Source organism: Salvelinus alpinus, chromosome 18 (genome assembly GCF_045679555.1).
Source record: "Salvelinus alpinus chromosome 18, SLU_Salpinus.1, whole genome shotgun sequence".
Taxonomy (NCBI): Eukaryota; Metazoa; Chordata; class Actinopteri; order Salmoniformes; family Salmonidae; genus Salvelinus; species Salvelinus alpinus.
The window spans coordinates 33,056,649-33,198,374 of record NC_092103.1 but is presented as its reverse complement, the minus strand read 5'-3'; the positions used below and the strand labels follow the sequence as shown (position 1 = coordinate 33,198,374).

Here is a 141,726-nt window from a genome sequence, read left to right as displayed (position 1 = left end):
GCTTCGCCTTGCTTTTCTGTTTGGCTGGCAAGTTTCACCATCCATTTTCTTAACTAGGCAAGTCAGTTAACAAATTCGGTCTACCAGAAGGCAAAAGTCCTCCTGCGGGGACGGGGGCTGGGATTAAAAATAAAATACAAATATAGGACAAAACACACATGACAAAAGAGACACCATAACACTACATAAAGAGAGACCTAAGAAAACATGAAAACACAACATAGTACAAACATTTATTCAACCTTTAACTAGGCAAGTCAGTTAAGAACAAATTCTTATTTACGATGACGGCAAAAGGCCTCCTACGGGGACGGGAGCTGGGATAAGAAATATATACAGTACACACATACATACACATATATAGGACAAAAACACACCACGACAAGAGAGACCTAAGACAACAACATAGCAAGGCAGTAACACATGACAACACAGCATGTCGCTCCTAGTGGCCCGGGGACTTTAAAACCTGTTTGGGATAGGGGGCAGCATTTTCACTTTTGGATGAATTGGTGCCCAAATTGAACGGCCTCCTACTCTGTTCCAGATGATAACATATGCATATTATTATTACTATTTGATAGAAAACTCTCTGCAGTTTCTAAAACTGTTTGAAAATTGTCTGTGAGTATAACATAACTCATATGGCAGGCAAAAACCTGAGAAAAAATCCAACCAGGAAGTGGGAAATCTGAGGTTTGTAGTGTTTCAACTCTTTGCCTATCCAAGATACAGTGGAAATGGGGTCATGTTGCACTTCCTAATGCTTCCACTAAATGTCAACAGTAATTAGAACCTTGTTTGATGCTTCTACTATAAAGGAGGGGGGGATGAGAGGGGATTGAGTCAGAGGTCTGGCAGAGTGCCACGAGTTGGCCACGCGCATTCACATGGTAGCTTGCGTTCCATCGCATTTCTGAAGACAAAGGAATTCTCCGGTTGGAACATTATTGAAGATTTATGATAAAAACATCCTAAAGATTGATTATATACTTAGTTTGAAATGTTTCTACAGACTGTAATATGACTTTTCGTCTGAACTTTCGCCTGGAACTGCCAGCGCGTCGTCAGTTTGGATTGTGTACTAAACGTGCGAACAAAAGGAGTTATTTGGACATAAATGATGGACTTTATCGAACAAATCAAACATTTATTGTGGAACTGGGATTCCTGGGAGTGCATTCTGATGAAAATCATCAAAGGTAAGTGAATATTTATAATGCTATTTCTAACTATGTTGACTCCACAACATGGCGGATATCTCTTTGGCTTGTTTGGGCTCTGAGCGCTGTACTCAGATTATTGCATGGTGTGCTTTTTCGGTAAAGCTTTTTTGAAATCTGACACAGCGGTTGCATTAAGGAGAAGTTTATCTAAAGTTCCATGCATAACACATGTATTTTCATGAACATTTATAATGAGTATTTCTGTAAATTGATGTGGCTCTCTGCAAAATCACTGGATGTTTTGGAAGCAAATCATTACTGAACGTAACGCGCCAATGTAAACTAAGATTTTTGGATATAAATATGAACTTTATCGAACAAAACACATGTATTGTGTAACATGTAGTCCTATGAGTGTCATCTGATGAAGATCATCAAAAGTTAGTGATTAATTTTTATCTATATTTATGCTTTTTGTGACTCCTCTCTTTGGCTGGAAAAATGGCTGTGTTTTTCTGTGATTTTGCGGGGACCTAACATAATCGTTTGTGATGCTTTCGCTGTAAAGCCTTTTTGAAATCGGACACTGTGTGGGATTAACAAGAAGTGTATCTTTAAAATGGTGTGAAATACTTGTATGCTTGAGGAATTTTAATTATGGGATTTCTGTTGTTTTGAATTTGGCGCCCTGCACTTTCACTGGCTGTTGACGAGGTGAGACGCTACCGTCCCACATACCCTAGAGAGGTTAACGCAGCAATACGTAACTTTTTTGGGCGACCCGACCAAATTCATAGAAATACGTTAAAGATATGTCATTCTCATTGAAAGTTAGAACAGAGCTACCTCTTCTTAGACTATGTGCACAATTTCTTAATTTTCGGTTCTGTACATCAGTTTCAAACAGCAGAAAATACAATATTTCACAGCGGTTTAGATGGTACAATGATTGTTTACGCCAAGGTTTCCCAACCTCGGGCCTGGGCCTGCCCCAGCGTGCTCGTTTTGGTTTTTGCCCGAACACTACACAGCTGATTCAAATAACAAACTAATCATCAAGTTTTATTTGAATCAGCTGTGCAGTGCTAGGGCAAAAATCAGGACCGATTTAAGGAAACCCTGCTCTACACTATACATGCTTGTTTTGTCACAAACTGAAATTAGGCACGCTATTAGAATTTTAGTATCCAGAAAATTGTGGAGTAGTTTCTGCATAGTGCATCTTTGTCCAGTGATTTAAAAAAAACTTTTTTTAATCGACATTTAGAAAGTTTGCATAGAAAATATACGAAATTGCGCATTAATGAATTGGCGACAGCCTGTATGCCCTTCCACTTAAATGTTTCATGTTTTAGGTAGCGGGAAGCCAGCATGGAAATAATACATTACACAAATACATAATTACTATTTGCTGTGATTCTAATGATTTCTCTTAATTTAAAGACTCAATCATGGACACTTTACTGACAGTTGTGGCTGCTTTGCGTGATTTATTGTTGTCGCTACCTTTGTGCTGTACAAATCAAATTGTATATGTCACATGCGCCGAATAGAACAGGTTTAGACCTTACAGTGAAATGCTTACTTACAAGCTCTTAACCAACAATGCAGTTAAGAAAAATACCTAAAAAACAAGAAATAAAAGTAACAAATAATTTAAGAGCAGCAGTAAAATAACAATAGCGAGGCTATACAGGGGGTACTGGTACAGAGTCCATGTGAATGGGCACGGGTTAGTCGAGGTAAGTACGGTCACCATGGGGACAACGTCATCGATGCACTTATTGATGAAGCCAGTGACTGATGTGGTGTACTCCTCAATGCCATCGGAAGAATCCCGGAACATATTCCAGTCCTGTAGCTTAGCATCTGCTTCATATGACCACTTTCTTATTGACCGAGTCACTGGCGATTCCTGCTTTAAGAAGGAATCAGGAGGATAGAATTATGGTCAGATTTGCGAAATGGAGGGCGAGGAAGGGCGTTGTACGCGTCTCTGAGTGTGGAGTAAAGGTGGTCTAGAATTTTCTTCCCCCTCTGGTTGCACATTTAAAATGCTGGTAGAGATGAGGTAAAACTGATTTGAGTTTCCTTGCATTAACCTTTCTAGCCCAGGGGTCCCCCCCCCCAACATTCCGCTGAAAAGGCAGTGCGCGAAATTCAAAAATATGTTTTAGAAATATTTAACTTTCACACATTAACAAGTCCAATACAGCAAATGAAAGATAAACATCTTGTGAATCCAGCCAACATGTCCGATTTTTTACATGTTTTACAGCGAAAACACAACATATATTTATGTTAGCTCACCACCAAATCGGGTATCCCTTTTAAATCTGTCTCCTGTTCTTCTGTCAACAGGTACTCTGCTTCTTAGAAGTCCCCCCCACAATCACTAATGTGCACTGTTGGGGCACTGTTAGCTCTCCAGTTTAATTTGCGTCTGTATCTGTCTGTGGATGGGCTATGTTGTACACCCCCCTCCCCCGTGACCCAGTCTGCTAGTCGTTTCCCCTTTGTTACCCAATATCCCATATCCTTCCACTTTTCGGAAGGCTCTTTAGCAAGGGACACATGTGGGCTCCATTTTCCTCTGTAAAACTGCTGGATAGGAGCAGGTAATTCCACTTCCACGGCCGCATGAGTGGAATCATAGTGAAACCATTTTAGACCTATTGTGCATTCAGTGGTGTTTAGAAGTGCCTTCTCATATACAGAGTCGGGTCCAGGTTGCCTGTTATACCACAGAGTATAACATCTGGGGACATTTTTGTGGGTCCTGATATTACATAATCTGTTAGTTCCATTAATGCTTTGGGTATGTCGGTCAAACCTCCCCTCATTAAGTCCTGACTATACCAGTAACACGGATCCCCTTCCCCACAGATTACCATGTTATTCTTGACAACCTGGGCTTTCATACCTTTGTCTGTAGGTGTTACTGCTATATTCAAGAGTTTCATCACATCCCTCCCCAATAGATTAACAGGGCACAGCTTTGATATACTGGTATACTGAGTACTGGTACTGTCGCCTTCCCCTCAGTCATTTCATGTATGAGGCTTATGGGTGTCGAGAGTCTCAACACAATGATGGCCAGACGCGGAACGAACAAAAACATTTTCCCCAGAAGATTGAATCCCTTTCGGTGCATCCTCGCTAACATATAGCTGTCCTACATGTCTATTTTATCATCACTATGGTCACTGTCATGTTTACCGTACCAGTCTTCTAAATCCTCCCTGACTATTTTGGCTGTTTTAGTTTCTACTCAGGATTCATCGTCTTCATCCTCTGAGTCAGGTTTTGGGCGCCTCTCTCTCTTTTCCTTTTTATCCCCCTTTCCCTTTGGTTTCTGTTTGCAATCGTGGTGATTATGTCCCTTCCTATCACAATGTTCACATGGGGCCTCGCAATCTCTAGCAAAATGTCCCTTTTTCTGACAATTGTAAACTTTTAGCCCCCCCTTCCTCCCCTCCCCTGACGTTCCCTTTCTGTCTGACCTAGTCCTGTCCTCTCTGTATTTTCCTCCTGTGGCCCTGTCTTCTAGAACTGCCATTAGAAACTCATCTTTCCTGTTTTCTTTCTTCTTTCTGTCTGCACATGCTGTTCATGGTGGACAGCATATCTTTTTACCTCGGCCAGGGTAGCCAATCCCCATCCTACTAAGTTATTTTTTACCTCCTTGCTAACTTCAGTGCGCATTCCTCTCACAAAGGCTATCTTTAATTGCTGGTGATAAGGGGTGTTTTGGTCTCCCCCGAGAGGAGGTTCTGGCGTGCCGCTGTTGGCGTTAAATACATATTTTAAACGTTCTAGGTACTGACTGACTGTCTCGCTATCTCCCTGTCTGCATTCAGTTACCTTGGAGAAATCGGCATGTCGGTGATAATGTTCAGTCAGGTTAGTGCATAATTCTGTAATTTTAGCTCTGAAGGGATCCCCTAGCCCCTCGGTCCACTGAATGACATTCCCGTCCTGCCCCGTTGGCACCCAAGCCAGGCGCACAGCGAACCAATCCTTCCCTACAATAGTTCTGACTGCTCTCTCTATTTTCCCTGTGTTTATTCTGAAACTGGACGCTAGCCCGCTCAAATCTCTCTCAAATCCAGCCATTCCTGTCTTTGGGTGGGGATCCCTACTACTGCTTTCTCTATATCCCTCTTGTGTCCAGGGCCTGTAGACCCGAACTGTAGGTTCGTTATCTGACCAATTATCCGCCACCTCCCTCATGGCCTGGGAAAATAGACTGACTCTCGATATGTAAATTGGCAGAAAAGGGCGGGGTATGTAGAATGATTGGGGTTTATTGCTGTATGTTTATTTTTTAAATAACACAGCTCCAGACAGATCAGTGACCAAGGCTCTGGCAGAGAACTATGGGGGTGGATAATTCTCTGACAAATTGGTTTGACAGTATGTTTGGGAAATGGAAAATTGTCATAATCACTGTGTTGTGGGCTACCTTCACCTGTGTGACTGTGTTAGTTTTGTGCGGCTGTTGCTTTATTCCGTGCGTGAGAGGTCTCATTTCTAGGACTCTGGAGAAATCGATGACACAACAGATGGTGAGATACGGACCGATCCCAAGCTCTGACCAGTGGAATGATGAATACATGCCCCCAGACCTAGCGGATGGATCCGGCTCCTTCACATACGAGGAGCCTATGCTGGACGAGACCATTTTTAATGTTTAGGAGTTTTCCTTGTTTAGCAATTTAGACTGTTTCTTTGATGAAGATCATAACGAAAATCCTGATAAGAAGAGTTATGATTCTGATGTAGGCCTAGAACAGTCAGTGTAAATGCATATATGGGTATAATTAGGTTGATTTTGGATAACCATAGATATTTCCAATAAAAATAGATGCGTGGTTTTTAATATTTAGTCAAAGTGTGGATTGTTATCTAATAAAAATAGATGTGTGTTCGTATGTATAATATTTACATTTACATTACATTTAAGTCATTTAGCAGACGCTCTTATCCAGAGCGACTTACAAATTGGTGCATTCACCTTATGATATCCAGTGGAACAACCACTTTACAATAGTGCATCTAACTCTTTTAAGGGGGGGGGGGGGGGTTAGAAGGATTACTTTATCCTATCCTAGGTATTCCTTAAAGAGGTGGGGTTTCAGGTGTCTCCGGAAGGTGGTGATTGACTCCGCTGACCTGGCGTCGTGAGGGAGTTTGTTCCACCATTGGGGTGCCAGAGCAGCGAACAGTTTTGACTGGGCTGAGCGGGAACTGTACTTCCTCAGAGGTAGGGAGGCGAGCAGGCCAGAGGTGGATGAACGCAGTGCCCTTGTTTGGGTGTAGGGCCTGATCAGAGCCTGAAGGTACGGAGGTGCCGTTCCCCTCACAGCTCCGTAGGCAAGCACCATGGTCTTGTAGCGGATGCGAGCTTCAACTGGAAGCCAGTGGAGAGAGCGGAGGAGCGGGGTGACGTGAGAGAACTTGGGAAAGTTGAACACCAGACGGGCTGCGGCGTTCTGGATGAGTTGTAGGGGTTTAATGGCACAGGCAGGGAGCCCAGCCAACAGCGAGTTGCAGTAATCCAGACGGGAGATGACAAGTGCCTGGATTAGGACCTGCGCCGCTTCCTGCGTGAGGCAGGGTCGTACTCTGCGAATGTTGTAGAGCGTGAACCTACAGGAACGGGTCACCGCCTTGATGTTAGTTGAGAACGACAGGGTGTTGTCCAGGATCACGCCAAGGTTCTTAGCACTCTGGGAGGAGGACACAATGGAGTTGTCAACCGTGATGGCGAGATCATGGAACGGGCAGTCCTTCCCCGGGAGGAAGAGCAGCTCCGTCTTGCCGAGGTTCAGCTTGAGGTGGTGATCCGTCATCCACACTGATATGTCTGCCAGACATGCAGAGATGCGATTCACCACCTGGTTATCAGAGGGGGGAAAGGAGAAGATTAATTGTGTGTCGTCTGCATAGCAATGATAGGAGAGACCATGTGAGGATATGACAGAGCCAAGTGACTTGGTGTATAGGAGAGGGAGAGGAGAGGGCCTAGAGAGGGCCTAGAATAGGAGAGGGCCTAGAACAGAGCCCTGGGGGACACCAGTGGTGAGAGCACGTGGTGCGGAGACAGATTCTCGCCACGCCACCTGGTAGGAGCGACCTGTCAGGTAGGACGCAATCCAAGCGTGGGCCGCGCCGGAGATGCCCAGCTCGGAGAGGGTGGAGAGGAGGATCTGATGGTTCACAGTATCAAAGGCAGCCGATAGGTCTAGAAGGATGAGAGCAGAGGAGAGAGAGTTAGCTTTAGCAGTGCGGAGCGCCTCCGTGACACAGAGAAGAGCAGTCTCAGTTGAATGACTAGTCTTGAAACCTGACTGATTTGGATCAAGAAGGTCATTCTGAAAGAGATAGCAGGAGAGCTGGCCAAGGACGGCACGTTCAAGAGTTTTGGAGAGAAAAGAAAGAAGGGATACTGGTCTGTAGTTGTTGACATCGGAGGGATCGAGTGTAGGTTTTTTCAGAAGGGGTGCAACTCTCGCTCTCTTGAAGACGGAAGGGACGTAGCCAGCGGTCAAGGATGAGTTGATGAGCGAGGTGAGGTAAGGGAGAAGGTCTCCGGAAATGGTCTGGAGAAGAGAGGAGGGGATAGGGTCAAGCGGGCAGGTTGTTGGGCGGCCGGCCGTCACAAGACGCGAGATTTCATCTGGAGAGAGAGGGGAGAAAGAGGTCAAAGCACAGGGTAGGGCAGTGTGAGCAGAACCAGCTGTGTCGTTTGACTTAGCAAACGAGGATCGGATGTCGTCGACCTTCTTTTCAAAATGGTTGACGAAGTCATCAGCAGAGAGGGAGGAGGGGGGAGGAGGGGGATGAGGATTCAGGAGGGAGGAGAAGGTGGCAAAGAGCTTCCTAGGGTTAGAGGCAGATGCTTGGAATTTAGAGTGGTAGAAATTGGCTTTAGCAGCAGAGACAGAAGAGGAGAATGTAGAGAGGAGGGAGTGAAAGGATGCCAGGTCCGCAGGGAGGCGAGTTTTCCTCCATTTCCGCTCGGCTGCCCGGAGCCCTGTTCTGTGAGCTCGCAATGAGTCGTCGAGCCACGGAGCAGGAGGGGAGGACCGAGCCGGCCTGGAGGATAGGGGACATAGAGAGTCAAAGGATGCAGAAAGGGAGGAGAGGAGGGTTGAGGAGGCAGAATCAGGAGATAGGTTGGAGAAGGTTTGAGCAGAGGGAAGAGATGATAGGATGGAAGAGGAGAGAGTAGCGGGGGAGAGAGAGCGAAGGTTGGGACGGCGCGATACCATCCGAGTAGGGGCAGTGTGGGAAGTGTTGGATGAGAGCGAGAGGGAAAAGGATACAAGGTAGTGGTCGGAGACTTGGAGGGGAGTTGCAATGAGATTAGTGGAAGAACAGCATCTAGTAAAGATGAGGTCAAGCGTATTGCCTGCCTTGTGAGTAGGGGGGGAAGGTGAGAGGGTGAGGTCAAAAGAGGAGAGGAGTGGAAAGAAGGAGGCAGAGAGGAATGAGTCAAAGGTAGACGTGGGGAGGTTAAAGTCACCCAGAACTGTGAGAGGTGAGCCATCCTCAGGAAAGGAACTTATCAGGGCGTCAAGCTCATTGATGAACTCTCCAAGGGAACCTGGAGGGCGATAAATGATAAGGATGTTAAGCTTGAAAGGGCTGGTAACTGTGACAGCATGGAATTCAAAGGAGGCGATAGACAGATGGGTCAGGGGAGAAAGAGAGAATGTCCACTTGGGAGAGATGAGGATCCCAGTGCCACCACCCCGCTGACCAGAAGCTCTCGGGGTGTGCGAGAACACGTGGGCAGACGAGGAGAGAGCAGTAGGAGTAGCAGTGTTATCAGTGGTAATCCATGTTTCCGTCAGTGCCAAGAAGTCGAGGGACTGGAGGGAAGCATAGGCTGAGATGAACTCTGCCTTGTTGGCCGCAGATCGGCAGTTCCAGAGGCTGCCTGAGACCTGGAACTCCACGTGGGTCGTGCGCGCTGGGACCACCAGGTTAGAGTAGCAGCGGCCACGCGGTGTGAAGCGTTTGTATGGTCTGTGCAGAGAGGAGAGAACAGGGATAGACAGACACATAGTTGACAGGCTACAGAAGAGGCTACGCTAATGCAAAGGAGATTGGAATGACAAGTGGACTACACGTCTCGAATGTTCAGAAAGTTAAGCTTACGTTGCAAAAAATCTTATTGACTAAAATGATATAGTACTACTGGCTGGTGAAATAGGCTAGCTAGCAGTGGCTGCGTTGTTCACTTTGTTTGAAAGTGTAGCTGGCTAGGTAACCTCTAACTGGCTAGGTAACCTCGACAATTACTCTAGACTACACAATTATCTTGGATACAAAGACGGCTATGTAGCCAGCTAAGATCAAACAAATCAAACTGTTGTACTGTAATGAAATGAAATGTAATACTACCTGTGGAGCAAAGCGGAATGCAACTACTCGCTCCAACCCGGAAGTGCGTATCGTAGAGGGAGAGGCAATAGAAGTGTTGTTTCTTGTATTATTGTCTTTTGTGTCTTTAGAGGACTGCTTCACCTTAATGTCCCCTTTCCCTTTTCTTCTGTCCTTATTTTGTCCCACTTTGTCCCTTCTTTGTCCCTTCTTCTCTTCTGCCAACTAGACACTCCTTGTTAGCTAGCTAGCTTCTTCCAGGAATGTCCCTAGCAACTGCCTAGCAACAGGTAAACAACTTAGCTAGCTAAGAAAACAGTATAATTTTATGAAAAATTTTTACTTTTTCAAAAGCCTTTCTTCTTTGTTTGCTGCTTGTTTGGTCTCCTATTCAGTTTGCAGTTTTCTTTTGATTTTTTTTTCGATGTACTTTACTCTAAAAAAACATTTAAATTTCAATATTTGTAGGAGCTCATCTTTTCAGCTGCTGCTGCTTAATTTGGAACTCCGGAACTAATAAAAATAGATGTGTGTTCGTATGTATAATATTTAGTCAAAGTCTGGATTGTTATGGGAATTTTATGAATAATGACTAAAGGATTTATACATTTAACGTAGAATTATAACTAACAGAATTATATCCTGTCTGATGAAGAATGTTTGTCCATAAGAAAGAGGGACTGTTGGTAGGTAAGGAACTGTGGCAGACAACTTGTGACCACTGTGGAACTGATAACAGGGATGGAAGTCTCCCCACCCAGGGAGGGGAGAAACCTTGGGCTTGTAGTAGATTGTATAACAGGTGGTAGGCAATGTATGTGAAGAAGACTTGTGAACTATGTTGCCATTGTATCTGAGAGGAGGAGGTACGTTTATGACGAAATGTGAGGTATATAGACCAATGTACCGGAAATGATAAACAGAGCGCTCGAGAATAAACGCTATTGATTAATTTGGAGACTGGTCTTTGTCTATTTTATGCAAATAAGAACCTTACAAATTCTTAGAAACAGACAGAGTGTTTGCTTTGTTATAATTGAATTGGTTAACGAACTCATAGGAATTAAATTCCTCTAACAGGATCCCTTCTACTGCTTTCTCTATATCCCTCTTGTGTCCAGGGCCTGTAGACCCAAACTGTAGGTTCGTTATCCCCCACCCCAGCTTGGGGATTGTGTAGTTCTATCAGGGGATACTGCTCTTCTCTCTCCTCACCGTCTTCTTCCCCACTATAATACTGAAACTCTCTCCTTGGTTTTAGTCTATTTCTTTCTCCTGTGTCTGATGTTCTCCTGAGTAGTCCTGATCGATTCTGTCTTGGAGAATGTGCCTGATATTTTCCCCTCAACGACCTGTCTCTATCCTTTACTGTTTGAGCCTCGGCCCATGCTCTTTCAACTCCACTTTCCTCAATGCTGCAACAATCAGCTCCTGCTCCCTCTCCCTTTCTCTCTCTCTCTCTAGCTCTACACCACCCGCACCCTGATCATAAGCTGGGGGAGGCTCTGCCTGGGGCGGCAACTGCACCCTTCTCCGAACCACCACCATCTCATCGTCGGGATTTCCCCTCCACGCTTGGTCTACCATACATGGATATAGTTTTTGACCCCACGGCTTACTTTTCCGGCTGGAGGAGCAGAGGGTGGTGTTTCTTGACTCTCTGTGACTTTCTTTTCCTGGCTTTCCTGACTTTCTTCTCTCCTTCCTCCCTCTTTCTTGTTTCTGAAAGCCATACCCTAGCTGTGTTTAAACCTTGTTCTCTCTGCTTATTCTCATCCTTTCCACATTCCTAATGCATTTGTGTAATCATAGACTCCAATTTCCCCACGTCCAGGCAACCTTCAAAGCCATATTTCTTTCTCCATTTTAGGCCATAATCTACATTTCGTTTATCTTTTAACCCCATACATCGTTCATCACCCGTGAGTTCTCCACATCCCTTAGAACCTTTACTTCCCATTTTAACTTGGTTTTGTTATGTTATGACTATTTTAATTCAAATCAATTAATTTGGATCTATGATTAATTTACCTCGTTTCGTTTAATTCAAATCAATTTGGATCTATGATTAATTTACCTTGTTTCGTTCAATTCAAATCTCTCGCCTCTCCTTTTTGGACTTTATTTCAGTATTGTCTTTTGAATCGGATCTATGGTTAATTCACTCTTGTTAATTGACCATTTAAGTTCTCACAAACCCTATTTTATATCCTCGCCTCTCCTCAATTTAGAACTTTTATTTAGGTATGGCTTTTGATTCGGATCTATGGTTAATTTATAATGTTAATTAACCATTTAAGTTATCCTATTTGCACAAAATCTCCGTTCTATCTCACAGCACCTATTTTATATCCCTTCTTAATAACCTCTCGGCCTTTTCTCACAGACCTCAATTATTAAGCTAGTTTTATTTATGGTAGTGCACATGTACCTCAGGTCTTCGCGGACCTGTTCCCTTATCGATTTCGTTAATACCTAAGTTCCTATCCTTGATTAATTCTAGGTGTTTAAAATATCAAGTCCAAGATGTCTTAAAATATTCCCCCAAATTTGTGAATAAAGATTTACTGACCTTATCTTGTAGGCTGGGAAAAGCAATGTCGGTTGGATTCCGTCACTGTCTCTGTCGACCTTAGATATATACCGGCCTGTTATGGAACCCCAATGTCAGGGGACAGGTCTTTAATTTACGGGTCAACAACCCGCCCGTGCACGGTTTAAGGCGTGTTACTTTCGGACGACAGGGACAGGTATTGGAATCCGGCTTGAAGGACCAAATTGTTACGAGAATTTTGTTCTCAGTGTTCTTAAACTGAACTTCAATTAAACTACTCAGTCTGCAACCCAGAGTTTGTAAGATTCTGGTTGAATGAAACAGACAAGAGTCACAGCCTACAATAGTCAGAATGTTTATTCACGAGAGGGCTCCAAAATAAAAAATGCAAACAGTCTTTATAACACACACAAACAAGTTCAAATCTTAAGCTACGCCTTGCTCAAACAGTCTGTGTTTTTCCACTACACAGATACATTGTTTAATCTGCAACATGTTTCATAATTTTCTGCAAGCCTAACAGTTTCTCCCCTCCACGGGTGGAGACAGAATGTACTGTAAGGAACACAGTAGTACAACTTGTCTGTCGATAGCTCCTCTTATCATTTGTTTCACACTTGCACCCTGCTTACATACTAAAAAGGAACAAAAGGTCCTTGTTCTAATTCTGACTAAAACTACACACATCATCAGATTATAGTTTTATGATTCTAATACATTTCATACAATTATATGGTTTCAGGGTGGAATATTTTTAGTCATTATCTTAACATTACCTTAAACATATAAATAATTTAGTCATTATCTTAACATTACCTTAAACATATAAATCATATGAATTTCTATTAAATCAAAGTCACCCAGAAAAATTATATTTGAGTAAAAGTCTGTTAACAAGAAGTGTTAATTTGGTGTATTGCACTTGTGAATGTATGAAAGTTAACCCCTAGCGGAACCCCTAGCCGTAAGAAGTTAACCCCTCACACGCCTGCGAAGTGAGCGGAGTTATATTCCACTCTCAAAACATCTTGCTCTATTTCATCCACAACCCCGCAATTGCCATTTTCATCACAGGTTTCAAACCTGCCATCAAAGCCGGAGTACAAATTCTATCAATGCACTCCTGTACCCAGTCTTTTGTAGCTGAGTACCTCTACTAATTTCCTCTACTAACCAATATCCTTCCGGGGTATCCTGGAAGGATATTGATCTCATCCCGTCAGTAGAGGATGCCTTGTTATTTAAAAAAAAATGCTTCCTCACCATCTTAAATAAGCATGCCCCATTCAAGAAATTTAGAACCAGGAACAGATATAGCCCTTGGTTCTCTCCTAGACCTGACTGCCCTTAACCAACACAAAAACATCCTATGGCGTTCTGCATTAGCATCGAACAGGCCCCGTGATATGCAACTTTTCAGGGAAGCTAGGAACCAATATACACAGGCAGTTAGAAAAGCCAAGGCTAGCTTTTTCAAGCAGAAATTTGCTTCCTGCAACACAAACTCAAAAAAGTTCTGGGACACTGTAAAGTCCATGGAAAATAAGAACATCTCCTCCCAGCTGCCCACTGCACTGAAGATAGGAAACACTGTCACCACCGACAAATCCACTATAATTGAGAATTTCAATAAGCATTTTTCTACGGCTGGCCATGCTTTCCACCTTGCTACCCCTACCCCGGTCAACAGCACTGCACCCCCCAAAGCTACTCGCCCAAACCTTCCCCATTTCTCCTTCTCCCAAATCCAGTCAGCTGATGTTCTGAAAGAGCTGCAAAATCTGGACCCCTACAAATCACCTGGGCTAGATAATCTGGACCCTTTCTTTCTAAAATTATCTGCTGAAATTGTTGCCACCCCTATTACTAGCCTGTTCAACCTCTCTTTCATGTCGTCTGAGATTCCCAAAGATTGGAAAGCAGCTGCGGTCATCCCCCTCTTCAAAGGGGGGGACACTCTTGACCCAAACTGCTACAGACCTATATCTATCCTACCCTGCCTTTCTAAGGTCTTCGAAAGCCAAGTCAACAAACAGATTACCGACCATTTCGAATCCCACCATACCTTCTCCGCTATGCAATCTGGTTTCAGAGCTGGTCATGGGTGCACCTCAGCCACACTCAAGGTCCTAAACGATATCTTAACCGCCATCGATAAGAAACAATACTGTGCAGCCGTATTCATTGACCTGGCCAAGGCTTTTGACTCTGTCAATCACCACATCCTCATCGGCAGACTCGACAGCCTTGGTTTCTCAAATGATTGCCTCGCCTGGTTCACCAACTACTTCTCTGATAGAGTACAGTATGTCAAATCGGAGGGTCTGTTGTCCGGGCCTCTGGCAGTCTCTATGGGGGTGCCACAAGGTTCAATTCTTGGACCGAATCTCTTCTCTGTATACATCAATGATGTCGATCTTGCTGCTGGTGAGTCTCTGATCCACCTCTACGCAGACGACACCATTCTGTATACTTCTGGCCCTTCTTTGGACACTGTGTTAACTACCCTCCAGGCGAGCTTCAATGCCATACAACTTTCCTTCCGTGGCCTCCAATTGCTCTTAAATACAAGTAAAACTAAATGCATGCTCTTCAACCGATCGCTGCCTGCACCTGCCCGCCTGTCCAACATCACTACTCTGGACGGCTCTGACTTAGAATATGTGGACAACTACAAATACCTAGGTGTCTGGTTAGACTGTAAACTCTCCTTCCAGACTCACATCAAACATCTCCAATCCAAAGTTAAATCTAGAATTGGCTTCCTATTCCGCAACAAAGCATCCTTCACTCATGCTGCCAAACATACCCTTGTAAAACTGACCATCCTACCAATCCTCGACTTCGGTGATGTCATTCACAAAATAGCCTCCAATACCCTACTCAATAAATTGGATGCAGTCTATCACAGTGCCATCCGTTTTGTCATCCGTTTTGTCACCAAAGCCCCATATACTACCCACCACCACCCATATACTACCCACCACCACCTGTACGCTCTCGTTTGCTGGCCCTCGCTTCATACTCGTCGCCAAACCCACTGGCTCCAGGTCATCTACAAGACCCTGCTAGGTAAAGTCCCCCCTTATCTCAGCTCGCTGGTCACCATAGCAGCACCCACCTGTAGCACGCACTCCAGCAGGTATATCTCTCTGGTCACCCCCAATACCAACTCTTCCTTTGGCCGCCTCTCCTTCCAGTTCTCTGCTGCCAATGACTGGAACGAACTACAAAAATCTCTGAAACTGGAAACACTTATCTCCCCCACTAGCTTTAAGCACCAGCTGTCAGATCAGCTCATAGATTACTGCACCTGTACATAGCCCATCTATAATTTAGCCCAAACAACTACCTCTTTCCCTACTGTATTTATTTATTTATTTTGCTCCTTTGCACCCCATTATTTCTATCTCTACTTTGCACATTCTTCCACTGCAAATCAACCATTCCAGTGTTTTACTTGCTATATTGTATTTACTTCGCCACCATGGCCTTTTTTTTGCCTTCACCTCCCTTATCTCACCTCACTTGCTCACATTGTATATAGACTTATTCTTCTACTGTATTATTGACTGTATGTTTGTTTTACTCCATGTGTAATTCTGTGTTGTTGTATGTGTCGAACTGCTTTGCTTTATCTTGGCCAGGTCGCAATTGTAAATGAGAACGTGTTCTCAACTTGCCTACCTGGTTAAATAAAGGTGAATAAAAAATAATAATAATTGCACACACTATTTACCTTCCTCCTACAGATAACCATTAACTTCTGGTGTAGACTCTCTAACCCTAAGCACTCAATCTTTCAATAGGATCCCTGATATAAGGTTATACATTACCCTCTCTCCCTCAGTGACATGAATAAGTATATTTCATATTCTCAGAACCCAACACTTTGGATAGGCCTAATTAAACATTGAATTATTAACGTGATAGGCTAAAGAACTTTGGAGAATTTAGATCATTTTGAATACACACATGGATTTCAATAAACACATGGATAAGACTGTTCTATTCTCTTTGATTTAGTTCCTATTGCACCTCCAACAAATATTCATATTGACTGACTGAAGTGAATGAAGGATGAATTAAATGTTGGAATTATGAGTTACACGCGTCATGCATGCTCTGCACTTTATTTGGCTAGTAGGAAAATAGGCCTACATTAAGGTATAATGACTCTATGGCTGCATGCCTCCAGAAAGGCATCTTCTGAGGCTGAGGGGTGCTTTTCTGAAGGCACATGGTGCTGTGGTGCTGCATGGAGATCACAAGTTCTTCAACTTTACAGCAGTGTCGCGCTGGAGGGAATAGCCTATACGGAGACTACCTAAGACCACTGCAACAGCGTTATTGTAAAGCTTATGCCAGATTTAGCCTACATTTAACCTCTCCCTTGTTCATTTCAAAGTCCATATGTTCATGACCTGATTCATATCAATCATGTCAAATTATTTTTAATTAATGATAACCCCTCCTACAGAATATGCTTTGGCAAGATTTTGAGTGATGAAATACATTTCAAAGTATTCTATAAAAATACTTTGAGTGGCAAAGACTCCGTTGGCATACATATTTAATAAATTCATCAAACCTCTATTATTATTCTATGTTTAATTATTCCTGGAATATACTACACGTTATGATTGCAGACAGAGCCCAGAGAATGGGACGGTGCAATATTGAATTAGTCATGTTTTGATATGGTGCATGCGTGGAGATGTCCACATCACCCAGAGATATGCCCATGCTGTAGAGATACACCTAGTGGACTGAATCTTCACTGTTGTAGGCAATATACAGCTAGTGTTATCTAGACCTGAACTGGCAAACAAATCCATTACATTAGCTACCTAAATGTGAAGTAACTCAACTGAGGAGTAATAGAGAATGGAGACTTTTAACTGGAAAATATGCAGGATACCTCTATCCGGTTTCCCTGACTTCCGTTTTTTCAATACTGTGTTATTCTTGTTCACATTGCACTCCTTACAGGCTGTTTGGTGTATGCTTTTTTCTGTTGGTGAGATGAAACTGTCAAAACTCTGAAAGGTATTATTGTACGTCAGAATTGCAACAAGATTTGTTCAAGCCTAAAATGTTAGTCCGTAATTGTAACATGGTGTTTGTATGTTCACAGATTAAATTTCACATTTACGTTTCATGTTTCACGCATGGCTTTTCTTACGATCCAACAATTTACGTATGGATTTTCTTATGATCCTAACGATATGCACGTTCAACCTTTTGGCTTCTATCTGGCTCCATAGCTGCAACCATACCACAGATAGAACAATGAGCCTGATATTTCACCCTTTTGTATAAATCTGAAGCATCCGTTGGCATTTCTACCACCCAGTGGCCGGCAGTGGGAGAAGATGGAGCGAAATGGATTTTGGCCGACATTCTGCAAATTTTGTCATCGATTAAACATTTGATCTCAATACAGTTTTCTGTTCCCAAAACTATAATCTGTTACGAACAGAGTGGACTAAGTTTTGTAGACTTTACCCTTTGCCAAAGTAAAGAAGGAGTACAAGGGCAAAATTGAGTTATTGCACACCTGCATTTCATAGAGTAGTAGTTCCCTAACGGAAATATGCAAATAAATGCTAGAACCTACTAATAGGAGCTTGCTGGCTGGTGCTTGGCTCTGCCCACCTCTTTGCTTGTTCTGTCCCCTATGATTAATTTGCTTCCATTGGAAACGACAAGCTGTGTGGTCTATCTTGGGTTAGTTATAAAAAATCCTTGGCCGTACCAATTGCTATGCTGGTACTGATGTTACACAACAGAACTCCCAGCAGCAAAATCTGTATCATAATTGGCTTCATCTTCAACAGTGTTTACTATACTACACTGAATAAAAATACAAAAGCAACATGTAATGGGGGGGTCCCATGTTTCATGAGCTGAAATAAAATATCCCAAAAATCTTCCATACACACAAAAAGCTTATTTCTCTCAAATGTTGTTCACAAATTTGTTTACATCCCTGTTAGTAAGCATTTCTCATTTGCCAAGCTAATCCATACACCTGACAGGTGTGGCATATCAACAATCTGATTAAACAGCAGGATCATTACACAGGTGAACCTTGTGCTGTGGACAATAAAATGGCACTCTAAAATGTGCATAATACAATGCTAGATATGTTTCAAGTTTTGAGGCACAACGCAATTGGTATGCTGACTGCAGGAATGTCCACCAGAGCGGTTGCCAGAGAATTCAATGTTCCTTTCTCTACCATAAGCCACCTCAAACGTTGTTTTGAGAATTTGGCAGGACATCCAACCGGCCTTACACTGCAGACAACGTTTATGGCATCGTGTGGGCGGGCGGTTTGCTGACGTCAACATTGTGAACAGAGTACCCAATGGTGGCGGTGGGGTTATGGTATGGGCAGGCATAAGCTACAAACAATGAACACAACTGCATTTTATCAATGGCAATTTGAATGCACAGAGATACCTTGATGAGATCCCATTCTCGTGCCATTCAGCCCCCGCCATGACGTTTCAGCATGATAATGCACAGCCCCATGTCACAAGGATCTGTACACAATTCCTGGAAGCTGAAATTGTCCAAGTTCTTTCATGACCTACATACTCACCAGACATGTCACCCATTGAGCATGTTTGGGATGTTCGAAATTTCGCAAAGCCATTAAAGAGGAGTGGGACAACATTCCACAGGCCACAATCAACAGCCTGATCAACTCTATGTGAAGGAGATGTGTTGCACTGCATGAGGCAAATGGTGGTCACACCAGATACTGACTGGTATTCTGATCCAAATCCCTACATTTTTTAAAGTTATCTGTGACCAACAGATGCATATCTCTATTCTCAGTCATGTGAAATCCCTAGATTAGGGCCTAATGAATTTATTTAAATTGACTGATTTCCTTATATGAACTGTTACTGAGTGAAATCTTTTGAAATTGTTGCATGTTACATTTATATTTTTGTTCTTATATTTCCATTTGAGTTCTAGTTTGTTTTCTGGCCTCCTGCTCTCTCCATGACAGAATCAACTGTAGCTCAGCAGGGGTGAGAGTTACATCTATCCCATGGTTCATGACAGGGGTTGGGTATGGTTTAGGGTGTAGGGTCAGTGGTCTGTGGAGCAGGTGGCTGTAAGTCTAGCCCTGTGTTTGTTTCTCTTCTCCTCTTGTTGTTTCTGCTCAGTCATTTATTTTGGGTGTCCTCTCCTCATCCTTCCTCCTCTCAACCCAGGCAGGTTGTTCCCAAGACCCCTGTCACAGTGGGGGTTCCCAGATGGTACGGACTCCATAACAGACCCCCTCTACTCAGAGGTGATCTCACACTTACACAGTACCACTTAGGGGATCTTATTCGGTCACGCTACCAACATAGTCTCACACTAGGTATTTCAGTTCAATTATCCTTTAAGTTTCTGTACTGTACAATATTCTTTCTCGGTTTTCACAGTATAATTTGTTCTGTGTCCCAGAATACACCATTAGCAGTGACAGGACATTTAAGTTTGGCCTACCTGGCTGGTACACACAGTACATTTGTTTTTCCTCATCTGTGAAGGGCACATACTCTTTGAAAGGGAACTGCTCTTGTGAGTGTTCAAACAGGTGTGTGTGTGTGCTCTCTGTGTTTAACTCAGTGCTTCTCAATTATTTTCTGTTACGCCCCCCCCTAGGAAGAAGTAAACATTTCGCGCCCCCCAACTCTCCGCCGCGACTGTAAATAGTATCATTTGTCTATAAAATTGTTATAAGTACACCTCTGCATAACATTGTATCCTTATTAACATTAAAGAAAAGAAAAAAAGAAAAAAGAAAGAAATATAGATCAACTTACAACAAAGAATAACTTTATTAACATTGTTTTTTAGTTTGTAACAGAAAAGACTTCAAGTGCATCAATTTGCCTGAAATTAAAATTTAAAAAATCTATCCAAACTGATTTTTTTTTTGACCATTTGATACTGAAATATTTAATTAAATATAATCAATAAATAATTATAAATTCAAATTGATCAGCAACATTAACTCAGGAGCACAATATATGAAACACTTTGACCTATAAAACAAAAATGAATAAAACAATTTGTGCAGATTTCTTTTTATCAAAATGAGGAAGTCAGGATTAATGGCTACAATGAGCACGTTTTGCAGAGCACAGCTTTTCGAAGCAGGGTTTGAAGCATGATACTGCAACTCTCAGCTCCTGCTCAATGTTTAGCTGGGACCTGCTTTCGAGTGAAAGAGCTGATCTTGTCTGTGACCTGAGGGAGGTGTTTATCTTTCCCTTGAAGCTGTAGATTTAGTTCATTTAGCTTTCCAAATATGTCACTCAGGTAGGCCAGTTTTGCCAGGAAGTTCTCATCACTAAATTTTTCTGCGAGGTCATACTTGTGCTGCTCCCCCGAAAACATTCTTATCTGCTCTCTGAGCTCAAAAACTCGGGACAAGACTTTTCCTCATGACAGCCACCTTGCTTCATTGTGGAACAGCACAGCTTGATGTTCAGCTCCCATCTCCTCACAGATAGCAGAGAAGACTCTTGTTTTTAGTGGTCTGGTCTTTATAAAATTGACTACACCTACAATGTCAGTCATAACCTCACTTAATTCAGAGGAAAGGTGCCTTGATGCCAGTGCTTCTCTGTGTATAACACAGTGTGTCCACTCAGCATTAGGTGAGGCCTTCTTGATGAGTGCCCGAAGTCCTTTTCTCATCCCTGCCATGGTCTGTGCACCATCACTGCAAACACCAATGCAGTTCTCCCACTTTAGCCCATTCTCAGTCAGGAAGTAGTCCAGCATTTTGAATAGCTCTTCAGCTGTGGCTCTGTCTCTGACATATTTACAAAAAAGTAGATCCTCACACAGGGAGTTTGTCATGTCAAAACGTACATAAGCGATAAACAAACAGTCTTTGTTGCTGTCAGTTGCTTCATCGAACTGTAAGGCAAAACATTTGTCTTTGAGTTTATCTACCAGCTGTTCTTTAAGATCGTTAGCAATGTCATTTATACGTCTGGCGACAGTGTCATTGGACAGAGGGATAGTTTTTATTTTTGCAGCACTTGCATCATCCAGCATGACAGAGACCATGTCTAATGCTGCAGGTAGTATCAGCTCCTCTGCTATGGAGTGTTTTTTTTTGCACTGAGCAATTTGGTACGCCACTTTATATGATGCTAACAGTGCTCGCTGGTTTACTGAAGTAGCATTCACAAAGCAGGATGATTGTTGGCAATATTCGGCATGTTTTCGCTGAAAAAACTCAAGCGGCTTATCAGCGTGATTGGGGTGTAATGTGTTTAAGTGACGCCTTAATATATTTGGCTTCATGCTGTCCGCTGCCAACATTTTTGGCAGCGGCATCGCTCCGAGGCATCGCGCCCCCCCATCGCGCCCCACTATTTGAGAAGGACTGGTTTAACTAGAGAAAACATCCTTTATTTGTCTCAGCTGTCACCTTCAGATGGACAACAGTCAACATGGTGCTTCCTCGTTAGTTCCCTGGGATGTCGTCAGGTCAAAATGTATGACCACAGTCAGAGAGGGAAATCAACCACATTTAAACAGCTATTCCATGATGTCCATGCCACCATCAAACCAGTCATTTATCCCATGTGTTTTATATCCTTTTCCACTTCCTCTTGCTTTCCTTTACATTATGGTCAAAAGTTTAAGTATGCATTTCTCACGTTTTAGCAGGATAATTTATAACAGTCATTATTCAGATCCTGCCCCATTGACTAAAGCTGTTCTGGTGTTGGCTTCCTTCCCATTCACTCTCTCTCATTCTCTTTCTCTCTCTCATTGTGTCTCAAACTTTCTCATTCTCCCCAGTGAGAGGTGGTTGAAATTTGTGCATATGAGTTTTAATGGATAGGGGTTTTGGCTGATACCCAACCTGAACACATCAGCCATATAGATCCCTCTCACCATATACTGTGCTCTCTCTGCTCTTTGAGCTGGGCTCTACTGGAAATAGTAATTTTAATGATATCACCCGAGTCCATTTTCTGTAGAGGGCTGAAATATAGGCTTTTGTTGAGGCCCCCAATCCACAAATCTATTGTGCTATAGAATAATATTGTAGGGGTTTTAAAATGTGTTTTCTTTGTGACCAACCCAAATAATTTCAAGGTTGTAACACCAAATAGATAAAACCATGTTTTTAACTACAACCCAGGACCTACCACAAGAGGGACCGGCCATGACCTATCATTTGAAAAATTAAGTATGGTAGCACTCCAAAAATAGAATGGTACCCCCATTCTCTCTTGACCCCCTGTTCGTGATCTGAATTCTCTTTATGCGTAGCTCTCCTCGCATGAGAGAGTAAGACTGGGGAGGAAGAGGAGGATAAGGAGGAGGAGGATGATGTTGGATATGAAGTCACTTCCTAACTAGAGGTGTAAATATAGACTTAGGGTATTGGTGGATGTTTACTTTCTAACTTATAACGTAGAGTAGCTCATTATAATACAATGGGATACCTTGGAGAAAGTTTCCATATTGTGACGTACCATCTCATAACCCTACAGTATATACAGTACAGTACTGTATTGTCCTGGTGTGTATTATCTATTCTCTTTCTCTAACTACTTCCTCTCTTTCGCTCTCTTACTCTCGCTCGCTCTCACTCCATCTGCTCTCTCTCTTTTCTCTCACTCCTTCCTCTCTCCCTCTCTCTTTTCTCTCACTCCTTCCTCTCTCCCTCTCGCTCTCTCTCTTTTCTCTCACTCCTTCCTCTCTCCCTCTCTTGCTCTCCCCCTCTCTCTCTCCCCCTTCCCCCTGTCTCGTCTGAGGTAATTTCCTGTTCCCCTTCCTAATGTTTCTCTCAACTTCCTGTCCAAGCCCCACCCTCGCCCCCCACACTGGTCTGTCCCTTTCCTGTTGCAAGCTGGGTCGTCCGTGTTCCCGTTGTGTGTTTGAGTGCATCACATGAGGTGTTACAGGAAAGCTGCGTGGAGAGAGAGAACCCGACCAACTTTATCGGGATGTCAAACACGCAGTTGGGAATCCACTGACTAACGCCCCTGTGGACAGAGGCAAACAAACAATAGTTCATTATCACTACTGATGACATCCCAATGACACAACGGTGTTGGTGGTAATGCATCAATCAGTCAACTCTCTGCAGTTTATGAGCAGGGCCTGGAGGTTTCCTTGTCAGGTGATGTTGACAGGAAAACCTCCATGCCCCATGAGCATTCAAATGAAGTCATAATAATAATACACATAGATAACTCTCTCACACACACACACACACACACACACACACACACACAATGGAATATTGCCTTGATGACAGATTTGCACACTCTTGGCATTCTCTCGACCAGCTTCATGAGGTAGTCACCTGGAATGCATTTCAATTAACAGATGTGCCTTGTTAAAAGTCAATTTGTGGAATTACTTTCCTTCTTAATGCATTTGAGCCCATCAGTTGTGTTGTGACAAGGTAGGGGTGGTATACAGAAGGTAGCCCTATTTGGTAAAATACCAAGTCCATATTATGGCAGGAACAACTCAAATAAGCAAAGAGAAATGACAGTCCAACATTACTTTAAGACATGAAGGTCAGTCAATCTGGAACATTTCAAGAACTTTGAATGCTTCTTCAAGTGCAGTCGCAAAAAACATCAAGCGCTGTGATGAAACTGGCTCTCATGAGGACCGCCACAGGAAAGGAAGACCCAGAGTTACCTCTGCTGCAGAGCATAAGTTCATTAGAGTTAACTGCATCTCAGATTGCAGCCAAAATAAATGCTTCAGAGTTCAAGTAACAGACACATCTCAACATCAACTGTTCAGAGGAGACTGCATGAATCAGGCCTTCATTGTCGAAGTGCTGCAAGAAACCACTACTAAAGGACACCAATAAGAAGAGGAGACTTGCTTGTGCCAAGAAACACGAGCAATGGACATTAGACCAGTGGAAATCTGTCCTTTGGTCTGATGAGTCCAAATTTGAGATTTTTGGTTCCAACCGCCGTGTCTTTGTGAGACGCAGAGTAGGTGAACGGATGATCTCTTTATGTGTGGTTCCCACGGTGAAGCATGGAGGAGGAGGTGTGATGGTGTGGGGGTACTGTAAATAAATACCAATGAACATATATTCATTAAAATATTCATTAATTCATTATTTTGATGAATTTATTCATACTGTTTCATCCTTCCACAAGATATAGTCCCACACAAATCTAGGGTTGCTACCCAAGCCGGCTGGTGGTTCAGTCTTTTTGTTCTGTATCTATGGACGCGACCCAGTCGTTCATTCTAAATGTTCCACGGCAACGTTCTTATCCCTTGCTTGCTAGCTAGCCAACTACGGCTAACTTACAGTCACATCAAGCAATGCAGCCAGAATAACAACAGTAGCTGCATTTGTTTAAGCTGTTTTCTAGTGACATTTACCTGGATACATCCATAACATTGAGCTAATGAGGCGCAATTTCTACTGGCATAGAAAATGTGGTCTTTTGTCAGGACACTGTTGTTCAGAGGAGCTAGCCAACAACACAGCTAACACAATGTCTTCAAACTGAAGCTGGAAAGACTGCAAAGTAGCTGCACTTCGTTTCGTTTGACCTTTTTTCAATTGACATTTCTTTGTGTATATCCATTAAAAAGATGCCAGCTGATTCCTGACTTCAACTGGGTGAGAAACGCTGCCTGCCTGCCTGCCTGCCTGTCTGTCTGTCTGTCTGTCTGTCTGTCTTGTCCCAACTCACAACACATTCATTACAATGGGACAGTGTTATGTAATTTAGTAATTAATGTTCATAAATTGCAATTATCTTTTTAGATCTGAAACCCAGAGGTTGTAAAGTTCTGGTTTAAATGAAACAGACAGAATTCCCATCTCACAATTAGTCAGATCCAATTTTATTTGCGAGAGCTCTCCCGTGCATATACAAAAATGTTCCTTTTATACTATTCTCTTAACCTACACACATACATACATACTAATATTTGGATTTTCTCCTGAAGTCTCACCACAGTTTATTACCACTCAGCTGACAGTTCCAGTCCCCCCAAGATAAGGGAAACCTGGAGGGGTTCTCCCTGTCCTATCTTATCTCCCCAGACTTATAGCTGGGTCGGTTCAAACATAGGTTAAGGATTCTCTTTGCTTTCTTTCGGCACACACATACATTCCTTCCTTCCCCAATGGTTATCATTTGTAATTACCCCTTGTCCATGCTACATAACCTCTAATCCTAATGGTTATCATTTGTAATTACCCCTTGTCCATGCTACATAACCTCTAATCCTAATGGTTATCATTTTTAATTACTCCTTGTCCATGCTACATAACCTCTAATCCCAATGGTTATCATTTTTAATTACTCCTTGTCCATGCTACATAACCTCTAATCCCAATGGTTATCATTTTTAATTACTCCTTGTCCATGCTACATAACCTCTAATCCTAATGGTTATCATTTTTAATTACTCCTTGTCCTTGCTACATAACCTCTAATCCTAATGGTTATCATTTTTAATTACTCCTTGTCCATGCTACATAACCTCTAATCCTAATGGTTAAGTTCCCGGGTAGAATTATTTAATCATTTATCTTAAACCTTGATAAAATATTTTAACAGACAGCTGGAGATCAAATTTGAATATTGAAACAAGGTTGCAAATGTCGGCGAGACAGACAGCAGGTTTATTTGTAGGGGTAGGATGAGAATCCTGGTGGAGGCTGTAGATAAGTGTTGGACTTAGTATCACCTGTTGTCCCCTCCTCCTTTCTCTTTTGATCCATTGTAGTTCACCAGCTGAGGTATGTTCTCAGTACAGGCCTGAGTCTGGGTCTAACGGTGGATAATGTTTCTAAGACGTGAAATCCATAGATTAGAGCCTAATGAATTTATTTCAATTGACTGATATCCTAATGAATTATAACTCGGTAAAATCGAAGATATTGTTGCATGTTGTGCTTATATTTTTGTTTAGTATTGTGACGAGTGCGCTGAGTGTCGGGAAGCAAGTTCAGGGAGTGAGTGTTTTAATAATAAACACAACTAAATACAAAACAAGAAACACAAACAACGCACAGACATGACACTGGAACAGAAACAATGACGCCTGGGGAAGGAACCAAAGGGAGTGACATATATAGGGAAGGTAATCAAGGAAGTGATGGAGTCCAGGTGAGTCTGATGACGCGCAGGTGCGCTTAATGATGGTGACAGGTGTGCGCCATAACGAGCAGCCTGGTGACCTAGAGGCCAGCAAGGGAGCACATGTGACAAGTATACTTTGTTTGGACTGACAGATGTTTTTGATTGACACAATACAAGGGAAGGAGCAGTTCAGAGAAGGGATGGTTATGCCAGTCATTTTACAGAGAAAAGTGTATATGTGAACTATGATATTATTCGTTCATGACCCATGAAATAAGTCATTATTATGCAATGCTTTCGGAAAGTAAGACCCCTTGACTTTCTCTACATTTTGTTAGTTACAGCCTTGTTCTAAAATTCATTCACAAAAAAAATTGCTCATCAATCTATACACAATACCCCATATGACAAAGTGAAAATACGTTTTTAGAAATGTTTGCAAATGTATTAAAAATAAAAACGGACCCATCACATTTACATACAGTGGGGAGAACAAGTATTTGATACACTGCCGATTTTGCAGGTTTTCCTACTTACAAAGCATGTAGAGGTCTGTAATTTTTATCATAGGTACACTTCAACTGTGAGAGACGGAATCTAAAACAAAAATCCAGAAAATCACATTGTATGATTTTTAAATAATTAATTTGCATTTTATTGCATGACATAAGTATTTGATCACCTACCAACCAGTAAGAATTCCGGCTCTCACAGACCTGTTAGTTTTTCTTTAAGAAGCCCTCCTGTTCTCCACTCATTACCTGTATTAACTGCACCTGTTTGAACTCGTTACCTGTATAAAAGACACCTGTCCACACACTCAATCAAACAGATTCCAACCTCTCCACAATGGCCAAGACCAGAGAGCTGTGTAAGGACATCAGGGATAAAATTGTAGACCTGCACAAGGCTGGGATGGGCTACAGGACAATAGGCAAGCAGCTTGGTGAGAAGGAAACAACTGTTGGCGCAATTATTAGAAAATGGAAGAAGTTCAAGATGACGGTCAATCACCCTCGGTCTGGGGCTCCATGCAAGATTTCACCTCGTGGGGCATCAATGATCATGAGGAAGGTGAGGGATCAGCCCAGAACTACACGGCAGGACCTGGTCAATGACCTGAAGAGAGCTGGGACCACAGTCTCAAAGAAAACCATTAGTAACACACTACGCCGTCATGGATTAAAATCCTGCAGCGCACGCAAGGTCCCCCTGCTTAAGCCAGTGCATGTCCAGGCCTGTCTGAAGTTTGCCAATGACCATCTGGATGATCCAGAGGAGGAATGGGAGAAGGTCATGTGGTCTGATGAGACAAAAATAGAGCTTTTTGATCTAACTCCACTCGCCGTGTTTGGAGGAAGAAGAAGTATGAGTACAACCCCAAGAACACCATCCCAACCGTGAAGCATGGAGGTGGAAACATCATTCTTTGGGGATGCTTTTCTGCAAAGGGGACAGGACGACTGCACCGTATTGAGGGGAGGATGGATGGGGCCATGTATCGCGAGATCTTGGCCAACAACCTCCTTCCCTCAGTAAGAGCATTGAAGATGGGTCGTGGCTGGGTCTTCCAGCATGACAACGACACGAAGCACACAGCCATGGCAACTAAGGAGTGGCTCCGTAAGAAGCATCTCAAGGTCCTGGAGTGGCCTAGCCAGTCTCCAGACCTGAACCCAATAGAAAATCTTTGGAGGGAGCTGAAAGTCCGTATTGCCCAGCGACAGCCCCGAAACCTGAAGGATCTGGAGAAGATCTGTAGGGAGGAGTGGGCCAAAATCCCTGCTGCAGTGTGTGCAAACCTAGTCAAGAACTACAGGAAACGTATGATCTCTGTAATTGCAAACAAAGGTTTCTGTACCAAATATTAAGTTCTGCTTTTCTGATGTATCAAATACTTATGTCATGCAATAAAATGCAAATTAATTACTTAAAAATCATACAATGTGATTTTCTGGATTTTTGTTTTAGATTCCGTCTCTCATAGTTGAAGTGTACCTATGATAAAAATTACAGACCTCTACATGCTTTGTAAGTAGGAAAACCTGCAAAATCGGCAGTGTATCAAATACTTGTTCTCCCCACTGTAAGTATTCAGACCCTTTGCTATGAGACTCAAAATTGAGCTCAGGTGCATCCTGTTTCCATTGATCCTCCTTGAGATGTTTCTACAACTTGATTGGAGTCCACCTGTGGTAAATTCAATTGATTGGACATGATTTGGAAAGGCGCACACCTGTCTATATAAGGTCCCCCAGTTGACAGTGTATGTCAGAGCAAAAACCAAGCCATGAGGTGGAAGGAATTGTCTGTAGAGCTCGGAGACAGGATTGTGTCAAGACACAGATCTGGGGAAGAGTAACAAAAAAATGTCTGCAGTAATGAAGGTTCCCAAGAACACAGTGGTCTCCATCATTCTTAAATGGAAGAAGTTTGGAAACATCAAGACTCTTCCTAGAGCTAGCCGCCCGGCCAAACTGAGCAATCGGGGGAGAATGGCCTTGGTCAGGGAGGTGACCAAGAACCCAATGGTCACTCTGACAGAGCTCCAGAGTTCCTCTGGGGAGATGGGAGAACCTTCCAGAAGGACAACCATCTGCAGCACTCCACTAATCAGGCCTTCATGGTAGAGTGGCCAAACGGAAGCTACTCCTCAGTAAAAGGCACATGACAGCCCGCAGGGAGTTTGCCAAAAGGCACCTAAAGAACTCTCCGACCATGAGAAACAAGATTCTCTGGTCTAATGAAACCAAGATTGAGCTATTTGGCCTGAATGTCAAGCGTCACGTCTGGAAGAAACCTGGCACCATCCCTACGGTAAAGCATGGTGGTGGCAGCATCATGCTGTGGGGATGTTTTTCAGCAACAGGGACTGGGAGACTAGTCAGGATCGAGGGAAAGATGAACGGAGCAAAGTACAGAGAGATCCTTGATGAAAACCTGCTCCAGGACCTCAGACTGGGGCAAAAGTTCACCTTCCAACAGGACAACGACCCTAAGCACACAGCCAAGACAACACAGGAGTGGTTACGGGGCAAGTCTCTGAATGTCCTTGAGTGGCCCAGCCAGAGTCTGGACTTGAACCCAATTGAACATCTCTGGAGAGACCTGAAAATAGCTGTGCAGCGATGCTCCCCGTCCAACCTGACAGAGCTTGAGAGGATCTGCAGAGAAGAATGGGAGACACTGCCCAAATACAGGTTTGCCATTCTTGTAGCGTCATACCCAAGAAGACTCAAGGCTGTAATCACTGCCAAAGGTGCTTCAACAAAGTACTGATGTAAATGTCATATTTCAGTTTTATTTTTAATATATTTGCAAAAATGTCAAATTGTTTTGCTTTGTCATTATGTGGGTATTGTGTGTAGATTGAGGGGGGGAAACAATTTAATCAATTTTAGAATAAGGCTGCAATGTAATTGTTTTTTTGAAAAAGTCAAGGGGTCTGAATATTTTCTGAATGCACTGTATGTTACACAAAACCAGGTATTAATGAATCTTGGGGACGTAAATCTATCTGTTCTATATATGCCTCTATACAAAGTATATATGCACGTGTACTGTGTGTGTGTGTGTGTGTGTGTGTGTACATCTATGTGACACATCTCATCAGTGCCACTGCTGTTGACCCCCTCCTGTCTCAGCCTCCAGTATCTATGCTGCAATAGTCTGTGCCGGGGGGCTATCTGGTGTAATTTTCCTTTCTTATCTGGTGTCTTGTGTGAATTTAAGTATGCTCCCTCTAATTATTTCTCCCTCCCCTCCCGGAGTACCTGAGCCCTAGGACCATGCCTCAGGACTACCTGGTCTGATGACTCCTGACCAGTTAACAGGATGCGCTACCTTGTCCTGGACCTGCTGTTTTCGCCTCTCTTTCTCTCTCTCTCTACCTCTGAATGCTCGGCTATGAAAAGCTAACTGACATTACGCCTGAGGTACTGACCTGTTGCACCCTCTACAACCACTGTAATTATTATTTGACCCTGCTGGTCATCTATGAACGTTTGAACATTTTGAAGAACAATATGGCCTTAATGGCCATGTACTTATATTCTCCACCCGGCACAGCGATAAGAGGACTGGCCACCCCTCAGATGTTCCTCTCTAAGTTGCTTCCTAGGTTCCTGCCTTCCTAGGGAGTTTTTCCTAGCCACTGTGCTTCTACATCTGCATTGCTTGCTGTTTGGGATTTTAGGCTGGGTTTCTGTATAGCACTTTGTGACATCTGCTGATATAAAAAGGGCTTTATAAATACATTTGATTGTTTGACGTTCTGACTCCCCACTTTGAGATCTTAGGGTTTATCTTCCTGTTCATGTTTTGGAGACAGTTGGAGTCACATTTCCGTTTTGTTACTTTAATATTAAAAGGTCATGTTTTTATTTTTTTGTAGCAATAATGTTGTATGATCAGAACATTCAGTAAAGAAGCTAAATTGTGACAAGTTACAAAGCAGGTCTGGTATCTCAGTTGAATGAGAGCCCTGGGACTCCCTGACTGACTGGCTGCTATGGAAGGTGACCTGGCTGTTTATTACATAATCTGGCTCTTCTGAGATCAGTGGGCTCTTTTAATCAGCTGCTGTGTGACAGGTAAACAATAGAGCCGTAGAGATCAATCGGGTGATGTGGCCCCCTTCGGCAGCCCTGGGACTCCCTGACTTCCACCTGCCTCTCTCCTGCCGCCTCACTTTTTTAATTTGTAATTTTATTTAAATGTAACCTTTATTTAACTTAGCAAGTCAGTTAAGAACAAATTCTTATTTACTGTGACGGCCAAACCCAGACGATGCTGGGCCAATTGTGCGCCGCCCTATGGAACTCTCAATCACGGTTGGATGTGATACAGCCTGGAATCGAACCAGGGACTGTAGTGACGCCTCTTGCACTGAGATGCAGTGCCTTAGACCGCTGCACCACTCGGGAACAACTTTACACTTCCTGGTCACTGGCCTGGCTGTAAATCTGCCAACACAGGGCCTCTGCTTCATGAAGGAAGAAGCCAAACAAAGGGCTGGGGTTTTGTCTTCCTCTCTGTGGGTATGTGTAAAGCTGTTTTTCCTAACGCAGAGGGACCAAGTGGTGGTCATTATGTTCCAGGATCAGTGCACTTCCTCGAGGGCCGCGGTGGTGGTGGGGGGGGTTAATGATGAAACACAGGCCTTCTTGCAGGCAGAGATAAGACGAAAGAGGAAGCCTGAAAGCTGAGCGGGCACATCCCAACAAGCACTCCTCTCCCCCTCCCGGACCCATCTACTCTTGGCAGCGTCTGCCTCTGTTATCAAAAGGGATCTGCACAAACACTCCAGACAGATTGGAAAAATAAACAGCCACATTTCCTTTATCTCTCTTTCATTGAGCAACAGATTTTCAGGAGGAAAATAAAGTGGAACGATTTTCAGTAACTCAGGTTCAGTGTTGAACACCACAACATGTTTACATTACATATGCCCTTTCACGATCTTCCTATATACTTTAATCCTAGTTCTTACTCTAATTTCCGCTTCCATTTCAGGTTTAGTTCATTTCAGGTTGTGTTATTGGCAATGGAGAAATCCATTTGCATCACCAAAACGTGCCAAAACAACAGCAAATGAAATAAGTTGAACAAAATAGATACAGTGCATTTATAAAGTATTCAGACCCTTTCGCTTTTTCCACATTTTGTTACGTTACATCCTTATTTTAAAATGAATGAAATATTTTTTTCCCTCATCAATCTATACACAATACCCCATAATGAGAAAGCGATAACAGGTTTTTAGAAATTTTTGCACATTTATTACAAGTAAAAAACATGAATACCTTATTTATATAAGGATTCAGACCCTTTGCTATGAGACTCAAAATTGAGCTCAGGTGCATTCTGTTTCCATTGACAATCCTAATTTGTTGTTTCTACAACTTGATGTTTCTACAATTTGATTGGAGTCCACCTGGGGTAAATTCAATTGATTGGACATGATTTGGAAAGACACACACCTGTCTATATAAGGTCCCACAGTTGAAAGTGCATGTCAGCGCAAAAACCAAGCCATGAGGTCGAAGGAATTGTCTGTAGAGCTCCGAGACAGGATTGTGTCGAGGCACAGATCTGGGGAAGGCTACCAAAACATTTCTGCAGCAGTGAAGGTCCCCACGAACACAGTGGCCTCCATCATTTTTAAATGGAAGACGTTTGGAAACACCAAGACTCTTCCTAGAGCTAGCCGCCCGGGCAAACTGAGCAATCGGGGGAGAAGGGCCTTAGTCAGGGAGGTGACCAATAACTCAATGGTCACTCTGACAGAGCTCCAGAGTTCCTCTGTATAGATAGGAGAATCTTCCAGAAGGACAACCATCTCTGCAGCACTCCACCAATCAGGCTTTTACGGTAGAGTAGCCAAATGGAAGCCACTTTTCAGTAAAAGGCTTGGAGTTTGCCAAAAGGCACCTAAAGGACTCAGACCATGAGAAACAAGATTCTCTGGTCTGATGAAACCAAGATGGAACTCTTTGGCCTGAATGCCAAGCGTCACGTCTGGAGGAAACTTGGCACCATCCCTACGGTGAAGCATGGTGGACTGTGACTGGGAGACTAGTCAGGATCGAGGGAAAGATGAACGGAGCAAAGTGCAGAGATCCTTGATGAAAACCTGCTCCAGAGCGCTCAGGACCTCAGACTGGGGCGAAGGTTCACTTTCCAACAGGACAACGACCCTAAGCACACAGCCAAGACAACACAGGAGTAGCTTCGGGACAAGTCTCTGAATGTCCTTGAGTGGCCCAGCCAGAGCCCCGACTTGAATACGATCGAACATCTCTGGAGAGACCTGAAAATAGCTGTGCAGCAACACTCCCCATCCAACCTGACAGAGCTTGAGAGGATCTGCAGAGAAGAATGGGAGAAACTCCCCAAATACATGTGTGCCAAACTTGTAGCATCATACCCAAGAAGACTTGAGGTTGTAATCGCTGTCAAAGGTGCTTCAACAAAGTACTGCGTAAAGGGTCTGAAAATGTATGTAAATGTGATATTTCAGTTTTTTTAATTTTATAAATGTGCAAACATTTTTTTTAAACTGTTTTTGCTTTGTCAATAAGCGGTATTGTGTGAAGATTGATAGGGGGAAAAAAAAATTTGATCAATTTTAGAATAAGGCTGTAACGTAACAAAATGTGGAAAAAGTATTTCCGAATGCACTGTATGTCTGGATTTGATTAGAGCTGTGATTGAAAATTCAAGCTTGATGCTACCTGACCCTGATGAGCCATACATTAAATACATTTTATGAGCCCAAGACCAAAAAAGCCCAAATGATTGTGCTGTTATCCAATACATATATGATATATGCTACTGCTGTCACACCCTGACCATAGTTTGCTTTGTATGTTTTATGTTTTGTTTGGTCAGGGTGTGATCTGAGTGGGCATTCTATGTTGTATGTCTAGTTTGTCTGTTTCTGTGTTTGGCCTGATATGGTTCTCAATCAGAGGCAGGTGTTAGTCGTTGTCTCTGATTGGGAACCATATTTAGGTAGCCTGTTTTGTCATTGTGGGTTGTGGGTGATTGTCTATGTGTAGTGTTTAGTGTCAGCACTATTTGTTATTTAGCTTCACGGTCGTCGTTTATTGTTTTTGTATTAGTTTCGTTAAGTGTTCTCTGTCTATTAAAATCAAGATGAACACATACCACGCTGCGTATTGGTCCTCCGATCCTTCTCGATTCTCCTCGTCAGATGAGGAGGACGAAGAGAGCCGTGACAACTGCACATTACACATGACAGAAAAACATAAAAGCCCATAGATGTAGCTAGCTATATGCTCTTTTGGGTAAATAAATTAAACTAGATCCAGTAGGCTTATTTATTTGAGTGTGGACTGTATTTTTTTAATTTCACCTTTATTTAACCAGGTAGGCAAGTTGAGAACAAGGTCTCATTTACAACTGCGACCTGGCCAAGATAAAGCAAAGCAGTTCGACACATGTAACAACACAGAGTTCAAATGGAGTAAAACAAACATACAGTCAATAATACAGTATAAAAATAAGTCTATATACAATTAATTAATTATTATTAATTAATTATTAATGTACTGTATTATATGTCTGGAATTACGCACATCATTCAAACCATGATAATACAGGGAGAGAACATGCTATTCTGGTGCAGCACATGCGGACTACAAAGTTACAAGTATAGGCTAGCAAATTTGATTGTAATTTTGAAATATAACATTTGTATAATTAGTAGGCTAATGCATATATACCTTTCATAATATTTCCGCTAATGTTATTAGCCTACTTCCTCTTTCTCTCTGTATTGTTGCTTCATTCCTTCCTCGCTTTCAACAGTTAAATTAAATACGTTTCGTGGTCATTATCTTCATCATTCTAATGACATCCTTGAATACTATAGAACTAGAATTAGATGCAGAAGGCTTTCACTTCACCATCACATGTTCACTCTTCTTTCAAACTACCCGTGAGTTCTATTGGCTGCTGTATTTAACATTCCACAAACAAGAGCTTCCGTCCGTCTTCGAATAGTCTATTGGTATAAGAAATGCACAAAAAGATAATGTCCAGCAAGTTATTCTAGTCTAGCTTTTGCTGCATGGGACTCCAAGAGCTAAGGAGCCTTTTTTAAGGAGAGAGGCCAGCGGAGCACAGGTGTGTGTGTATTGCGCAAGAGACAGAGGCTGTAAGTTAGAAGCTTATTATGCATAACCCATCATTAATTAGCTAAATATAAGGCTAATACTGCATTGAATGTAATACCTAGGCTAGGACAGCTCCAGTGTATATATAGGACTATATATACATCTAGAACAGGATGATTTATTTTGGATGTAATTTGAATGGAGTTGATGCTCGTGCGTACTCTGATTTAAAGCAACGGTATTCGAGTGATAGGCTTCTTCTTTTTTTAAACTCTGCAGCTGCAATTAAAAAAATATATCTTTACAATAAAAATAAGGTGACCCCCAAAAGCCAGATGGAGATGGATAAATTAGATGTGCATTCGGACTTTATAATACTGTAGCATAGGCTATGCTGCAGCAAATGTATGCCTACCTGTCACAATAAATAAAGTTACCACGATGAGGTCTACATGCGTTGTGAACTGCGTTCCATACTGAGATGGGCTGTCTGTCCCCAGGCTAAACGTTGATGATTCATCACACAGAGGATGTAGAGAAGCCAGATTTAGACATTGCATATCATTTAACAGTTCCATTTCACACCATGCTGTTCATATAAATAATTTATTAAAATTGACTCGTTTTTCACAGTTATTTATCCCAGGAAAAGGGAGTGGTTATGGGCTGTAAATCTCATTCAACCCTATTTCTCACTCATCATTATTCACGATTCTTTCAGGACTATCTTTAATCATGGTAGCATCCACATGAATGTATACTGAACAAAAATATAAACGCAACATGCAACAATTTCAAAGATTTTACTGAGTTACAGTTCATATCAATTTAAATGAATTAATTAGGCCCTAATCTATGAATTTCACATGACTGGGCAGGGGTGCAGCCATGGGTGGGCCTTGGAGGGCACAGGCCCACCCACTTGGCAGCCAGGCACAGCCAATCAGAATAATTTTTACCCACAAAAATGCTTTATTACAGACAGAAATACTCCTTTTATTTCAGCTCATAAAACATGGGACCAACATTTTACATGTTGCATTTGTATTTTTGTTCAGTGTAGAAGTGTATAGAAATGTACAGAGCCAAAAGAAGAAAAAATGCTCACTGTCCCAATAATTAAGGAGGTCACTGTATGTCTGGCAAGTGGCGAGCCTCAACTCTGGGGGGTTGAACCATAGATGGTGGATATGTACGTGCAAGCACGGTTTAACTTTTCTATTATTTGTCTTTAAGCATTTCACTGTTAGTTCACACCTGTTGTTTTACGAAGCATGTGACAAACAAAATGTGTCTGTATGTCTGTCTCTGATGTCACAGTCTAAAGTGCAAGGTTGGACAATTTATTAAATGTCATTCTTCATAGCGGAAAATAAACATAAACGTTTGTAAATAGATATTATTGACAACATTTGTTAAGAACATTGGTCATCCAAGACACAAACTAATAGGTTGAAGATGAGTGCAACATAGGCCTAAGAGGTGAAATGAAAGTTCATTTTTGACAAGGTTGCATGAACAAGGTTGCATAAATGTCATTACAGTAAACTCAGTAATCAAGATTTAAAGGGACCAATACAGTATATCTGAATGTTTTTATCACAAATAATATGCCACTCCTATCCTGTCCTATTTAGAATGAATTGACAAGCCTACCAGAAGAGGGCATTATTGTGTTGCAGTAAATGTCTTGCTTTACCTTAATAGAAATCTACCTTCTCAATGGAATTATCCTGCCGAATAACAGGCACCTTGTAAAGCCTACAAATCCCCTTCAGCATCTTCTCCCCACGCGTTTCCATGGCGTTTCCATTGTTTTGGTTCCAGTGACATCTTTACCGCATCTATCAAAATATTTTTTGAGAATTTGAACAGTCAAAACTGAGAATGGAGAATTGTTTTTATATATTTGACCAAATACACCATTAATAGTCCATCCACATGCCCATAGAACACACATGTGTTGAATTCTGAATGATATAATAAAATATATGGTGTGTCATTTCTTTTCTTCTTGAAAGAGAGTTATTTTCTAACATGGTCTCATTAGCTGTGCTATAAGCCAGAGGATTTGGGCAACACAGCCAGGGTCAGAGATAGAGCAAGCCAGATGGTTCTGCTGGAATGAGTATACTCTACTTTCCTATACTGTGTACTTGTGAGGAATTTTAATGTTGTTGGCTGATGATCAGATGCAGTGTTGCAACACTATGCTGGTACTGTTCTAGTACAGGCCCAGGTCTGTTTTCTTAGTCAAGTGGGAAATTAGATTCTATATTAAAACAATGTGACTTCCTGGTTTAAATAACGGTTGAATAAATATATGTTATAAATCATCACTCTAGAACTCTGGATAACATGTTAGTCCCCCCACACAATGCCAGATCTGGCTAATGAAATTTGGTAGAGAGAGAGATCAGAATGTTTAGCTTAAAATGTTGATAAACTATTATTTCTTGACATTTTAAGCGCAGCAATGTGCAAATGGCGGTAGGCCTATGAGCAAATGTACAGTTGACAGCCTCATTTATCTGTTTCAATAGTTGCCCTACTATTAGCCTACCTGCACAGTACGGCTTGGGTTGGCCTGACTGTGAACGACCAATATGGGATTTATCATTTTAGGTCATTCAGAGTGTGTATGTCACGGTTTGTCATAGAGTGTTTCACACCTTTCCTTCGCCGGATGGAACGTGTAGGAATTCTTTGGCAAAATTTGAGTATATCCACTTCTCCAGGCACCAGTACACCACTGACGACAGTTGACTTCATACACTGTACATTGTTGTAAAGACATGCCAGATCATGAAGAGAGAGGGACAGACAGACAGAGATAGAGTGTCTGTACTTGAGACCCATTCAAGACCTACCTGATCCCATGATGACTGAGGACACATTAATAAAGACACGTATCATTGAACCGGACATAACATGACTATTTGGGGCAAGGGGAATCATGTTGTTTAACGTTCTGACTCCCCACTTTGAGATCTTAGGGTTTATCTTCCTGTTTATGTTTTGGAGGCAGTTGGGGTCACATTTCTGTTTTGTTACTTTAATATTAAAAGGTCATGTTCATATTTTGTTTTATTTTGTACCAATAACATTGCCCCGCTCATGACCTGTTAAACTTTGACTTAATTTCCCTTTCTGGCCCTTCAGATCAAACCTTTCTATTTTATTAATGGGGAGAGAGATAATGGTTTGGTTTATAGAAGCTACATGTTCTATCCCCTCTCCACCCTCTCTGTCTAGCCTCCCCAACCCCACACCCCACCGGGAGCTTGGCCCACTCTAGCTAGGGCTGAGGTGACACTTACAAGTTTATATTAAAGAATGTGAGTTGGAATGTAAATGTACAGACATAACAATATAAGTTTAATTGTGGAACAGAGACCAAAAAGGGAGAGGGGGGAGGAAAACAGATGAAAAACTAAATAGGTTTCCTGCAAAACTGGTAGGAAATATTGCTTTGCCTATGACTTTATAGAGGCAAGATGGCTGATGATACTAATGATACTGGACTGATATTCCAATAAATCTTACAGTATGATTAGAACATTCAGCAAAGCAGCAAAAGTGTGACAATAAGGTACAAAACAGATCTAGTATTTTAGTTGAACGAGAGGCCTGGGGCTCCCTGACTGACTGGCTGTTATGGAAGGTGACCTGGCTGTTTGTTATATAATCTGGCTGTTCTGAGATCAGTGGACTCTTTCATCAGCTTCTGTATGACAGGTGAACAACAGAGCTAGAGAAATGAATCAGGATCAGTCAGGTGATGTAGATCCCCTGACTCCCACCTGCCTCTCTCCTGCCTTCCTGGCAGTCTCTCTGGTCTCTGGCCTGGCTGTAAATCTGCCAAAACAGGCCCTCTGCCTCGTGAGGGAAGAAGCCAAACAAAGGACCGCGTGTTTTCTGCTGTTTCGGGTGTTTTCTCTTCCTCCCGCCTGTCTGTGTGTGTGTCTGTATGTCTGTCTGTCTCTGTGTGTTTTTGTATTTGTATGTGTGTGTTCGTGTGTGTGTGTGTGTGTGTGTGTAAGGCTATTTTTCGTGATGCGGTGGGACAGTCAGATGTAATGAGGGCCATGGCCCCTGACGAAACACAGGCCTTCTTGCAGACAAAGATAAGACAGGAGAGAAATTGAGGGATTTGGGATTCCTTTGATAGAGCGAGAAGCTGTGAGACACAGAAAGTCTGAAAGCTGAGAGGGCTCATCCCAGCACACGCTCCTTTCCCCGTCCCGGACCAATCTACTCTTGGCAGCGTCTGCCTCTGTTATCCAAAGGGATCTGCACAAACACTCCAGCCAGATTGGAAAAATAAACAGCCGCATTTCTTTTCTCTCTCTTTCTCTCTCAAGATCATTGAGTGACAGATTTTCAACAGAAGGAAAATAAAGTGGAACGATATTTGCCATCATCAGGGGAATGTTTATTTTGTGTTTTCAGTGTTTTTCTTTTATCCCCTTGACAGGGCAGACCAAGATGTTGTATTGCAAGTGGTGGAAAATGTACCCAATTGTCATACTTGAGTAAAAGTAAAGATTAATAGAAAATGACTCAAGTAAAAGTCACCCAGTAAAACACTACTTGAGTAAAAGTCAAAAAGTATTTGGGTTTAAATATACTTAAGTATTAAAAGTAAATGTAATTGCTAAAATATACTTGTATCAATTCCTTATATTAAACAAAACAGATGGCAAGAATATATATATATATATTTTTTAATTTACGGATTTACAGATTCAGACATAGTTTACAAACAAAGCATTTGTGTTTTGTGATTCCACAAGATCAGAGCAAGTAAGGATGACCAGGGATGTTCTCTTGGTGAGTGCGTGAATGGGACCATTTTCTTGTCCTGCTAAGCATTCAAAATGTAACACGTACTTTTGGATGTCAGGGAAAATGTATGGAGTAAAAAGTACATTATTTTCTTTAGGAATGTTTTGAAGTAAAAGTTGGCAAAAATATAAATAGTAAAGTACAGATACCCCCAAATACGACTTAAGTAGTACTTTAAAGTATTTCTACTTAAGTACTTTACACCACTGTGTATTTCTCTTTTATAATAGCCATAATAATCATGACAAAAGGCATTTGGCAAGTTGATTTTCAGTAACTCAGATTCAGTGTTTTGACTTGGTCTGAACACCACAACATGTTTTACATTACATATGCCCTTTCACAATCTTATATTTTAATCCTAGTTCTTGCTCTCATTTCCACTTCCATTTCAGTCTTAGCTCATTTCAGGTTGTATTATTGGCATTGGAGAAATTCATTTGTGTCACCAAAGCATGTGCCAAAACAACAGAAAATAAAATAAGTTTGTAACAAAATAAATATCAACAAAGTCTGGGAGTCATTACATGAGCGTGATAGTGAATTGCCTCAGTCCAATGACAACCCCCTGGACCGCAGTAAAACCCAGTCATCTTAATCGAGCTATACTTTTCTAGTCTCCCTCTCTTCCTCTCAGTGTTTCCACCTGTCTGTACCCCTGGGACCTCATAAATCTCATTTGACTCTTCTCCCCTTCACGGTCCTCAGCTCTCCCTTTTGATAAATGTGTGTGTGTGCGTGGTTGTGTGTGTGTGCGTGTGTTAGGATAGTCATGGCAGTAGTGCCCTCTGCTCAATCAGCTCATTTTCAGATGTTTGGTAATCTGACACTACACAGTCATTACACAGGGTCAGATGTTAGTCTATATTTTTTATTTACATTTTTTTATTTAAGATTTATTTAACTAGGCAAGTCAGTTAAGAACAAATTCTTATTTACAATGACGGCCTACCCCGGCTAAACCCGGATGATGCTGGGCCAATTGTGCTCCGCCCTATGGGACTCCCAATAACGGCCGCGTGTCATACAGCCTGGATTCGAACCAGGGACTGTAGGATTAGGAACGTCTGAGATAATACACAATAAAGACTATCTGATGAGAATGTATCTCTGTATGATTCTTTCCTTGGAGTAGGACATCAACAACCACCTCCATTTCTAATTAAATGTACAGTAATGATAAAATTGTTTCACTCAGTATCAGATATACTGTACTGTATATACATGTCAGCAATGCCACTACACAGCACAACACTAAACAATATATTAATTGCACTATAACGGTGACAAACGGTGCCCACAAACTGTTAGGGCCTACATAAAGCTGTCCCAACAGCAGAGCTTTCTTTTCAGCACCATGGAGTGAATCCTTACCATCACTACACCTGGCTATCAGAGGAGCCTTGTCAGTGAAACAGTTAATTCAGCCTCATTTACTGCCTTTTTAAAAAACATAGCTGATATGGCTGATTTGCTTAAACAAATGCGGTTTCTACTGACAATTGAGATGAACAAACTATGGCATAAGGGGACGATGAGCAGATGAGATGCAATACGTAATTTCGATTAAGATATTAATGAGCGAGCTAAGACAGAAGTAGTCAATATAACTATTTGTTCAGCACTTTTGAAATGTACAGCGACAGAATTCAGAACATGGGCCATTCTTACAGTATTCTCCCTGTACACCAAGTCAGAACCGTAGGATAAATAAAAGGGGCATATAAGCAGACAATGAACGCTCTTACAATATTCAATGATGACATTTCTTAAAACAGGTTATAGGCTACATGTACACCACCAAGAACAGTAGGCTGTTATGAAGGGGAGAGGTACCAAATTATTAGGGTGAGGCACATGAGCTCCTAATAGCTTACTACACAACATACACTTAGTATTACTTTCTTAGCTACAGTATACATATCTCCCTGGCATATTACATCATTTATGCAGCTGCATACAATACATTTTTAGACTCACCTTGTTGTGCAGTGCTCACGTGAACAGGAAGGTGGCGCGGTTTGGAATACACACCCTCTCCACTGAATAGCAGGCTAGTGATTGCTTTGCAACGCTTGCAGTTAGCCACTGATTCCTTCCAAACGATTCATTGTTGAATTTGTCATTTCCAACTTCTTGTTTAATGATAATGTCCAATGGCCGATGATCACCGATACGTTTTATCTATAATTTCTCTTCATATGACAAGGATTGAAAAGGATTTGCCAGTAGATTGTCGACTTGACTCATGAAGATGACTGCTAGCTAGCTAAGATTTTGAAAGTATGATGTTGACATGGGCATCAGTCCAATCAAAGCTACTGTAGATATGTGATTTGATGTAATTTTATCTGTGGCTGATGACCTTGAGCCTTCTTGGATGGGCACTTCTAATGTAAATCTATGGCAGCACCCAAGGGGCTTGAATTGTTTAGCTCTACCTATAGATTTTGCGGTGACGTAGTGTCCTCATGAATGACAGAATACCGAGCCAATCATGGCGCTACTAGAGAACATTAACAACCCCTACACTCTGTATTTTCTGCTGGCTCCCCCAGAGAAAGCACTGAGCTAGGCTGAAACCTGCAATTTGGAGCTGCCTTACTCAAGAAAGCAAAAAATGGATTTTGTTATGCGTCTTTATTAACTCAATTATTTATTTTTTACACTGTTTGCAAACTGATATGTGACACGTATTAATGTCAAAATAACATGCAAAAAAGGCCCACCTGTCCTGAATGACGAGTTCCCACACTGTATACACTGCTGTACAGTAAGCCTGTAATCGGTGAAGTATGTGTTTAGTTTTTCGCAAGAGGATTCTCTCTCTGGCTGGGCTGCAGAGTATAGTAACAAAATCCCCTAGTCTGACAAGTCTGGGCATCCTCTCAATGGTCTTCTAAATAGGAAACACAAACTAGGAAAGCAAAGTAACAATGGCTATCCACTGTGGACCTTGAGTAGATTTTGATGTCTTTGGCAGATTGGAAATATTATGTCTATGGCAGTGTTTAATTAAATCTTGTGTTACCAGACACATTTTCATATCGTAGTAATAGGTCTACTATTGACAGACTGAGTTTTGATAATAAATACTATAATGGTGGACAAGCAGCATATCTAGTATGAACAGGTATGAACGTGTACAAAAACTGACTGAACAGTTGGAAAAGAGATCTAAGTCACTTTAATGGATGAGATGCTTGTGGTGGGTCCCAAGGCAAAAGGTTTGAGAATAAGTGTTCTGGAAAACATTGGATGAGTTCTGAACAGTGGTGGTAAGGGCTGTGAAATGGAACAGGGCACCTCTGAGGGCTTCATGTTCATAGGACAGAGGACAGGTCAGCAACTAATCTCAGTTTAAACAGAGGCCCCTGCCACTACAAAAGCCCACCTTCTCTCCCGGCTGACCCCAACTCCCCCTCTCTTCTCATGGGTTAACCAAGCCTCCCACTCCCCACCACCCCCACCCTGGCAGACCGGGTCCTTGGAGAATGCACACAGTGCCAAAGCACATTCCTGTGAAGTCAAGAACGAGGGAATCTGCTAAAAGAAGATGGAGTGAGAGTGAAGAGGAGTAAATCAACATAGAATAAATAGGTGTTTTACTCCTTCAATCACTATCAATTGTTGTTCTTGTAGATCCTCTCCCCCTCCCCATTCATATACAGTGCTGCCTACCCTCTTGGTTGAATGTAAACATGTTTCAGAGGGGTTGGTGTTTGGCTGTGAATCTGGTTCTTAACAGGACTTGATTATCTCAGTATTTCCTTATTTAACTGTAATGACAACTCCCAGAAGGGGTTTCTCTATAAGTTGTGGGAGTACTGGGGCTGTGGACTAGCCTTCTTCCCCACTTCTGCTCTCCATAACTCTCTCTCTCTTAAACAGTATGTCAGAGAGTACTTAATCATCATGCCATGTTACAAAGGCCACCGGCTGTGCTGCTCTCAACAGTGAAACCCAAACTGTCACCAACAGTATGACAAGCAGGAGCCCACACATTATCAGCAGCACCACACTTACAGGTGTCTTAGAAACGTGATCCACCGCTAAAGACTCAGACTCAGGCCTGTACTGAGAACACACCTCAGCTGGTGAACTGTGGATCAATGGATCAAAAGAGAAAGGAGGAGCGGGGACAACAGGTGATACTAAGTCCAACACTTAGCTACAGCCTCCACCAGGATTCTCATCCTACCCCTACAATGCAGTTTAAGCCCGTTTATCAAAGTGCTCTGGAATTGCAAAGTAGGCACCATATAATGAGTTTACTGTGGTAATAGTTTACAGTAGGTAGACAGTGCCATATCTCAAGTCCTTACCCTTCAACACCAGCAGAGGGAGTTCAGTGCTTTTCACAATCATGTCCATGGATGAAATATGCCACAAAATATGCTTCTGTACACACACACAAACACACATTCCATATCATCGTCCAGAGCTATGAGATCAGAGCCATCTAATTGGCTCAGAGCCTAAATAATTAATTTAATCAAATTCTCTGTCTTTCAGGCTTGTTCTCCCTCTTCCTCTCATGCCCTCTCTAGATTTCCCTGGAGAACATAGACACATAGACAGAAATGTTGGGGAAAAACTAAAAAGGCCAAAAAGTCACCCAGCCTGGCTTAGTATCTCTGTCTCTCGTACCTCTCCCAGTCTTTCCCTTTGATCTCAAAAGACTGCTTTAGATCTCAAAAGGCCCATAACACATAGAGAATGCTGATTCACCCTACCTCACCCTGTCTGTACATCAGTCCATCCATCTGCATGCACAAGGGAAAAGATGCACTGAACTCAGCTCAATAATAATATCTATAGCCATTGTACAATACTGTAAAACATATGGGCCTACTAGACTGAACAAACATAAACGCAACATGCAACAATTTCAAATATTTTACTGAGTTACAGTTCATATAAGGAAATTATTCAATTGAAATGCCTTCATTAGGCCCTAATCTATGGATTTGACATGACTGGGAATACAGATATGTATCTGTTGATCACTGACACTGTACCTTAAAGAAAAATGTAGGGATTTGGATCAGGAAACCAGTCAGTATCTGGTGTGACCACCATTTGCCTCATGCAGTGCAACAGATCTCCTTTGCATAGAGTTGATCAGGCTGTTGATTGTGGCCTGTGGAATGCTGTCCCACTCCTCTTCAATAGCTGTGCGACGCTGCTGGATATTGGCGGGAACAGGAACACGCCGTCTAGGGTTGAATGGCGAGAACCCGGTTACCGAGATTTACCACCCAAAACCACTCCCTTTTCCGGGGTGAATAAGGTACTTAGGGGTAACTAGTCCACTGGAGTAACTGCTCCCCACCGTAATTCCCATTAAGACCACAAGATGTCACCAAAATATTTCCCCCAACACTTCCCCTGGCTGCCACTGCTCTTGCCCAACAAAAAATGTCCTCTGTGTCATCACAACTTTTGGAGATATTTCAACAAAACGATTTTGTGGTAAATTTATCAAATTTTTAGAGATTTTGAAAAAGTTGTAGATATATTTCAATAAAGTTAGGTCTAAATATATATAGGGAGATTTTAAATATATAAGTAGGAAAGCCTTAAGATAAATAATCCACTTGTCTAGAGAGAAACATTTAGATCATTTTTGAGTAAAGTAGTAATATGTTGGATGAGTGTGTTGGGGGCAACTCGCCCCCCCCTACTAGGGGGTAACTGGCCCCTGTGGGATAGTTACCCCTTTGCGGTTAGGAATATGTTTCTACCTGTCATTTAGACAATGACTAGCCCATTTAGCACTAGTTTATTCTAACTTGCAAGCTAACAACTTCACTAGCAGTAAATGCTTGCCAGCTAGCTAGTTAGCATAAGCTGCTAGTAGTGCAAGCTAGCAACCTTCCTACGAGATCGTCTGAGGGAAAATACATTAAAAAAAGATAAAGTAACTTAATTGCAGTTGTAAATGTTTCCACTAGTGACTGATAGCTTTATAGTAATAGTTAATGTTACTTTTTTACTTTTAGTCAAAAGTTTGGACACACCGACTCATCCAAGGGTTTTTCTTTATTTTTACTATTTCCTACATTGTATAATAATAGTGAAGACACAACTATGAAATAACACACATGCAATCATGTAGTATCCAAAAAAAGTGTTAAACAGTTCCAAATATATTTTATATTTGAGATTCTTCAAAGTAGCCACCCTTTGCCTTGATGACAGCTTTGCACACTCTTGACATTCTCTCAACCAGCTTCACCTGGAATGCTTTTCCAACAGTCTTGAAGGAGTTCCCACATATGCTGAGAACTTGTTGGCTGCTTTTCCTTCAGTCTGCGGTCCAACGCATTCCAAACTATTTAAATTGGGTTACGGTTGGGTGATTGTGGAGGCCAGGTAATCTGATGCAGCACCATCACTCTCCTTCTTGTTCAAAAAGTCCTTACACAGCCTGGAGGTGTGTTGGAGAATGCCAAGAGTGTGCAAAGCTGTCATCAAGGCAAAGGGTGGCTACTTTGAAGAATCTCATATATAAAATATATTTTAATTTGTTTAATACTTTTATGGTTACTACATGATTCCATGTGTTATTTCATAGTGTTGATGTCTTCACTATTATTCTACAATATAGAAAATAGTAAAAATAAGAAAAACCCTGGAATGAGTAGGTGTGCCCAAACATTTGACTGGTAATGTAGCTGTATTTGTGACCTATTTACAAATTAGAATCGTACAATAGCAGACCACAAGAGAGTTTCCACCTCAGTGTTACACTGAATTAATTTGTTAAATTATGAGTTATTGTTATTAAATGTTATATTCCAGTGTTATTTAATGTTATTAGTTATATTCCATTCAAATATTATAATCAAATGAATATTTTTTTTATTTAACTATTGAAAACCTTTTGCTCCCCAGTGTCATTTTATTTAATTTTCCCATTTTTTATATGTAACCTTTATTTAACTAGGCAAGTCAGTTAAGAACAAATTCTTATTTACAATGACGGCCTACACCGGCCTAACCCAGACGACGCTGGGCCAATTGTGAGCCGCCCTATGGGACTCCCAATCACGGGCCGGTTGTGACACAGTCGGGAATCGAACCAGTGTGTCTGTAGTGACACCTCAAGCACTGACATCATTATAGACGGCTAAGATTTAAAATCTTGCATTATTCAAATAATATTTAGTGCAATTGTGCGTAATGGATTGTATGGAAAAGGAACCACAAAGAAAGAACAAAGAAATTGTGCAAGTGAGGTAAATAGAGGGACTTTAAATTAAATCTCCTCATAGTGCGGATATTAATGGTGACATGTGCAACACCACCCCCCCTCCCCTATTTTATTTAAAGAATTAAAACAAGACAACTAGACTTAGCTTTTAAGTATTACTTACTAAATAATTTCGAAATAAAACCGAATAAGTGGATTTGAACACTTGTGTGAAACCCTATGGAATAATTTTCTACCGCGGTAACTGAGGGGGGGGGGGGGGGGGGGGGGCAATTACCCCAGTACTTTAAAAAAAACTGCCCTTTTCTAAAAACAACATTTCATGAAATATTTAAACTGTAACCATTTATTTCCCTTTATAGTATATTTGCCTCAGCATGACCATTGTTCTTTGGGGAAGCTAGTCAACCCCTATTACCCCAACTATGAGAAACTGGTGAATTATAAATTATTTATATGAACAGCATGGCGTGAAATGGAACTGTTAAATGATATGCAATGTCTAAATCTGGCTTCTCTATGGCCTCTGCATGATGATTCATCAACGCTGAGGCTGGGGACAGTATGGAGCACAGTTCACAATGCATTACATACCTATCATCTCATCATGGGAACTTTCTTTCTTGTTTGGTGCACCATAGCCTATGCTACAGTAATATAAAGACCGAATGTCTAATTACCGATCTCAATGTGGCTTCGGCGGTCACCTTATTTTTTAATTGTAAAGATTTTATATATTTTGAATTACATCTAGAGTTGTAAAACAGCATATCACTTGAATATCGTTGCTTTAAATCAGTGTACGCGCGAGCACTCCCTCGCAATCTTTCTCTCTCTCCATCAATTGCATTCAAATTGCATCCAAAATAGATACTGCTGTTCTAGATTGATATACAGTGGTGGAAAAAGTACCCAATTATCATACTTGAGTAAAAGTAAAGATACCTCAATAGAAAATGACTCCGGTTAAAGTGAAAGTCACCCAGTAAAATACTACTTGAGTAAAAGTCAAAGTATTTGGTTTTCAATATACTTAAGTATCAAAAGTAAACGGTAAAAGTATAAATCTTTTCAAATTCCTTATATTAAGCCAACCAGACGGAACCATTGTCTTAGATTTTATATTTACCGATAGCCAGGGGCATGCTCCAACACCAGGCATCATTTACAAACAAAGCATGTGTTTAGTGAGTCCGCCAGATCAGAGGCAGTAGGGATGACCAGGGATGTTCTCTTGATAAGTGTGTTTAGTGAGCCCGCCAGATCAGAGGCAGTAGGGATGACCAGGGATGTTCTCTTGATAAGTGTGTTTAGTGAGCCCGCCAGATCAGAGGCAGTAGGGATGACCAGGGATGTTCTCTTGATAAGTGTGTTTATTGAGCCCGCCAGATCAGAGGCAGTAGGGATGACCAGGGATGTTCTCTTGATAAGTGTGTTTATTGAGCCCGCCAGATCAGAGGCAGTAGGGATGACCAGGGATGTTCTCTTGATAAGTGTGTTTATTGAGCCCGCCAGATCAGAGGCAGTAGGGATGACCAGGGATGTTCTCTTGATAAGTGTGTTTATTGAGCCCGCCAGATCAGAGGCAGTAGGGATGACCAGGGATGTTCTCTTGATAAGTGTGTGAATTAGAAAACATTTCTGTCCTGCTAACCATTTAAAATGTAACGAGTACCTTTGAGTGTCAGGGAAAATGTATGGAGTAAAAAGTACATCATTTTCTTTAGGAAAGTAGTGAAGTAAAAGTAGTCAAAAATATAAATAGTAAAGTAAAGTACAGTTACCCCCAAAAACTACTTAAGTAGTACTTTCAAGTATTTTTTATTTCAGTACTTTACACCACTGTTGATATTTAGCCCTATATATAGATGTCCTAGCCTACCTCTTTCATGTAATACATGCAATGCAATATTAACCTTATATTCAGCTAATTAATGATGGGTTATGCATAATAAGCTTCTAACTTCTAACCTGTCTCTTGTGCAATACGCACGCACCTGTGCTCCACTGGCCTCTCTCCTTAAAAAAGGCTCCTTAGCTCTTGGAGTCCCATGCAGGAAAAGCTAGACTAGAATAGCTTGCTGAAATTTTTTTTGGTTGCATTTTTTTATACCAATAGACTATTCGAAGAGGGACGCAAGCTCTTGTTTGCTGAATGTTAAATACAGCAGCCAATAGAACTCACGGGTAGTTTGAAAGATCTAATTTTTGTCCTATATTATTCAAGGATGTCATTAGAATGATGAAGATGAGGACAACAAAACATATTTCATTTAACTGACGAAAGCGAGGAAGGAATGAAGCAACAAATGTATTTTTCCAGTTGGAGCTCTTTTTTTGTTGTTGTTGAGTTCCCAGTTTTGAATGCGGCATAAGTCATGCTGGATTGACAGCATCGCCAATGTTGAATGTTTATCATTTTAGGCTTGGAAAAGAGACCCTTAAACCCAGACTTGGACCACACATCCACTCCACTGAATAGCAGGCTAGTGATTGCTTTGCAATGCTTGCAGTTAGCCACTGATTCATTCCAAACCACTCACTGTTGAATTTGTGATTTCCAATTTGTTGTGTAATGTTTATGTCCAATGGCCGATGAGCACCGATACGTCTTATCTATAAGTTCTCTTCATAAATTCTCTTCATATGACAAGGATTGAAAAGGATTTGCCAGTAGATTGTCGACTTGATTCAACATCATGTCTGCTAGCTTGCTAGCTAAGATTTTGAAAGTATGATGTTGACATGATCAGTCCAATCAAAGCTACTGTAGATATAAAGTGACTTGATGTCATTTTGTCTGTGGCTAATGACCTTGACCCTTCTTGAATAGGCACTTATAATGTAACTCTATTGCAGCACCCAAGGGGCTTGAATTTTCGAGCTCTCCCCGTAAATGTTGCAGTGACGTAGTGTCCCCATGAGTGACTGAACACTGAGCCAATCACGGCGCAACTAGAGAACATTACCAACCCCGACGCTCCGTATTTTTCGCTGGCTGTCTCACCACCACAGAAAGCACTGAGCTAGGCTGAAAGCTAGGCTGAAACACCAGCATTTTGGAGCTGCCTTACTCAAGAAAGCATGTATGTATGTGGCTTTATTAACTCAAATGATTAGATTATATATATTTTTTTTTTTACATTGTTTGCAAACTGATATGTGACGCGTATTAAATGCCAAAATAACATGCAAAAATATCAATATATTTTTTTATGATCATGTATTTATTTTTGCTAAACAGGTGGGGCTCTGCCCACTGGTATTGATAATGACCTATTGTTATTTTTGCCTCTCTCCACAGGGGCTTTAGTCATTGCATTCCCAATCGGTCGCGTCCTCTCTCTCCACGCGGCTTACCGTGACACCCCATGTGGTCCGCTCACACACACAATGGGAACACAGACGTCCCAGCATTCAACAGGAAAGGGACAGAGTAGTGTGGGGGTGATGCTTTGGCAGGACGTTGACAGAACCTTCAGGGGGAGGAACAGGAAACTACCTCAGACGAGAGAGTGTAGAGGGGTTAGAGAGGGGGGGAGAGAGAGAGAGAGAGAGGAAGAGGGAGTGAGAGAAAAGAAAGAGAGATGGATAGACAGACAGACAGACTAGACAATACATTACTATATTTAGGGTGATGAGACAGCACGTCACAATATGGAAACGTTCTCCAAGCTGTCCCATTGTATCATAATTATTTACTGTATGTTAAAATGGAAAAATCCACCAATACCCAAAGTGTATATTTACACCTCTAGTTAGAAAGTGACTTTATATATATATATATATATATATCCAACATCCTCCTCTTCCTTTCTCCTCTTCCTCCCCAGTCATCCTCTCTCAGGGGGTGAGAGCTACCCATGAAGAGAATTAAGATCACGAACAGGGAGTCAAGAGAAAATGGGGGTACCATTCTATTTTTGGGGGGCTACCATACTTCATTTTTCAAATGGTAGGTCATGGCCGGTCCCTCTTGCGTCCTGGGTTGTGGTTAAAAACATGGTTTTATCTATTTGGCATTACAACTTTGAAATGCTTTAGGTTGGTCACAAAGAAAACAAGTTTTGAAACCACTACAATATTATTCTATAGCACTATACAGTTGTGGTTTGGGAGCCGCTACGAAAGCCTATATTTTAGCGCTCCAAAGAAAATGGATTCTGGCGATATCATTAAAAGCACTCTATTTTCCAGGAGAGCACCCCAGGGAGCAGAGAGAGTACAGTGTATAGTGAGAGGGATCTATATGGCTGGTCTGACTGCTATAAAGCTCCGTTAGGGAGCTATAATGTTCAGGTTGGGTGGCAGCCAATCTTTTTTTTAACATATCCCAGGTCTGGTTACAAGTTACAACCACTGGAAAGAGAGAGAAGAGAGAGAGAGACAAGGAGAGTGAGAGAGAAAGAGTGAGAGAGACAGAGAGAATGATAGAGTGAATGGGAAGGAGGCCAACACCAGACCAGTTTCAGGGTTCATTGGCTGGTATAGTTACTTTTATGAAAATAAATGTGTAAGAACACCCAGAGATGTTTCTGTTTTACTGTATTACAGTAATGGCCATAAAACCATGTTCATGTGTTTCTGGAAGACAATAAATCAATTTTCAATCATAGAGACCCGAAGTCAGCGTTTATAAGCCAATATCAGTTAATCATTCTTGTCGTTAGTCAATCGGGCAGGATCTGAATAACGACTGTTATAAATGATCCTGCTAAAATGTGAGAAATTCATACTTAAACTTCTGGCTGTAGTGTAAAGCAAAGCAAAAGGCAATGGGAAGGCTGTAAAACGCATGGAATAAATCACTGGTTTTATGGCGGCATGGACATAATGGCGGTTTAAATGTGGTTGATTTCCCTCTCTGACTGTGGTCATACATTTTGACCTGAAAACGTCCCAGGGAACTAACGAGGAAGCACCATGTTGACTGTTGTCCATCTGAAGGTGACAGCTGAGGCAAATAAAGGATGTTTTCTGTAGTTAAACACAGAGAGCACACACACAAACACATGTGCACGCACACACACACTCACCTGTTTGAACACTCACAAGGACATTTCCTTTTCAAAGAGTATGTGCAATTCACAGATAAAACAAACGTAACTAATGTGTGTACCAGCCAGGTACCTTAAATGTCCTATTCCTGCCAATGGCGTATTCTGGGACACAGAACGAAGTATACTGTGAAAACAGAGAAAGAAGATTGTACAGTACAGAAGCTTAAAGGATAATTTAACTGAAACAGCTAGTGTTAGACTATCTTTGTAGTGCTGAGCGATTAACCAATATTTATGTTATTTGAACCAATGTCGGTTTAATTATTTGAATTCGCATTAGGTTTGTTTCTGTAGAGATAAATCAGTTCAAGCCCAAACTGTGCGATGTAGTAGGGAGCTCTAGTTTCCAACAGGTCAATATTGTACATAGTTTAGCGCAGAAAATGTAGTAATATACTACAATGATCATAATCCATTGCCAGCCTACTTGTCCGGTTTCTTTTACACTTGCTACATAATAGAGACAGAAGAATGTATGATCGAGAGGCATTGAGCAATTGTTTCGCAAGGTATCTCAACCTGACAATACATTATCTAAGTGATTGATAGTTGGTTTTCAGCAGTCATAAAAGTATGCCTTATTTACTTTGAAGAACAAAATAGTGATTTTGTCAGACAGCATAGGCAGCAGCTTTATAGAGTAGATTATGACTTGGAATGAAATAATAACGCCATCAAATAAAACAAATGTAATATACACAACTGAAATATTTTCTTAAAGTAAATTAATGTGAATAAATTAGTTAATAAGTCATAAAGAGTAATGGACAGTCACTAACATCATGGGACTTTTATTAATTGTTTTATTCTGTGTTGTTACAGCATTCAACCCAAAAAATGCATTTAATGTAAAAAAGAGAATAATCAAAACCGATTTTTTATTTTATTAATCAAACCCAAATGACCTCAAAAAGCACTAATTTCTCAGCTACTACAATGTTGACAAGCATGACCGAATAAGATCCCCTGTGTTACCATGTAAGATGTGAGATCACATGTGAGATCACTTCTGAGTAGAGGGGGTCTGTTATGGAGTCCGTACCATCTGGGAACCCCCACTGTGACAGGGGTCTTGGGAACAACCTGCCTGGGTTGAGAGGAGGAAGGATGAGGAGAGGACACCCAAAATAAATGACTGAGCAGAAACAACAAGAGGAGAAGAGAAACAAACACAGGGCTAGACTTACAGCCACCTGCTCCACAGACCACTGACCCTACACCCTAAACCGTACTCAGCCCCAGTAAACCTATAGCTATTAGTTGTAACTGCCAACTAACCCTAATCACCAAACCAGATCTTAAACCATTACAATCCACCAGTGCATAAAATCCCCTTAGACATTAATTTTGAATCCTAAAAATGTAATTAGATCTACAAGGACATTTTATTGATCTGCCAGTATTTTCATTTAGAGATTCTGGTAAACTCTTTGATGTTTCCTACCAATTATTATTGGATTATTTACCATGGCAACCACTTGTTAGTATAAAAACAAAACGTATTTCTCTGTTCGGTTGGCTTTCGTGGAGATCAGACCGTTTTCATTTTCAGGGATATTTGTGAGTTTTTGACCAAGTACTGGGCTTCTGTGTCTGTCATCGCTCTTTGACCAGAGTGCAGTCTGGCATCCATTTACTCCAAGTAGCCTATCCACACATTAGAGAGCACCAGACTCCGTTTTATGGTCCTTTGAGCCGGATGATGGACATCGAGACTGAGGACAACCAGATCTCCCAAGGGTCCCATCCCAGAGGAGAAGACCGTCCACTATGGCAGATACAGCAGCCTAAAAGAATGGAGGACTACATAGTCAACCACCCACGCACTCTAACAACTGCTCCAAGTGGGCATGCCCACCGAGGTGAGGGCATTCTAACCGGTGAGCCCTCCCCCACAGGTCAGCTTCAGCCAAGCCACGCCCCAGAAGAAGAAGACCTTGAGGAGGATTTTGATGAAGAAGATCATCATCAACCTCAACAAAGCGAACTGTTGAGCCCAGGCCAGCCAGAACAAAAGGCGTTAAAAGCCCAGTCTCTCCAAGGAAGGGGGACGCCAGCCCGCAGTCAACAAAGCAGTAATGGCGACAACCGTGATGACTCATATATTCAAGTTCATCTTAAGAAGATAGAACTTAAAGAACTGGAACACCAGTTAGCTAAAGAGAGAGAGGCAGCACGGTTCAATTCTGAAATAGAGAGACTCCAACTCACCATGGAGAGAAGATACCAGAAGATGCAGCTGGGGAGTAGAGAAAGATAATGGCAACAGCAGCAACGCCTTCGCCAGGCCCAGAACGTGCTGAAGAAGGCGGAGCTGCGCCACTCCCTCCTAGAAATGGGTGAAGATTACGCCCCTCTATGCACCCCCAGCCGCATCTTGCACAGTCACCCGACAAAGCGTGGCACCAAGCAGGAGCCAAAAACTCAAGACGCGATCGACCACCAGGCAGGATCACATGAAGGGAACTCCGGCTGGCACCGGACCAGCCACCCACTCATACTAGAGCAACCTCCATTAACGTGCCATGTATCCTGACATGACACCAACCAAGGACTTTCCTCAAGTCCAGGTGTCCACAACCATGGTCAAATAAACCAGAGTGATGCCTCCTCCTTGCTGCTAGTCCCACACCATTGGACTGATCCACATCCATTGCTTAATCAGTCAAACCAGTTCTTAGCATCAACTGCTGGGCCACCTTTGAGCATGCCAGCACCACGCCTGCTCTTATCCTACAAAGGTCACTGGGCGGCACCACCACATAGGCCCAATCCACGTCGGCAGCCAACATCTGGGGTGCCTCTAGCACCTGTGACTTCAGGCCCAAACCTAATGGACCTAGTTGTAGCCTCCTGCTTTGGGATCCTAAAGCCAAAACTCCCACACTTCAGCAGCGGTCGTGAGAGTGACTTTGTCCTACTGAGGAAGGCCCTGGACAGCCTGCTTGGCCCGCATCCTCATCTGACAGCATTACAAGTACCAAGTTCTGCTAGAGCACCACAAGCTTCCAAGTGCTTACAAACTGACCCAGTCATGTTTGCATGATCCAAATCCCTATCCCACTGCCCTGAGCGCACTCCAAGACAAGTATGGACAGCCAAGGCAGTTGGTGCAGAGCGAGCTTGGAGCCATCCTGAATGCGGAACCTATCAAGATGGGAGATGCTGCAGCATTCAACGAGTTTGCTCTCGCAGTCCATTCTCTCGTGGGTGCGCTCCAGACACTAGAGGCTGCCAACGCATTCGAGCTGATGTGCGGCTCACACATGGATCTCCTACAGAGAATGTTTTGTGGAGTATCGCCTTACCAAAGGCTTTCTACAAACAGGGGTTGATAGAACCTACACCCTACCTGACCTGACTGACTGTTTGGTTACAAGTCAAATCTCGGGCCAAGCGGATTTCCAGTCGGGCCGTCGAGTTCCACCAAAAAGAAGGAAAGGGAGCTAAAGAACAGTGCCTGCCTTCCCACAACAAGTCCATTTCGAATCCCACCGTACCTTCTCCCCTATGCAATCTGGTTTCTGAGCTGGTCATGGGTGCACCTCAGCCACGCTCAAGGTCCTAAACGATATCATAACCGCCATCGATAAAAGACAATACTGTGCAGCCGTATTCATCGACCTGGCCAAGGCTTTCGACTCTGTCAATCACCGCATTCTTATCGGCTGACTCAACAGCCTTGGTTTCTCAAATGACTGCCTCGCCTGGTTCACCAACTACTTCTCAGACAGAGTTCAGTGTGTCAAATCGGAGGGCCTGTTGTCCGGACCTCTGGCAGTCTCTATGGGGGTGCCACAGGGTTCAATTCTCGGGCCAACTCTTTTCTCTGTATACATCAATGATGTCGCTCTTGCTGCTGGTGATTCTCTGACCACCACCTTCGCAGACGACACCATTCTGTATACTTCTGGCCCTTCATTGGACACTGTGTTAACTAACCTCCAGACGAGCTTCAATGCCATACATCTCTCCTTCTGTGGCCTTCAACTGCTCTTAAATGCAAGTAAAACTACATGCATGCTCTTCAACCGATCGCTGCCTGCACCTGCCTGACAATCTAGCATCACTACTCTGGACGGTTCTGATTTAGAATATGTGGACATCTACAAATACCTAGGAGTCTGGTTAGACTGTAAACTCTCCTTCCAGACTCACATTAATCATCTCCAATCCAAAATTAAATCTAGAATTGGCTTCCTATTTCGCAACAAAGGATCCTTCACTCATGCTGCCAAACATACCCTCGTAAAACTGATTATCCTACCAATCCTTAACTTCGGCAATGTCATTAACAAAATAGCCTCCAACACTCTACTCATCAAATTGGATGCAGTCTATCACAGTGCCATCTGTTTTGTCACCAAAGCCCCATATACTACCCACAACTGCGACCTGTTTGCTCTCGTTGGCTGGCCCGCCCTTCATATTTGTCACCAAACCCACTGGCTCCAGGTCATCTATAAGTCTTTGGTAGGTAAAGCCCCGCCTTATCTCAGCTCACTGGTCACCATAGCAGCACCCACCCATAGCACGCGCTCCAGCAGGTATATTTCACTGATCACCCCCAAAGCCAATTCCTCCTTTGGCCACCTTTCCTTCCAGTTCTCTGCTGCCAATGACTGGAACGATTGCAAAAATCACTGAAGCTGGAGACACATATCTCCCTCACTAACTTTAAGCATCAGCTGTCAGAGCAGCTTACAGATCATTGCACCTGTACATAGCACATCTGTAAATAGCCCACCGAACTACCTCATCCCCATATTGTATTTTTTTATATTTTTTTGCTCCTTTGCACCCCAGTATCTCTACTTGCACAATCATCTTCTGCACATCTATCACTCAAGTGTTTAATTGCTATACTGTAATTATTTCGCCACTATGGCCTATTTATTGCCTTACCTCCCTAATCTTACCTCATTTGCACACACTGTATATAGACTTTTCTATTGTGTAATTGACTGTATGTTTGTTTATTCCATGTGTTGTTGTTTGTTTCGCACTGCTTTGCTTTATCTTGGCCAGCTCGCAGTTGTAAATGAGAACTTGTTCTCAACTGGCCTACCTGGTTAAATAAAGGTGAAATAAAAATGTAATTTTTCAAAACAATACATATTTCATAAGGCCTTATTTTGAGGCCCTAGTTTTACCCCAATACGACAATGAGACAGCCTATTGAGGATGTCAGAGACCTGGCAGTGTGTTACCAGGACAACAACCTCTCTCCCGAAACGTGGGCAAGACAAAGGAGCTTATAGTGGACTACAGAAAACGGAGGCCCGAACACGCCCCCATTGACATTGATGGGTCCGTAGTGGAGCGGGTCGAGTGCTTCAAGTTCCTCGGTGTCCACATCACTAAAGACCTATCATGGTCCAAACAGACCAACACAGTCGTGAAGAAGGCACGACAATGTCTCTTCCCCCTCAGGAGGCTGAAAAGATTTGGCATGGGCCCTCAGATCCTTAAAAAGTTCTACAGCTGCACCATTGAGAGCATCTTGACTTGCTCTATCACCGTTAGGTATGGTAATTGCTCGTTATCCGACCGCAAGGAGCTACAGAGGGTAGTGCGTACGGCCCAGTAAACATCACAGGGGCCGAACTCCCAGCCATCTAGGACCTCTATACCAGGCAATGTCAGACGAAGGCCAAAAACTCCAGCCACCCAAGTCACAGACTGTTCTCTCTACTACCACACGACAAGCGGTACCGGAGTGCCATGTCTGGGACCAAAAGGCACCTGAACAACGTCTACCCCCAAGCCACAAGACTGACAATTTACGTTAACCCTCTTTATTATTTATTTATCTTAATTGTATGTTATGTTATTTATATTTGAGTACCATAAGATGAATTAATCAATCAATCAATGCACATGCAAAAACATAGATATTGAAACAAACAACTTCAAAAATCAACCTGCAATAGAGCATGCTGGGAAATGATAATGATGGGCGTGGCTTTGGTTCAACTCTGGTTATTAACACCAACACCATGGTTCTTTTACACCACTAAGTGATAATTTAACTATTTAATCAACACTATAAATGTTACACTGAAAAATCAACACTAGTAAACACTGGCCAATTTGCTGTGTGCTATGAAAGGGACACATCTGCAGGCTTCCATACATTTCAATAACCTTTTCAAATTCTGAATAATGGTAGATGCCCCGTCAATAACCCCCCACTTAACTCAAAGGTTCTTTATTGGGCAAGAGTTCTCCAAGGGAACTTAAGAGCTGAGAAACAACAATTTAAGAACCTGCATAAGTGCATTTAAACTCCATGGCAACATTGATTGTTATTCTTCTTGAAGCAGAGAAGACTGAAAAGAGTTATCACCTTCACGGCGTTGAGTTTTCACATCACACTCACTGAGACAGAAACTGAGATAAGATTGAACTACTAAAACTTGAATGAAGATGGACTGACACCATAAGTTATCAGGGCGCCACCCTGCTACAAAGAGCACATTAGGAGTCTCGTCTGAGTTTGCATTGGGACACACACACACACACACTCATTCACCCACGTCATTGATTAGGCTGTTATCAGAACACTAGACTACAATGTGAGCAGGGATAACACAGACACACACACTGCATTGATTTAGCTGTAAAAGAGACCCAGTGCAGCACTATCTTCTTTGACAGTGTCAGCCCAGACACACTAATGTTAAACCCCCCCTTCCTCCAACCCCTCCCCTCTCTGAATAGTTACCATATGTTTACTACACCTGGACATCGTCGAGTTCCCACACGGTGGACTACACTAAACAGGGGCAGAGAGGGAAAGACCTGACACAGACAGACAGCTGGAGAATGGCTCCTCGCTGGGCACATACGTATGTCAATTCAATGTCTATTCCACATTGGTTCAATGTAATTTAATTGAAATGACGTAGAAAAAAACATTGATTTAACCAGGGTGGACCCCGTTGCACTACTTACTGCGATGTGCCATGACAGCAGTATGGGGGGGGGGGGCTGAGGTCGCTGACCTCCCACATCAGCAGTCTTTAAATCTTTACCCCCTCCATCAGTGAAGGAGTGGAACATACCTTTACATGGATTCTGCTGACTGGGGAGTCTGAGTCGGGCTCTGGGGAAACACACTGCTCCAGCGCACATGCTGTATGTGGAACAAAAGAGGAAACAGAAAGAAAGAAATAGGGGGTCAGTACTTCAGGACTCTCGTTCACTATGTGAGATGTGTTTTGGCCGTATACATTACAGCCTCCCAAACACTACAGATGGCCCCAATGACAGACGAGGAGAGGAGGCGTGAGGGACAGGAGTGAGAGAGAGAGGCAGTGAGGGAGAGGAGTGAGAGAGAGGAGGAGTGAGGAAGAGGAGCAGTGAGGGAGAGGAGGAGTAGTGAGGGGGAGGAGGAGTTAAGCAAAAGAGGAGTGAAGGAGTGAGGGAGAGGAGGAGAGGTGACGAGAGTGGAGGAGCAGGTGGAGAGAGATAGAAACATTGCTGACAAACAACATGTAGCCTGCAGTGTGTGGCTGCATCTGTGGAGTTAAGAAAGGAAACCCAAATCAGCAGGCTTGTTTTGCACCCCAATCCAGGCCCAGGGTGGTCGAGAATGAGGAATGGCTTTTGATTTACTTAAGTCCTTCTAGAAAATAAATGGCCTTTGTACGGCTCCTGCAGTCTGTATAGTTTGTCCCCACTCTCTCTCTTTCTGTCTTGTTTCTCTCTCTCTTATCTCTCTATTATTTTCCTCAGTGCTCTACAGTATGCTTGTAGAGCGTTTGCCCCCCTACAGAAACCTCAGAACAAACTGGACACTATAAGTATATTATTTTCCAACATAACATTGTCATACCAGCAAAAATAGTTGGCCATCCTGTTGTTCTCTCTCTCCTTGCCACCTTTCTTTCTATTCCACATCCCCAGTCTCAATCTACCCTTCATTCTCTCTCTCTCCATCTGTCCCTCTCTCTGCCTATCAGTGTTAGTGTGACTCATATATTATTGCAGTGTTAACGTAGGAAAGCACCCAAGCCATGGGCCGGAAGGTCTGCTTCTAGAGATTGAGTCACTGCAGGCTAAATAGCCTTTCCTGTCTCCCACCCTATATATCTCCTGCTCTAATATAGCCCTGTAATTCATTACATCAACACCAGAGGCTTATAGTGCAGTTCACAATATACAATATAACTCCCGCAAAAACAAGCCTCTGCATGTTGTTTGTGTCAACATTTCGGTTGGAGACCTTTATCAAGACAGATGTAGTTTATAGTCCCTTAAATTACTAACTCATAAAGTGTAGATTAAAGCTCATTGGCAACATTTATATTAGCTATACCGATATACAGCTTTCCTGCCATTGAGCATCCACGCCTAATGAGAAATTGTAGCTTCCATGATGCTGAATGACAGCTCCTTCTGTCCAAGAACTTTCATTCTCAGGTGGTTGGGTGGAAGAAATTACACTAACTGTTCCACAAGAGAATGTCACTGATGTGCATATTTTATTGGGTTGTTTGCAGATAATTTTGAATATTCTTCACATTTAAGTGAGTGTGACAAATTCAACAGTCAAGTGGAACAGCAGGTCTTTTTTTTTAAACCTTTATTTAACTAGGCAAATCAGTTAAGAATCTGTTCTTATTCTCAATGACGGCCTAAGGAACAGTGGGTTAAGTGCCTTGTTCTGGGGCAGAACGACAGATTTTTACCTTGTAAAAAGTTCAGGGATTTGATCTTGCAACCTTTCGGTTACTAGTCCAACACTCTAACCACTAGGCTACCTGCCTTATTTAAGGGTTAGGTGAGTGTCTGGATCTTGACTGGCAGGGGGTTGGGAGGGGGATGTAGGGGCATTTTAATGGGGTACAGAGTCTGGCGTTTGAGAGTGTGTGTGTGTGTGTGTGCCTGTGGGTGTGTGTTCGCTTTGGTTGCTGGGTGGGTGTGGTGGCCGGCTGCAGGGAGTCCAGTCTGCAGGGTCAAGATAAATGCAGAGAGGGGAGGGTGAGGAGGTGAGACAGGAAGTCCTCTAACATCACTTCCTGTCTTTGTTTCAACCACTCTATTTTCAAGGCTTGGAATGTAAATCCTGTTTAGAGGTGAAGGAATTCAAAACAAGTTTATTAACCCCTACGTCGGGGGTGGAACAGGCTTCTGACTGTCTCTGTGTGTGCATGTGCGTGTGCGTGCGAATGGTTTGGTACCACACCCTGTCTACATCCTGTACCAGCCATTCTGTCCTTGTATCTCAGGCCAGGGCACTGAGGAATGCCAAGCCCCACAGTCCCACAGCACGCTAGTAGAAACACTCACTGACCCTAAAAGGAAGTGTGTGTGAACATCAAACATAAACAGTGATTTACAAAGTGACCAACGCCAGCCCAGGGCTAACGGACAGACAAACACTGCCATACTCTTTATTACGTTATGGAAGCCTACAAAGACGGTGTTTTCCTAAGACAACAACCATATCTCACTTTTAAACTACAGTGTGCTTTAACCCGTCTTGCATTTTCATGGTGTTGGGCTGGTACTGCTGAGGAGAGAGGACCTCACACACACGAAGTCACACACACTCACTTCTATCCTACGTGGTTAGGGGGTTTTAAGTTGAAGGGTTTGTCTCCTATGGGACGTCAGGGAGATACATGTCTCAGGCTGAGGCTCAACGTCGACAGAGGACAGATTTAGGGTAATCCTCTGTTCCTTTCCAGAAAGACCTCAATCACCCTAATGAGTCTCGGAAACTGCTGTCTGTCAGCAGTACAGGGATTTGGGATTTGAGGCGGACAAACCTTTTCCAACTTCTGTTCACACTGTGGGAAAATGTGTTTTTGTGTGAATACAATGTGAATTTGTGCAAGTTGCAGTGAGGTTGTTCTATTTTTTAAGTGCATTGTACTATTTGAGCGTATTTGACAGCGCTTGGATGAATTATTTTCTATGTGCGTGTGTGTTTGAATGTGTGTGTTTGTGTTTGACTGATATACTAGGTGTTATGACCCATGATTTCTATAGGATTAATAGTCCCTTGGGTGAACGACCCCACATGGAAAACAGTGTGGATTTAACAATCGCTTGGCTGATGGATTGTTGTTCTTACCTGTGGGGGTCAATCAGCCTTCCCTTGTTTTAACACCCTCCCACCCTCCTCCCCTCAGTTAACTACCCTCTCTCCTTCCCTTGCTTACCAACAGTGGTGGAAAAAGTACACAATTGTCATACATTACCAGTGCCTGGTTGTTGAAGTGTGTTTGTTGACAGCATGTCACTCACACATTATGGGCGCATTAGGGCCAGGCTGCATGTCCTTGACATGTTTAAGAGAGCACCTCACCCCATAAATGAACTGAGGAGCACCAGGCTGGTCAGGGACACGGCCATTTGTCAGGCTTGTTTTTCAAATCTTTTTGCTACTGTGTACATCTACTTTAACAATCCTCCTCACTGACTGACTCAAGGTCTTTAGACTCTATGTGATACATATGTAGAATCTTAATTTGCAGCAAAATAATCCTGCATAAACAGGATTTTAACATTTAGTCCATAATGTTGCTTGATCTGTGGTTAGGCTATCAGCTGGCCAAAATTAGACTACATGAAAAGTGCAATACTGTTAATATAACCATGTGTAAGTGTGGGTTTTCAGTGAATTTATGTAAATCACAAAGCTCACCTGCATTTCCTGCAGAGAAGGAAAATTCTCAGCAACAAAAAAGTGATCACATTAAGATCCTACATCTGTACTGTGTCAGATGGGCCTTTTCTTCTCATCCAGGGAAAGAAGTCATAGAGTACGCCTGAAATGGCACCCGATTTACTATATAGTGCACTATGTTTGACCAGGGCCCGCACAGGGCTCTGGTCAAATGCAGTGCACCATGGACCTTGGTCAAAAGTAGTACACTATATAGGGAACATGGTGTCATGTAAGATGCAGACGTGATCTGCATCAGCATTAACCCTCTGTCTTTAGGATGATATTCATTGGGGAGAGGTGTTTCAATTTCTTATACAGTAAGACACATTTATGTAAATGGCTCCATATTTCAGAGATATCTGAGGTATCTGAGAGGCTCCTCGCATGTCGTCTGTCGAGGGTCAAAAACCAGGAGGACGAGAAAAAGAGAGGCTGGGAAAAGACAAGCGCTGACAGGACAACTGCTGGTAAGCTTGACAAACAAGACGAACTGGCACAGACAGACAGAAAACACAGGTATAAATACGCAGAGGATAAGTGTGGAAGTGTAAAAATGTATCTTCTTAACTTTTTGCTTCAGGAGAAACATAAGAAATAGCGCAAGAAAATGTCCAAGAACCTTTTTGAGGAATATCAACTTGCTTAACTTTCTTCTTAAGTCTATAGCTAAGGAAAAAAATGGCAGTTAAGTAGACATTTCTTCTTAAGAATGTTTTGTGAATCTGGGCCCTGGAGGCTCCATTATATACACTTTAGTTTAGGCTCTGGCTTCAACGCTAAACAAAGGTGCTATCTAGAACCTAAAAGGATTTGTCAGCTGTCCCCACAGGATAACCCTTTGAAAAACCCTGTTTGGTTCCAGGTAGAACCCTTTTGGGTTCCATGTAGAACCCTTTCCACAGAGGGTTCTAAAGGAATCCAAAAGGGTTCTATCTGGAAACAAAAAGGATTCTCCTATGGGGACAGCCAAATAACCCTTTTTTTCTAAGTGTGTAGCTGCTAACATTACAGTCTGAGTGAAGTGTAGAGTTCTTACTCTCTAGTGGTGGTAACTACTGGGTAACTACTGGACACCTCTATCTCCTTACATTAGTCCTGGTTTACCTACTGCCCTGCCTCTCCACTTAGCTGCCACCAAACCTCTATCTATAAAACACAAACTGATCTTATCAACTACCTACTGTATGTGGATTTGATCTCTAGCCTATACAGATACAGAACCTTTCTTGGCACCACTTGCCATTGATTCACAGCAGCTTTCTCTATTCTTACTGCCCCAAATATCTGCGCAAAAACTGTACATTAAATCACAGTTGATCTGAACTACAAGAGATCCTTTAGGACTATTGTGGTGTGAATGTCCACAGTTCACACTCACCAGCCTCCTGAAACAACTCTAGGGAATGTTTTGGCTCAAATACAAGATGTTCCAAATGCTAGCCTCATGGAGAGAGAATTTGATTACTAGGGTAAATAAGCCAATTACTGTCACGTGTTTCTGAGGGAAAAGAGTTTGGGTGGAATGTGTATAAAATCCCCATCCCTCCCTGGCCGCCGTTGACAGTTTCTGACGAGGATTGTTGGCAACAGCAACAAGGGGAAGAACTCTGAGCGGGACGGGACGGTGGCCATAAAAAGGCATGTTTAAAAAATGTGCTCACATTGATATGCAGGACAAAATTAGTCAAGGCTATTCTCATGTATTTTTGTGATGTCTAAGCATTTTTACTGTAGGGGCCCAAGGCATGGATGGTAAAACCAATTGCGCAACATTGATACACTAGTGACAAACTTACCCATCCTACTACTCAACTAGATTACTAGTTTCCCTTACCCTCTCCTGAAGACCAGAGAGAGGAAGTGAGATTAATAAAAGTTGGTACCACTAAAAGGTTTATTCACACATCCAAAACTGGGAAGTATATCAAAGCATGACTTTGCTTCAAAAAAAAAGTAAAATCCCCTAGGATTTGTTCACATTTTGTTGCATTACAAAGTGGAATTTAAATAGATTTAATAGCGATTTTTTTGTAATTAATCTACAGAAAATACTCCATAATGTCAAAGTAAAACACAAAATAAAACAATTTAAATAACATATATAATATAGTCATTGCATAATTATTCACCCACTTTGTTAAGGCTGGCCTAAATTAGTTTATGAGTCAAATTTGGCTAAACAAATCAAATAACAATTTACATGGACTCTATGTGAAATAATAGGGGATAACATGATTTTTGAATGACTACCCCTTCCTCTGTACCCCATATGAGTGGCAGGTAGCCTCAAGGTTAGAGCGTTGGGCAAGTAATCGAAAGGTCGTTGCTTCGAATACCGGAGTCGACAAGGTGAAAAATCTGTCGCTGTGCCCTTGAGCAAGGCACTTAACCCTAATTGCTCCAGGGGAGTTATACAATGGTGACCCTTGCCGTCACAAATATAAGCACCTACCCCCATACATACAACATCTGTAAGGTCCCTCATTAACGTATTGAATTTCAAGCACAGATTCAACTACAAAGAATAGGGTGGTTTTCAAAAGCCTCTTAAAGAAGGGCAGTGATTGGTAGATGGGTAACAATAACACATCAGACATTGAATATCTCTTTAAGTTAATTATTATGCTGTGGATGCTGTATTAAATCACAGACACATCAAAGATAGTCAGGCTTCTAAACTGCAGGACAGGAAGGAAACTGCTCAGGGATGTTACCATGAGGCCATTGATGATTTTACAGCTATGGAGTTCAATGGCTGTGATGGGGAAAAACTGAGGATGGATCAACAACATTGCAGTGACTCCACAATAATGACCTAAATGACAGAGTGAAAAAACATGGCAAAGGAATACACTTTTTGGCCTAAATGCAAAGCCTTATGTTTGGGGAAAATCCAACACAACACATCACTGAGTAATTGCCTCCATATTGTCAAGCACAGTGGTGGCTGCATCATGTTATGGGTAATGTTGCCTTAGGCAGTGTGCGAATTTAGGTCTGCTGAGCGCAAACTTGTGAAAAGTTCAAGTGCGCATTTACTGTGAACACTGAGGCTGTACCCGCTTTAAGTTACAGCTTTAACAGTGGCTATGTAGGTTACTGTGGCTATTTGATCATAATTTAGCCCTACCAGAGTGGCCTACCATAAAAAACAATGGAGAAAATGCATCCTATAACATTAACAAGCACATCTACTCACGACCGCTCATGCTGTAAACATAGTCCAGTTCAAAGTAAATGGCACAGACCCATATATGGTAATTGTCCATTTGCATATAGACCTACTGCAGCTCTGATTGTTTATGTCGCACAGGTCTGCATAGAGTACGGGCTGAGTAGTGCGTGCCAATGCAATGGAATCCTAATCCGATGCGTTCTGCCTACAACAAAATCTCTTGCATAGTTCGTGTTGTTTCAGTATGTTGAATTGAATGTGGCTAATATTGCATTGATTTGATCAGTTGCCACAATAAAGGGAAACGTTGATGGGGGAAACTCTTGAACAGTGGTCACCAACCTTTTCTGATTCAAGATCACTTTAAGTCAAAATAAAAGCTGAGATCCATCGCTAATTTTTATTTTTTACATTACTTAAAAACCGTAAGCATATGCAACATTAACCAATTAAAAACAGTACTGTAGAAATGAGGTTTGTGCATTAAGCTATAGGCCCAATACATTATGACCGCATATTGGTTTTGCTTGAATTGCCCTGCCTATGCATTGTTGTTCGGGCCATTTTTTTAAATGATATTTTTACATTTGAGGTAGGCTATATGATCACACTGGTAATAGAGCCGTTGTTGTATTACTTGTGAGGCACAGCGGAGTGAGCATACACTTAAATAATTTGTTGTTAATTTCTTTTTTTTACTGGGCTGCTAGTGCCTGCAGACTGAGGGTCTGCCTCTCAACATCCCTCCGCTCTCCCTTTCCTCCAGTGACACTGACCAAAAAAAGACACCGTCTTCCAGCTGATGGTGAAACTCGAGTCGCACAGCATTATTGCTGCCTCATGCACAAATTCATGTTGTTACTCCTATGAACAGCGAAAGTTAAATATTCCTCAATATTAAAAAAGATCCAAGCCACTAATAATAACAATGCAAGAATATAGATACATTTTCCTATTCATTCATTACTGCTGCATTGTTTGTTGTAGCGCTGAGTGGAAATAGGAAGAAAGAGGCATTTTATGGTTTATAAAAGTGTTGACAGGGCTGAGTAAGAACTTTAACTCACTCAAAAACTGCAGCTCTGCTGTATTCGTTGACAGTCTCTCTCTAGTCATGGTTTTAAACATTGTGAAATCTCACAGTATTAACTTTGCTGTAAGCTTTATTTTATGCCTGCTACGTCACTTTAGACATGGTAATCTGAGACATCCGATTGGTCAGCAGTAGGCCTATAGTGCATTTGATTTGCTCTCTGGGCCTGCCGGGAAGGCAGAGTTTTTACCTTCAGACACATGAAATGGTTCAAAATGGCAACAGTTTGCCTACCCGGCACGCAGGGCAGCTGAATCGGGTGCCCCCACCACCAACAGCCCGAAACGAATACAAAACAATTGTTACACAAGGCTTTATCTTGTTGTTTTTTTACAGAAATGTTTGGCGTTCGACATGGAATGCCTTGGTGACCACTACTCTAGAAAGTTGAGTGAAGTTCACATTTAACCTTTATTTAACTAGGCAAGTCAGTTCTTATTCTTATTTACAATGACGGCCTACCAAAAGGTAAAAGGCATCCTGCGGGGACAGGGGCTGGGATTAAAAATATAATAATAATAATAAAGGACAAAGCATCACATCACGACAAGAGAGACACCACAACACTACATAAAGAGAGACCTAAGACAACAACTTAGCATGGCAGCAACACATGACAACACAGCATGGTAGCAACACAACATGACAACAATATGGTACCAACACAACATGGCAGCAGCACAACATGGTAGCAGCACAAAACATGGTACAAATATTATTGGGCACAGACAACAGCACAAAGAGCAAGAAGGTAAAGACAACAATATATCACGCGAAGCAGCCACAACTGTCAGTAAGAGTGTCCATGATTGAGTCCTTGAATGAAGAGATGGAGATAAAACTGTCATGTTTGAGTGTTTGTTGCAGCTCGTTCCAGTCGCTAGCTTCAGCGAAATGAAAAGAGGAGCGACACAGGGATGTGTGCGCTTTGGGGACCTTTAACAGAATGTGACTGGCAGAACGGGTGTTGTATGTGGAGGATGAGGGCTGCAATATATATATCAGATAGGGGGGAGTGAGGTCTAAGAGGGTTTTATAAATAAGCATCAACCAGTGGGTCTTGCGACGGGTATACAGAGATGACCAGTTTACAGAGGAGTATAGAGTGCAGTGATGTGTCACATAAGGAGCATTGGTGGCAAATCTGATGGCCAAATGGTAAAGAACATCTAGCCGCTCGAGAGCACCCGTACCTGCCGATCTATAAATTAATAGATCCGTAATCTAGCATGGGTAGGATAGTCATCTGAATCAGGGTTAGTTTGTCAGCTGGGGTGAAAGAGGAACGATTACGATAGAGGAAACCAAGTCTAGATTTAACCTTAGTCTGCAGCTTTGATATGTGCTGAGAGAAGGACAGTGTATCATCTAGCCATACTCCCAAGTACTTGTATGAGGTGACTACCTCAAGCTCTAAACCCTCAGAGGTAGTAATCACACAGCTGGGGAGAGGGGCATTCTTCTTACCAAACCACGTTACCTTTGTTTTGGAGGTGTTCAGAACAAGGCTAAGGGCAGAGAAAGCTTGTTGGACACTAAGAAAGCTTTGTTGTAGAGCATTTAACACAAATTCCAGGGAGGGGCAAGCTGAGTATAAGACTGTATCATCTGCATATAAATGGATGAGAGAGCTTCCTACTGCATGATCTATGTTGTTGATGTAAATTGAGCAGAGCGTGGGGCCTAGGACCGAGCCTTGGTGTACTCCCTTGGTGACAGGCAGTGGCTGAGACAGCAGATGTTCTGACTTTATACACTGCACTCTTTGAGAGAGGCAGTTAGCAAACCAGGCCAAAGACCCCTCAAACACCAATACACCTTAGCCTACCCACAAGAATGGAATGGTCTACCGTACCAAAAGCTTGGCCAAGTCAATAAAAATACCAGCACAACATTGGTTAGAATCAAGGGCAATGGTGACATCATTGAGGACCTTTAAGGTTGCAGTGACACATCCATAACCTGAGCGGAAACCAGATTGCATACCAGAGAGAATACTATAGACATTAAGAAAGCCAGTCAGTTGATTATTGACAAGTTTTTCCAACACTTTTGATAAATAGGGCAAAATAGAAATGGGCATATAACAGTTAAGATGGGCTTGATCTCCCCCTTTAAATAAAGGACACACCGTGGCTGCCTCTCCCCAGAGAGTTTAGACAGGTTAAAAAGGTCAGAAATAGGCTCGGCGATGATAGGGGCAGCAACCTTAAAGAAGAAAGGGTCTAAACCCAGACAGTTTTTGGGGGTCAAGGAGCTCCTTTAGCACCTCGGACGACCGCCTGCAGGTAGAAACTTTGTAGCGGGACAGGGAAAAAAGATGGAGGAGCATCGGGGCTAGTCGCATTAGAAGGGGTGGGAAATGAGGAAATGTTGGATGGGCAAGGAGGCATGGCTGAGTCAAATAGGAATCCTGACTTAATGAAGTGGTGATTAAAGAGCTCAGCCATGTGCTCCATATCAGTAACAACCACATCATCAACATTAAGGAAATTGGGCAGCTGTGAGGAGGAGGGTTTATTCTCCAGGTCTTTAACCTTTATCCAGAACTTCTTGGGGTTAGACCCACAGAGAGAGATCTGCTCCTTAAAGTAACTAACTTTGGCCTTCCGGATAGATCACGGTTGAACCAGGGGCTGAGCCTGTTTCTAATTCTCAGATCGGTGTGGAAGAACTTGACTGGCCTGCACAGAGCCCTGACCTCAACCCCATCGAGCCCCTTTGGGATGAATTGGAATGCTGACTGCGAGCCAGGCCTAATCACTGCCTGACCTCACTAACGCTCGTGGCTGAATGGAAGCAAGTCCCCATAGCAATGTTCCAACATCTAGTGGAAAGCCTTCCCAGAAGAGTGGAGGCTTTTATAGCAGTAAAGGGGCAACAAACTCCATATTAATGGCCATGATTTTGGAATGAGATGTTTGACAAGCAGGTGTCCACATACTTTTGGTCATGTAGTAGCTGAGGGTAGAGATTAAAACTGTTGTGTTGTGGTGAACAGTCGTGCTGATTGGATAGAAATTAGAAAAGATTGCACGAGACAAAGCAACCAGACGTAGTAGTGCCTGACTAATGTGATTCGCTTTGTGTATGACATGCTGACGCTAGGCCTATGATTTGAGCCCCACTAAGAAGTAACCAATTACCTGTCATGTAAATCTGATGAACTGCCGACTTTGAGCGTGAAAATCCCGCAAAAAGTACATGGATAGGAAGCATCCGTAGTAGTACCCGTACTAAGAGCCAACTGTCTAACCCATAATGAGATCAGAGATCAGGCGCTATTGCGACGTGACCATAGGACCAACCATGAAAAGGCACTTGAGTAAAAGTGTTATTAAAACTGAGCACTACACAAACCCTTGCAGGTGCCAGATGAACCTTGTACACTAGCAGTAAAGGAACCAGCGTGGATATGATGTAGCCTTCGAATCAGTGTTAAAGATGGCTGGATAGCCACCAGTGCTGGGTCGTTGGTCATAGGAGCCGAGAAAGGGGCCCAGGTGGAAGTGGTGGAGGAGCCGCGGTGGCTTCATGGGAGCGAAGGAAGCAGGAACAGCCTGGTCAGAGGAGTCCATAGCCTTGTATCTTGGAATTTCCCTTTCGCTGGTGAAGCCGAATCTAGAGCCTTTTCTTCCCTCTGGGGGAAAACCTCTTCTCCCGCAAAGGGGATACCGTCGTCTAGGAGTTGCAGAGATAAGCCGAGTACATCCGTAGCCAGAAGAGAGGAGCTCGTGGCTACTAGATTAATTAAAAGTGACATGCCATTCAGACCAGCCTTCCTGATTGAACTTTTGTAAACTACATTTCTAACATGTATTGACTCAGGAGGTTGAATACCTAACTAATCAAGGGATATTAGTGCTTTCTTTTTCATTCATCTCAAAAAAATTATTATAATTGTTCTTCCACTTTAACATTACAGAGCATTTTGTGTAGATCATTGACAAAAAATTATAACACAATAAAATGTGAAGAAATCCAATGGGGGTGAACACTTATGATACCCACTGCATGGTTCATAAAGCTTTCATCATTATTGCTTGTATGAAGTGAGATGGGTTGATGACTGTAAAATGAAGAAAAAAGGGGTGTTGGTGAAAAGAGGGGTTTAAGGCCTTGGGTGCAGGTCCTGTTTGGCTTGAATGAATGGAAATCGTGTCATCACTGTGGTGGTAGTGGTGGGGAGAGATCTAGAGCACAAGGGGGGGGGGGGGGGTGAAGAGTATGTGAGTATGTGGGGGGGCTATATGAGGGTCCCAGAGACTTTTCTTCTCTTCTTACATTTACATTTACATTTAAGTCATTTAGCAGACGCTCTTATCCAGAGTGACTTACAAATTGGTGCATTCACCTTATGATATCCAGTGGAACAACCACTTTACAATAGTGCATCTAACTCTTTTTTTTTCTTACTCATCCTCTCCTCTGTCTTATCTAAGCAACACGCAGTGTCATGACAAGGATTAGTATGCAGGATGTGTGGTTTTATAGCAGTGTGTATGCATCATTGTGTAGGTACAATAGGTGTGCATTTGCACATATCTGTACACACATACATATCTCAGTGTCTCCCTCACACATGCTCAGAAGCCTTACAGTACAAATCTCCACAGCATCCAGTCTCTTCATTCTAGTCTCCAGCATGTAGACAGACAGAGACCAAGCAGCACATCATCATGTTGAAGTACTGTATCAAGTATCTGGAAGTGTCAGTAATGTTAAACTGTGCCCATTCTGCTGACTATGTTTGTGTCCTCAAATTCCTACATTACTGGTGAGGACAGCCCAACCGTCTTAGAGTTGGCCAGAGACTTTAAACACAGCACTGATCCACAACTAAGATAGAGAAGGGGAGGGGGGAGAGAGCAAGAGGGGGTATTAATGCTCTGTTTATCCATTCATGTTTTAAAGAGCAGATAGATATCAGTTGTGGATCTAAGTGCCTGCAGCCACAGAAGAGACAGGAACAGACCAGGGCCAAACTCTGTAAACACACTGGTGATGTCATCAATACTCAGAGACAGGGAGGGAGGTGTTCACTAAAGTTCAGTAGCCAGGGAGAAATACCTGATGTCTCCCGTTGGAGAAAACACACACTGGTCACACACACACCGCCCGCCTGCACACACACACTGGCACAACCGGCGCTTTCTACATAAACACACCCCAATCCTATTGTGAAGCCAGATAATAAACCAGAACCGGCAAGTGGTGGGAACACTCCAGACCTAATTGTTTGTCAGCAACTATAATATTTACTGTATTGTATGCCCTTCTTTACCCCACCACACACTCTCTCTCTCTCTCTCTCTCTCTCTCTCTCTCTCTCTCTCTCTCTCTCTCTCTCTCTCTCTCTCTCTCTCTCTCTCTCTCTCTCTCTCTCTCTCTCTCTCTCTCTCTCTCTCTCTCTCTCTCTCTCTCTCTCTCTCTCTCTCTCTCTCTCTCGCTCTCTCTCTCTCTCTCTCTCTCTCTCTCTCTCTCTCTCTCTCTCTCTCTCTCTCTCTCTCTCTCTCTCTCATCAGGAAAGTTTGTTCATGTTTCTAACCCTCTTCAGACCATAGCATGGGTACAGTGACCCTTCTCTCTACTCTCTCTAGGGTCAGTGCTTTTAGCCAAATCTGTCAGGTCCCCTTTGACGCACGTCCGCTTCCTGTACAAGTGAGATTTTTATTGTTCCAAGGGACCCGACTCCAGAATCTCACTACCACAGCCATTTCCTGCTTCCTCTTCGGCAGGAAGTGCTGCTTCGCTTCAGTTTTTTGGGGGGGTCTCAGCAATCAGCATACAAAACTTTGCTTGCGTCAGGCCAAGCCTTGATTTCAAAGAAAGAAAAAAAAATCCTTGAAAAGAAACATAACCTCGCTCACACACTCGCACATTTTGTGTCTCACGGTCCTTGAACCTTTCCTGCCACTCACCCTTGGCAGAATGTCCTGAGTGTGTGTTGGTTTGTGTGGTCAACTGCGACCCCCAGCCATGGTGCTACAGCACATAGACTTCTTCGTTGTTGCAGTAAAAACAGTATGTGTGCAGGTACAGTAGTCACATCGCTAGGCTACAACCCAAATCACTGGGCCCTTAACTGATTTCAGGAATAAAACTAACCTCAGGAATAAAAACATACCTCACTTTAGCAAGTTTGGTAGTTTTGTTTAAAATGCATATGTTATTATAATTCTCTGGTAGTTTTGTAACGTATCTGTAGACCAATATCAAATTTTTACCAGCGAAAAGTTTAACCAAATGTTAACCTCTGAACAAATTTCATAACATAGTTTAAAGAAGCTTTGAAGTAAATTTTTTAAATAAATTCAGCATACAGTGCCTTCAGAAAGCATTCATATTCTACTTGTTGTGCTACAGCCTGAATTCAAAATGGAATAAGTATATTTTTTCTCTCACCCATCTACACTAGGGTTAAACACTTTCAGGGTAATTTTCAAATGTTGCATCCCAAGAATAAATCACTTTTCTCTTGGGTAACCCGGTATTTCTCGCCAAAACCGGAAGTGTTATTCAAAAGCATTATAAAGCATATAAATAGGCCTATGTCTGGATTTGATTAGAGCTTTAATTGAAGATTCAAGTCTGATGCTACCTGAGCCTGATGAACCATATATTAAATACATTTTATGAGCCCTACATTAAAAGGCATTTAATGAGTCCAAGCACAAAAAAGACCAAATGATTGTGCTGTTATGCAATACATATTTGATATAGGCTACTGCACATGACAGAAAAACAAAAGCCCATAGATGTTGCGACTGTAGCTATATGCTCTCTTGGGTAAATAAATTAAACTAGCTCCAGTAGGCTAATCCGATTGAGTATGGACTGTATTAATGTACTGTATTGTATTAAACTGGATTATATGACTGGAATTACACACATTCAAACCATGATAAAGCAGGGAGAGAACATGCCATTCCGGTGCAACACATGCAGCCTACAAAGTTACAAGTATAGGCTAGCAAATGGATTTTAGTTTTGAAATATAATAGGGCCTATTTGTATAATTGGTAGGCTGATGCATATACAGTGCATTCGGAAAGTATTCTGGCATTTTGTTACATTACAGCCTTATTCTAGAATTGATTAAATTGTCATTTTTTTCTCATCAATCTACACACAATACCCCATAATGACGAAGCAAAAACAGATTTTTCTTTTTGCAAATTTACTACAAATAAAAAAACTGAAATATAACATTTACATAAGTATTCAGACCCTTTACTCAGTACTTTGTTAAAGCACCTTTGGCAGCGATTACAGCCTCGAGTCTTCTTGGGTATGACGCTACAAGCTTGCATTGTATTGGCTGTGTGCTTAGGGTCATTGTCCTGTTGGAAGGTGAACCTTCGCTCAAGTCTGAGGTCCTGAGCGCTCTGGAGCAGGTTTTCATCAAGAATCTCTTAGTACTTTTCTCCGTTCATCTTTCCCTCGAGCCTGACTAGTCTCCCAGTCCCTGCGGCTGAATAACATCCCCACAGCATGATGCTGCCACCACCATGCTTCACTGTAGTGATGGTGCCAGGTTTCCTCCAGACATGACACTTGGCATTTAGGCCAAAGAGTTCAATCTTGGTTTTATCAGACCAGAGAATCCTGTTTCTCATAGTCTGAGAGTCCTTTAGGTGCCTTTTGGCAAACTCCAAATGGGCTGTCATGTGCTTTACTGAGGAGTGGATTCCGTCTGACTGTTCCACCATAAAGGCCTGATTGGTAGAGTGCTGCAGAGATGGTTGTCCTTCTGGAAGGTTCTCCCATCTCCACAGAAGAACTCTGGAACTCTGCCAGAGTGACCATCGGGTTCTTGGTCACCTCCCTGACCAAGGCCCTTCTCACCCAATTGCTCACCCTTCTCACCCAATTGCTCAGTTTGGCCGGGCGGCCAGCTCTAGGAAGGGTCTTTGTGGTTTTTAAGAATTATGGAGGCCACTGTGTTCTTGGGGACCTTCAATGCTGCAGAAATGTTTGGGTATTAATAATGATATATTTAATATAAGTAGACATGCACTCATAATTGACTGTAGCCCATATGAAGCACCCACAAGCCACCGGTGGCTGAAAACACAATAATCGTGGGATGAACTAGTGACGAATTTATGGCCAAGGGTGGTCCATTTAAAAAATCATTCCTTCCTCTCTCGTCCCTTGCGCTGCAAGTGTATACTCGTCAGTCTTCATGATACGTCATCAGAAGTGTCCACTTAATTTGAGGGCTGAGGGGATAGGGTGTGTCTTTTAAGTGTTTGGACTGCAGCCTCTGTCTTTATATAACTGTAGCATAAGCTATGCTGCAGCAAATGTAGGCCTATTTGTCACAATAAAACAAAAAGTTCTCATGATGAGATGATAGGTCTACATGAATTCACACCATGCTGTTCATATAAATAATGTATAAGTTACCAGTTATCGGTTTTGGTTGGTAATTCCCGGTAAACCTTGGGAACCGTGTTCCCGTTTTTCAACCCTAATGTACACACAATATCCCATAATGACTAAGTCAAAACATGTTTTTAGAAATGTTTGTAAATGTCTAGAAAATTAAATACAATTTACTCATTTACATAAGTATTCACACCCTTGAGTCAATACTTTGTAGAGCACCTTTGGCAGCGATTACAGCTGTGAGTCTTTCTGGTTAAGTCTCTAAAAGCTTTCTACACCTGGATATTGCAACACTTGCAAAACATTTCAACATTCTTCAAGCTCTGTCAAATTGGTTGATCATTGTTAGATAACCATTTAAAGCTCTTGCCATAGATTTTCAAGTAGATTTAAGTCAAAGCTGTAACTTGGCCACTCAGGAACATTCAGTGTCTTTTTGGTAAGCAACTCCAGTGTAGATTTGGCCTTGTGTTTTAGGTTATTTTCCTGCTGAAAGGTGAATTCATCTCCCAGTGTCTGGTGGAAACTCCCCAGTCCTTAACGATTACAAGCATACACTTAACATGACGCAGCCACCACAATGCTTGAAATTATGGAGAGTGGTACTCAGTAAGGTGTTGTATTGGATTTGCCCTAGCACTTGTATTCAGAACAAAAAGTGAATTGCTTTGCCACGTTTTTTGCAGTATTACTTTAGTGCCATGTTGCAAACAGGATGCATGTTTTGGAATATTTGTATTCTGTACAGACTTCCTTCTTTTCACTCTGTCATTTAGGTTAGTATTGTGGAGTGACTACAATGTTTGTTGATCCATCCTCACTTTTCTCATATCACAGCCATTAAACTCTGTAACTGTTTGAAAGTAAATATTGGCCTCATGGTGAAATCCCTGAGCGGTTTCCTTTCTCTCCGACAACTGAGTTAGGAAGGATGCCTGTATCTTTGTAGTGACTGGGTGTAATGATACATCATCCAAAGTGTAATTAATAACTCAAATTGATATTCAATATCTGCTTTTTAGGTGCCATTTTTAGGTGCCCAATAGGTGCCCTTCTTTGCGAGGCATTGGATAGCCTCCATGGTTATTGTGGTTGAATCTATGTTTGAAATTCACTGCTCGATTGAGGGACCTTACAGATAATTGTAGGTATGGGGTACAGAGATGAGGCAGTCATTCAAAAAACATGTTAAACGCTATTATTGCACACAGAGTCCAGCAAATGTTTACTTTTTAATTTATTTAGGATTGCCATACCAAAGGGGTTGAATATTTAATTACTCAAGACATGTCAGCTTTTTATTTTAAATAAATTTGTCAACTTCTAAAAACATATTTCCACTTTGACAAAATGGGGTATTCTATGTTGGCCAGTGACACAAACCCTCAATTTAATCCACTTTAAATTCAGGCTGTAAGACAATTATATATTTTTTAAGTCAAGGAGTGTGAATACTTTCTGAAGGAACTGTAGATAAAGAGTCATTTTAATGCATGGGTTTTACAGTCCCGTCCATAGAGAGCAGTGGCAGTCTTTGCCGTTTAAGATTATGAGCACAGCCTTACTTTTATTACAGCATATTGGATGACTGTCATTCAAATTCCATTCACCGAGCTCAATTTAGCATCGATAGGTTTAGGCTACTACATGTCACTCAAATCTTCCCTAAACCCATCATATAGTTGCTACAACCTAGCCACAAATTAAAGTTTATAACGTAGGTGCACAGGTCGAGAGACAAATTTAAGTAATCAAGGTGACAGACAGTGACACATTAAATACCGCCTTGCACACTTTTGCGTCCATCTAGCTGATTTAGGGTGAAATCATTCATCCAAACAGTTGCAAACGAGAGTTTCTATTGGACAAATTCTGGTAGGTTTATCCCCATTTTGTTCCATTTAAGAAACTATTCCAAGAAAATCGGTGGAATGAATACACACCTGATTACCTGTACACACAGTTCACTTTCATAGCAGCCACATACAAACAGCATTAAAACTTTGCTCGTTGTATAATTCTTTCACATTTACGCACTCTCCTCCTCTCACCTTTTCCCTTTGCTTGTGGACCTTTCCAAGCCAAACCTTCGTACCAAATCCGCTACACACTGCTTACATCGTTGTCACCATATTAGCTAACGTCATAGTCAACATAGCTACTAGAACTAACGTGTTAGTAAACCTGCCACAATCAAGCAGTACAGTGTACAGCAAGCAGCTTAGCAGTTATACCGGCGGGCCCCAGTTGCAATAAATTAATACAACCGAAAGCTTACCTTGACTTGGAGGAGTTCCAGTGTTGGATAGCCTTAGTTAGCCAGCTAACATAAATAGCAATCCACTCTGTTTGAGCCGGGTGTTTGAGGATGCCTAATTAGCTAGCTAAGTGAAAAGTGGGAAAAAATGACAACCAAATATATCTAGCTCTTTCTGCTGGTGCTGCTGCTGCTTCTCCTTAATTTTTAAGGAAATGAATTTGTACAAAATTGTTCAACTATTGTCTTTCTCTCTCCTGGAGTCAACTACTCACCACATTTTATGCACTACAGTGCTAGCTAGCTGTAATTTATGCTTTCAGTACTAGATTACTTATCTGATACTTTGATTGGGTGGAGAACATGTCAGTTCATGCTGCAAGAGCTCTGATAGGTTGGAGGACGTCCTCCAGGAAGTTGTCATAATTACTGTGTGAGGGGGTGAGAACCATGAGCCTCCTAGGTTTTAAACTGAAGTCAATGTACCCAGAGGAGGACAGACGCTAGCTACCCCTGAGAGTGCTGTTGAGGCTATTGTAGACCTTCATTGCAAAACAGTGTGAATACACTGCATTTATATACTGCTTGCTCTCAAAGTGCAGGAAGTTAACAATCTGTGGCTTAGATTGAATTCAAAGTTGACACAAATGATAAACTAAGCAATGCATTGCAACAAACTACTACAAATATGAAAGACTGCAACACACAGGCAAGTACAATAGCCTACACATGGAGAGGAACCTAAAGGCACATACAGTACCAACCAATACTACTCGCAGTGCTGCCTTAGCTGCAGTCTTCTGGTCCGCAGCTGCTCCCTTCTTCTTAGCAGCCACCGCCTTGGCATCAGTCAACAAGTTCAACTTGAGTGGAGCATGCTATATAAACTCAGCAAAAAAAGAAACGTCATCTCACTGTCAACTGCCGTTTTTTTCAGCAAACTTAACATGAGTAAATATTTGTATGAACATAACAAGACTCAACAACTGAGACATAAACTGAACAAGTTCCACAGACATGTGACTAACAGAAATTGAATAATGTGTCCCTGAACAACAGGGGGGTCAAAATCAAAAGTAACAGTCTGTATCTGGTGTGGCCACCAGCTGCATTAAGTACTGCAGTGCATCTCCTCCTCATGGACTGCACCAAATTTGCCAGTTCTTGCTGTGAGATGTTACCCCACTCTTCCATCAAGTTGCCGGACATTTCTGGGGGGAATGGCCCTAGCCCTCACCCTCTGATCCAACAGGTCCCAGATGTGCTCAATGTGATTGAGATCCGAGCTCTTCGCTGGCCATGGCAGAACACTGACATTCCTGCCTTGCAGGAAATCACACACAGAACCAGCAGTATGGCTGGTGGCATTGTCATGCTGGAGGGTCATGTCAGGATGAGCCTGCAGGAAGGGTACCACATGAGGGAGGAGGATGTCTTCCCTGTAACGCACAGCATTGAGATTGCCTGCAATGACAACAAGCTCAGTCCGATGATTCTGTGACACACCGCCCCAGACCATGACGGACCCTCCACCTCCAAATCGAGCCCGCTCCAGAGTACAGGCCTCGGTGTAACGCTCATTCATTCGACAATAAACGCGAATCCGACCATCACCCCTGGTGAGACAAAACCGCAACTCGTCAGTGAAGAGCACTTTTTGCCGGTCCTGTCTGGTCCAGCGATGGTGGGTTTGTGCCCATAGGCGACGTTGTTACCGGTGATGTCTGGTGAGGACCTGCCTTACAACAGGCCTACAAGCCCTCAGTCCAGCCTCTCTCAGCCTATTGCGGACAGTCTGAGCACTGATGGAGCGATTGTGTGTTCCTGGTGTAACTCGGGCAGTTGTTCTTGCCATCCTGTACCTGTCCCACAGGTGTGATGTTCGGATGTACCGATCCTGTGCAGGTGTTGTTACACGTGGTCTGCCACTGCGAGGACAATCAGCTGTCCGTCCTGTAGCGCTGTCTTAGACGCCTCACAGTACGGACATTGCAATTTATTGCCCTGGCCACATCTGCAGTCCTCGTGCCTTTGGCATGCTGCAAGGAGGCATGATGAGATGCAGATGAGCAGGGACCCTGGGCATCTTTCTTTTGGTGTTTTTCAGAGTCAGTAGAAAGGCCTCTTTAGTGTCCTAAGTTTTCATAACTGTGACCTTAATTTCCTACCGTCTGTAAGCTGTTAGTGTCGTTAACGACGTTCCACAGGTGCATGTTCATTAATTGTTTATGGTTTATTGAACAAGCATGGGAAACAGTGTTTAAACCCTTTACAATGAAGATCTGTGAAGTTATTTTGATTTTACGAATTACTTTTGAAAGACAGGGTCCTGAAAAAGAGACGTTTCTTTTTTTGCTGAATTTATATTAATACCATCTATATGAATCCCGTACACAATAGTGATGGTAGACAGCTCTAGATCTGAATGGTAGGGGTATGTATAAGCTTTGTTCCAGCCCAGCTCATACCTGATTACATATCATAGCCTATCGCTGTGATTCGTTATTTTTTATTTAAGTCAGGTGTTAGAGCTGGACTGGGACAAAACCCTTCACACACTGCTGCTCCTCAGGACTTCCTGCAATGACTGAAACAGACCAAAGCAGGAGAATAGTGTTCCAGGTTGAAACAGCTTACCTAGTTGAGAGGTGAAAAGACTCAAGCACACCCATTGGTTCTGGAATAGACAAGGTGCAAATAAGATTTGCAATTTGGCAACAATAACATGACAGTAAATCTACCTAAAAAACTAATGTGTGAATACCAATTAATTTAAAACTAACCATACCAGGTAGGACTAAATAAGGTTACATAACCTTGCTTACTAGCTATACTAATGATCTGCTGTTCAGAGGGTAACAACAAACAGATCAAAGTCTTCAAGCAGTTGTTGACTCAAGAGAAGATGCTAATCAGTCAATCTCTGAAACCTCACAAAAAGCCAGACCAAAATAATACAGCTAACTAGGGAGTTACAAGTCAAGTAGTTAGGTGAAGTAGGCTAACCCACACCTCAGCCACAAACATTATCAAGAACAATACCTTCACCTTCTTTAAGTTAGCTAGCTAGCAAACTAGACTGTTGGTTTATAAAAGCCAAAGAAAGCTAAACTTGTTTGAATGAATTTCTTATTAATTTAAATGGCTGGACAAATAGACAGCTAGCTAACCAGACTAATGTTGCTAACTATAAGCTAACTAGCTAGATAACAGGTATTGTGTCAATTTAAAACTAGTCCAAGACAGTTCACAGAATTGTCCCCATTTTTTTTGGGGGGGGGGGGGGGGGGGGGTCAATTTATGAATTACTGAATGTAGCTAACATTAAATAGTTAATCCAGAGATTTTTACCTTTGCATCGATTCGACAGTCTCGTCCAAATCATCTGGTCCTGGTGAGTGGCGTGAATCTTGAGACAGACATATGTAGTTCAGTATGATAGTCACATTAGCAGCTAATTAGCATTTCATTTTTGGGGGGTTAAATACAGGCGAATATATTGATGAAAGTCACCTTGACCGAGAGAGATTTACACAGTTATCAAAACGTCAAGCCAGGGTAAGCCTACACGAAACAGCCCTAATTTGAAATGTTTCTAAAATCCCATATGGGAAAAATGTATGGTGGAAAAACTATTGGCAACATTTCTGTGTTTGGCCGCTACGTTTTATGGGTATTATGACTCATACTGTTGTACTCTATTGTTGTTGGTTGCATTGGGCCTAGGCTATTCATTTGTTTTCACTCCATGTTCTAATAAACCCTGAACAGGAAGTGTCTCTATTTACAGGTGCAATGTAATGTAATGCAATCTTTTGTGGGTTAAAATCTGAAGGCCTACAGTACAGTCCAGGGTTGGGATCAATTCAAATTGAAGGGAGTCAATTCAGGAAGTACTGAAATGCCAATGACTTCTCAATAAATTGAAAAGTATAAGCTATTTATTTGATTCGTTTTTTTAATGTCAATCACTTCCTAAGTGACTGCCTTTAATTCGAATTAACCCCATCTCTGACAATAGTCAGAGCAAGACGCTTTTTCTTGTCCCCTTCAAACTCTGACCGTAGACTATAGGCCTAATGGGGGCAGAGAATGCTTTAAAAAGTAATTGACAAAGCGGTGTAAGCAGGATGGAGTGTTTGTGCAGTATAACGGTTTTATCAGCGTGAAACACTCACAGGAATTCCGGTTTGGGATTGTCCATCCAATTCCTGCGTTCCACAGGAAGCTCTGGATAAAAAGCAACTGAAAAACGCCCAAAGGCATTTCATTTCTCTCCAGTCGGTTCACGGGGAGCATCTAAACATTAACCGTTGAGGTTTTATTCTAAGAAAAAACCGTGGGTACGAGCTAAAAATAAATTGCAACGATGGAAGAGTCCACTAAACTGGCTGTCAAATGGTTGGAGTTGGTTCCCATGGCAGCATCTGCTCAGCGTGCGCGAGACGCACCACCACATGACTTCATACTGAGGGGGTAAGAAGAGTTTTTTTCGTTTATCTTAACTCATATTTTGATTAACTTTTGGAGAAAAAAAACGTATTTACTATACTTATGTAAGATGTTTTAATTGTGTTGACGAAACAACGTTGGCTATTGAGCCATCTTCTAGGCCTACTGGCAGTATTAAAAAGGACACTCAGTTTAATATTAGACATGTATAGCCTAACCTTACTTACAACTCAGATATGACAAATCATTGCCACGTCATTGGGACCCGTTTCGATCAAGCCACAGCCGACCACGACCAAGGGCACGAAACGGAATAGCTTTATGATATGCTATGAGCATTTATAGGCCTGTCTAAATGAAAATTACCTTTTCGTCGTGGGTGTGGCACAATGGCGGGGTTGGAGGGGATGTAGCCTATACTTGAGAAAATGGCTTAAGACATTGGGATATGATAGGCCTTCATGGTATTAATTGAATGCGCTCCCAAGCATTGTGCTAGTCAGCTCATTGCAAAAATATATATTTATTAATGTCTGAGAATGTGGTATGCTACAACAACAATTAGCCTACATTTAACAATCTATTTAGAAAGGTGGCATATTTCAACTAAATGTATCACATTTGATGAGAAAATTCCCACTAGGCACTGGTTGAATCAACGTGATTCCACCTAATGAAATTATGTTGAACCAACCTGAATTAGACGTTGAATTGAGGTCTCTGCCCAGTTGGTTGTCATTTTCCCTGGTAGGCCTAGGCTATCAATAGCTCTGCTATAAATTGACAACAAAATATGAATGTGGATGATGCTATTTTTAGGACCTGTTACAGGCTACAGTAGTCCAGGATTTTCAAAAGACGCCCAAACCATATTATCTTTATCCAATGCAACTCCAGCTTCTTTCACTCTTGGCCACGGTAGTGCTTGTAATAAATAGCCTACAAATAAATTCAAGTGAAATCTCTGTGTAGTAACGTAACGCGGGGAGTCCCCCCTCGACCCGTCGCTGTTGCGAGATACCCAGCTGGCTCGAGCCGGAGGGGGTGCTGCCGCGGGTACCCCCCATGCGCACTTTGACAGTTAGTAGGTTTGTAGGCTACTCACGGAGACCGAACCTGCATCTGGACTGACAGAGAGATATTACTACAAGGCTATAACACAAGACGACTCACAGGGAAACGCTCACTAGGCTACTAACTAGCACAGCGAGTGGATTTGACCGAGGTTTTCCGTTTTGCTAGACATTTTACATTTTGGACAAGGGAACAGTGCGTTGCTACTTAGCTGCACATGGAATAGTTGTACGTTTAAAAGTGAAAACGAATATCACTTAATTTCACTAAATTACAAGGAGCACATTGGAATTACTATATCAGACTTGTAAGTTGCACGTTTTCAATTCATTTGAGCCCATTACGCACATTAATTATATAGCCAATGCGTACGATCCGCTCACTTTTATTTTTGATATGATCATATCAATGATATAATTTCTATAGGCTAAGCTTGTTATACTTTGTGACTATTATTAATATTGGTAACTTTTGCATTATGTTGTAGGCTACTGAGAATAAGTGGGTATACGTGTATGTGCGTGCGTGTGTGTATGCGAGAGTGAGATAGAAAGAAGAGCAAGAGCATCTCTCGCTCTGAGGCAAGTTTGCGGTGTGTAGTGTAATGATGAAAGTATTGTAAAACACTGCCGTCTGTTGGCCACTGTAAGAAATGTGTCGCATGTGCCGCATGTGCCAACTGCTTAATTATATAATGATGCATTGACTAGACCAGTGTTGCCCTAGCACTTAACAGCTGATTCAAGTAACCAACTTTGCTAGGGCAAAAAACAAAACGTCCACCCAGGGTAGGCCCCAGGACCGACTTTGGGAAACCCTGGACTAGACCAGGGCAATGAGGGCATGTTCCATCCATTGAGTGTTGGGATAGCTGTTGTTTACTTTGAATACCAAGCTCATTAGCAGCAATAACAATATTTTAATATCTCAACTAGATCAATATTTACCTGAGTTCACAGCCTCGTCTCATAGACTAGATGTAACATAGTAAACGTAAATCCTGGACACTCAAATTAGTAAAATATGTTAGATGTGGTAACCCTTTAGCTAACCCTTCCCCTAACCTTAACCTTCTTAGCTAACCCTTCCCCTAACCTTAACCCTTTAACCTAACTCCTAAATTTAACCCTAACACCTAGCCTAGATTACATTAGCCAACTAGCTAATGTTAGCCACCTAGCTAGATTCGTAACATATCAAATGTTTTGCAAATTCGTAACATATAATACAAATTGTAATTTGGAACATTTCATATGAAATGGCCGATGGACAGCCACAAATGAATACAGATCACATGAAACGTAATATATCACATTAAATGGAGTGTCTTGAATTTACGTACAGAATAATACGAAATACTCTGAGTCCAGGTTGGAGTTCAGAGGATTTGAGCAATTAACCCATTTATCGGTCCAGGTGAAGCTGTTTGGTTTGGCCAGGTCTGATTTGAGTACTGTGTTCTCGGCTGGGGAGAGTTCTGGTTAGATCGTGCTATGTGTGAACTGAAGATGAACTCAGTGTGAACTGTGTGTGTTTTAGGGCTCCATGCAGTCAGGGAAGATACACAGCATGTCTCAGTCAGAGTCAATGGCATTGGTTTATGATTCTGCCAGTGTCAAATCCCCACCTCATGCACTCTCACAAAACCCCTGGGGTATGACATGAGGTATGACATCTCTTAGGTAATCCATTCAGGAAGATAGAGGTGTGTGCTCTTCATCTTACAACCCACACACTTTATCTGAACATGGAAATGGCAGTGACTTTTGACCTACCCTTATCCTGCCCACCCTTCCCATTTTTATATTTGAGTAATTTAGCAGACACTCATATCCAGAGAGTGCATACATTTTTCATTTATTTTCCCCTGTACTGGTACTGAGAATTGAACCCACAACCCTGGTGTTTTTTGCATATCCCAACTCCGACCGGGGAGTGGGGTCATGGCCAGGGTCTGCTAATATCAACAGCAACCCTGGAGCAATTAGGGTTTAGAGCCTTGCTCAAGGGCACATGGACAGATTTTTCACCATGTCGGCTCGGGGATTCAAACTAGCAACCTTTCGGTTACTGGCCCGATGCTCTAAAGCAGGGCTGGGCAACTCCAGTCCGAGGGACTGATTGGTGTCACACTTTTTCTCAATCCCTAGCAAACACAGCTGATTAATCAAATTGCATTCTAAACTGAGGATCATGATTAGGTGGTTATTGGAGTAAGGTGTGTTAGCTGGAGCTGGGGGAAAACTGACACCAATCAGGCCCTCAAGGACTGGAACTGCCCACCCCTGCTCTAAACGCTAGGCTACCTGCCTTCCCCTACCATCCCCTCTCTATCTTTCCACAGGGGAGGAACCCTCAGACACAGATGTGGTAGTCTCTTCCCCCACCCAACCCACCGTCCATAACCCCTCCTTGTGCCCGACCTTGGTAACCCCCCGACAGGCACGTTGTGTTGTAAGCTGATCCCCCTGTCTGAAGCCATTAGGGAGATATCCTCCATACAGGGATTCACAGAGCCTCACTCCTCAGACTTACACTTAGACAGATAGACAGCCCCCAGCCACTATCATCGTCTGTCTGTCTTTCTGTCTGTCAGCATGGACCTCTGCCTAGGTGGGGTCACCTGGGGCACAGCAAAGAGAAGGGGGGTGGAAGGGGGGCACTGAGATATTGGAGTATGGGGTAAAGGGACATTGTTTTTATGGGTCTTTATTGCCTAAAAGTCTTTCCTATATGGTGCTTTATCACCTGTGGAGGTGAGTGTCATGTTGTGTCTGTTGTGCAGGGAGAGTGAACCCAGGCATTGGCTGCTTGGCTTAATATGTTTCTATTAGAGAGGATAATGTCTGTAGAAATAGATTGTATGAAACGAACAAGGTTGTAGGTTCAATTACGTGTTGATATCATCCACCTATATCTCAGCCAGAGGTTGTTACATGTACTATATATTCCCTGTGGGAGTATGACTCCGTCTATTGGCAGCAGTAGCCAGTTTCACAACCTTACATTTAACTACAATCTAATCATCGGCAACACAGCTGCTGGCTATGATGTTCTCAAACCACACCAGGCACTTTGTCAGGCAGCAAGGCTGTGATAGCTGCACACCTTAAGGTCTTCTTTGATACTTAAAATTTGCACTTTATCTACTCTAAAGATAAGAGCAGACTGGAGCTATGCTGTACTGTACTATTGCTGTGGCGATTTGTGAATGAACCCAAGCTGAGTACGGTTTGCGTGTTTGCTCTCTGGGCATGGAGCCAATAGAGGATCAGAGAGACATTCACGCTGTCAGCCAGGGCTTAGCGGCACCTCCAGCCTAACTCTGTCTATGTCCCAAATGGCACCCTGTTACCTATATAGTGCACTACTTTTGACCAGGGCTCATAGGGCTCTGGTCAAAACTAAAGTATGGGTGACATTTGCAACGCAGACTAACTCTTTGTTCCCTGTCAGGCTAGCCGCTAGCACAAGGCTAAGAGCAATCCCCAAGGGTAACATTAGTGTTATGCTATTGGCTAGAACCAGAACCAAGGCCCTGGCCTATATAGGATCAACTCCAGGTCAGCATTGCATCCCAAATGGCAGCCTATTCCCTATATAGTGCACTACATTTGACCTGAGTCCTATGAGCCCTGGTCAAAAGTAGTGCACTATATAGGGAATAGGGTGCCATTTGGGATGTTACCCAGGTTAACTGTAGTGCCATCTTGGAGGCTAAATCAAAATTCAGAGTTAGAGTACCCCCAGCTCTTCTGAAGGTTAACCAAACTCCTGCTATAGTTCTCCACCAATCTAACAGAGTGGAAAGGGAGCTAGGAAGAGATTATGGGACAGAGCTGGAGGTAGACCTATCTTCACTTTATGTTCTCAGAGACGGTTCAGTCCACCCTGGCCTCACACGTGATCTGTCTCTTTGCTTGTGTACATACATGCGCGTTATGTGTATGCATGTGTGTGTGTGTGTGTGTCGTCTTGGTATGGGTATCTGTGTGTGTGTGGTTCAATAGACAATATAACAGAGCTATAATAATGTCCAGGGTTTTAGGGTGGATAAGGGGTTCAGATAAAACCACTAAACCAGCTGTGGGCCTCATCATCCAGACCACCCTGTTGGCTCCATGGCTGTCCCAAATGGCACCCTATTCTCTACATAGGGTTCTGGTCAATAGTAGTGTACTATTTTCCCTGGTCAAAAGTAATGCATTATATAGGAAATAGGGTGGCATTTGGGGGACACCACATGATGCCACCTTTCTCCCTGGGTCCTGGCTGTGGTGGGGAGTGACAGGTAAACAGCCCTCTAATGACAGGTCATCATCCAGGGACCGTAGGGGTGCAGTGTCGGAGGAGTCCACAGGATGTTGGTTAGCAGGGAACAATAACCCAGCAGAGAGAGCATGGTCAATGTTTACACCCACTCACACACACACACGCACACACACAACCTACCGCTCCGAGCACCCGACAAACAATCTAGCTCAGACACTCAGCATGAAGCACAAACATGGCTCAAAATATCTTTACAGTCGGTAGCAAACAGTTTTCTGAGCGGAGGAGGTATAGTAACCGCCAACGTGCTAAATCTGGTTACTGCACCCCCTTACTGCTTGCTACCTGTTGTCTGAACTCATTCACTTTTACGACAGCCATGTTTAAAATCACCCACCAGGGAAGCACAATCAAATCTATTTTAAACAAAACTCATAAAATCGGGGGATCGTTATATAAATAAATGGGTTGATTACGTTAAGCTTTTCAAGATGAAGGGCTCTGCCATTCATACAAAGAGCTGTGGTAGGGAAACTGGAGTCACGTAACAAACGAAAGAGAAAGTACATAGCTATATATTATGAATACAGTGAAAATATGAGGGTTAAAGGGTTAAATATTTTCCCGGTATTTTACAAATGTTTCGTCCCGAGAATAAATCACTTTTCTCCTGGGTAACCCGGTATTTCTCGCCAAAACCGGAAGTGTTATTCAAAAGCATTATAAAGCATATAAATAAACCTATGTCTGGATTTGATTAGAGCTTTGAAGATTCAGGCCTGATGCTACCTGAGCCTGATGAACCATATATTAAATACATTTTATGAGCATTTTATGACCCAAAAAAGCCCAAATGATTGTGCTGTTATCCAATGCATATATGATATATGTTACTGCATATTACACATGACAGAAAAACATAAAAGCCTATAGATGTAGCTAGCTATATGCTCTCTTGGGTAAATTAATTAAACTAGCTCCAGTAGGCTTATTTATTTGAGTGTGGACTATATTACTGTGTGGTGCAAATAAATAATAAGTACTGTATTGTATTTTACTGGATTATATGACTGGAATTACACACAATGTTCAATCCATGATAAAGCAGGGAGAGAACATGCGATTCTGGTGTAGCACATGCGGCCTAAAAAGTTACAAGTATAAGCTAGCAAATGGATTTTAGTTTTGAAACATAAGGCCTATTTGTATAATTAGTAGGCTGACGCATACATACCTTTCAGAACATTTCCCCTAATGTTATTAGCCTACTTCCTCTTTCTCTCTCTGTTGTCGCTTCATTCCTTCCTCGCTTTCAACAGTTAAATTAAATAAGTTTTGTTGTCCTTATCTCCATCATTCTAATGACATCTTTGAATAATATTGGACTAGAATTAGATGCAGAAGGCTTTCACTTCTCTTCACGAACATTGAATGGTTATGGGTCTGAATAAATAACTGCTATAGCCTACCACCATCGCGTGTTCACTCTTCTTTCAAACTACACATGAGTTGTTCTGTTGGTTGCTGTATTTAACATTCAACAAACAAGAGCTTCCGTCCCTCTTCGAATAGTCTATTGGTATAAGAAATTATGTTCAGCAAGCTATTCTAGTCTAGCTTTTCCTGCATGGGACTCCAAGAGCTAAGGAGCCTTATTTAAGGAGAGAGATGATGAGATGATAGGTCTACATGCATTGTGAACTATGCTCCATACTGAGATGGGCTGTCTATCCCCACCCTGAGCGTTGATGATTCATCATGCAGAGGCCATAGAATAAGGCTGTAACCTAACAAAATGTGGAAAAAGTTAAGGAGTCTGAATACTTTCCGAAGGCACTGTATAATTTAACAGTTCACTTTTCACGCCATGCTGTTCATATAAATAATTTATTATAATTTGCTGGTTTGTCATCGTTATTTATCCCGGGAAAAGGAAGTGGTTTTGGGCAGTAAATCTCGGTAACCGGGTTCCCGCCATTCAACCCTAGTGTAAATGTTGAACGAGTCATTTGCTGTCAAGTTAAATGAATGTCAGTGCTGGTATGTTAATCACTGGCACATTTCTTATTATACAGAGCGAGTCGTACTGTTTGTCTGAGTCTCTGACTAACTCTCTCTCTTTCTGTGTGTGTCCACCTCTACCCCATTCCATTACAACATTTTAGGCCAGAATTCAATCCGATCGTCCCTTTTTGGCTATGCACCATTTAAAGGTGATGTTACCGCAGTCGCAGAGATGGCATTCAAATTAAACGATGCAGATGTTGGCTCAATTAGAAATGTCAACAGCGCAACAACGTGGATCTTCCGGATTGAATCCTGGCCTTATTTTAGTAACAGAGCTACACTCTCCACTGCAGATTCAACCTCATCATAGTATTAAAACAGTATGTACATCATCTGTTTTAACTTAAAGTATTACATAACCCATTGATCTTTATGTTACACTATCACTCCAGAACTTGATTTGAGGTTCAAAGTCAAGCAGTAAGTATGTAATTTGTCAGCGTGCTCAAGCCTACCTGCCCTTTAAAGTGAATTGTTTATGACCAAGGTGTGGTAGATGGGGGTTGGAGACTGGGCTCTGACACTATTTAATGTCCTCATCTAATGGTCTAATGCTGTCAGGGTAGCTCTGGGTGAAGCTCTAGTGGAGAGTAGGCGTGTTAACCCCAGTGTCCATGGCCACCTAATCATCCCCAGCTTCCAATTGGCTCATTCATCCCCATTCCTCTCCCCTGTAACTAGTCCCTAGGTTGTTCTTGTAACTAAGATTGTGTTCTCAGTCAACTTACATGGTGAAATGAGGTATACAAATAAGAGGGGAGGGAGAGGGGGACGAGGAGGGTGGTTTGAGTGTTCTCACTGACATGACACAGCTGACAGTATGACAGACTCATTCTGACGAATGAATGCTATCTTAAGTGGCCCATATTCTGCTACAGAAATGTTTTCTGGAATGTTGTGGGAACTGATATGTGGAGTGTTGTTAGGAGATGGATTCTGTTTGAGTGTTTATAAATGGGGGTAACACTTAAGCCTTCCACATCAGCAATGAGAGTGGAGAAGTAAGCTAGTACTGTCTCTGATGTGAGAACTCAGTGAACTTCTTTCTATCATGGTTTCTCTAAAAGGTTAGATGTTGATATGACTGACTGGGATTCAAACCCGGATCTTCTGTGCATCACAAGTGGACTGAAAACGTCAAGTGGAAATGCATGAAAAGAGTAAACAGAAGTTACTCTTCACTTTCTGAACCCTAACCTCTATGTTTGTCCCTCTCTGTGTACCTACAGGTAGTTGGCATCCTCCTCCTAGAAGTCTAAAACAAGGGGCTCTAACATCAGAGAGAGAGAGACACAGCCACAGCCCTTCTCCCCTTCCCCTCATCCTCCTTTCTTCTCCCATTGGACAGAGAGAGAGCGAGGGAAAGAGCGAGTGAAAGTGAGAAAGAAGAGGGAGACATGTACCAAACACTCCTCCTCTCCTCCTCGCTCTTCATCCTCCATGTGACGGCCACTCCACAGTTCCACGGTCACCACGGGTAACAGCTCCCTCATTCCATTTCCTGTGTTTGTTATTGGCCATCACCCATTATTGGTCCCTGGGATAGCTCGGTTACATGGGCCTCTAGCTTCAGTTACACACCAATCATTTACGGAGTTAATTGGGGGCTATATATTTAGAATGGTTATTTGCTTCACTTGGCATTCTCACCCTGAGTAAATGTATACTGATTGTCCAGATAACAGTTAAACATTTACGACGGTGACATGTTGTATTAGACCTATGTCAACTCTAAGGAGATGCAGGTTCTTTGAGATCTCAGTTGATTTGGCCAAATTAGAAAACAAACTACAACCCTTACAAAAGATCAAAGGGTGATGAAAGGTTCGAGGTGACTCAACTCAAGACAGGTTCAGTGGCGATAACATTGGCCAGTCAGCATCAATTACATGTCAGTTAACTGCCACTGACACAGAGACCTCGAGGTCACGTTATCAACTGAGGGTTAAAATGCTTGACGGACTGATTAGTTCTCAGACTGGTTAAGAGAGACCACCACAGCAGGTTTTAAACCCAGTCTCAAATTGTCCCCTGACACAGCACATTCTATATGTGAATGCTTCAGAGGTAATCGAGCGTAAGTGGTGTAATTTCACATTTTAAACCATTACGATTCCTGTCAGTAATTTCACTTCCAACATTAAGTAAATTGTTAATTTGATGTTAAAGAATTATGATTATGTTGAATTTCATGACTTTGAGTGTAGCTAGCTGTTAAACCTAACACAGTGACAGACTGATGAGAGCAGAGACAGTCCTAATTTAATATAATATATGCCATTTAGCAGATGCTTTTAACAGTCAAGCATGCATTACTTTTTTACATATGGGTGGTCCCAGGAATCAGACCCACAGTTCTCATATGTTCCAAAGAATACCTCACTAGTCTCTACCTGTGTGAGTGATCTCACCTGTGTGTTCCTACGTGTGTGTTGCAGGAGGAGGGTGTGTGGCAGAGATATTCATCACAGCAGTGTCATCATGACGACAGAGTCATTCGTCCAGCCCGTTCACAAACCCTACATCACCCTGTGTCAGGGGCACCGCCTCTGTAGCACCTACAAGTAAGTGACACAGCCATGACTCTCATGACCACTACTGTTGCTATCCCTGTCAATATCGCTATCGCTGTCAATATCGCTGTCAATATCTCTATCGCTGTCACTGTCAATACCGCTGTCAATATCGGCATCGCTGTCAATATCGCTGTCGATGTCTCTATCGTTATCAATATCTCGATCGCTGTCACTATCGCTATCGTTGTCAATCTCTTTCGCTATCACTGTCAATATCGCTAACAATATCACTGTTAATATTGCTATCACTGTCAATATCACATCAATATCTCTATCACTATCGCTGTCATTATCTCTATCGCTGTCAATATTGCTATCACTGTCAATATCGCTATCAATATCTCGATCGCTGTCAATATCGCTATCGTTGTCAATATCTCTTTCACTATCACTGTCAATATCGCTGTCAATATCACTGTCAATATCGCTATCACTGTCAATATCGCTAACAATATCACTGTTAATATTGCTATCACTGTCAATATCTCTATCACTATCGCTGTCATTATCTCTATCGCTGTCATTATCGCTGTCATTATCTCTATCGCTGTCAATATCACTGTCATTATCTCTATCTCTGTCAATATCGCTGTCGATGTCGCTATCACTGTCAATATCTCTATCGCTATCAATATCTCGACCGCTGTCAATATCGCTATCGTTGTATATCTCTTTCACTATCACTGTCAATATCGATATCGCTGTCAATATCACTATCACTGTTAATATTGCTATCACTGTCAATATCGCTGTCATTATCTCTATCGCTATCGCTGTCATTATCTCTATCACTGTCAATATCACTGTCAATATTTCTATCGCTGTCTATCGCTATCGCTATCAATATCTCGTTTGCTGTCAATATCGCTATCGTTGTCAATATCGCTATCGCTGTCAATATCGATATCACTGTCAATATCTCTATCGATGTCACTATCGCTATCGCTACTGTCGATATCGCTGTCAATAACACTATCACTGTTAATATTGCTATCACTGTCAATATCACTATCAATATCTCTATCGCTGTCATTATCTCTATCACTGTCATTATCTCTATCGCTGTCAATATCTCTATCGCTATCAATATCTTGATCGCTGTCAATATCGCTATCGTTGTCAATTTCTTTCGCTATCACTGTCAATATCGCTGTCAATATCACTGTCAATATCGCTATCACTGTCAATATCGCTAACAATATCACTATCACTGTTAATATTGCTATCACTGTCAATATCTCTATCACTATCAATGTCATTATCTCTATCGCTGTCATTATCGCTGTCATTATCTCTATCGCTGTCAATATCACTGTCATTATCTCTATCGCTGTCAATATCGCTGTCGATGTCGCTATCGCTATCACTGTCAATATCTCTATCGCTATCAATATCTCGATCGCTGTCAATATCGCTATCGTTGTCTATCTCTTTCACTATCACTGTCAATATCGATATCGCTGTCAATATCACTATCGCTGTCAATATCGCTAACAATATCACTATCACTGTTAATATTGCTATCACTGTCAATATCGCTGTCATTATCTCTATCGCTGTCATTATCTCTATCACTGTCAATATCACTGTCAATATTTCTATCGCTGTCAATATCTCTATCGTTATCAATATCGCTATCGCTATCAATATCTCGTTTGCTGTCAATATCGCTATTGTTGTCAATATCGCTATCGATGTCGCTATCACTGTCAATATCTCTATCGCTATCAATATCTCGACCGCTGTCAATATCGCTATCGTTGTCTATCTCTTTCACTATCACTGTCAATATCGATATCGCTGTCAATATCACTATCGCTGTCAATATCGCTAACAATATCACTATCACTGTTAATATTGCTATCACTGTCAATATCGCTGTCATTATCTCTATCGCTGTCATTATCTCTATCACTGTCAATATCACTGTCAATATTTCTATCGCTGTCAATATCTCTATCGTTATCAATATCGCTATCGCTATCAATATCTCGTTTGCTGTCAATATCGCTATTGTTGTCAATATCGCTATCGCTGTCAATATCGATATCACTGTCAATATCTCTATCGATGTCACTATTGCTGTCAATATCGCTAACAATATCACTATCACTGTTAATATTGCTATCACTGTCAATATCACTATCAATATCTCTATCGCTGTCATTATCTCTATCGCTGTCATTATCTCATTCACTATCACTGTCATTATCTCTATCACTGTCAATATCTCTATCACTATCAATATCTTGATCGCTGTCAATATCGCTATCGTTGTCAATCTCTTTCGCTATCACTGTCGATATCGCTATTGCTGTCAATATCGCTAACAATATCACTATCACTGTCAATATCACATCAATATCTCTATCACTATCGCTGTCATTATCTCTATCGCTGTCAATATCACTGTCATTATCTCTATCGCTTTGCTGTCATTATCTCTATCACTGTCAATATCTATCGCTATCAATATCTCGATCGCTGTCAATATCGTTGTCAATATCTCTTTCAATATCACTGTCAATATCGCTGTCAATATCTCGATCGCTGTCAATATCGCTATCGTTGTCAATATCTCTTTCACTATCGCTATCACTGTCGATATCGCTATTGCTGTCAATATCGCTAACAATATCACTATCACTGTCAATATCACATCAATATCTCTATCACTGTCATTATCTCTATCGCTGTCAATATCACTGTCATTATCTCTATCGCTTCGCTGTCATTATCTCTATCACTGTCAATATCTATCGCTATCAATATCTCGATCGCTGTCAATATCGTTGTCAATATCTCTTTCAATATCACTGTCAATATCGCTGTCAATATCTCGATCGCTGTCAATATCGCTATCGTTGTCAATATCTCTGTCACTATCACTGTCAATATCGCTATCACTGTCACTATCGCTATCACTGTCGATATTGCTATTGCTGTCAATATCGCTGTCAATATCACTATCACTGTTAATATTGCTATCCCTGTCATATCTCTATCACTATCGCTGTCATTATCTCTATCGCTGTCATTATCTCTATCGCTGTCAATATCACTGTCATTATCTCTATCGCTGTCAATATCGATGTTGCTATCACTGTCAATATCTCTATCGCTATCAATATCTCGATCGCTGTCAATATCGCTATCGTTGTCAATATCTCTTTCACTATCACTGTCAATATCGCTGTCAATATCACTATCGCTATTGCTGTCAATATCGCTAACAATATCACTATCACTGTTAATATTGCTATCACTGTCAATATCGCTGTCATTATCTATATCGCTGTCATTATCTCTATCACTGTCAATATCACTGTCATTATATCTATTGCTGTCAATATCACTGTCATTATATCTATTGCTGTCAATATTTCTATCGTTATCAATATCGCTATCACTATCAATATCTCGTTTGCTGTCAATATCGCTATCGTTGTCAATATTGCTATCGCTGTCAATATCTCTATCGTTATCAATATCACTATCACTGTCAATATTACTATCATTGTCAATTTCTCTGTCGCTATCACTGTCAATATCTCTATCACTGTCAATATTTCTATCACTGTCAATATCGCTACCAATATCTCTCTATCGCTGTCAATATCTCTATCACTGTTACTGTCAATATCGCGATCACTGTCAATATCTCTATCACTGTCAATATCGCAATATCTCTATCGCTGTCAATATCTCTATCACTGTCAATATCGCAGTCAATATCTCTATCACGATCATTGTCAATATCGCTATCAATGTTAATATCTCTATCGCTATCACTGTCGATATCGCTGTCAATATCGCTATCAACGTCAATATCACTACCAATATCGCTATCAACGTCAATATCTCTATTGCTATCACTGTCAATATTGCTATCGCTGTCGATAATGCTATCTCTATCGCTATCAACATTGCTATCACTGTCCATATCTCTATCGCTATCACTGTCAATATTGCTGTCAATATCTCTGTCGCTTTCAATATCTCGATCAATTTCACTATCACTGTCAATATCTATCGCTATCATTGTTAATATCTCTCACTATCACTGTCAATATCGCTATCACTGCAAACCCACTGGGCGCACACTGGTTGAATCAACGTTGTTTCTACATGACGCTGAACCAACGTGGAATAGACATTAAATTGATGTCTGTGCCCAGTGGGAACATCCCACCTAATCTTATCATAATACCATGTACAGTAGAGGTGTGCCGAGTAGTCGGACAAAACGAGTATCGTAAAAGAATATGGGCAATTTTCTGGATACGATTATGATCTGAGTATTTCTTTAAATGATCCGTGATCGGGGGGATTTTTTTTTTGGGGGTGCCAGAAGGCATCTTTCTCATGTCAGTCAATCAGATGAGGTGCTACATAGTCTAAATAATTCAACTGGCTAGTTTGCCTGTCTGTAAAGAGAAGGGCAGGCTATACGTTGATTCTGCTGCTCTAATTGGATCAATTTCACTTCTCTGTTTCGGTATAATCAGTCATATTCCTGCTGCCCAATGTTCCCTCTAAGCTGCACACGTGCACGGCTGTGCACCTCCTCCAGGACTGCCGCCCAGAAGAAATTAGAGGTCGACCGATTATGATTTTTCAACACCGATACCGATTATTGGAGGACCAAAAAAGCAGATTTAAAAATTATTATATATATATTTTTTTATATATATATATTTGTAATAATGTCAATTACAACAATACTAAATGAACAATGAACACTTTTATTTTAACTTAAAATAATACATCAAAATCAATTTAGTCTCAAATAAATAATGAAACATGTTCAATTTGGTTTAAATAATGTAAAAACTAAATGTTGGAGAAGAAAGTAAAAGTGCAATATTTGCCATGTAAAAAGGCTAACGTTTAAGTTTCTTGCTCAGAACATGAGAACATATGAAAGCTGGTGGTTCCTTTTAACATGAGTCTTCAATATTCCCAGGTAAGAAGTTTTAGGTTGTGGTTATTATAGGACTATTTCTCTCTATGCCGTTTGTATTTCATATACCTTGGACTATTGGATGTTCTAATGTGTACTTTAGTATTGCCAGCCTAATCTCGGGAGTTGATAGGCTTGAAGTCATACAGTGGGGCAAAAAAGTATTTAGTCAGCCACCAATTGTGCAAGTTCTCCCACTTAAAAAGATGAGAGAGGCCTGTAATTTTCATCATAGGTACACTTCAACTATGACAGACAAAATGAGGGGGAAAAAATCCAGAAAATCACATTGTAGGATTTTTAATGAATTTATTTGCAAATTATGGTGGAAAATAAGTATTTGGTCACCTACAAACAAGCAAGATTTCTGGCTCTCACAGACCTGTAACTTCTTCTTTAAGAGGCTCCTCTGTCCTCCACTCGTTACCTGTATTAATGGCACCTGTTTGAACTTGTTATCAGTATAAAAGACACCTGTCCACAACCTCAAACAGTCACACTCCAAACTCCACTATGGCCAAGACCAAAGAGCTGTCAAAGGACACCAGAAACAAAATTGTAGACCTGCACCAGGCTGGGAAGACTGAATCTGCAACAGGTAAGCAGCTTGGTTTGAAGAAATCAACTGTGGGAGCAATTATTAGGAAATGGAAGACATACAAGACCACTGATAATCTCCCTCGATCTGGGGCTCCACGCAAGATCTCACCCCATGGGGTCAAAATGATCACAAGAACGGTGAGCAAAAATCCCAGAACCACACGGGGGGACCTAGTGAATGACCTGCAGAGAGCTGGGACCAAAGTAACAAAGCCTACCATCAGTAACACACTACGCCGCCAGGGACTCAAATCCTGCAGTGCCAGACGTGTCCCCCTGCTTAAGCCAGTACATGTCCAGGCCCGTCTGAAGTTTGCTAGAGAGCATTTGGATGATCCAGAAGAAGATTGGGAGAATGTCAGATGAAACCAAAATATAACTTTTTGGTAAAAACTCAACTCGTCGTGTTTGGAGGACAAAGAATGCTGAGTTGCATCCAAAGAACACCATACCTACTGTGAAGCATGGGGGTGGAAACATCATGCTTTGGGGCTGTTTTTCTGCAAAGGGACCAGGACGACTGATCCGTGTAAAGGAAAGAATGAATGGGGCCATGTATCGTGAGATTTTGAGTGAAAACCTCCTTCCATCAGCAAGGGCATTGAAGATGAAACGTGGCTGGGTCTTTCAGCAAGACAATGATCCCAAACACACCGCCCGGGCAACGAAGGAGTGGCTTCGTAACAAGCATTTCAAGGTCCTGGAGTGGCCTAGCCAGTCTCCAGATCTCAACCCCATAGAAAATCTTTGGAGGGAGTTGAAAGTCTGTGTTGCCCAGCAACAGCCCCAAAACATCACTGCTCTAGAGGAGATCTGCATGGAGGAATGGGCCAAAATACCAGCAACAGTGTGTGAAAACCTTGTGAAGACTTACAGAAAACGTTTGACCTCTGTCATTGCCAACAAAGGGTATATAACAAAGTATTGAGAAACTTTTGTTATTTACCAAATACTTATTTTCCACCATAATTTGCAAATAAATTCATTAAAAATCCTACAATGTGATTTTCTGGATTTTTGTTTCTCATTTTGTCTGTCATAGTTGAAGTGTACCTATGATGAAAATTACAGGCCTCTCTCATCTTTTTAAGTGGGAGAACTTGCACAATTGGTGGCTGACTAAATACTTTTTTGCCCCACTGTAAACAGCGCAATGCTTGAAGCATTGCGAAGAGCTGCTGGCAAACACAGGAAAGTGCTGTTTGAATGAACGCTTACGAGCCTGTTGCTGCCTACCACCGCTCAGTCAGACTGCTCTATCAAATCATAGACTTAATTATAATATAATAACACACAAATACGAGCCTTAGGTCATTAATATGGTCAAATCCGGAAACTATCATTTCGAAAACAAAACGTTTATTCTTTCAATGAAATTCGGAACCGTTCCGTATTTCATCTAACGGGTGGCATCCATAAGTCTAAATATTGCTGTTACATTGCACAACCTTCAATGTTTTGTCATAATTATGTAAAATTCTGGCAAATTAGTTCGCAACGAGCCAGGCAGCCCAAACTGTTGCATATACCCTGACTCTGCGTGCAATGAACGCAAGAGAAGTGACACAATTTCCCTAGTTAATATTGCCTGCTAACATGAATTTCTTTCAACTAAATATGCAGGTTTAAAAAAGATATACTTCTGTGTATTGATTTTAAGAAAGGCATTGCTGTTTATGGTTAGGTACATTCGTGCAACGATTGTGCTTTTTTCGCAAATGTGCTTTTGTTAAATCATCCCCCGTTTGGCGAAGTAGGCTGTCTTTGTTAGGAAGAAATGGTCTTTACACAGTTCGCAACGAGCCAGGCGGCCCAAACTGCTGCATATACCCTGACTCTGTTGCACAGAATGCAAGAGAAGTGACACAATTTCCCTAGTTAAAAGAAATTCATGTTAGCAGGCAATATTAACAAAATATGCAGGTTTAAAAAATATATACTTGTGTATTGATTTTAAGAAAGGAGTTGATGTTTATGGTTAGGTACACATTGGTGCAACAACAGTGCTTTTTTCGCGAATGCGCTTGTTAAATCACCCGTTTGGCTGTGATTCAATGATAAATTAACAGGCACCGCATCGATTATATGCAATGCAGGACAAGCTAGATAAACTAGTAATATCATCAACCATGTGTAGTTAACTAGTGATTATGTTAAGATTGACTGTTTTTTTATAAGATACATTTCATGCTAGCTAGCACCTTACCTTGGCTCCTTACTGCACTCGCATAACAGGTAGTCAGCCTGCCACGCAGTCTCCGATTAATCGGTCGACCTCTAGAAGAAATGCCAGGCTGCACAGAGATGCAAGAGATTGAACTTCACTGAGTTAGCCCAATTAGTTTGCACTATATAGATCAACATTACATCATCCCCTTTTCAATGCAACATTCCAAACCAAATATAACTTTGCAAGATTGAGTCTGATTTTTTTTGTAGGCAGAGCCAGAGCGTAGAATTCTATTGGCTGGGTAGCCCACGAGCAGTCTTTCAATCACCTGAAAGTGAATGTGCTTTTCAGATCAGTTCAGATCAGAGCACAGAGCCACGCTTGTGCACATTTGTTGATATTCTTTGCTAGTTAGCGAGTTATTAGCCAGGTTATAGATACGTATAGGTCAGCAATGGGGAGTTACTGCTTCCTACAAGAGCAAAATCTGTAGGCTACATTTCAAGCTGTCTTTAAAAAGTCAGTCAGGTAAAAAGCTTATGTCTTAATTAAAGGGGCAGTGTTGTATTTTGAGATTGCCTATTAGCATATTCAAGTCTGAGGGGTAGTCTACATTGTCTAATTCTCTGTATGGTAATAATAAAACATTTTATATTGTAAAGTGGTTTCTTGCATTATAGACAATACAATGCAATTTACAGTCACCTATTTGGCCCATAGTGTTACAGACCAAGTAAAAAATAATTAACTAATGTCAAGCCCTGCATAATGTAAAAACGTTTTTATAAGTCTCATGCAATGTAAGCCTGCATTGAACACTACGTACAGGCTACTGTAGACTATATCATAGAAATCAAAAGCTATTTCCACGTGAAAATATCTTATTGGCTACTGTCTAAAACTGTAAGGGTACACCTTAATTAAACTCGCATTCAAGTTTCCGGTCACAATAACTAAAATTTGCTCAGTGCCCCAAAAAATGAGAGGGAACATTGCTGCTGCCTCTTGTTAGCCTGCAACTATGATGAATCAAATGGCAAGGATGTTTGCTATCAAGCTATCAATGTGCAAAATATCTAAAAAGAAGGGAAAGTTTGGGAACAAAGATTCTGATTGATAGCAAACTGCCCGCTACAAGTTGAGGACACAGAGCCCTCCACGGCTCCTCATCTGCAGCTTGTTTGGTCTGGAAACGTGCAGGGAGGGAGCTATTTTGCCAACATCTACTTAGGCATATTAAAACATTACATTTTTTTCCCGATCACGAGTATCATCCGATCCAACTATCAACTGTCTATTTACAGATACGATTATGGCCATGTCAGCACACCCATAATACCATGCTAATGACACCACAAGGTCCATATATTACTGCCTAAACAGGACATAATTTATTAACGACACAAGCAGGGACCTTCATCCTGTCTGTTTCCAGCTGTACCATATTTAATATATGCTATTTAGCAGATTTAAGTCATGCGACTTAGTCATGCGTACATTTTTTTATTTTTGGGAATCGAACCCACCATCCTGGCATTGCGAGAGCCATGCTCTACCAACTGAGCTACAGAGGACCACATATTTGACCTCAGCCAACCTCATGTAATACATTCATCTCTGACACAGAAGATGTTAAGGTGAGTTTATACAATGTTCTACAATGTTTATTTGTTAGCTGGGCTACACTCTAAAGAAGGTAGACAGCTCCTGATATGTTTTGACAGACCTCCAGCAGAAGACCTGCCGCTGTCCTCGCCACCGCTGTCCCCTCTGTTGACTCGCTTTCTCTGTTCATCTCGCTCTACCCCCCCCACCTCCATGTCTCTCTGGCTCACTCCCTCTTTCTCCCCCCTCTCTCTAGGTCTCTCTTTCATATCATACTCATACACAGAAGTGGGTCATGGCGGTACATATTTTGGTGGAATATAAATATCAAGCAATTTGTAACTACGGGAAATGAACAGCCAGCCCACAGAGACCACTGCTGTGTTTATCTTGGACAACCTCTCCCTCTGTGCTTACGCACTCTTTCATTCTTTCCCTCCTTTATCTCTCTCTCTCACTCTCGCTCTCTCTCTCCGCGGCAGATTGCTCCCAGCCGACAACTATAATTATAAACTTTTCTTCCCACCATGAGACTGATGTTATTGATTAATTTGTGAGACATCTTTCGTGAGGCTATTTTTCTCTTTCCTGCTCTCTTTCCCTTTTTCTCTCTCACTGAGGACAATGCCAGGAAACATTTCAGCAGATTTCAGTGAAACAGCAGAACCCAGAACTGGCTTGGTGTTGTTTACCTCACCCCCTGCCATCCTTTCCACATCCTCCCCCTCTTGTCACACACACTTGGTAACCATTGGTCCATGGTCCAGCCTAATATACCTGTGTGGAGAAAACTCTAGGAGCTCTGCACGCACACAGTGTTTCTCAGAATCATTACTCAAACCTATTTAAGTGGCTCTGTGTGGTCAGGAAAGACCTTGTCTGACCTAGCTGTAACTTTCTGTTGTGTGTTTCTCCAGGACAGTGTACAGGGTGGCGTACCGTCAGGTGACCAGAGCAGTGCCAGTCTCACACTCTTACCCAGAATGCTGCCCGGGTTGGCGACGACTCCACTCACACAACTGTAACCAAGGTAATAGGGGTTTTACACTCTCCTAGCATCCCGTATGTGTGCATGTTCATTTTTGATTATTTCTCTCTGTCCTCTCCAGCGGTGTGTGGCCAGTCCTGTGTGAACGGAGGAACATGTTTAAGACCCAACCACTGCGCCTGTGCTCTGGGATGGATGGGTCGCCACTGCCAAACAGGTACACACACACACAGTATTGTACAGCTAACCTAGTGGATAGCTGTACAATTCAGTCCCATTCAAAATCCTATTTTCCCTAACCTGTACTCTTACCTTTATGTTAACCTAACCTTAAACCTAACCCTAGCTCCTAACCCTTAACGTAATTCTAACCCTAACAATATCAGTGACACCCAGTCTCTCCTCCCTCTCTCTGTCAGATGTGGATGAGTGCAGTGAGCAGCAGCCCTGTTCTCATCAGTGTGTGAACATGGCAGGCAGCTACCACTGTGTGTGTAGAGAGGGCTACAGGCTGGCAGGAGACACACACTCCTGTGAGAACCTTCCTCCTCCTCCTGCCTCTTCCACCCACCCCAGTCAAGAAGCAGCAAATGATCACAGACCCCCCTCCAGTGATACAGGTACACCTCCACCATTATCCTTATTTTACATTTACATTTACATTTTAGTCATTTAGCAGACGCTCTTATCCAGAGCGACTTACAGTAGAGTGCATACATTTTATTACATTTTTTACATACTGAGACAAGGATATCCCTACCGGCCAAGAGCAGACGCTCTTATCCAGAGCGACTTACAGTAGAGTGCATACATTTTATTACATTTTTACATACTGAGACAAGGATATCCCTACCGGCCAAACCCTCCCTACCGGCCAAACCCTCCCTAACCCGGACGACGCTATGCCAATTGTGCGTCGCCCCACGGATCTCCCGGTTGCGGCCGGCTGCGACAGAGCCTGGGCGCGATGCAGTGCCCTAGACCACTGCGCCACCCGGGAGATTATCCGCAGACATGATAATCAATCGTGTGTGTGCGTGTGCATGGGTGCTATGTATGTGTGTGGGTGCAAGCGTGTGTGTGCACGTACATGTGTGCTATGTGTGTGTGTGTGTGGCGCGCGTGTGTGTGTTTGTGTGTGTATGTGTGTTTCAGCAAAGCCTCCAATGGGAGTGAAGAAGAGGACAGACAAGACCACAGCCAGGCTCTTGGTCCATTATTACTTTTGGTACGCGCTATGCCAAACTCTACTCGTACCGTGAGTAATAATGCACTGAGACTGGTACAGACTGCAAAGTGGACCGCATGCAGTCAATAACCAACAAGGTGTGGTGGTGTATGTTATGACCAGATGGGCCACACTGATAACCAGTATAAACAACGATTGATAGACCAACTGCGGTCAGCAACCAACAGTTTGTGGTCATGTACAGTATGGTATGACCTGATGAACCATGCTGATAACCACTGTTTAAACATCAGCTGGCTGTTTGATGTAGACCAGGGATGGGCAGCTTTGATGGGGGTGGGGGCCACAATAAATCGTAACTCATGATGAGGGGCCGCAGTGGCTCGTGGGTCACATTCCATACCCACACATGCAGTCAGAGCCAGCCCCTGGCTTTTGGGGCCAGGTGCTCTAAGCTAAATGTTGTTCTACTATTCTAACTATTTTTATTTCACCTTTATTTAACCAGGTAGGCAAGTTGAGAACAAATTCTCATTTACAATTGCGACCTGGCCAAGATAAAGCAAAGCAGTTCGACACATACAACAACACAGAGTTACACATGGAGTAAAACAAACATACAGTCAATAATACAGTAGAAAAAAAAAAAAGTATATACAATGTGAGCAAATGAGGTGAGATAAGGGAGGTAAAGGCAAAAAAAAAGGCCATGGTGGCGAAGTAAATACAATATAGCAAGTAAAACACTGGAATGGTTGATTTGCAGTGGAAGAATGTGCAAAGTAGAGATAGAAATAATGGGGTGCAAAGGAGCTAAATAAATAAATAAATACAGTAGGGGGAGAGGTAGTTGTTTGGGCTAAATTATAGATGGGCTATGTACAGGTGCAGTAATCTGTGAGCTGCTCTGACAGCTGGTGCATAAAGCTAGTGAGGGAGATAAGTGTTTCCAGTTTCAGAGATTTTTGTAGTTCATTCCAGTCATTGGCAGCAGAGAACTGGAAGGAGAGGCGGCCAAAGGAAGAATTGGTTTTGGGGGTGACCAGAGAGATATACCTGCTGGAGCGCGTGCTACAGGTGGGTGCTGCTATGGTGACCAGCGAGCTGAGATAAGGGGGGACTTTACCTAGCAGAGACTTGTAGATGACCTGGAGCCAGTGGGTTTGGCGACGAGTATGAAGCGCGGGCCAGCAAACGAGAGTGTACAGGTCGCAGTGGTGGGTAGTATATGGGGCTTTGGTGACAAAACGGATGGCACTGTGATAGACTGCATCCAATTTATTGAGTAGGGTATTGGAGGCTATTTTCTAAATGACATCGCCGAAGTCGAGGATCGGTAGGATGGTCAGTTTTACAAGGGTATGTTTGGCAACATGAGTGAAGGATGCTTTGTTGTGAAATAGGAAGCCAATTCTAGATTTAACTTTGGATTGGAGATGTTTGATGTCTAACCAGACACCTAGGTATTTGTAGTTGTCCACATATTCTAAGTCAGAACCGTCCAGAGTAGTGATGTTGGATGGGCAGGCAGGTGCAGGCAGCGATCGGTTGAAGAGCATGCATTTAGTTTTACTTGTATTTAAGAGCAATTGGAGGCCACGGAAGGAGAGTTGTATGGCATTGAAGCTCGTCTGGAGGGTTGTTAACAGTGTCCAAAGAAGGGCCAGAAGTATACAAAATGGTGTCGTCTGCGTAGAGGTGGATCAGAGACTCACCAGCAGCAAGAGCGACATCATTGATGTATAGAGAAGAGAGTCGGTCCAAGAATTTAACCCTGTGGCACCCCCATAGAGACTGCCAGAGGCCCGGACAACAGGCCCTCCGATTTGACACACTGAACTCTATCAGAGAAGTAGTTGGTGAACCAGGCGAGGCAATCATTTGAGAAACCAAGGCTATCGAGTCTGCCGATGAGGATGTGGTGATTGACAGAGTCGAAAGCCTTGGCCAGGTCAATGAATACGGCTGCACAGTATTGTTTCTTATCGATGGCGGTTAGGATATCGTTTAGGACCTTGAGCGTGGCTGAGGTGCACCCATGACCAGCTCTGAATCCAGATTGCATAGCGGAGAAGGTATGATGGGATTCGAAATAGTCGGTAATCTGTTTGTTGACTTAGCTTTCGAAGACCTTAGAAAGGGAGGGTAGGATAGATATAGGTCTGTAGCAGTTTGGGTCAAGAGTGTCCCCCCCTTTGAAGAGGGGGAAGACTGCAGCTGCTTTCCAATCTTTGGGAATCTCAGATGACACAAAAGAGAGGTTGAACAGGCTAGTAATAGGGGTTGCAACAATTTCGGCAGATAATTTTAGAAAGAAAGGGTCCAGATTGTCTAGCCCGGCTGATTTGTAGGGGTCCAGATTTTGCAGCTCTTTCAGAACATCAGCTGACTGGATTTGGGAGAAGGAGAAATGGGGAAGGCTTGGGCGAGTTGCTGTGGGGTGTGCAGTGCTGTTGACCGGGGTAGGGGTAGCCAGGTGGAAAGCATGGCCAGCCGTAGAAAAATGCTTATTGAAATTCTCAATTATAGTGGATTTATCGGTGGTGACAGTGTTTCCTGTCATCAGTGCAGTGGGCAGCTGGGAGGAGGTGCTCTTATTCTCCATGGACTTTACAGTGTCCCAGAACTTTTTTGAGTTTGTGTTGCAGGAAGCAAATTTCTGCTTGAAAAAGCTAGCCTTGGCTTTTCTAACTGCCTGTGTATATTGGTTTCTAGCTTCCCTGAAAAGTTGCATATCTCAGGTGGGGGGCAGTTGCCCATCCCTGATGTAGACCTTTCTTCCCCATCTTTAATATAGGAAAACTTCCTACCATTCCAAAACGTTTCTTTAGTATCCAGTGAAACATCCTCCTCTCCCACACTTTCACACACTCAAGCTATTCTCTAAACTGCTGCATATCACTGAAGAAAAGGAAAAAAACAGCTCCCATAGATGTGCTGTAACTTAGCAACAGGCTAAAATAACCTCCCCTGTCTAGAAGTGGCTGGATGGAGCCCAAAGAAATTCCCATTTCTCTCAGACTGTGTTAGCCAGTAAACTGTAGTACGATGAGCACACAGTACAGTACTGTACACACATAAAAAAACGAATAATTTCCTCTAACATAATCATTTCCTCTACCTTATGTCTGTCTGTCTAGATAGAGATATACAGGATAGATTGTCTTACACACTAAAATACACAAAGAGAGAAAAACAGCAGTAAAAGAACATATGACAGATTGTACTTGGTGAAGGTGACGCAGGAGGAATATGTGCAGGCTCAGTATAGTTCTGTTCTCCTGGCCAACAAAGTGCAAGGCCAGCAGGCTGCTGCAGCATTAACATCAGCAGCAGTATTGTCTTGGTTAATGGCCCTGTTATATCCAGGCTGAGGTATGATGTTGATGAAGATCACCAAGAGAATAAATGCCCTGCTCAGACCTTAACAGCTCTCGTCTGAATCCCTCCATCTTTTTTCTTCCTTCTCGGTCTCTCTTCTTGGCCGGAACTTGCGTTCTCATTCCAGTTTCATCAACTTCATCTGCTGGGGGTCGCCCCCCCCCACCTCCCTCCCACCCCCTCCTCCCTTTCGACTCTTGTCCCAATAGTCCACATCTGGGAGAGATTGAGCTGTTCTCAGCCTTAGCTCCGTGGCTGACCGGGGGAGACGTGGGGTTTGTACCCAGCTCTGAGCCCATAGCTCTGGGGACCTGTCATGGTGAGCAGGGGGACACTTGGTGGCTGGTTGGGACTCAGGCCAACTTAGTTCACCCCTCCTTGTCTTGTAACTGATACAGGACAACATGTTTAGCTATGATGGACTGTGTGTCTTATTCATAGTGCCCTCTCTTCCAGTTACATGGTGTGTGCGTGTGTCATTTCCCCATATCCTCGGCCCCTTTTGCAGTCTTAAGTTATGGATTTTTTACCGCCTTCACCCCTAGCACTGAATTCCCCAGCCAGCTTGTGGTTCTGTGGTTTTCTTCCCATTTGTTTCATAGCTCTGAGACTGAGGCCCCCTGTCTGCATATGAATCACTCTGGAGCAGGATCGGAGTAAGATGCTGAAGTCATTATCTATCTCGAAGACATGTCACAAGTCTAAGCTTTAGATAGAATTGGAAGGATTAACTGCACTCTCTCCCACCCGTTCCACTCTAAAAATTGTCAAATACTCCAGCCACCCTAGTCGTGGTCTGTTCTCTCTGCTACCGCACGGCAAGCGGTACCGGAGCGCCAAGTCTAGATCCAAAAGGCTTCTTAACAGCTTCTACCCCCAAGCCATAAGACTCCTGAACAGCTAATCAAATGGCTACCCTGACCCCTCTTTTATGCTGTTGCTACTCTCTGTTTATAATCTATGCATAGTCACTTTAACTCTACCTACATGTACATATTACCTCGACAAACCAGTGCCCCCGCACATTGACTCTGTACCGGTACCCCCTGTATATAGCCTCGCTATTGTTATTTTACTGCTGCTGTTTAATTATTTTTTACTTTATTTTCAATTTTTTACTTATCTATTTTTTTACCTAACACTTTTTTTTCTTAACTTCTTAAAGCATTGTTGGTTAAGGGCTTGTAAGTAAGCATTTCACTGTAAGGTCTACTACACCTGTTGTATTTGATGCATAACATTTGATTTGATCTGTCCCCAAATGTTTGTAAACTAACCCTACTGTCATATTCAGTAGGGTTCACTGTAGCAAAATGTTTTGCAACAGAAAATAAAAATGTGTTCTTATTGAAGCTGGGCAAGTAGTACCTCATAGTTTTCAAAAGGTTTTCTCCCTATACACAACCTCATTGTGCAGATAGAGGGTGTCTTAAATACGGGTGATCCACAGTGTGATTGTGTGTGTTGTCTACAGGTGGAGGGTATGGGCTGACTGAGAACGTCACAGAGGAGGTCCAGAGCCTGAAGAACAGAGTAGAGCTGCTGGAGCAGGTACAACTGCACCCCCTGTTCTCTACCATCACATGCATACACAGCTTTGTTTTGGGGAATTTTCAGGACTTTCTGGGGAGTAAAAATGTATTCCCATTCAAAATTATATTTTCCCTAACCCCAAACTCTAAACATAACCTTAACCTCAAACACTAAACCTAACCTTTAAGCCAAAAATAGCATTTTAACAAATTCAGGACATTTAAAAAAAATATATATATATTTTCCTACCTTGTCAGAACATTCTAGTGACTTGTCAGGAGATTGTGGTCCTGATAAAGTAGGAAAACGTGTACACACACATTCACACGCTCTCTCAAACAGGCGTACATTCCCTCTCCCTCCCTATCCTTGTAAAGTCCCCCTTAAACCCTTACCAGTACCCCTCTAGCATCTCCCACCCACTCTGAGCCAGCGCCAGGCAGACACACGTTAGACTGTTACGCTGGTGTATTATCAAATACCACTCAAGATGTACTCATGAACTTTGTTAACCAACAGAGAACACACGCACTCACAAAACCCAGCATCCTTTGAAATGCCAGACTGTCATAGTGACATTTTAAACGTCTTTTTAGTTTTTTTTAGTCATGTCGTTAATGCTCGGTGGATTACAGTAAAAGTGAATGAGGAGATGCAGGCAGCTGAAGTGGGAGGATCCGTATAATATAGCAGTACTTTCACATTACAGCGACCGCTGTGATGGCGAGACGGATTGTGTTGGGATTTGTTGCCAATAGGAAAATAAATGACTTGATTTCTCTGTATTGCTGTCATCCTCTCTGTTGTTGTGTTAGTCACATACACTAAACCACTTCATCTTTTCTCCTTGCCACTGCCCTTCTCTCCCTCTTCCCTTCTTTCTCCTCTCTCCTGCCTCCCTCTTCTCTCCCCATCTCCTCTCTCTCTCCATCTCCTCTCTCCTTCCCTTTTCACCTCTCCAGAAGCTCCAGTTGGTCCTGGCCCCTTTCACCAGTCTGTTCCCCATGTCGCTGGACGAGGGCGTGTCTGAGAGAACCAGCTTCCTGTCCCACTCCTTCCAGCAGCTGGATCGCATCGACTCGCTCAGCGAACAGGTCGGCTTCCTCGAGGAACGCCTCGGAACCTGTGAGTGGATAAAGACAAAGTTTAAAACGTTTTTTTCATTGTACTCCTCTTGTTGGACAGTACAAAGTGGCCATATAATGGCTTGAAGTGGATGTGAAGTGATTTGGTTGACTATGGATAGTAACATTGATTTGTCCTTTGTTGCTAAAGGTTCCTGCCAAGAGAATTAGAAACAACAGGACTGGGTCACCCTCACCAACCAGATATCTCCACACAAGTCTGAGTCCACAACAATAACAGTAGGAATGAATGCCCCAGCCCAGCAATATGGGAGGGTGAGGAAGAACATTAGTAGAACATAGGCCTATTCAGTGTTTGTGTATTCCTGTTCCTATACCAGCCCAAAGGCTAACTCGATCACTAGCTCTATGATGGGCAACCCTGTCATGTGCTATATGTCAGTGACACATACAACCCATTTACGTGTCCCTTTCCTTCACTCCCAACAGCATAATTTCATGTTATTGCTGTATTACGGAGACATAGAAGAGCATATAGCATCACCACCTGTGACGGTTACAGGGGCCTCATTCTCCCATTAGCACATTACCTGAGAGTCAAAGTTCAAACTGCCAATTTCACTCTGAAGTATCTGGTTTCCATGTTTTAGGTTCACATCAGTCCACTGTCAGAGCCCCCATGGTGGGGTTCGCATGGACATCTGTATTTATGTATTTAAGTTAGAATTCCTTGTGCTTATTTCATAGAGCTACAATAGACAGATTTTTTTTACCTTGTTTTGTAACCTTTTGTAATAAAATTGATTAAATCAAAAATGTCTGGTAGAGGATTTGTTTGCGCTCCACGTGGAAGAACAAGAGATCTCATTTGAACACATTACTAGTTGCCGATTTCAATTCTATGGAGAGTTAAGAAACAGTCATGCGTGGTCCAAATCCCATCTGCAAAGCCTGGGTCTCCACGGCTAGGAAACACACAGCAATAAAGCACTACAACAGCTCCTTAAGAAATAAAAATGACATTTATTATTTTCCAAAGAATTCATCAAACATGTTTAATCAAGAAACACTACAATGGGCTTCTGTTGTCGTGTGTGTACGTCTAGGCCACACAGACAGCTCAGCAGGATGTCATAAGACAAGACGCCTTGGCCAGCTCAATGCGTCATAGTCATCTAAAGCCAACAGATTACACTTTAATTGCTTTGGTGAAATTCATAGAATATTTTGATAAGATTTTTTCTTTTTAAATATAACCACAAACTCAACATGAAAAGTGCTTTATTCATATTTAGAATACTTTAAAATCTTAAATAATTTTGTAAACAGCCAGATCAACCAACCAGGCTCTCCAAAGTAGTGCTGCAGAGCCTGTTGAGTTAACATATGATCGTCATTGAGTCAATGACGCTTTTAGCTGACACACTAGAAAGTTAAGCTACAAAACATCATGAAAATAATCATAAAAAGATTAATAGGCTAACTATTGACCATTGTCTAAAAATCAATGACAGTATACATTTGGTTGAAACCAATTTGGTAGCATCTTTGATGAACATTCAAACCTCTGTAAGATTTTTAAAAAGACACCACTGCATTAAGATAACAACCATGAAAGGCTTACTATTGTTAATATATACTTCTATTAACAAAAATGAATGTCACAGATGTATTTGATATCTTCAGACCAACTGGCGTTTGTATATTCCTTACATGGTGGTACTGGCCTTCAAGGACATGAGGAAAGCCCGAGCCTTGAGTTGATTTACTCCTCAGAACCAAGTAAGCCAAAAGCCCAGCAGGTGCCGGTAAAGCTACTGTAGCCAATTGACTATGAAGAGGCCTCGTATACAGGGTTATTACCAGACAAAGCATAGATGTTTTCACTTCTACAGCATAAGCGGCTCAACAGGGTTGGAGTTAATCAATTCAGTCAATTCAGGAAGTAAACTGAAATTCTAATTAAACATGTTTCAGAGAAGCACTGAGGATAATTGAAGTAGATGTTTTTTGGATTGACTGAATTTAAATTGATTGACCCTCAACCATGTTCCTCAGAAAGTTTGGGTGCACAAGAAAGAAAAATGCTGGAGATAAAATTAAGTGTTCAATTACTTTACCTTCATTTTAAATAAAAACAATGAATCATTGACATTTCTTTGTGTCAGAAACCAACTGTATGCAAAACAACATTCCATTGAAATAAGTTATACTTAAAATTTAAAAAAGATTGAAAAATAAAAAGAGTTAAATGCAATAAGTAGTACACAAATAATCCTGAAATACATTCTCAGACCGGTGTTTTTGACAGGCAAAAAGCTTCAAGCGACGTCATTTTAGCCAACTGTAATGTAAAGGCAGTGAATATTAAAAATGTCAAGATCTGGATACAAATTATAAGAAGCTGCGTTGCCATACATTAAAAGTATTTCAGTCACTCCAGTCATCTGTCTACTAATTACAGAATATAAAACCTCTCACAAGTTTACGAACTTCAATCCCAACTTTGATTATTACTACCTTGAATACAAGGCCAAAAATGTTCAGCCAATTCCTCGCTTCCTTTAAAAATAGACCACGCCTTTTCCCCACAGTCAGAGTTCTACATATCATACACCATCCATCGATAAAAACAAAATGTAATATTCTCAGTTCTGTTTTGGGTATCATAATTGATCAGAAAACCACAGTATGTATTGATAGACATCTATGCGTGTATCCCTCTTCCCCATTCCCCTATAATTAGGAAAAGCACCAGTTTATCAAGTATAAAGCCAAGGTAACCACTCTGACAGCAGCCCTTCTATACTGAACAAAAATATTAAATGTAACATGCAAAGTGTTGGTCCCATGTGTCATGAACTGAAATAAAATATCCCAGAACTGTTCCATTGGCACAAAAAGCTTGTCTCTCAAATTTTGAGCGCAAATTTGTTTACATCCCTATTAGTGAGCATTTCTAAATTGTCAAGGTAATTTGTCCACGTGACAGGTGTGGCATATCAAGAAGCTAATTAAACAGCATGATCATTACACAGGTACACCTTGTGCTGAGGACAATAAAAGGCCACTAAAATGTGCAGTTGTCACAACACGATACCACAGATGTGTCAAGATGAGGAAACATGCAATTAGCATGCTGACTGCAGGAACGTCCAACAGCTCTTGCCAGGGAATTGAATGTTCATTTCTCCACCATAAGCCACCTCTAATGTCGATTTAGAGAATTTGGCAGTATGTACAACTGGCTCACAACTGGCTGTGCCCCTGCCCAGTCATGTGAAAGCCATAAATTAGTGCCTAATGATTTTATTTCCTGATTTCCTTCTATGAACTGTAATTCAGTAAAATCTTTAAAATTGTTGCATGTTGCATTTATATTTTTGTTCAGTATAGTTATTACCATGTAACAATAAGGAACATTTGGCCAGGCAAAGAATGCACAAGACTTAGCTAATAAATGTTACTGTGCTGTTAAGATGCAGCGATTGTTTTAGCAATTGATAATTTACTGGGGGGGGAAAAAATTGTACAACATATTAGGGTTTATGTAACATAACTATGGGGACTGCTATCATGATGGTTACCAAAATACAGGTTGGTGTTCAGTTTGAGGAGAATTTGATTCACCTCTTCTGAGATGTGTTTTTGGGGTGTAGGCTGGGACAAGCAGGGTTTATAAGTAGTTAGTAAAAACTCAAGATTAACATTAAAACAAAACTTAACCACATCAAACAAGATCAGATGATCAGACTCCTGATATCATCACGATACCATCGTCTCCGCAGTGCAGCAAGGACTCCAGACTTTCCATTGGAAACCATAAAACCGATCAATCACTAACAGATCACCGTGTTACATTTAAAACACTGCCCTCAATAGAACACTTTGTACTGTACCCGTGTTACATCTAGATCACTTCCCAATGTGTTACTGTTAAAGCACTAGCACACTTTTTCCAACAAAAACCAGAGTTCCTATTAGACAAATTCAAGTAGGTCCCTCCGTTTCATTCAGTTTGCTCCATTTGCTTTGTTTGGCTCTTAAAACGGTATCCGTTGCAAGATGTAATGAATACATCCTAGAACTCTTACACTTTGGAGCAGTTTAGATTGAACAGTTGGACATCGCACTTCATAAAAATCACCTTTTATACATCTTAAATAGGTTCTCCATGCACGAAGAACAGAACTTTAAGACATAAAAGTCACATTAAAAAAATTAACACAAGACCATACGATGTAGATATAAATAAAGAGAAATATAGAACACAGCTGAAAAAACAACACTTCGCTCAATGTTACATGCAGGTTATTTCTTAGGCGGATAGAAAATAAGAATGAAGAAAATCTGTGTAGTACACCAAAAATGCACAACGTTTGGAAACTGATAAGTCCAGTAAAGTCCAAGAATTCACTGAGGATGGTTCTTGTCTTCGTTGTATCCCTTGTTGTTTGGCGTGGTACAGTATATCAGGCATGGTACTGTATATCATGGTACAGTATATCAGGCATGGTACAGTATATCATGGTACAGTATATCAGGCATGGTACTGTATATCATGGTACAGTATATCAGGCATGGTACTGTATATCATGGTACAGTATATCATGGTACAGTATATCAGGCATGGTACAGTATATCATGGTACAGTATATCAGGCATGGTACAGTATATCATGGTACAGTATATCAGGCATGGTACATTATATCATGGTACAGTATATCATGGTACCGTATATAAGGCATGGTAGCGTATATCATGGTACATATCATGCATGGTACAGTATATCATGCATGGTACAGTATATCATGGTACAGTATATCAGGCATGGTACATTATATCATGGTACAGTATATCATGGTACATATCATGCATGGTACAGTATATCATGGTACCGTATATCAGGCATGGTACATTATATCATTGTACCGTATATAAGGCATGGTACAGTATATCATGGTACATATCATGCATGGTACAGTATATCATGCATGGTACAGTATATCATGGTACAGTATATCAGGCATGGTACATTATATCATGGTACCGTATATAAGGCATGGTACAGTATATCATGGTACCGTATATAAGGCATGGTACAGTATATCATGGTACAGTATATCAGGCATGGTACAGTATATCATGGTACAGTATATCATGGTACAGTATATCAGGCATGGTACATTATATCATGGTACAGTATATCATGGTACAGTATATCAGGCATGGTACATTATATCATGGTACAGTATATCAGGCATGGTACAGTATATCAGGCATGGTACAGTATATCAGGCATGGTACAGTATATCATGGTACAGTATATCAGGCATGGTACAGTATATCATTGAGCTATTGTGATAAGGTGGTTGAGAAGCCAGTGTGGTTGGTATGTATGTAAGTAAGTAACAATATAGAGTGGATTCCACTGAGACACAGATAAGGAACAAGTCCCTAAGTCTACTACTGTTGATCTCATCTCGTTCCTCTGTTGCCCTCCACCTCCAGACCCCCTGGTCCCCCAGACCCCATGGTCCCCCAGGTCCCATGGTCCCCCAGGTCCCCCTCTTCTTCACAGAGACAATAGGCTGGAATGCAGAACAGGGGAGGATACACTGGGGTTGGGTGGGATGTGGTGTTGAGCAGGGGGAACTGTTGTGTGTGCATGTTAAAGCAGGGTGGTTGTGTGTTGTGCGTGTCTGAGAGCGCATTAAGAAAAAAGGTTAGGCAGCACCAGAAGAAGGTATAAATATCCACTGGCGACATTTACGAAAATCTAAAGTCAAGCCGGAGGAAGGGAGAGGGAAACAAGCGAAAGCACAACTACTGCCATAAAATCAGACAACCATAAAGCCACTTAAAAACAGATAAACAAAACAAATGGTGAACAACAGAGCTATCCAAAAGGAATGCATGATGAACCCACATCACATCCATACCATTCTAACCTGCAGATCAAACAGAGCTGCTGCAGTGAGAGGTCAGGGCTGGAATGTACTAGGCTGGGTCAGACCAGGAACCAACCTGGACCAGGCCAACACATCAGAAAACAGAGAAGAGTTCATGACGTAGACCCGGTGTGTGCGTTCTGTCCTGGTAGAGATACACTCAAATATATTGGCACCCTTGCACGATTCACTATGTCTTTTAAGATAAGTTGACATTTTAAAAACATTTGGTGTAAACACATGTATTTGTTTGATTTACAACTGCACAGGACCAATACATTTTTCTTCTAAAATTGAGATTTTTCACTTCAAAAGTAAAAAAAGATTGCCTGAACTAAATTATTAAAAATTAATTTGGTTGGTTGGAAGCAATTGTCTTGTTTCGGTGTCATTTCTCTCACCCGTGGTAAGTTGCAGGTGCCTTAAGGGTAAGACAGCCATTCAACCAGTTTTGAAAACAGAACATTCTGCGCCATTGTAAAGTGCGAGGGTGCCAATATATTTGACTTAATTTGTAAGTAGGACGGTAGGGAGCTGGGACTATGTGGAGGGGAAAGAAGAGGGGGGGGGGGGGGGGAGAGTTTGGTTTCTTGGACAGGAAAATGAGGAGGGAGGTTGTTCATGTTTAGTGGTGCAAGGAGGGCCCGTTGCTCTGGGTTACGGAGGCAGAGCCAGAGATGTCTAGGAAGACGGAGCGCATGAGGTCGTAGGACTTGTCGGAGAGGTCGGCCACGTCGTCTGACGTCATGCCCTTCGTCTCAATCTTCGGAAGGATCTTCAGTGTGATGGTCCCTTGTTAGAGCATAGCATAAACATCAATATCATCACAACAACCCTCATCATCGTGTCTGCATGGAAGCAAAGGACAACTTCTTTCGATAAATAATATGAGCCATTAACGTCAAGAGTAGCTGGATAACCCCTTTTCAATATGAACTACAAACATCTGTACCTGAGTTGAACTGCTTTTCTTTCCGTAGATAGAAGTTACTGTAGGAGGAGAACACGATGGGAATGATAGGAGCCTGGAACAGAGACAGAAGCAAGAAAGAGAGAGAAGCAAGAAATAGAATTACCATGACAGTTCGTTCCACATTCGATTTAAGCCCAGGGTACCAAAATACCATTATTTTTTCCAAGATCACAAACCAACAAGACTAATCTACTTTTTAAGGATGCTTCCCTCCCTCAGGCAAGACAAAGACAAACATGAACACACAGACAAAGACATGCATGGCTGACTGGCCTACACAGACTGTCGGTACACATATCTATGGGCACGCACGCACATGCACCATCTCCTCCAGCCCTACCTAGAGATATCGTTAGCTCTGCATTGGAGCACAAGTCATGTGTTAATGATATGGGAAACACAAATATACACCATTCTGCAGAGATCTACTATACGGATTAGGGTTTTGAGTTGACCCTTCCTTAGACATTTCTGTGTTAGTAACCAAGACCTGCTGGTCCATATTAACTGTGTTCCGTCTGTTTCTCAGATTTATCCACTGATACATATCTACACACAACCTTTGCGCATGCAGGCGCACAAGGTCTACATTGAATACAGGCTACACAGACAGACTGTACAATAAACACACACTTCGACACCTCATAACCTGGAGTGAACCTGCGGTGTCGGTCTGGCTCTGTTTCATGTAACGTTGTTCTTTACATTTATGTCACCCGTCTCCCTCCGTCTTTCATTCTCCCCAACACTCATCCTATATCACCCTCCATCTTTAACCTTAGAAACCCTTTCCATTAGGCTCTCTGGGTCTCTCTCTCCCACTGTATTGCTCCCTCTGTCTTTGCTTCTCTCAGTCTCTCTTACTCTGGCTCTCTTTGTCTTCCATCTATGCCAAAGGTAGTGAAAATGTCCTCTGCAATTCATATGATGTTCAGTCAGTATCCATGCTAGGTTGTTAGGTCCCCCTTGTGAACACTGGAATAGAGGCATGCACGCACACACACGGCCCTGTGGCTCACTTGCGCTTGCACTGCCAGGTGGAAGGCTCCCTTCTTGAAGGGCAGCAGGTCGCCCCTCTGGTTCCGCGTACCCTCCGGGAACACCCACAGACGGATCTACAGGGGGCAAAGGTTAGGGGTCAAAGGTGAGGCCTATGTGGAAGCATGGAAACAGTATTTAAATATCAGTGGTGGAGAAAGGTCTAGACACTAAACCAGAAATAAGCATAGAAAAAAACAAATATCAAGTATTCAAACTTGGGTTAAGTTTCAGGATATACTGGCTTGGGAATGAAATTAATTTGTTGTTCAAAGTCTTATGATCTAACAGTATGTCACTCCCTATCATACATTATTGGGCTTTCAGAATGGAGTTAGTCTTTAGATTGGAAGGCTCCAGAGCACAGCACGGGTTTCCGAATTAATCCGGTCCAATAGGTTTGTCCTGTTGAATTACCTGGTCATCCAGCATGGTCTTGGCAGCATCGGCCATGACACTCTTGGCGTCTCTTGTCTTCTTGCGGTTGATGAAGACGATGCCGCCCAGCCAGCACACGATGCCCACAGTGCCAGCGTACACCAGCTCCTTCTTGGCAACCATGGTGCAGCGATCTGGGAGGACCTCCATTAGACCTGGGGGTTGGAAAGGATCTGTTAGTGGATCTGTTACAGGACCTCCATTAGACCTGAGGGAGAACATGATCTTTGAGAGGATCTGTTAAATGGATAGGATCAAGCCTATTAGATCTGTCAGGCATTTACACAGGCAGCCCAATATTTTTTTCACTAATTAGTCTTTGGACCACTCAGATCAGCACTGAAAAAGAGCTGATGTGAAAAGATGTGTTTTGATTGGTCAAAAGACCAATTAGTGAAAAAATATAAAAATTGGGCTGCCTGTGTAAATGAAGCATTCAAGGATCTTTAAGATCTGATTGCTGGGATATTTCATCTGTATGAAATCTTCATCATGTTTGGTTGAATCTAAAACTTAAGAACCAACCATGCATGTAACTGAATTAACAGTTTTCCACAATGATTTCATTGACACCACTGAATGATTTGGAATGAGACCAATACCCTGACTACACCGCTCACGTAGCTTGTGCGAGCGATGCAAAATACATTTAGAAATCTATGTTATTCAATTATTGCACCCACACTGATCGCGAGCGTCTGCGTTGCCAAGGGCTAAAATAGAAGTCCTTTCTATTTCTGACGCAGATCGCGCTGCAAGTCCTGCCTCTCCCATCTCCTCATTGGTTTATAGAAGCAGGTACCCACGTGCCATCTCCTCATTGGTTATACCCATGTGGGTGATTGAAAGACAAACTGTGTTGCCAGTCGTCGTGGTAATACTATGAAAGTTTAGATGCCAATCACCATATAAGTTCAAAGATGAGAAGAAGAAGATCACCATATAAGTTCAACCAGGAGCAGAGATGATTAGAAACAATTTGGTTGACCGTTTGTGTGGATTAATTGTCAGAGTAGAGGACCTTGTGCATTTCAGGTAAAATAACAACTTAATGTTTATATCCCAGGACAAATTAGCTAGCAAGTGCAAGCTAACTAGCTAAATTGCCATAAATGTTTAATGCTTTTCGTCCTGTCCCCAAATTAAATGTAATTGGTTCAGAGTTTGTTTTGATATTTTAACCTGCGTGTCCTGATCGCGTTTGGTGTAGGGGGACAAAATAAATGTATGCACGATTGCGCACGCACCCAGCCGGTTTGGGTTCCGTGTTAGGCCTTTAATGCACAGTGGTCTGATTAGACTTGGGCCTTTAAAACAAATTAATCAAAATGTTATTGGTCGTGTACACATTATCAAAATGTGCAGCGAAATGCTTATGGTTCTTTCTTCAACAGTGCAGTAACATCTAAGAATACAAACAAATCCCCAAAATAGAAAATAAATTAAGAAACATCAGAAGGAGCGATGTCAAAGTCTGGAATATGTAAGGGATTATCAACGAGGGGATGTGTTTTATGGAAAATAATGAATAACATAGGTTTGTTCGACAACGCACTAACGGAGTAGAACTAACCATCCACAGAGTTGCATTACTTTCCAGAGGACCCATAGCCCCTTGTTGATTTTTTTTTTTTTTTTTTTTTTATAGATTTTATCCCCTTTTCTCCCCAATTTTTCGTGGTATCCAATCGCTAGTAATTACTATCTTGTCTCATCGCTACAACTCCCGTACGGGCTCGGGAGAGACGAAGGTCGAAAGTCATGCGTCCTCCGAAGCACAACCCAACCTAGCCGCACTGCTTCTTAACACAGCGCGCCTCCAACCCGGAAGCCAGCCGCACCAATGTGTCGGAGGAAACACCGTGCACCCGCCCCCTCGGTTAGCGCGCACTGCGCCCGGCCCGCCACAGGAGTCGCTGGAGCGCGATGAGACAAGGATATCCCTACCGGCCAAACCCTCCCTAACCCGGACGACGCTAAGCCAATTGTGCGTCGCCCCACGGACCTCCCGGTCGCGGCCGGCTGCGACAGAGCCTGGGCGCGAACCCAGACTCTGGTGGCGCAGCATAGCACTGCGATGCAGTGCTCTAGACCACTGCGCCACCCGGGGCCCCTTGTTGATTATCCCTTACATATTCCAGACTCTGTTAAATTATAGCCATGGTACAATGTCACATTTGCCCCAGAAATGTGTACACTTGCTGGTGACAATGAACTATTGCCATTCAATTATTCCGTGCTTGATATACTGTGTGTTATAGGAAAATTGTGCATGCTCTAGAATGCACTTCAAGCAAATCTGAAAAAAATTATTCAACAATGCCATGGTATAAAAATATGTACACCGAACATAAATGTAACATGCAACAATTTCAATTTACTGAGTTACACAGTTCATATAAAGAAATCAGTCAATTGAAATAAATTCATTAGGCCTTAGTCTATGGATTTCACATGACTGGGAATACAGATTTGCATCTGATGTTCACACAGTACCAGTCAAAAAAGTTTGGACACCTACTCATTCAAAGGTTTTTCATGGCAACCATGTTGCAGAGATCAAACCCAATCGAGATGGTTTGGGATGAGTTGGACCACCGAGTGAAGGAAAAGCAGCCAACAAGTGCTCAGCATATGTAGGAACTACTTCAAGACGGTTGTAAAAGCAATCCAGGTGAAGCTGGTTGAGAGAATGCCAAGAGTGTGCAAAGCTGTCATCGAGGCAGAGGGTGGCTATAAAAGTTCTAAATATGCTTTATGATTTGTTCATGACCCTAGGGTGGCAACACAAATTATCAATGGGGCTTTCTCCACTTATACTTTTCAATCCAACTCCAAACAAAAATAATATTCAGCATTTTCAATCAATCTCTGCATTTCTATTATCATTTCCACACATTATGATGTTTGCAAAAAATATACATTCCTAGTTAATTGGTGATCTGTTGTAAATATGATTATTCTAATTATATAGTTGGAATATCGTGGGCAGGACCAATGAATAAACCAGGGAGGAATTATTCACAGGGTAGGAACCAAAGTGTTGGTCAGTGTTTCCAGGTGACCCTTACTTCATGTAGTTAGCTAGCTATCTAGCCAACATATTAATGCTTCGCCTATTTCTCTCTGATAAGATACCGTTGCACAAACATGCTGTAATGGGAATTTTAATGTTTGTGCTTTTCTTATAACTACATTTCTGTGTTTTATTTATTCAGTGCGCTAGGACCAAGCCAAGGTATAAAAATTCACAAAACTCCCATAGCCTACTTCACAGAGAACATGCCGAAAAGTTCAAACAAAAAGGAAAACAGACGAGGTACTACACAAAGAGAAAGCAGGCATGATTCTCTTACATTTTGAGCTCACGGCAAGATAGCACCAGAGCCTGCCTTACTAACAGGTTCCCAGTAGATAACAGCCACAAAGCCATGAATAGCATGAGGTGTGGCTAACGTAAGCCACCTTGAGCTAGCTACCAAGCTAGCCTACAAACTATGTAGCCACAGTAGATCTTCCATACGACGTTGAGAAAGTGCATTGTAGGTCGTTTAGAAGTGATCTGGAAATAAGTTCATAAATATGTAATAACCCCAAAACATGTTTGTACTTATAGGTAACCAGATCGTGACTATAACTAAGTTACTACATCTTTGACCACACTGTTAAATTGGTGAGTAAAAACTCATGCTACCTACCCTTTAAAGCTAGAATGGTGCTCCTAAATAAAATATTTAGGCACATAGGCGAGTAAAATGGTCACACTGTAGAGCCCTGTATTTGTTTGAGGTGGCTGATACAAATCAGTAAAGTTTCACATTTGATTGGTCTGGAATTTGGTACTGGGTCAAGTTGCCATGCCTTGTAGTAAGAGTTATAGGGCTGTCCCCGACAAAAAATAATAATCTTGGGTCGACCAAGAGTCGTCTGTTCCTTCGACTGGTCAAAAATTTAACTTGTATTTTTCGATATGTAGACACACCCTATGCAGTTTAATAAAATCAACTATATGTAGGCTACGGAGCTTGTCTGATGCTTTAAGCAGACGTCATTATTTAAAATCAGACACACAAAGGACTCAAGAGGGAGCCAGAAATCAAGATCGCCTAACCAGAAGAAAGAAAACCTGTTCCCGACCCACCTCCTCCAGCTGCTGCTTGCCTTCGCAGATTCTGTCATTAGGCTACTGAAGTGGCCGCTAATAGGCTACACCAGGGGTCGGCAACCTTTTCCATTTGGAGTGCCAATTTTCGATATGTAGACACACCCTATGCATTTTAATAAAATCAACTATATGTAGGCTACGGCGCTTGTCTGATGCTTTAAGTTGGGATGCAAACTGGTGAGGGCCCAAAAAGGTGACACTTTTTTTGCACTGAAACATGCAAACAAATCCCAGGTTTTAACTAATTAAACAAAGAATACGGTGTACATGATCAGTCTGTGTGTAACATAAAAAGTGGTTAATGTGAACCTAACTCACAGCTAAAATAAATTAAGGAAAGCAATCCAATGTCATTTGTTGCCTAGACTTCACTGCAAATGACACTCAAGTCTTGACAAACAAACACATTAATATTACAGTTAGACATGACAGCCTTTATAATAGAATGTTTGTGACCACACACACATCTAAATACTGCACTTGGGGAAAAAACATCTTAAAAGTAGAAATAGAATGAAACAAACAGGCATTCCATTTTTGCTCTATTATAGTGGCCACTATAGACATCGATCAAGTGCACAAGGCTACATGTATGCAAAAATAACATTCACTGAGTAAAACATTTAATAATCCCCCTCAAATCCCAAAGGTGTTACTTTCAAGTTCAAGAAAACAAAAGCAATATCTTTGGGCTACACTGCACGTTATTACATTGTACAACAGATGTCCACAGGTAGAAAGTGCCAGTAGAGCATGATACCCTTTGTTGGCATAATTGATCTTTCAGGCAGAGTACACCTGGCATACCCCTTTTTATCCACTATATTGAAAGAGGGAAAGTGTGTGGTGTTTCTTTCACCTCTATTGGCATCCAGCATAAGCCAGGCCCAGCTCCAGCTCCACTTTATCCCTGAATCCACTTGTTTAACAAGCAACGACCTCATTTTCACCTAATGCTCTCATTCTGAAAATTAACCACATACTGTAGAGGCAAAACATTAGTTCACAGATAGTAGTTAGTTCGTTAGCTAGTTAACATTTTACACAGATTGCCAGGGTCCAGGCAGGAAGCAACTAATGCGTTAACTTGAGGAACGGCAAGGAGTTGTATACCAGTTAACGTTAATAGTATAGCAAATTGGTTAGGTTACTAACGTTAGCTCATCTGACGTTGTAACGTTAGCTAGCTAGCTGTCGGACTTTATTAGCCAGCTAATTTTCTCTGGCTAGCTAACAGAGAATTTGATCCAGCTACTATAGCAAGATACTTAATAATGCTAACAATATTGTTCCACCACACTTTCTCCCTAACCAAAACTTTCCAAATGCCAGTTGTTTTTCGGTTACAGCTCATGAAGTACACTTCATCACCTTCTCACCCCCGTCTCCATGGTCAGGCTTCTCACCTACCTCTGTTATCGTTCGGCAAACTGCCTTTACAACCGACTGCTGTCTTTCCAGAGCGCTCGCTGATTCTGTAATTAGCAAATTGGTTGTCTCTTCTCTCTTCAGTCGCGTGCTGCATTCTGTTATGTGAAGGATTGGCTGAGCCTTGGATACAGACAGTATCGCTTTAATACACGCATCACTCGTTCGCTTACAGCCAGTAGTGATCCAAAGCCCCTCCCCCCCCCGAACTTTTCTCATCGGATCTACACGATTCACGTAGGTCACCAAATTTGGATTCAAAATGGCAAATTTCACCGAAAAGATTACTAGTTTGCATCCCTGCTTACCATTTCTATCGATCTGTGTGCCAGTTATGATTTTCATGTGAACATATTCGTGGAACAGTTTAATTTCTTTATATTAAAGTCTTTGTATCTCAAAATCAGTCATGTGATTAATACAAATTCTATCTAAAAGTAACTTATTGCCTATGAAACTATGAAAGATTGCCTATATAAAGCCAACAAATAAAAACAATGCAGCCTACAGATAGAAAATATCCTGATAAAAATAAATCACATCATGGCCTGTCTGCAAGGAACATGAAGCATTGTATTAACTATCAAATTGGTCCAGCCACAAGCTTGCACTAACAAACTTGCAGCATTGTATAGAATATTCTGGAACCTCAGATTTTCCAGTGCCAGTGAGATCCAGACAGACACAGCTGTAGGTTATTAGTGCAAGGGATAAGAAGTAAACAGGTAGGTCTCTTATGACTTTCCACCAGATCAGGACTTTCTTTTCCCCTTTCACCCTGAGTGGTTATTGAAAGGGAGAGGGCTGGAAAGGTTCAAATAGGCTACATTGAGGAACTATTGTCATTCTCAATGGATGTAAAAACATACTTTGTTTACTTGCCGTTTGATGTGAAGAAGAAATTACTTTGAGAAGCGCCACAGCTCATTAGTGTTGGTGAGTCAAGACACTCAGAAATATTATCAGATCCCCAAATGGGCACATCTATAAACATACATTTGCGCACAGGCTAGGTAGCCTAGGCCTACTTCTGCGCATAATCAGGTGCGCTTCCTTACTCAACATTGAGAGAAGCGCTCCAAAACGAAACAATTCATAAATTGACAACTATTAAATGGAATGAAATAAAACAAGTGTAGCCTATGTTGTGTAAAACGTGTGTAGCCTAGGTTGTGTAAAACGTGTGTAGCCTAGGTTGTGTAAAACGTGTGTAGCCTAGGTTGTGTGCTCTGCAAACAACGTGTCCACTCCCGACAATGACAACTGTAAAAGACTAATAATAAATTGAATGCATTAACAGAAGTTCCGGTAACCAAAGAAACATTGTAATTAGAAATGATGGGAATTAACGGTACCTGTACTACTGGTGAGCCATCCCCGTGGCCTACACAATGGATTAGTCCACAGACAGGTGTCAATCAAAAATTATCAGTCTGGGCCCAACAGCCTATCCACCAAACAGTCGACCAGTCGACTAAATAGGGTGAGCCCTAGAGAGTTGTCTGTAGCCAATGTAATCAGTAGTGTATTGATCATTTGAGCGAGTCTGGTCTGTATCGCTGGCATGTGTCTGGATGGTTGTTTGTTTTGGTGTCCTGTCAACCCAGTTGGCCCAACAAAGTGCTCTTTGAGGCCAGGAGCAGAGAGAGAAGCTAGAGGCAAAAGGCCGGGGTTGTTCATGAGGAGGGAAGCTAGGGACAGTAAGCCAGGTTGTTCATGGGGTGCGAAGATAGGGACAGAAGGTCGGGGTTGTTCATGGGGTGTGAAGCTAGGGACAGTAAGCCAGGTTGTTCATGGGGTGCGAAGCTAGGGACAGAAGGTCGGGGTTGTTCATGGGGTGCGAAGCTAGGGACAGAAGGTCGGGGTTGTTCATGGGGTGTGAAGCTAGGGACAGTAAGCCAGGTTGTTCATGGGGTGCGAAAATAGGTACAGAAGGTCGGGGTTGTTCATGGGGTGGGAAGCTAGGGACAGAAGGTCGGGGTTGTTCATGGGGTGCGAATCTAGGGACAGAAGGTCGGGGTTGTTCATGGGGTGCGAAGCTAGGGACAGAAGGTCGGGGTTGTTCATGGGGTGGGAAGCTAGGGACAGAAGGTCGGGGTTGTTCATGGGGTGCGAAGCTAGGGACAGAAGGTCGGGGTTGTTCATGGGGTGCGAAGCTAGGGACAGAAGGTCGGGGTTGTTCATGGGGTGCGAAGCTAGGGACAGAAGGTCGGGGTTGTTCATGAGGTGCGAAGCTAGGGACAGAAGGTCGGGTTGTTCATGGGGTGCGAAGCTAGGGACAGAAGGTCGGGTTGTTCATGAGGTGCGAAGCTAGGGACAGAAGGTCGGGTTGTTCATGGGGTGCGAAGCTAGGGACAGTAAGCCAGGTTGTTCATGGGGTGCGAAGCTAGGGACAGAAGGTCGGGGTTGTTCATGGGGTGCGAAGCTAGGGACAGAAGGTCGGGGTTGTTCATGGGGTGTGAAGATAGGGACAGAAGGTCGCGGTTGTTCATGAGGATTGGGATCAGTGGGTGGAGCAGTAGTTCAGTAGATTATCTATTATGGGAGGTTGGTATGGTAACTCCGACCCTAGATCAGCCATCAGCCTCCTGCAGTGTGTTCTCAGCTCTAATGAAGCACCTCTCTCCTTCTTCCTCAATGTCACACTCCTTCTCTCCCTCCCGCTGTCAGACACAATCACCTTCTCTCTCCCACACGCTCGCTCCCTCGCTCCCTCCCTCCCTCCCCCTCCCTTACATTCCTGCTGTCAGTCTCCTGGCTTGCAGCCAGCTCATATCATTCAGTCACCACCAAGACACATACACACTGACTCCTCCAGCTAGTTGTTAAAGTTAAACCCCCCCCCCCCACACACACTTAAATCAATGTGACACACTAAGAACACAACCTAGGCCCTATGAGTATCCAGTAGGAGACATACTAAGAATTCCTATCCTCTGCTCACTGACCAGCATGGTGGGAGAGACTGACTGACCAACTCTCTGAATAGACATTTCATTCAAAGACCTTTACAATGTAAACAAAATCTCCCATGAGGGGATACCAAAGATGATCAATTTCAATGTGAAAATGCATAACACATTCTGCATTCAATAACTAAATACAGCCAGTCAGCCTCATGGCACAAATTAAGGCTCGTGCTGCACAATCCTCTGGTGCCAAGCATAATGCAGTTTATATTGATCCATGCCTTTCTCTAATGTCAAACATCTGTAACCACATTATTTACAAAATACACCATCTTAAAATAGTGCTATTGATTGATTACATGCACCAGTCTAGCCCTAGAGTTAGGATACACAGTCGGTGTTGGGTTTAGACTTAAACAGCCATGTCAGTGATCGGAGCTTGTGTGATGCTATTCCAACTGACAGTTGTCAGTCTTCGCCCACTGAAACCATGCGTATCAATCCCCACTATCCTCCTCTCTCAGAATAGAGTGCTCTGTGACTGGCAGCACTCAAACCATTACTAGAAGATTCCCTTAGGAAGTGAGCTATAGAGGGTAAGGTGGAGTTAGTGAGAAGGGAGAAACCCAGTGCTTGCATTCAATACAAGAGGGAAGAGACTCAGAGGCCAGGGAAACGCCTCGATCCTATTCAAAAGTGTGTGTGTGTGTGTGTGTGTAAGCTTGTATCTGTGAGTGTGTCGGTGCGTTCATCCATCCGTGTGTGTCTCCTACCCAGTACGTCCAGGGAGCTCTGGTGGTTGGAGATGATGACGTAGGGCCCCTCTGTCTGCAGGTGTTCCAAGCCGCTCACGTCAAACCTCAGACCCAGGAAGTACTTCACGTGACGAACCAGAGCGCGGATCACCCTGGGAACAACAATAATCAATTCAATCTTTATTTGAAAACCATTTCAGTGTCAAACAGTGTGACTAGAAACAAAACAAAGACATTAAAGGCAGTGTTTCAGAGAATCAGTTCTGCTCAGTCCGTGATCAGGTGAGCAGACTAGTTACACTACATATACACATTTTGTGTATGTGAACACCCCTTGAAATTTGTGGATTTGGCTATTTCAGCCCACACCCGTTGCTGACAGGTGTATAAAATCGAGCACAGCCGAGCAGTCTCCATAGACAAACATTGGCAGTAGAATGGCCCGTTCTGAAGAGTTCAGTGATTTTCAACGTGGCACCGTCATAGGATGCCATCCTTTCCAACAGTTCGTAAAATGTCTGCATTGCTAGAGCTGCCCCGGTCAACTGTAAGTGGAAACATCTAGGAGCAACAACGGCTCAGCCGCGAAGTGGTAGGCCACACAAGTTCACAGAACAGGACCGCCGAGTGCACTCACTAGACTGCCTCTGAAAGCAACGTCAGCACAAGAACTGTTCATCGGGAGCTTCATTAATATGCATTTCCATGGCCGAACAGCCGCACACAAGCCTAAGATCACCATGCGCAAAGCGTCGGCTGCAGTGGTGTAAAGCTCGCCACCATTAGACTCTGGAGCAGTGGAAATGCGTTCTCTGGAGTAATGAATCACGCGTCACCATCTGCCAGTCCGATGGACAAATCTGGGTTTGGCGGATGATAGGAGAACGCCATCTGCCCAAATGCATAATGCCAACTGTAGTTTGGTGGAGGAGGAATAATGGTCTGGGGCTGTTTTTCATGGTTCGGCCCCTTAGTTCCAGTGAAGGGAAATCTTAACACAACACCATACAATGGCATTCTAGCTGATTCTGTGGTTCCAACTTTGTGGCAACAGTTTGGGGAAGGCCCTTTCCTGTTTCAGCATGACAATGTCACCGTGCACAAAGCGAGGTCATTACAGAAACGGTTTGTTGAGATCGGTGTGGAAGAACTTGACTGGCCTGCACAGAGCCTTGACTTTAACCCCATCGGAAACCTTTGGGATGAAGTGGAACGCCGACTGCGAGCCAGGTCTAATCTCCCAGCATCAGTGCCCGACCTCACTAACTCTTGTGGCTGAATGGAAGCAAGTCCCTGCAGCAATGTTCCATCCAGTGGAAAGCATTCCCAGAAGAGTAGAGACTTATAGCAGCAAGGGGGGGACCAACTCCATATTAATGCCAATGATTTCAGAATGAGATGTTCGACGAGTAAGTGTCCACATACTTTTGCCATGTAGTGTATATTAAAAGTGTAGTTCCTCACATTATGCCATTTGAAAAAAACGTTCCAACAATCTCCCCATCGATAATCGCCAATCCTCAGTGTGAAAGAGCAGTGGAAGTTATAGGTCTACTGCTGCATTGACCTGTGGACAATGAGTTCCATGCGCTCATTTCTTTAGCTGCCAATGGATCACGGTGTATCAATGTGTCCATATGGCAGAAGCTGGTGATCAAACATTAGTTGACTTATCAATTTAATTCAGACTTTTATGATTAACCACATGAAAATGATTGAGAAAACGTTATTATTGAAATGAAACTTTTCGAAGTAAATGCACATATGAAAATCATAACTGGCACACAGAACGGTAGAAAATGGTAGGATAAATTGTAAGCTTCCCCAAACTTGAAACTCACTCACTGCCTATGAGGTCTTTATGAAATCATTGCCTCCATGGTCAGATTCTGCCTATAGGCTACTTTGAAGCAAGGCAAGCCTCATAATATAAAATAAAACATTCAGGTTTCAAACAATTAAGTATGTTTTCAAAAAGCATACTTCCTCCAGCTCACATTGTAAAGTGGTTTGTGACGTACTGATAAAAGCACGTTTTACTTCAGTAGCACCCAGCTGAGAAATCTCCCTCAAAATAGCCTCTGATTTGTATGCTGTGCGCATGTTATAGTTTTGATGGAGAAATAAGATACATGATGAGTAACGAAAATACACACAGGCCAATTTAATTCCACTAAATGAACCTTTAGACCAATAAGCATGACGATCAAATGTATTTATATTGACTGGTATTTCCAGCAATTAATAAAAAGCCTTAATTTGCAATGGGATCTTTTTTCTCCCAGTCATTTTGGCCAGCAACAGTTTTATTTCAAATCGACTTCTCATTAGCGATTGTCAGCTAATGGAAACCCTGACCATCACATACAATAGCATGGTTAGACTCCCCATCACATACAATAGCATGGTTAGACTCCCCATCACATACAATAGCATGGTTAGACTCCCCATCACATACAATAGCATGGTTAGACTCCCCATCACATACAATAGCATGGTTAGACTCCCCATCACATACAATAGCATGGTTAGACTCCCCATCACATACAATAGCATGGTTAGACTCCCCATCACATACAATAGCATGGTTAGACTCCCCATCACATACAATAGCATGGTTAGACTCCCCATCACATACAATAGCATGGTTAGACTTGTCTGCTGTTCTTGTTCTTACAACCATAATAAGTGGAAAGAAATCGTTCTCTTAGAGTTGGGGTCAGTTATAAAATAGCCTATCCTACGTAACATATGAATAATGATAGCCTGTACTACACCATAGGCAATGGTATTTAATCATAAACACAATGTTATGTCTACTTCTACCCTAATACTATTTAGTTTTACACAAAGTAGACCGGCCTGAGATGTCAGTAATGAGAAAAACTAAGATACATAGTCTGTTTAAGGTAGGCTGAGGCTCTCTGTCAGGAAAGCAATAACAATCATGCTGAAGAGAGGAGGGCAAGGCAGCCATAGCATAAAGTCCCAGATCTGTCCGGGACACAAAGCTAGCAGCGCATGCTCTCTAACAGATGGCCTTCATTACTGGAAGACTAGAGCCTCTGTCCCTAAAGGATGAAGAAGTGTGTGGTTCTGTTTACTCCAGTCTAGCGTTCAGCATACTGTCCACTTTATTCTCAACTGGCCCCTCCCTGTGTGGGTTTAGAATACGACCAACACCGCTCAAGTCACAAGAATGAGTGTAGAGTGCAATGAGTGCATACTAGAGACTGGATCTGCATGTCAAAATATGATCTTTAAACCCGAATAAAAACACTATCTCCTCACTATCACAACGATAAAACCGCCCAATCTTGTACAAAAGCATGCGTGATTGTGCAAGGCCTCTATCAACAGGCAAGCTGCTATTCTTATTAGACTACATACAGCACAGTCGTAAAGAGGAAGAAAATTGCCTTAAATTCAGTTGCAATCGCAATGTCAACGACTGACATATCACAAAGGTTATCCTCTAATGATCGCGTTTAGGTTGTCAGTTTCCTCCTGAATGTCATTGCATGACTGCTCTCTAAAAGACACATTTTAACCCTTGTTTTGAACTATTTCAAAACGAGCAACGCCAACAGTATCTTTGACAAAAGTCTTTAAGTGTTTCACAAAGCGTTTTAAATATTAATTGAGCAAGGTCAGGGTGACCTCAAATCTATCCCAAAGTATTGTTCCAGTTTCAACAGAAAAACGTGCAAAGTTCCAGTCTAAGCAGTCCGAGAGACAGTTGACATAACCCAGAGAAAAGAGTTGACAGCACACTGCAATACACTACATAGCACATCATGGTTCACTAGCACTGACAGGTCTGTAGTACCATTGACATCTATAAGCCATGCCCCTTGAGCAGTGTCTAAATCCCATTTGTTTCCATCCCAAAACTCTGTGACGATTCAGGTTGGAATCTTGCAGCAACATTCCTACAGGGATGTAGACAGTGCCATCGCTGTCCTGGCTGAGAATAAAATGACTACAAAAACAGTCTCATTCTAGAATAATTGCTAGAAATGCCTTTTGCCATGTGATAATGCTCAACACACCGGCACTAGTTTGTCAGGAAAACATGGCCAACCTATAGGCTTTCAAAGACACTAAGCATTGAGTGGGTGTTTGACCTGGGGCTGTAAACCAGGGTCATTCACACAGAGTGAGCCAGGTTCAAGAGTCCCAGTTCCCACTAGCAATTTGAGGGTAGATGACCGTGACAGGCTGTGCTATCCTTCCGTGTTGAATCAGTCAACTCTTTCTAATATGGCCTGCCCCCTCTCGGTCTGTGTCACTGTGTGTCTGGATCTCCATCTTACACTTCTTCCCACACGCTCCCTCACACACTCAATCTCTCTGTCTCTCACACACATGCAAACACACACACACACTTGTTGGCGACTGTGAAAAGGGGCCAGCTGCAGAAAACCTTTGGGTTAAGAGAGAATACCGCCAGGTGCAACATGACACCACAGCCAATACTTCTGGTCTGAACACATGGCTGTGAAACAGTTGTTATTCCAAAAGCACTGAACCAAGTCAGTCTGCCAGTTGTGTTATCACTAACATAAAGGACAACAGGCAGCACAAGGCTGGAGAAGACATACATTGATTTCTAGGGGACCTTTCGGAAGAGATAAGTTACAACCAGTCGGTAACACGACTCTGAAAGGGAGGGACAATATGACCCCCACTCCTCTCTTATTGTGTCCAACCGGCCATGTCTCACTAGCCACAGTAAAATATGTCCCAATCCCACTGGCCTGCAGACCAGTTGACTGACATAGGTTACCTTTGCATTCTTGGGCATAGGAACTGTCTAAATGGCTATGGCCCCTTAACACTCACATCTGTGGCCATGAAATGTTTTGAAAGGCTGCTCATGGCTCACATCAACACCATCATTCGAGACCCACTCCAATTCACATACTGCCCCAACGGATCCACAGATGACGCAATCAATATTGCACGCCACACTGCCCTTTCCAACTTTGATAAAAATAACACCTACGTGAGATTGCTGTTCATTGACTACGGCTCAGCGTTCAACACCATAGTGCCCTCTAAGCTCATCACTAAGCTAAGGACCCTGGGACTAAACACCTACCTCTACAACTGGATCCTGGTCTTCCTGACAGGACACCCCCAGGTGGTAAGGGTAGGCAACAACACATCCGCAATGCTGACCCTAAACACGGGGGCCCCTCAGGGGTGCGTGCTTAATCCCCTTTTGTACTCCATGTTCACCCACGACGGTGGTAGGCCTGATCACTGACGACGATGAGAGTCTATAGGGAGAAGGTCAGAGACCTGGCAGTTGTCCTGGCACCACAACCTCTCCCTCAACGTCAGCAAGACAAAGGAGCCGATCGTGGACTACAGGAAATGGAGGGCCGAGTACGCCCTCATTCACGTCAACAGGGCTGTAGTGGAGCGGTTCGAAAGCTTCAAGTTCCTCGTTGTCCACATCACTAAGGATCTATCATGGTCCAAACACACTAACACATTCATGAAGAGGGCATGACAACACCTCTTCACCCTTAGGAGGCTGAAAAGATTGTGCATAGTCCCTCAGATAGTCAGAAAGTTCTACAGCTGCTTCAATGACAGCATGATGACTGGCTGCATCTCCGCTTGGTATCACAACTGCATGGCATCCGACCGCAAGGCTCTACAGAGGGTAGTGCCCAGTACATCCCTGGGCCAAGCTCCCTGCCATCCTGGACCTCTATACCAGGCAGTGTCAGAGAAAGGCCCTAAAAATTGACAAAGACTCCAGCCACCCTAGTCATACACTGTTGTCTCTGCTACTGCACGGCAAGCGGTACCGATGCTCCAAGTCTGGAACCAACAGGATCCTAAACAGCTTCTACCCCCAAGCTATTAGACTGCTAAATAGTTAGTTATGTAGTTAACCAAATAGCTACCCGGACTATCTGCATAGACCCTTGATCCACTTACACTGCTGCTACTGGTTACTGTCACTATTCCTAGTCATATGTATATACAGTATCTACATCAAATACCTCGTACCCCTGCACATCGATATAATACCTGGTAACCCTTGTATATAGCCAAGTTAACGTTACTCATTAAGTACTTTTACATGCACAGTAACAATTCGATATTAATAACCCCCTGGAGTCTACGTGCGCGCCACGCGAAAATTTAATCTGCATAATAATAATAAAAATCCATCAGTTTAAGATAGGGCTGGACGATATGGCCAAAATATATCACTGTATTAAAAAAAAATGGCAGTAAGGCAGTGTTTAACTGTATTTTAGGTTTTAGAATAGAAATTATCTTTAGGAGTAGTGCGTGACCCTTTGGTGGCAACACATACATTCTAAGTGATTTCAATGGGCATTTCTCCATTCTGATTGCTATTCAATTCAACTTCATACATTTTAATTTGCATTTCCACACTGCATTGTAGGGCTGGACGATATTGAACCAAATGTTGCAATTGCGATTTTAATTGCGATTTACACCTTACAAATATGTAAAACTCAACCATTTCAAAGATTTTACTGAGTTATTTCATATAAGGATATAAGTCAATTGAAGACATTTGAGGAACTGATTTGACGAACTGAAAAAAATGTGTACAACTGTCTAAATGTCTGTTTTTGCTATGTCATTATGGGGTATTGTTTGTAGATTGATGAGGGGGGGGAAACTATTTAATCTATTTTTGAATAAGGCTGTAAGCAACAACATTTTGAAAAATGTCAAAGGGTCTGAATACATTACTGAATGTACCGTGTCCAATGACATTAAACCAACTGATAAAATAAAACAATCTTGCCTTGGTCCTGTTTAGACTTGAGACACAAAATCGATGACAACAATGCATGGATTAAAGTGGCATTTTTTGCAGTTGTTGGTTTACATCTGTGCAAAGAAAAAAAACACGCCTGTTGGATCCATGTTTCGACCTGGTATCCAGCCACGAAAATGTCGGGCCCTGAGGCCATGTCTGAATGCCATATGTAATGACAACGTTAGCAAGCTACCTAGCATTAGCCGCATGATACTGTACAGAAAGTCCCAAACATCTGGCAATGCATTGAAGCTAGCTTGCTAGCCTTCTTACCAACCGCTGGATAGCCATCTCGCAGTCCGTTACAAAATGCAACAACGAATAGGTGAAAATATCTGCAAATAGCTTTTCTGAAAGTAGAAACAAATGTTGATGTTACGGTTGCATTATTTCAGTCTTTGGCAAGCTATCTAGCTACTGTAGCCATCTTCCATTCCCATGAGCAAACGTTAGCTAGCAATGCACGGCTCGCGTTGTTGTACAACCTGGAACTTACCTCATGTTTTCGATGTCCCTGCCGCCGCTTTTCAGAATACTAAGCGGAATAGCAATCGCAGCCAAAATCATCATATAGGCCACGTAGAAACACTTTTTAAAATAAAAAACAAAAGTGCTGCTGGTCCATAGCAGGAGTGGTACCAGCAGCAGTAGGAACACCAAGAGCGCATCCATACTGATTCCTCCACTGATACTGCCAGCAAGAGTCTCTGATGGTGCTAGCTAATGTTGTGCAAGCATTAGCAGCACTGTGTGGCACCGACTGACATTACAACTGCCAAGAGGCAACACACAACTTGTGCAACTTCGGTGGTGCACGACTCGTTCTCTAGATGAATATAACTCGTGGACAACACTGTTCAGTCAAAGATGGTGAAAGGCAGCCTCATGTAGAGGTTCCGAAGGTAAATTGACATGGAATTCGATGTTTCTTTCTGTTTCCGGTTGCACCTTATATGGTTCCTCGGTCACCGCTCTCAGATCACATTCAGTGATGACAGCCCAGCCCAAAGCAAATACTGTAGTAACGGTTTCCAGAAGTAGGGAATGTAGAAGAGCAAGCTTTGTACTGTGACTAATCTTTTCTGGTAAATAAGTTGTAAAATATATCTTTTAAATAACATTACGGTTTCAACAGAGGTAGCCTGCAGGCTGCAGTTATACATCCAGCTAATGACTTAGGCTGCTGATCTCATTGAAATAATGCATTATGTTGCTGTTGATGCCTGGGGCCAAACTCAGATCAAAACTCATGTTATTTGTCGTCATCTCTCTCTCTCTCTCTCTCTCTCTCAATTCAATTCAATTCAATTCAAGGGGCTTTATTGGCATTGGAAACATGTGTTAACATTGCCAAAGCAAGTGAGGTAGATATTATACAAAAGTGAAATAAACAATACAAATTAACAGTAAACATTACACATACAGAAGTTTCAAAACAATAAAGACATTACAAATGTTATATTATATATACACAGTGTTGTAACAATGTACAAATGGTTAAAGCACACAAGTTAAAATAAATAAGCTCTCTCTCTCTCTCTCTCTCTCTCTCTCTCTCTCTCTCTCTCTCTCTCTCTCTCTCTCTCTCTCTCTCTCTCTCTCTCTCTCTCTCTCTCTCTCTCTCTCTCTCTCTCTCTCTCTCTCTCTCTCTCTCTCTCTCTCTCTCTCTCTCTCTCTCTCTCTCTCTCTCTCTCTCTCTCTCTCTCTCTCTCTCTCTCTCTCTCTCTCTCTCTCTCTCTCTCTCTCTCTCTCTCTCTCTCTCTCTCTCTCTCTCTCTCTCTCTCTCTCTCTCTCTCTCTCTCTCTCTCTCTGCATGTGTGTGTAACTATTTAAAGGATGAAATACAGTACCAGTTCAAGTTTGGACACACCTACTCATTCCATGGTTATTCTTTATTTTTGCTATTTTCTACATTGTAGAATAATAGCGAAGACATCAATGCTATGAAATAACACATATGGAATCATGTGGTAACCAAAAAAGTGTTAAACTAATCAAATAATATTTTATATTTGAGATTCTTCAAAGTTGCCACCCTGTGCCTTGATGACAGCTGTGCTGGTGTGCCTTGTTAAAAGTTAATTTGTGGAATTTCCTTCCTTCATAATGCATTTGAGTCAATCAGTTGTGTTGTGACAAGCTAGGGGTGGTTTACAAGTCCATATTATGGCAAGAACAGCTCAAATAAGTGTAACAGTTTAAATTTAGTCCGTCCCTCGCGCGAACCAGGGACCCTCTGCACACATCAACAACAGTCACCCACGAAGCATCATTACCCATCGCTCCACAAACGCCGCGGCCCTTGCAGAGCATGGGGAACCACTACTTCAAGGTCTCAAAGCGAGTGACGTCACCGTTTGAAAGGCTATTAGCGCGCACCACCGCTAACTAGCTAGCCTTTTCACATCGGTTACATTCACCCCCCTTTCGACCTCCTCCTTTTCCGCAGCAACCAGTGATCCGGGTCAACAGCATCAATGTAACAGTTTAACTTTACGGCCGTCCCCTCGCCCCGACCCGGGCGCGAACCAGGGACCCTCTGCACACATCAACAACAGTCACCCACGAAGCATCGTTACCCATCGCTCCACAAAAGCCGCGGCCCTTGCAGAGCAAAGGGAACCACTACTTCATGGGCTCAAAGCGAGTGACGTCACCGTTTGAAAGGCTATTAGCGCGCACCACCGCTAACTAGCTAGCCATTTCACATCGGTTACATAAGCAAAGAGAAAAGACAGTCCATAATATCTTTAAGACATGAAGGTCAGTCAATCTGGAAAGTTTCAAGAACTTTGAAAGTTTCTTCAAGTGCAGTCGCAAAAAATATCAAGTGCTATGATGAAACTGGCTCTCATGAGGACCGCCACATGAAAGGAAGACCCAGAGTTGCCTCTGCTGCAGAGGATAAGATCATTAGAGTTATCAGCCTCCCAAATAAATGCTTCACAGAGTTCAAGTAACAGACACATCTCAACATCAAATGTTCAAATGTTCAAAGGAGACTGTGTGAATCAGGCCTTCATGGTCAAATTGCTGCAAAGAATACACTATTATAGGACACCAATAAGAAGAATGACCTGGCCTCCACAATCACCAGACCTAAACCCAATTGAGATGGTTTGGGATGAGTTGGACCGCAGAGTGAAAGAAAAAAAGTAGCCAACAAGTTCTCAGCGTATGTGGAAACTCCTTCAAGACTGATGGAAAAGCATTCCAGTTGAAGCTGGTTGAGAGAATGTCAAGATTGTGCAAAGCTGTCATCAAGGCAAAGGGTGGCTACTTTGAATAATCTCAATATAAAATATATTTTGATTTGTCTAGCACTTTTTTGGTTATTACATGATTCCATATGTGTTACTTCATAGCATTGATGTCTTCACTATTATTCTACATTGTAGAAAATAGTAAAAAATTAAGAAAAACCCTTGAATGAGTAGGTGTTTCCAAACTTTTGACTGGTACTGTATATACAATATCTTTGTTGTTCTGTCCTTTTAGACATGTCTGAAGTAGGATAAATAATGTATTAAACATATGACACAGACTTTGATTGGCATCTGAACCAGGATGACTCATGTTTGACTCACACACACCGTGGGACTGAGGACGCTCTGAAATACATGTTGGTGGACTCCCTGCCAGGAGTACTCAATACACTCAACGAGATGGATCTGATGGTTTGAGGTCTTCAAAAGAAAAAGCAGGAAGATGAACGGAATAGCCAAACATGTGTGTATGCAACGAAACCCTTTTCAGCTATGGTCCAAGCGTAACCAGATTTAAGCATTTCTGACAGTGAAGAGACATTTACACGTTTATCCCTCTTATAGATCAAGATGTTAAGGTGTCAATATGCCAGATTAAGACTACAGATAAAACAGGATTAGTTGTGATAATCCAGGAGCGTAATCTATCCCTGCCTGGTGCCTCAGGCTTTAGACCGTGTATCTGCTGTTTGTTAACTAGAGACGCTTTGGACCATGGCCAGATAATTAATCACTGAGTGACTGCAGTGATTCTTACTATACCACTACTACTGTTCTAGTCAGTCAAAAACTGTAACCCTGCAGTGTCAGGAGTAGACAAAACATAATTGAAAAACACCATTGATTCATTATCATTGTCATTCACTGTCATTATTTACAAAGTCAACATTGTTTTATGTTTTTTATCAAATCAGTAGTTGCTGTAATCTGATTGTAAATAGTTGCAGTAATCTGATTGGAAGAAGCCTCAGAAAGTTATTGAATGATTTATATTTAGGGCTACTCCATCTTAGAAAATAGTTTATGGTTTTGGACAAGAGCCCAAAGATTTCCGTAAAAAATTACAGTGTTGTTAATTGCTTATGTATCAATACATGTTTTATTTTGCATGTTGAACTGAGTTGTTTTTTCCCCCAGCTTCTTCTCCTCATGTAAGATCAACCCGGTACCTAGCTGAGAATTCTTATTGTGGAGTTGAGAATTCTCAGCCTGGACCCTATTTTTGTCAATCATTTAAGGTGCTCTGTCTCTACCTACTGGAGATTAGATGAACTGCAACCCATTTAAGTCTTCAGCTCAGTTACAAGAACGAAGAGGGACTAATAGCGTAAATACTTTTTTGTCCCACTGTGCATGTCTGTTTATTACAGTAATGTCTGTTTCCCTGAATAATCTACAGTTATCATTGGATCTTATTTTGTTTTTGTTTTACCTTTATTTAACTAGGTAAATCAGTTAAGAACACATTTTTATTTACAATGATGGCCAACCCCGGCCAAACTCCCCTAACCCGGACAACGCTGGGCCAATTGTGCGCCGCACTTATCACTCTCTCACTTCACAATAATCAAACCATAGAGCAACTGTAGCCTACATGTATAGGAGTGTCACCTAATGCCTGACATTTACATGACAGAGACTGAAGTCAAAGAGAAGGAAAGGGGATACTTAGCCAGTTGTAGAACTGAATGCATTCAACTAAAATGTGTCTTCCGCATTTAACCCAAACCCTTTGAATCAGAGAGATGTGGGTGGCTGCCTTAATCAACATCTTCGCCAGCTCAGGGATTTGATCAAGCAACCTTTCGGTTACTGGACCAATGCACCTACCCACCAGGCTACCTGAGAAATGGGCAGTGTCTAGTAGCCTCAGGTATTACCATGTGTCACCCTAGAGATCCTTAGTCATACAACTATAGTAGCTAAGGGAACAATGTAACTACACTGCATTGTCACTTAAAATGTACTGTATCTGTGATCTAAATTGATAGTTGGGTCATTTTTTATTTAACCTTTATTTAACTAGGCAAGTCAGTTAAGAACAAATTCTTATTTACAGTGACGGCCTACCCCGGCCAAACCCGGACCAATTGTGCGCCACCCTATGGGACTCCAGATACAGTGGGGCAAAAAAGTATTTAGTCAGCCACCAATTGTGCAAGTTCTCCCACTTAAAAAGATGAGAGAGGCCTGTAATTTTCATCATAGGTACACTTCAACTATGACAGACAAAATGAGAAAAATAAATCCAGAAAATCACATTGTAGGATTTATAATTTATTTATTTGCAAATTATGGTGGAAAATAAGTATTTGGTCAATAACAAAAGTTTATCTCAATACTTTGTTATATACCCTTTGTTGGCAATGACAGAGGTCAAACGTTTTCTGTAAGTCTTCACAAGGTTTTCACACACTGTTGCTGGTATTTTGGCCCATTCCTCCATGCAGATCTCCTCTAGAGCAGTGATGTTTTGGGGCTGTTGCTGGGCAACACGGACTTTCAACTCCCTCCAAAGATTTTCTATGGGGTTGAGATCTGGAGACTGGCTAGGCCACTCCAGGACCTTGAAATGCTTCTTACGAAGCCACTCCTTCGTTTCCCGGGCGGTGTGTTTGGGATCATTGTCATGCTGAAAGACCCAGCCACGTTTCATCTTCAATGCCCTTGCTGATGGAAGGAGCTTTTCACTCAAAATCTCACGATACATGGCCCCATTCATTCTGTCCTTTACACGGATCAGTCGTCCTGGTCCCTTTGCAGAAAAACAGCCCCAAAGCATGATGTTTCCACCCCCATGCTTCACAGTAGGTATGGTGTTCTTTGGATGCAACTCAGCATTCTTTGTCCTCCAAACACGACGAGTTGAGTTTTTACCAAAAAGTTCTATTTTGGTTTCATCTGACCATATGACATTCTCCCAATCTTCTTCTGGATCATCCAAATGCTCTCTAGCAAACTTCAGACGGGCCTGGACATGTACTGGCTTAAGCAGTGGGACACGTCTGGCACTGCAGGATTTGAGTCCCTGCCGGCGTAGTGTGTTACTGATGGTAGGCTTTGTTACTTTGGTCCCAGCTCTCTGCAGGTCATTCACTAGGTCCCCCCGTGTGGTTCTGGGATTTTTGCTCACCGTTCTTGTGATAATTTTGACCCCACGGGGTGAGATCTTGCGTGTAGCCCCAGATCGAGGGAGATTATCAGTGGTCTTGTATGTCTTCCATTTCCTAATAATTGCTCCCACAGTTGATTTCTTCAAACCAAGCTGCTTACCTATTGCAGATTCAGTCTTCCCAGCCTGGTGCAGGTCTACAATTTTGTTTCTGGTGTCCTTTGACAGCTCTTTGGTCTTGGCCATAGTGGAGTTTGGAGTGTGACTGTTTGAGGTTGTGGACAGGTGTCTTTTATACTGATAACAAGTTCAAACAGGTGCCATTAATACAGGTAACGAGTGGAGGACAGAGGAGCCTCTTAAAGAAGAAGTTACAGGTCTGTGAGAGCCAGAAATCTTGCTTGTTTGTAGGTGATCAGGAAAATCACGTCAGACAGGAAAATCACGTCAGTGACTCAATCCTCTCAAGTGACGCACCCCTCCAAGGGATGGCATAGAAGAGCACCAGTAAGCCAGTGACTCAGCCCCTGTAATAGGGTTTGAGGCAGAGAATCCCAGTGGAGAGAGGGGAACCGGCCAGGCAGAGACAGAAAGGGCAGTTCGTTGCTCCAGTGCCTTTCCGTTCAACTTCGCACTCCTGGGCCAGATAACACTCAATCATAGGACCTACTGAAGAGATGAGTCTTCAATAAAGACTTAAAGGTTGAGACTGAGTCTACACAGACAAGGTCTTGCCTGGTTTAGATATTATCTGTCGGAAAGATATCAACTTGTCTCTGTGGATGGTTATACCTCTGACAAATCAATTGTAAGTTTCGGCATTCCTCAAGGTTCTGTTTTAGGACCACTATTGTTTTCCCTATATATTTTACCTCTTGGTGATGTAATTCGGAAACATAATATTAACTTTCACTGCTATGCGGACGACACACAGCTGTACATTTCGATGAAACATGGTGAAGCCCCAAAATTGCCCTACCTGGAAGCCTGTGTTTCAGACATAAGGAAGTGGATGGCGGCAAATGTTCTACTTTTAAACTCGAACCAAACAGAGATGCAATTTCTAGGTCCCAAGAAACAAAGAGATCTTCTGTCGAATCTGACAATTAATCTTGATGGTTGTACAGTCGTCTCAAATAAAACTGTGAAGGACCTCGACGTTACTCTGGACCCTGATCTCTCTTTGAACGAACATATCAAGACTGTTTCATGGACAGCTTTTTTCCCATTTTCATAACATTGCAAAACTCAGAACATTTCTATCCAAAAATGATGCAGAAAAATTTATCCATGCT

The 141,726-nt window shown here is 42.3% G+C and overlaps 2 protein-coding genes and 2 long non-coding RNA genes across 4 annotated transcripts; 1 reads left to right on the top strand and 3 right to left on the bottom strand.

Moving 5' to 3' along the window:
• Positions 1 to 2,636: 2,636 nt before the first annotated feature.
• Positions 2,637 to 3,612, bottom strand: LOC139544208 (uncharacterized). The gene is made up of 2 exons (XR_011668830.1): positions 3,477 to 3,612; positions 2,637 to 3,081 (listed from the first exon to the last, which is right to left on the bottom strand). It is a non-coding gene; the product is annotated as an uncharacterized lncRNA (long non-coding RNA).
• A 49,188-nt stretch (positions 3,613 to 52,800) lies between these two features.
• Positions 52,801 to 81,930, bottom strand: LOC139544206 (uncharacterized). The gene is made up of 5 exons (XR_011668829.1): positions 81,797 to 81,930; positions 80,970 to 81,027; positions 80,256 to 80,295; positions 59,083 to 59,153; positions 52,801 to 53,102 (listed from the first exon to the last, which is right to left on the bottom strand). It is a non-coding gene; the product is annotated as an uncharacterized lncRNA (long non-coding RNA).
• Positions 81,931 to 81,957: 27 nt separating this feature from the next.
• Positions 81,958 to 110,389, top strand: egfl7 (EGF-like-domain, multiple 7). The gene is made up of 9 exons (XM_071351071.1): positions 81,958 to 82,094; positions 90,713 to 90,960; positions 91,922 to 92,047; positions 102,315 to 102,427; positions 102,507 to 102,602; positions 102,805 to 103,005; positions 108,430 to 108,506; positions 109,451 to 109,613; positions 109,764 to 110,389. Exons 2-9 carry the CDS (start codon positions 90,881 to 90,883, stop codon positions 109,781 to 109,783), a joined length of 876 nt encoding a protein of 291 aa, XP_071207172.1. The 5' UTR covers positions 81,958 to 82,094; positions 90,713 to 90,880; the 3' UTR covers positions 109,784 to 110,389.
• A 187-nt stretch (positions 110,390 to 110,576) lies between these two features.
• On the bottom strand, positions 110,577 to 135,023 carry LOC139544204 (1-acyl-sn-glycerol-3-phosphate acyltransferase alpha-like). Its single transcript, XM_071351070.1, has 6 exons — positions 134,550 to 135,023; positions 127,249 to 127,382; positions 117,953 to 118,128; positions 117,517 to 117,612; positions 116,477 to 116,549; positions 110,577 to 116,316 (listed from the first exon to the last, which is right to left on the bottom strand). Exons 1-6 carry the CDS (start codon positions 134,723 to 134,725, stop codon positions 116,150 to 116,152), a joined length of 822 nt encoding a protein of 273 aa, XP_071207171.1. The 5' UTR covers positions 134,726 to 135,023; the 3' UTR covers positions 110,577 to 116,149.
• Between the last annotated feature and the right edge of the window lie 6,703 nt (positions 135,024 to 141,726).

Excerpts from the sequence above, each read along its gene's own strand:
- egfl7 (XM_071351071.1), top strand. The coding sequence starts at position 90,881 with ATGTACCAAACACTCCTCCTCTCCTCCTCGCTCTTCATCCTCCATGTG. Across the intron at positions 92,048-102,314 it reads CGCCTCTGTAGCACCTACAA|GACAGTGTACAGGGTGGCGT; the intron begins GTAAGTGACACA and ends GTGTTTCTCCAG. Across the intron at positions 102,603-102,804 it reads GGGTCGCCACTGCCAAACAG|ATGTGGATGAGTGCAGTGAG; the intron begins GTACACACACAC and ends TCTCTCTGTCAG.
- LOC139544204 (XM_071351070.1), bottom strand. The coding sequence starts at position 134,725 with ATGGATGCGCTCTTGGTGTTCCTACTGCTGCTGGTACCACTCCTGCTA. Across the intron at positions 116,550-117,516 it reads ACCTGGCAGTGCAAGCGCAA|GCTCCTATCATTCCCATCGT; the intron begins GTGAGCCACAGG and ends TCTCTGTTCCAG. Across the intron at positions 116,317-116,476 it reads AGAAAAGCAGTTCAACTCAG|GGACCATCACACTGAAGATC; the intron begins GTACAGATGTTT and ends TGCTCTAACAAG.